Source organism: Xiphias gladius, chromosome 7, assembly GCF_016859285.1.
Source record: "Xiphias gladius isolate SHS-SW01 ecotype Sanya breed wild chromosome 7, ASM1685928v1, whole genome shotgun sequence".
NCBI lineage: Eukaryota > Metazoa > Chordata > Actinopteri > Istiophoriformes > Xiphiidae > Xiphias > Xiphias gladius.
Genome location: NC_053406.1, coordinates 17,562,997 through 17,705,319, shown reverse-complemented (window position 1 = coordinate 17,705,319; position 142,323 = coordinate 17,562,997). Strand labels below are relative to the sequence as shown.

General features: G+C 40.5%; 11 protein-coding genes across 18 annotated transcripts in view; 4 read left to right on the top strand and 7 right to left on the bottom strand.

Moving 5' to 3' along the window:
• The window catches only part of schip1 (schwannomin interacting protein 1), a 198,348-nt gene extending 193,187 nt beyond the window's left edge, over nt 1-5,161 (top strand). For all 6 annotated transcript variants that reach the window (XM_040130291.1, XM_040130290.1, XM_040130293.1 and 3 more), the window contains 3 exons: nt 2,153-2,276; nt 2,999-3,092; nt 4,283-5,161. In XM_040130291.1, the coding sequence (XP_039986225.1) occupies nt 2,153-2,276; nt 2,999-3,092; nt 4,283-4,334 (270 nt within the window). In that variant the 3' untranslated portion in view covers nt 4,335-5,161. The remainder of the gene's footprint in view (nt 1-2,152; nt 2,277-2,998; nt 3,093-4,282) is intronic.
• A 2,829-nt stretch (nt 5,162-7,990) lies between these two features.
• Nucleotides 7,991-9,920, top strand: il12a (interleukin 12a). Its single transcript, XM_040131570.1, has 7 exons — nt 7,991-8,009; nt 8,202-8,350; nt 8,491-8,580; nt 8,944-8,985; nt 9,201-9,341; nt 9,512-9,553; nt 9,780-9,920. Exons 1-7 carry the CDS (start codon nt 7,991-7,993, stop codon nt 9,918-9,920), a joined length of 624 nt encoding a protein of 207 aa, XP_039987504.1.
• A 550-nt stretch (nt 9,921-10,470) lies between these two features.
• On the bottom strand, nt 10,471-20,396 carry si:dkeyp-97b10.3 (NACHT, LRR and PYD domains-containing protein 1b allele 3). The gene is made up of 12 exons (XM_040131040.1): nt 20,273-20,396; nt 19,852-19,893; nt 19,701-19,750; nt 19,398-19,450; nt 19,097-19,323; nt 18,426-18,679; nt 13,909-14,034; nt 13,593-13,728; nt 13,346-13,393; nt 13,176-13,247; nt 12,706-12,996; nt 10,471-11,901 (listed from the first exon to the last, which is right to left on the bottom strand). Exons 1-12 carry the CDS (start codon nt 20,319-20,321, stop codon nt 11,873-11,875), a joined length of 1,377 nt encoding a protein of 458 aa, XP_039986974.1. The 5' UTR covers nt 20,322-20,396; the 3' UTR covers nt 10,471-11,872.
• Nucleotides 20,355-27,287, bottom strand: LOC120792042 (sodium/potassium/calcium exchanger 3-like). Its single transcript, XM_040131041.1, has 5 exons — nt 26,747-27,287; nt 23,428-23,459; nt 21,011-21,043; nt 20,687-20,755; nt 20,355-20,462 (listed from the first exon to the last, which is right to left on the bottom strand). Exons 1-5 carry the CDS (start codon nt 26,794-26,796, stop codon nt 20,410-20,412), a joined length of 237 nt encoding a protein of 78 aa, XP_039986975.1. The 5' UTR covers nt 26,797-27,287; the 3' UTR covers nt 20,355-20,409.
• A 9,376-nt stretch (nt 27,288-36,663) lies between these two features.
• Nucleotides 36,664-39,206, top strand: LOC120791570 (uncharacterized membrane protein C3orf80 homolog). Its single transcript, XM_040130018.1, has one exon. It carries the CDS (start codon nt 36,824-36,826, stop codon nt 37,481-37,483), a length of 660 nt encoding a protein of 219 aa, XP_039985952.1. The 5' UTR covers nt 36,664-36,823; the 3' UTR covers nt 37,484-39,206.
• Nucleotides 39,207-41,062: 1,856 nt separating this feature from the next.
• On the bottom strand, nt 41,063-78,702 carry ift80 (intraflagellar transport 80 homolog (Chlamydomonas)). Its single transcript, XM_040130044.1, has 20 exons — nt 78,320-78,702; nt 78,139-78,199; nt 77,590-77,811; nt 75,163-75,273; nt 74,939-75,007; nt 72,242-72,351; nt 69,739-69,828; nt 69,511-69,648; nt 53,355-53,534; nt 51,466-51,584; nt 50,679-50,753; nt 49,897-50,060; nt 49,748-49,812; nt 47,686-47,821; nt 47,421-47,568; nt 45,928-46,099; nt 43,556-43,645; nt 43,125-43,297; nt 42,801-42,924; nt 41,063-42,287 (listed from the first exon to the last, which is right to left on the bottom strand). The coding sequence occupies exons 2-20, from the start codon at nt 78,173-78,175 to the stop codon at nt 42,177-42,179; spliced, it is 2,334 nt and encodes a 777-aa protein (XP_039985978.1). The 5' UTR covers nt 78,176-78,199; nt 78,320-78,702; the 3' UTR covers nt 41,063-42,176.
• A 314-nt stretch (nt 78,703-79,016) lies between these two features.
• On the top strand, nt 79,017-100,023 carry smc4 (structural maintenance of chromosomes 4). 2 transcript variants are annotated; one of them, XM_040130042.1, is made up of 24 exons: nt 79,017-79,331; nt 80,818-80,975; nt 81,957-82,147; nt 82,720-82,911; nt 83,964-84,140; nt 86,166-86,330; nt 86,921-87,048; nt 87,296-87,436; nt 88,002-88,152; nt 90,355-90,519; nt 90,649-90,882; nt 91,078-91,263; nt 91,479-91,640; nt 91,868-92,093; nt 92,316-92,392; nt 93,455-93,607; nt 93,792-93,918; nt 94,264-94,453; nt 96,665-96,809; nt 97,428-97,601; nt 98,181-98,363; nt 98,635-98,867; nt 99,010-99,193; nt 99,718-100,023. In XM_040130042.1, the coding sequence occupies exons 2-24, from the start codon at nt 80,828-80,830 to the stop codon at nt 99,880-99,882; spliced, it is 3,897 nt and encodes a 1,298-aa protein (XP_039985976.1). In that variant the 5' UTR covers nt 79,017-79,331; nt 80,818-80,827; the 3' UTR covers nt 99,883-100,023. The 2 variants fall into 2 exon arrangements, with proteins under 2 accessions (XP_039985976.1, XP_039985977.1); XM_040130043.1 differs by lacking the exons at nt 79,017-79,331; nt 80,818-80,975 and adding an exon at nt 81,064-81,240.
• Nucleotides 100,024-100,590: 567 nt separating this feature from the next.
• Nucleotides 100,591-109,340, bottom strand: trim59 (tripartite motif containing 59). 2 transcript variants are annotated; one of them, XM_040129998.1, is made up of 5 exons: nt 106,769-109,340; nt 104,332-104,678; nt 103,969-104,190; nt 103,556-103,765; nt 100,591-102,584 (listed from the first exon to the last, which is right to left on the bottom strand). In XM_040129998.1, exons 2-5 carry the CDS (start codon nt 104,584-104,586, stop codon nt 101,946-101,948), a joined length of 1,326 nt encoding a protein of 441 aa, XP_039985932.1. In that variant the 5' UTR covers nt 104,587-104,678; nt 106,769-109,340; the 3' UTR covers nt 100,591-101,945. The 2 variants fall into 2 exon arrangements, with proteins under 2 accessions (XP_039985932.1, XP_039985931.1); XM_040129997.1 differs by having other exon boundaries at nt 104,332-104,637.
• A 103-nt stretch (nt 109,341-109,443) lies between these two features.
• On the bottom strand, nt 109,444-121,988 carry kpna4 (karyopherin alpha 4 (importin alpha 3)). The gene is made up of 17 exons (XM_040129995.1): nt 121,705-121,988; nt 119,768-119,812; nt 119,477-119,566; nt 117,084-117,113; nt 116,756-116,808; nt 115,353-115,448; nt 114,927-115,012; nt 114,059-114,145; nt 113,801-113,970; nt 112,435-112,479; nt 112,163-112,294; nt 111,885-112,013; nt 110,972-111,076; nt 110,784-110,855; nt 110,185-110,347; nt 109,993-110,087; nt 109,444-109,651 (listed from the first exon to the last, which is right to left on the bottom strand). Exons 1-17 carry the CDS (start codon nt 121,771-121,773, stop codon nt 109,556-109,558), a joined length of 1,563 nt encoding a protein of 520 aa, XP_039985929.1. The 5' UTR covers nt 121,774-121,988; the 3' UTR covers nt 109,444-109,555.
• A 2,132-nt stretch (nt 121,989-124,120) lies between these two features.
• Nucleotides 124,121-125,683, bottom strand: LOC120791578 (ADP-ribosylation factor-like protein 14). The gene is made up of 2 exons (XM_040130028.1): nt 125,369-125,683; nt 124,121-124,466 (listed from the first exon to the last, which is right to left on the bottom strand). The coding sequence occupies exons 1-2, from the start codon at nt 125,681-125,683 to the stop codon at nt 124,158-124,160; spliced, it is 624 nt and encodes a 207-aa protein (XP_039985962.1). The 3' UTR covers nt 124,121-124,157.
• A 1,443-nt stretch (nt 125,684-127,126) lies between these two features.
• ppm1lb (protein phosphatase, Mg2+/Mn2+ dependent, 1Lb) overlaps nt 127,127-142,323 on the bottom strand; it is a 49,446-nt gene continuing 34,249 nt past the window's right edge. Inside the window, exons 2-4 of the mRNA XM_040130027.1 lie at nt 140,576-140,792; nt 131,985-132,146; nt 127,127-129,534 (exon numbers count right to left, since the gene is read on the bottom strand). Coding sequence (XP_039985961.1) covers nt 129,194-129,534; nt 131,985-132,146; nt 140,576-140,792 — 720 coding nt within the window. The 3' untranslated portion in view covers nt 127,127-129,193. The remainder of the gene's footprint in view (nt 129,535-131,984; nt 132,147-140,575; nt 140,793-142,323) is intronic.

Here is a 142,323-nt window from a genome sequence, read left to right as displayed (position 1 = left end):
TGGGTTTTCCTAAAGCAGAATCACTGAGAAAAAGCAAGAAAGTCAGAAAGAGAAAAGAAAAGAGGGGGAGGCAATTTAGATTCTGTGGTAATATCTCAATTCTCTCTTAACTTGATTCAGAGAGGAGTTAAGTTCCTCAGTCGGATAGTCATAGCTGGAGGCTGGTTTGCTGGTATTGAACATTTTTAATTAGTAGTATGATCAGTCTACCACAGAAACTCACACCATGGTCAGCAGACTAGCCCGTTGAGTCAGGACTATCTACAGCCTTTCCCATCACTTGCTCACGTTGTCTCTATCATCCCATCTCTCACTGTGTCACACGAATTGTGCCCATTGAGACACGCGAAACTGAAACTGACACATGGTAGCCTTGCATCAGTGCCAATGTGAAAGTGAAAATAAGGGCTGAGAAACTAGCGAGAGGTGTCCAGCCAAATGCCCGCACCCGCAAACACTCAGAGTGCGGTACATGCAGAGAGGGGGCCCGCACATTTTTCTCACCTAATGTTTGTCAAGAATGGAGATGAAAGTACAGAGAAAATGGGTGTTGGATGGAAACAGAAAGAATGTAGACTTGTCGGATGGGAGTTTTGACAGAGGGAGAGTCTTGTAAACGAAAATCAGATTATCTGCCCGTATGTGCCAGAGAAAGCACACGCAATGCTTTGTGATTTTATTGCATGTGGTGGCTACACTCTGACTGAGAACATGGAGCAACTGCTGGTGGGCAATGGGACACATACCCAAGAAGACACACACAAAGCCAAGGGAAGCACTGGAAAACGTATAACTCAGTTTTAAAAGACTTGTATTTTAAATGTAATATTGTAAAATAAAAGGTACTGTTTGGAGCCATATTTGCTCAGGTACTGGTGAATACAACAAGTGGCGCAAATACAACTCCGAGACACTGCATTATATGGAAGATTTTCATTTTCACTCATAGGGAAATAATGTGTAATTTCTCACCCTTCACCTTTGTCTGTGATTACATAACAGATGTTTTCACAACTGTAGATCAGTGGGATTTTGTGCTAGATGGTAAAATACTTGGGAATTCAAAAAGTTTCTGTGAAAAGAGAGATCATATTTTAAACGTGAGATGAGATATGAAGTGAAATCAACTTTGTTGCTGCACTCTATAGTGTACATTGCGGGGTTAAAACACTCGGTGGGCTCTCATTAAAAGCAGTATGACTGCTGGATTCTGCTCACTGACCTCATCTGCTTTTTATTTGCATAAAACACTGTACACCTGTTTGTGACCAAACAGCAGCACGTACTTGAAATCCCCCAACTTTACAGTCTCCCTACGCAGGGTGCTGACCTCTGCAAAGAAAAAGTGATATTCCCTTTTTCTTTTCATCAGGGGCATTATCAGAAGAATCCAAGAGACTGAAAAGAAGTTCTTCTTCACAGAATAAGCAACAAATTAAAATAAAATGTGAATAATCCTAAATTCAGGCATCAGATTGAAGTGGCATTCAGTCAAAATGTCTGACTTTCAGTTTCCATTATGATTCAGTTTGACTGCTCTTATTCTGTTGTTAATTCATGTAATTGTGGCCTTTGACCATATTTATGCAAATTTAGAATTATCCTCATTACCGAATAAAATGCTGATTATTCTTTTTCAGTGAATGGATGAATTTTTAAGTATGAAGTAACAGAAAACAGTGAAAAATGCCAATTGCCGGTTTTTACAGAGAGAAAATCAGAAACACCTGACATTTGAGAATCTGGCACCAGTGAGTGTTTGGTACTTTTGCTCAGTAAATTATTTTAAAACTTAACTGACGAATCGTTTAAGAATTCCATCACGGCTCTTATTTGTACATAATGTAGATGAAGTGAAAGACATTTTTGAATTCATTTTGGTTCTGATTCTAAGACTTTTTTTTTTTTAACAATGTACCCATGGATTTTAGATGATAATCGGTTTACAACTGTACATAGTAGCTCTTTGTTGCAATAATGGTTTTAAATTGTTTGACACAAATGGCTTCAAGTAATATACTTACTGATTTCTTTTTTTGTGGCTGAACTGTGCTTTCATCCATCTTATCAGGTCTTCAACCTTGAGAAAACAGTATGTCGGTTTTGTTTTGTTTTTTTCATATACCTGTGTCTCTGTGTGTTTTTCCGGCAGCTTCCACACATGCCTCACATCAGTGAGTGTCTAATGAAAAGAAGCTTGAAGCCCACCGATTTGAGAGACATGACGCTGGGTCAGCTCCAGGTTATAGTCAATGACCTGCACTCCCAGATTGAGAGTGAGTTGATGACACACACACACACACACACACACACACACACACACACACACACACACACAAACACAGTTACTGACCTCTGCTTTCAATTGCAGAAATGAGCAAGAGAGCAAATGGGGAAAAACATACACATGCATACTGACCCCTACCATTTTTAGTGGATGTGAAAGTACTTTTATATATGTAAGTCAGTTCAAAGAACTGTACCAGTTAACAGCTTCCCCTGAGCGTTTACTGTTACCACACTGTACACATCATTGATCCTGGTACTCTGTGATGAATAATCTCTCATTTTACATAAAACAGCTACAGAAATCCCCCTGAGTCCAAAATGATGAGCTAGATTTAAATTACAAAACAGACTTTCCCCTCAAAATCTCTTTTGTCTGTGATTTATATTTTCTGGCAGAGCTGAAGGAACAATAGCTGAAACATGTGATGTGAAAACAACCACAACCACTGATGTGTGGTCTGACTGTCAATACTCATAATGCTTTCAGTGGCTTTATGAGGTTATTTTATTAACCCACAGCGGGAGATTTTAGTCAGTCCCACACAGTATTTCATGTGGATTTAATGTCCATCTATTGATGCGGCTCACAAAAGAATATGTGTTGTGATTTTGTAAATACGATGTGGACAAATTCCTGCTTTGTCATAGCGATAACGTCTGTAGCCTGACATAATTTTTATATGATTCCCGATATTATCTACCACTCCAGGTCTGAATGAGGAACTTGTACAGTTGCTGCTGATCCGAGATGAACTACACATGGAGCAAGATGCCATGCTCGTTGACATAGAGGACCTCACCAGGTGATGAGGCGCTCACTGAGGAACTAACGCACTGCATTTAACATTAGTATTAGAGAAAAATGGTTAATTGTTATTGTCAAGAAATCGAATGTAAAAGGACCAAAACCAACATTGCGTTAGTTCATCGCTCATTACTTTCTGACCTTCCTGCCCGTTCTGTCCCTCTCAGCCTCAAGCACATTTGTTCCTACTGAAAATGTAAATATTTAATCATAAGTAGCAAATATATAGTTTGAATTTTTTTTTTTTTTTTTTTTTTTTTTAAGGCTAATTGATTTCCTAAAACAGTTGGGGACTATATGGCAGACTCACAATTTACAGTTTAAAAAGAAGCAAGAAAAACTGATGCAACAGATACAGAGATATTTTCTTTTTTTTTTTATTCTACACATTTTTACTCTGTTACCCAGAATGCAACTCGAGCACCAACAGTTCAGTCAGAGATTCAGGTACAATATGCTAATAGTGGCTAATGTAGCCTCAAACCACTAGCCTCAAGCAGAGATGAGGAGTGGGCTACAGGGGTCTGGTAAGCCCACTTCATTCTAACTCCACACAGCAGATATTTTCATTTTCAAACTTGTAGTTTTCGCCCCTAACCGACACTGACACAAAAAAACAGCAACAAGCTTATGTCACATAGTTTTTTCAGATTTCAAGCAGCTTCCTCTGGGGACACAAAACCTAAATAATTTTTTCCGCACAAGCACTAGCATTCCCTAAGAGACACATCAAAGTCTGTTATCCACAAGATAACAGACTTTGATGTTCAAAATCGGTTGTGTTCCCCTTGAACATACAGCACTCAAACAGAAGTAAAGGGTGCATTTTTAGGGCTTTTTTCAGCTGCAGATTTTGTGCACCAGCGAGCACTTAGGCCAGCAGGACAGTGGTTTTGGGACTGACTCAAAATAACAAACAGTTCCCTTGTTCATGCTAATAAAAGAATATATTACCCAATACAACAGTGTGGCTCACTCGTGTCTTGAAAAGTTTCTGTACAACAATGGAGGTCTATGGCAGAAATGAATAATCGACAGTGAGCTTTAGGCACACAGGCAATACTTAGTTAGTTAGTAGGGTGAATTCAGTTGTTGGGTTCAGTCTTTTCTTGCAATGTGCTGACAATAAGAACATCATATAATATCACTAGACTTTAAATGACTTCCTTTTCCCTTTCTCTTCTCCAGGCACGCTGAGAGCCAGCAGAAACATTTGGCTGAGAGGACCCTATCCAAATAAAATGCCCGTCCCTGCTCCACCCTGCTCCCCTCTGCCAAGCTTAGCCCCTGCTCCAAACCAGACTTTTCCCCTCCGGCCATTCCACCTCTGCCCCGTGTCGATCCAAATCCTGCCCGCTTGTCCCAAGTATTTTGCTCCTGCTCCTGCTTCCCCGTTCCCCCCTTGTCTACCTTCCTGTCCAACCCACTGACTCCAGTGGTGGCAGCAGCACAGAAGAAGGCCACTCTCTTTCTTTTGCTTCTGTGGTTTTCTCCCAGTGCTAAGGACAGGGGAGCACTTCCTGCGTCGTGGAAGAAGAGGATTGCGTGTTGTCATGGATTCTGTCTCCAGCTTCCTGTGCAGTGATCGGCCTTGCTTTGCTATTGTTTCTTTTTAACTTTCTACATTCGCCACTAAATTATAACTGTTCAAATGCAAAAATTGTGGGAAAAAAAATAAAATAATAGTGCAAACTTTAGTAGAAAGTCATTCATGAGAAAAAAAGAAACAACATTGTATAAAAAACACGACGGAAAACTAACTTCTTCAGACCATTTTAAGTTGGACAGTAATTTTAAAGTATTTCAAAGTCGACCTGTTTTTATTCTGCACAAATGGTAGTTTTCAACTGAGAAATGTTTATTTGAGGTGCGAAAAGAGTGTAAAGGAAACATGCCTGCCTTGTAGTGGAGTCGTAGCTTTTGGTAATACGTTCACTCTAATTGCTCTTCAACATTTTGTGAATGTTGATTTTCTGACACGAGTCATTTTAAATGAATAAGTGTGTTAATATCGTTTTCATCCTATTGTATTCAGAAACTTTATTTGAGGAAAGAAATGTTTATGTACAGATATGTAAAATAAAGAATAAACTTTGTTTCATATATGTTGGCTTGTCATGCAGTATGTTGAATTTGTACATCCGCCTGTGGCTGCATGTCTGCTGGATGAATTTGCTCATTCAAATGAGCTTCTGCTTTCTAATGAACTTAGGAAGTGTAATCACTGGTCGCAACTGCAGTGAGAAAATAAGATGTCACCACATTACACATAGTATGACTCAACACCCCCTGTTTCGGTCTTGCCTCATCGTGACAATGTTTATCTCTCACTAGTTCATCTGTGGTTGGTTCACTCCTCTTAAAGGGACTCCATATTAATTTGGGCAACCCCTTTAAAGTCACCAGTAGGAAATTTTCTTTCATGTAAAAATGACAGGCTGTCGGACCTGTGATATATATTAAGAATGGTCACTTGTGTTTCAACGTATAAATGTGCAGAAATTATTCTCTACAAATGACTGGTTTAGTAATGAATACGATGTTATTTTTCAGGTAAGATATGATAGATGTCTCTCAGGAAGTCCCCCCCCCCGATGGGTCATCTGTCTGAACATGTACTGTATTTAGAGAGTTGTGGTAAGTTTCAGTAGTTGATGGTCCTGCGGACAAGCCAGAGAAAGGCCTGGAAACTCCTATCAACCACTCACTGACGACTGCAGTTTCAGAGAGTCTGACTGGATCACAGATCCTGAAGACTGGGACTGGAGGATGTAAGGAAAGGATGACATCACGCTTTGTGTATCAATGACAATTCCACATTACTCTCACTTTGAGCCTTGGGAATTTCTTGGATACTGATGAGCAAACTTTTGACATGCTGAAACATCTGAAAGAAACTACTTGAGATTGAAAGTTGATTTTCCACCAGGGAAACAGAATTTGGCCAAATTGTTTCACCAGAAGGTCCACTGGTGCTCTGGAGCCTTCAATCATATCATGATGTTTGCCCAGTTGTCATGGAGGTGTAGATGGTTAAGCTGACATTTTTTCTTATTCGTTTTCATGTTATAGACATTTCATCCATGCTGGTTTATATTCTGGTATTGAAATTAATTAACATTTCACTACTTTCTTTTCATGTATCTAACCCACAATATTTACAGATAGGTTACACAAATTTAACAATTACCTTCGACTTGACACACAAGGAATAACCTACAAATCGATTATTTCCCCCTATATAAGATACCATAACTGCAACGATTTACCTCTCAAAATCAAGCTGAATCAAGCATTTATATAGCATTTAAAGAAGAATGATTTGGATACTTTCATTAAATAATAATACCACAATGTAGAAACGGTCTGTTACGAAGTCCTGCATTCAAAATTTTACTTATCCAAAAGGTCAGAAGTATTGGAAGCAGACATACTGTAACTCTAAAAAGCACTGATTGTGTAGAAGGGTCCAGAATGCTGTATTGTTATATGATTATTTTATTTATTATCAGTGATGTATTAAGCAGCATTTTAATATTGTAGACGGAGCTAGTTTGAACGACTTTATGTACTTTTTGGGTAGCTTATAATATGGCTTCATATTTTATCAGATGGTCATATATTTTGTATGTAAAATCCTAATTTCGAAGGAACTACAACTGTGACTGTCAAACAAATGTAGTGGATTAAAAAGTAGAATATTAGCCTCTGAAATGTGGTGGAGTAGGAGCAGAAAATGGAAACACTCGAGCAAAGAACTCGCGAATTGTGCTCAAGCAGCCTACGGCACCGGAGGACCCAGTTACTTCCCGCGTCTGACTAGTTCTCTGCCCCCCCTGCCAGAACCTGCGCGCGCCAGGCGGGGGCCCGAAAAACACACGAGGCCTCCTCTGCGCCGACGTCACCGTGGCCCGGCCAGGAGCCACGGGACGGGGACAGGCAGGACGGGAACCGATGGCCCCTGAGGCGCGCCGCGTCGAGCAACAATCGTCCCCGTCAACGAAGTGAGCGAGGGGGGCCCCGGCGTGTAGGCTGGTCCCCACGACGCGGAGGAGCCGCGCTCCAGCTCGAGCCATTCGCCACAGGTTATTCCAGGTCGACCGAAGAGGAGTGACCCCCTCAGTCTCATCACGTAGCGATATCAGCACCAAGCACAGGCCGCTGCACATGGCCGAAACGGCAGCGTCTCGTGAATCACCGTGACTCTGATGTAACCTTAGAGTTATTCTACAGTACTACGTCAGAGGCTCTCTCTGGTTGTGCTCCCTCATAGAGTCACATGCGCGATTTGTCTCATTGTAGAAATAATAAGAAATAATTGCACGAGCTGCTGGGGTATCGGAATCGCTTTTTTTTTTTCATCTTTAGGTTTTATGTGTATCGTGACCGAGTGAAGGCGCAGGTTGGAGCAGTTGGCGCTCGTCGCGCTTTCTGCAAGTCTGCACTAATCGCTCGTCTTTTCTGATATGGATGGTTGGTATGCACCCATGTCGCCTTACACTGCGTAGGCTATACGCAAGTGCTTGATCAAAAACTGGTTTTAAGGAACTGCAATACAAATCAGTAGGCGCATGCAAAACCTTGACACTGTCACACCAAACTTTGAGTTTACCTTTTTCCCGTAGTTGCTTTCTCTCAAAATATGAAACAAACATAGTGACTTCCTTTTTTTTCGTGTGTGTGTGTGTGTGTGTGTGTGTGTGTGTGTGTTCTTTTTTCTTTTTTGGTTTTTTCAATCAACGAGGAAATTACGTATGACGTTTTAGTTTTCTTTTTGCTGTTGCTCCTGCAGAGCGAGGGAATCCCCCGGCAATGCATATAAATCCATCGGTTAAGAAGGCAGCAGCAACACAGTCTTTACCAGTCTCGACCAAAGATCTCTATCCGATCAGAAAGATGGCAAACTTTAGCTTCTGTAAGTCAGAGAAGTCGCAGTACCGACTGAGATAGAAGACGTTGCACTGTTTTGTTTTCTTTTCTGTTCTACCTATATACTAATTGGATGCTGCCGGCTCTATTGCGTTTTCTCGTGCAAAATGAACAGCCGAGGGCTCGGCTGGGCCCGCGAGGCGCGTGTGTTGATGGTTGTTCTTCTTTTGCCATGCAGACTTCGCCAGCTGTGCGCTGCTGCTGCTGACCCTGAGCGGGCGCACGTCCACGGGGCTCCCGGTGACCGCGCTGGGCGCAGAGAGGTGTGCGCGCTGCTCACTGCTCTTCAGGAGCCTGCTGCTGAATATCACAGAGCTTCTCAACGGTGTAAGTACAATCCACTGAGACTTGTTTATGTTGTCATACCGTACTGGGGTTTTTTTTTCCTCTCCTTTTACTCTGTCACACACCTCTGTATTTTATCTCCAATGAAACCTTTTTTTTGTTTTTTTGTTTTTGTTTTACAGAATGTTTTGTGCTTCGGCATCATATCCGATGAGGTGGTGGTGAGGAGTAAAGCTGAGACACTACTGGCCTGCGCACCCGTTCTGAATCAGGTGGCATTTGTTGATTCACCAGTCATATCAATTATGAATTATCGAATTAATTTTAAAGTAAATGCCAACTCAACTTTGAATTCTCTACCTTTTGGTTGGGGATATATAAATCGTAAACATACCACAGCTTTTGTGCATATTTTTACATTTACATTTACAAAACATGGGGTTTTTTTGGGACATATTTATGGAAACAGCCTCAAGCCTCATAATTTCAGCTCTGCCTCCACTAAATTTTCTTTGGCAGTTACACTTACAATGAATCAAGTGTATGGTCCAAAGATACCCATGGGCACCTGATTTGACCAGTAAAACTAATCCCTCTACAAACTGCTCATGTTTAAAATGTTTTTCCCCTCACAGAACTCAGGTTGCAGGATGCAAAGAAATTCAACCTTCAGTGAGGTACGCTGGGTTTTTTTTGTTTTGTTTTGTTTTGTTTTTTGCTTTTAAGGATTTTCAAACTGTTTGTAGGCTACACAAATTTATAAATTAGAAATTCAGTATCTATGTTGCTTAAAGGTTTATAGTTGTTGACATTTTACACTATACACCCATTCAAACTCTTTTAATAAAGCAGACAGATGACTGATGGGATTTTGTTTCTTTCTCTTGACTAGAGTGAATGTTTGAGGAACATCATGGAGGACTTGGCTTACTATGACGCTGCTATTAAATCTTACCTTAAGTCCCCACTCAGAAGTCATGAAGAAGAAAGTGCACTTCTGAACCCAACTCTTGAAATAATAAAGAGCCTGAAGGTGCGTTTATTATGCATGTGTGGGAGGGGTAAAAAAAAAAAAAAAAAAAAAAAAATGAAAACACAGGGACAGAGAGAGAAATAGAGACGTGATTTAAAGACAGAAATAGAGAATCTCCTGGGAAATAACATCTGAAAGTTGCCTGATGAAATCTTGCTTGGTTTATACAGAACTGCTCCCTGATGCCAACTGGAGAGAACGACTCTTCAGAGGTATTTTTCTATTCCTTCTTTTTTTTTGTTCCCTATTTACTCCTCCTCTCTCGGTCATTGAGAGGTAAATTTATATATATATATGTAAAAACTTTTCTAATCCTTGTAAAGATTTTCCACGCAGGGAACTTGTGTGTCTTTTTGTGAGTGTGGGTGAAACTGGCAGGTGATTATCGTGCCGTCATGTTGTGCACCCTGTGAGAGAAACCTCTGTGCTGTCTTTTAGGAGGATGCTGCCCAGATTTGGGGAAATGAAACCTACGCTAACAGACAGGAGATGTGTAAGATGATGAGAGGCTTCCACGTCCGAGCCATCACCATCAACCGAGCTATGGGCTACATCTCCTCAGGGGACCACAGGAAGTAAACATCCTGCAACCTCAATCATCATTACCATCAATCCGATAAATACCACCTTAACTCTACTCATTTAAATGATCACAACTGAACAAGCCTTCTTCATCATTCACTATCATCACTTGTATTTACAACTACTGACCAAGTAGTTCTTTACACTGCAAATACTGTACAACTGTCTGCATGATTACGGCTCATGCATAAGCTAGCTGGCTCGATTCCAGCCTCTCTCCACTGAGTGAGAGCTGAATGAAAGTCAAACTATTGCTAAGGTTAGCAGTGGAGGCCATGTTGGCCTATTTACATGTCTGAATGTATTCCAGTATTTTGGGGGAATGTATCTATTTATTTAAAATCTATTTATTACATTTATTTATTTGATGGCCAGTGGTGTTATTTATTGTTATTTATAATAAAGTATTTTTGGTATCAAGTGCTGAAGTGGAAGTGATTTTTGAATGAAACTGGAACAGATTTCTCTTATTATTTCAGATTTCTCTCTATTTCAGATAACACTGTTCAAAAAAATCAAGAAAAACACAATGTCAATTAGACCTTCTCTTGTTTTATTCAGTCAACTGAAATTGAATTAAAGCAATAAAAAATGCAAATAAAAATTAACATTTTTTTTTACCTTTATTCCAAAAAGTATTTGGATGGACTCAGACCTGATACAAACAAGTGCAAAAAGGTCTGGCTGGATTGTTAGTTGTGGATTGTTTAGGGAGGCAACCCTGTTCTCTAGATGTAAACATTACTGCATAGTATTGGCATGAAAGACCCTAAAAGCTTCAACATTACAGATGCCATTTCTGCAGCTTTCCCAAAATAGTGTTGAGATGTTTGAAAGTTGGTAAACAGAAACATATCTGTGACTAATGTTTAAATGGACGGGATGTTGAGGAAATTTAACTGAAATATTTATTACTATTTTTGTTCGTATTACCAAATCTTAGTTGTAGTCTCCACATTAAAATAAGCGTTGTAAAGATGACTCAAACAATAGGAATGTTGTCTGGCTGTGGTTAAACTTACACAGGTAGAATACTTAACATGTGGCCCTGAATCCAAGTGTGTGTTATTTGTGTACATTGTACACTTTTGTACTACACACAAACAAAATGAATACTTAACAACCAAAAGATGTTCATTCAGGTCTCAGGAGGGCAGGAATGGGTTCACAATTCAAGTTAAAAAAAACATAAACATAAAAGCTATTACGTTTTACAGGTTTAGAGTTGTCAAATAAAACAGAAAACAGGCATGTACAAAAAAGACTTAAGAAAATAAATCACAGGTTTGAAAAAGTTGGTAAAAAAAAAGATATGTACAGGACATAGTGTGCACGAATATAAAAATGTATGAGACACAAAATTGTCCAGTAATTCAGTCCGCAATGGTTTGGACAGTCACATGCATGTGCATGTGATGTTCTGCCTAATTTTTTTTATAAAAAGTCCCAGAAATGTCACATTTAAAAGTGAAACAAGATTCACACGTTGGATTTTTCCTAATTTTTGCAGTTTCAACACTGCAGCACCTACATTTACATCTGTTACTGGCTACATAATTAGCTACTAAATATCTCAACGACCTCTACACCCCAGTATCTGCTGGTCATTTTAGAACCTGATAATGCTAAGCATCAAAAACTGGCTACAAAAAGGTACCTCGGGTACAGCTTGTCTATTCTGTGTTCATTACAGAATCAAAGGAACATATGAGAACAAAATGAGGGAAAATGCCTGTCCAAAGACACGACAGCAGCCCTTGCATGCAGAAATACAAAAACTCATCAATTAGTTTCATGTCCAGAATATATTCAAAAGAGAAACACAAACTGAAGGAAGAGCTGAAGGTTTGGTCCAGGGGTCAATTCTGCTTTGCTGTATTCCTGAGATCTTTCTTCTTCCTGATGCTGGAGGAACAGACATCCCAAACTCTATTTGAGTCAAATCCCTTTCACTTAGCTGCAGGACTGTTTATCATATCTGAAAATAGACACATCACAAATAATCACCTGACTGTCCCACTGTGTACGTATGTGATGAAGCTATATCATAGATAGTTTAGATTATGAAAACACAAAAAATATACACCAAGAAAGAAAGCACAAGTCCCAACCACAAGTTACCAGTTGATCCAGCTGACTCTACACCATGTAAACCACGATCCTGCATGGCCATCTCCCAGAATTTGAACATTACAGTCACAGATCTTCTCTCGCTACATAAGTGGTATATTGCCCCCAAACCATTGCTTAAAACAGTAATCTCATTTATGCAGGATATCTTCTGGCCACCAGTGCCTGTGTAATGTCAGCTTGGGCTTGAAACTGACTGAAAGGTGTGGGATTTGAATAAAAGCAGGCATTAAGAAGGCAGCGCGGGTCTAATAAAAGATGCTATTGAGTCGCATTAGAGGAAGAGTAGGATCCAGTGTGTTTCCGGCTTGACCTAATGCGAGGGAGTGAAAGTCCGGATATCTCAGCCTCTGCTGGTTTTACCCATTTTTAAAAAAAAACTGTTCCTCACATGTACTCCAGCTTCATGGAAGTGCAGTACTGAATCTCTGGAGTACCCCTTTAATTAAGGAGACTTTACAGCCGTTTGATGTTGTTTCCCAGTTTATAGGTGATGATTGTGATGAAATAATTTTTTACCATCTGGTAAATTTGACTTTTTTGTCAACATTCTTCCTGTTACAATTTTTATGAGTGAATTTGTGACTGAAATGTCCAGGAGATGGACACGCAGGACCGTGATATGTACTATCAGGTGTCTGCAGTTTATTACCTTGCAGTGTCTGACGGACCTCAACTGGCAGGTCATCCAGCTCCTCCACACTTTCCCACATGTGGTACGCCGTGGCCTCTCCCAGCAGCCTTCCGCTCTTCCACTTCACGAGCATCTTCAGCTTCTGCATGGTCACATCTTTCTCCGATGCCTGGATCTCATCCAGATCCTTGGAGTTCAAGCCTAGATAGATGGCCACCTGCTTCCATTCCTTCCCAAGCCGCTTGGCCACCAGCAGTAGCTGCTTCTCCGACATGTCCTGGCCCTGAGTCGTCCCCGTCTTCACTCCATCTGGAAAAAGACAAACAGCGCACGCACAAGTCCTTCTTTTCAGTATAATGTTACACAGACAGATGCATCTGGACACAGTTCAGGTGTGGATTGGCTTCTGTTCACTTGACTAGGGCAAAAGAGAGTCGTGCCTGAAGTTCTTCTCAAGTCAGTCGTTAATAAATAATGCAGAAAGGTACCTGACTCATCCTGCCATCGAGGTCTTTTACTGGCCGTCTCATCTTCTGAGGGGCTGCTGCTCCTCTGTCTGCCTGTGATAGAGACAGATATGAGTCAACCTGTAGCGGCTGAAAAGCCTGTTGTGATGGACAAATCAAATCTGATTAAAAACCAAAAAAAAAAACCTTACTGTTTGTCCTTTTCTTTGGCTTCTTTTGTGTGTTATCCACACAGTCACCTAAGAGAACAGCAAAAGATAAACATCATCCCCTTTGTAGCGGAAACAAAAAAACAAGCATGAACATATGGGGCCCAGTGTTAGCTGTCACACAGCATAGAAAAAATGAAACGTAGCCAGATGTTCGCCTGAGCACCTACATGTTCTTTCACCTGCCAATCACCACACGTGTTCAGTGTGAGACTAAATGCACTGGTACCTTCTCTGATGGTGGCGGACCATACAGTCTCCTCAGTGTTAATCTCTATAAGAGAAAATTTAAAGGGTGGAGGCTGCTCAAAGAAAGCTTCAAAGTAGCCTTTCATCTTAGTCACTGCAAGGGTGAACTTCAAGTCCTGTATAGAGACACAGAAACATAATTTAACTGTCTAGTCAGGGCATAAAAAATCCACACGTGTGATTACACTGTTGCACCTAACAGTCGCAACATAATGTATATTTTCGTGTTTACGTCGTAAGTTGCGGTATAAATGATTTAATGTGAAAAGACTCAAATGCATATGTAAAAAACAGACCTGAGGTTTGATGTCTCCCTCTGGCTCACTGAGGAGGCGATACGTCCCCTCATCCAGTTTACATGTGGGAGGCTTCTCAATCCGAATGTAACGGTTCTTGTAGCCCCGCACTTGTTGGCATATATCCTAATGTCCATGTGGACAGCAGGAAGAGAAGATGAAACAGGAGATAGGTCAGTTTCTTGCAGCTGATGAGCAGGCTGAATGGTGACTAACGTTCACTAAAACACACTTTGCAGAGCCTGAGTGGAAAAACGGAAGGCGTCTCAGAAGGACAAACCACTCAGAGTCCACTGGTCAGTGATTGCTGGTGACTGCAAATGTATGTAGTGATGGCGAAATCATCAGACGGTAAAACAAGAGTTAGTACATATTTAGGATGTGTCATTTTTCCACGTTATAAGAAATGTAGTATGATTATTCATCAGCTCTGTCCTCCCAAGCACACATGCTCACACAACCACAAAAACACTTCCTGAATGACTTTAAAAATAACTGAGCCTTATTGTCATAGCTCTCACAATCACGTAATGCATTTACAGTAATACACATACTACTGGCATCAATCCTGACATATACCACTGACCTTTTTTTCTTGACCATGAAGGCTATTCTTAAAATAAATTTACCGTCTAACTGCAAAGAATTACTATAACATACATCAACAAAAAATGAAATGAATACATGAAAGTCACCTTTTGTCTCTGATTCTGTTCTAGTTTTTCACAAATCTTTTTTTAGATATGGCATATTGCTGGAGTTTTATCCAGTTATTTTTTTGTGCAGTGCATGCAAGAAAGGTTTTAGTTTTTGTGTTGTTATCTTTTGATTTAGTTTTGGTTTTGTGTTTTTTTTTTTGTGTGTTTTTTTTGTGTTTGGTTTATTTTTAGATTGTTTTCTTTTGGTTTTGTTTGGTTTGTTTTGGGGTTTTTTTGTCGTCTTTTGTTTTGTGTTGTCTTGTCTTGTTTTGTCGTGTCTTGTCATGAGAAGTTTGTCACTTTGACATACAAAACTTGACTCATAAAAGTGGATAATTAATATTTTTGTTTCCATATACATGAGAAATTATGTATTTTACGAAAAGCCAAGTCCCCCCCCCCCAATCATACACTGAAATGTATGATGGGGGGGGGGGTAGAATTGCTACAACATTTATAGATTAAAGTGCCTATTTGAAAGGAGGTTAGAAAATGAAAAAGGATCCTGCAGCTACAGATGCTACTGTTTTGGTCCTGAATGTTTTGAGAAAGTTGACCACATTTCTAAAACAGTTTTTAAGTTTTTAGCTGTTTTAAAAATGCAAGTAAAGACCAATAGCAGTCATCAAGTCAGGTGAAGGAAAGGTTCATGTGAAAAAGATAACTGTCAATCATCCATTGTAAAAAGCCTACTTTAGGCTCAGCCCGCAAGCCAGCACAGGTGCAGCATCAAAACACGTTCGATAGGGTTCACGCGGTACGTATGCTGCTTGACTGGGGCACTGTCACCTACATCAATGTCATGCTGCAATACAGCTGTGCATGTGGACACATCCGAGAACAAATCAGGATGACCACATATCAGCCTGACCTCACTGGAAGGACTATTTCCCCCTGACTGGACCATTTGGTTCAGAAGCCACAGGGTTGTCTGTCACAACAAGTGGAGCAGCAAGGTCATTGCCTAAAATGAGACTGAACCCCTCTGCTGGAATGTTAGGGTGTAATCCCACTGGCACAAGTCCTGTGACAAAACCACACCTCAAATACACAGTATGCAGTGCTGCCCTAAGATAGGACATTTCAAATCCCCGTATCAAGGCATCACCACCAAGAAAAGTCTCATCAGACAAAGGCAAAACTCCTTGCAAGAGTATCAACTTAGATGCACCAGTATCCCGCAAAATGCGAGTGGGTACGGCAGGGTCAGACTCCGTGACAGTTACAAAGTTATTTTTGATAAATGGTTCAAAACCTGTGGATTCAGAAACCTCTGAGCAGCATGGCTCCTGCACAGGGTCAACAGCAGGGAGCTGGCACAGCACAGAACCAATCAGAACCACAGGTTTAGCTTTCCACTTTTTAATTAAAGTAGGGCAGGCAGCTACAATATGACCAGGCTTCTTACGGAAGAAACGACTCCTATCCAAGTTTTCATTATGAGAACTCGAAGCTTTGCTACATGAAGCAGAGGGAAAAGAACTGCCACTAGATGGTTTTGAAAAGTGAGAATGCAGAGGAATGGGATCATTTTTAGCCATAGGATGGAACTTGTCGCTAAAAGTGACTCCAGCCGACGTAGCCAGCACTGCAGCTTCTTCTGCAGTTTTACTCTCTGCTCACTCAAATAGGTGGAAACAACCTCTGGAACACAATTTTTCAACCCTTCTAGAAGAGCCACCTGCCAGAGTGGTCATCAGTTTCTACTGTCTGGGATGTGCGACGACAACCACATGAAACCTTTTTCTCTCCAGCAAATTCCACATAGGTTTGCTTCTCATTCTTAAGGTAGCCATGGAAAAGCTGTCTATCAGCTTCTAGCACTAGCTAATAAGTGTGCAAAATAGCCACTTTAACAATGTCATGGTCAGTGCTCTTCTCCACTGTTAGTAATTAATATGCCTCCTGAGCTTTACCAACTGTAAGGTTCAGTAGTGCTTTGGCCACTGCAAAGTGTTCGCCACACGTTCAAAGTGTGAAAAATACTTTTCAAAATCTTTCTCATTGAAGCAAGGGACCAGATCGATGTATTTACCATCAAGTTTAGCGCTACTTGAATAGATTTATCAGTAGCTGCACTTTGTGCTTGAGCTTTAAACTCTATCTCCTTCAGTTCCCATTCTTAGCTTTTCCCGTTCTAACTCATGCTCTAGTTCTAAAGATGCAGCTTTAATTCTTTAACTACTTTACACTCTCTCAATCTCACCCTGTTCTACTTGCTCTCCTCGCCCAGAGGACGCAACAGTCTGTTCATTCTTTCACACACGAGACCAGACCAAGTCCAGCACTGTGTTGGAGGTGCAAACAAACAGGATATGGCTGTTGAGATTGCAAGATGTATTTATTGTTATTCTTTGGCCTCCTTGCAACAAAATTTAACACAGTAAACCCATTGATTTATTAGCAGTCAAATGAATGATTTTCTCACAAGTAGTCATGTGCTAAATAAGCCCCCTTTAGGACAAAAATTCACAAGTGAAGAAAAATAAGGGTACTTAATCAATAGTTTTCTGGACAGTTTTGCGATAAATGGAATTGAAGTATCTAACATGTGTACTCACACAAACATTATCATTCTCAAATTCCACACAAAGCCATTATAAGTAATCAATATATCAGCCACTTATAGCATAAGAAAATAAAGAAATGTTTAAAGATTTCGATAAGTATATTCAATATGTTCCAACCAGAAGTGTCTATCAAGTAAACAGAAATATTTCCGAAGCCAACTAGTGGCCGTTCTTGATGATCATTTAACCACACATCGACAGTCAGTCTCTAGGGACAATCCTTCAGTCCACAAAGTCTCAACTTTTGTTTGTAGCACACTAGAGCACTTGGCTGGAGCACAGCAATGTAATCAGATGACATGTTGACATACATACCAAAAAAAAAAAAAAAAAAAATGGGGATGATTAGGATTATTACACCTCCAATAAAATGGCGGATAATTCGCAACTCAAGTTTTTCACATAACATACCCTGTTCAACCAAAGCCTTTATGACTTTTGCACACAATTCCTCTTGCCTTAAATCACACTGAACACCAAGTAATCCAAGTACCGCACGATGTGAAGGCTGCAAAAGCAGAGCTACACAATCACAAAGCTCAGACAAAAAGGTGAGCATAGACTCCAATGGCTCCTAATCTACTAGCCTGACTTTAAGTTACAAGGGTTGAACAAGTGAAACACAGCTCTGCACAGTCATCATCTGCTACCAATGCTACTCTTAAGACAGGAGTGTGACGTGTCTAAACTCCTACTCTAGAATTTACCCAGTTCCCTACCTACCTGACAAGGTTTGCTACCTTACTTCAGTGGTATCTGAGGACGCCAGGGGCCACCCCAGGGCTACCCCGCAATAAATAATAAAGTGGTACTTGTCTCTCCAGCACCTGTCAACTTACTCAACTGGGGAAGTTATAAATCTACCTCATATGGCACCACATAAATGACCTCACTAATCTCAAGCTAGAGGGCTAGGTTTAGATCCGGGACGAGCCCCCATTATGGTGTTACGGCTGGCTCCAACACCGAACATAACAATGGATACTACACCAGGGTAGATGTTTACTGCATGTACCAAGCACCCCAAAGGTGCTGCTGCACCATGATGGAGAAAGAGAGCAAGAGCTGAACAAAGGACCTGCCTACATAGGCTCAGCCCACGAGCCAGCACAGGTGCTCGTCCATCAGCTGATCAAGCTGGAGCTGGGAACAGGAAACACCAAAACGAAACAGGGTGTAACACCTTGCCAGGCTACATGTTTTGTAACAATAGTGTTACAAACATCTTATAGTGTTCACAAACACGTACCTTGATGTCAGATGAGCTGTTGGTGGCCAGGTAGATATGGAAGCTGTAGTTGTTGTTGTCACTGCCCAGCTGCTTGTAGACCAGGACCACCCCATGGTGCTCGACAGAATGGCTCGTCTGTATGATGGGACCGACAGGTGACAGGGACGTCACATTCCACTTAACATGGCTACCTGAGTGGTCCACCGTCGGCTCAATGAGTGGACGGTTGTCCTTTATGTGTAGGACGCTGAATGTCATCTCATTTTCTGGATCTGTGCAAAGATAATAGAAGGTTTCATGTTTTTTCCCTCGAAGAGTCTTAAACTATGGATCAATTTTATGATGTGAGGAGTTCATGTTTCAAAAAAGATAATTATACCCACTGAAATTATCAATTTTGTGTAAAAAGGCCCTAAAATGCATCATATCTTAATTAATCCAAAATTCAAGGTTTATTTTCACATTAAAAAAAATCAATTTGTAAAGTAAGTGTGCATGTTATATTTTTATTTTAAATATTGGAAAAAAATATTTTGGAATTAGACTGTTCATTAAAATCACCAAAGAATGTATCTTCCTTACAAGGCATGGAGTCATCACAGGAGGAGAAAGATCTTAATTAACAGTACTATGTTGAACATATGTCTTCTATGTCCAACATGGGCCTGAGAAACCCCTAATCTTCTCACCAGCGAGGCAGATGGAGTGAGGGAACTGGATGGACCTGAGGACAGACGCATCCTTGTCGATCGTGTCCACGTTAAAGATGGGTCCCGCAAACTTCCAAGAGTTCCGGAGGAATGCGCCGAACTTGGACCAGGACAAGACCGAGTACCTTACGAGAACCCGCTCCGATGCTTCAAACACCAGGCCGGTGACCGAACACTCGTATGTTCCCTCTCCTTCCAGCTGCACCCTAGAACCCACAGAGTCAGTGACAGTGTACAGAATCAATATGAATGCGCTACAGACATGTAAAATCTCACTCACTGTAATCTTCCCTTGGAGATCCTCCTGGGAGTAACAAGCTCATTGCCATGGCTCTGTCGAACACACCAACACAGCTTGTTTATTTGCTCGCACAACTGTAACACCATGTTAAAACACCACAGTAAAGCCATAAAAAAATAAATAAAAATATAGATCAATAAATGCAAATTCAGAAGGAAGCCAAGGGGGCTTATCCAAGGTCCTCAAGGTTGTCAAATACAACTTTACAAGTATAATCAAAACCATCAGGCAGACAAGACATTTAGACATTCTGTCAGATAAACATCTGGTTTCTGAGCTCACCTGATGGATGGCTTTGCATTTTTCACAGCATAATCTGAATTGCCTATCATCTGTCAGAAAGTATGACAACACATTTGATGTTATTTACAAGACACGTGCCACTATCTCTAGTACACAGTTTGTGCTGTAACATCAGTTATGATCTACTTACCTTTCCCATTTGAAACCTCTGCTGCAGGTCCAGCGACTGACTCTAAAGGAGAAAATAATTTGAGTCTGATATTATCATATGAAATCATTCAGTATGCCAGAGGCTGAAGTCCTGTGTTAAGCCTCTGTCAGACACACTGGACAAACTTCTTACATCCTGGGCCATTCTTTATTGTTGTGAGTGAGGATGGAGCACGCCCAATTACCTTTTCAAATTGACTTCTGTGTTCCAAAAAAATACAAAAAACAACAGAGTCGGATATTTTTTTGACATAATTATGCAGTAAGGCTGCCATTAAAACGCATTTGTGGTTGTATTCCACTGAGTTACCACTAAAGCCAAGGCCACTACGACAGCAAAAGGCTGACAAGGCAGGTATTGATATTTTGCAGACACAATATTGTCACATGAACTGTCTTACCATTTTTAGACTTCTCTGCGTCGGCTTCTTCAGTGTCTGCACAGAACATGATGGAGACAAACTTCGTAAAACTCTTCTAAAAACATTCATTCTTCATCTTATTAAATCCTTGAATTATGAAGACTTTCTAGGATTGATTATAGGATGTTATTCTTACCCTCATATCCTCTATCCTTCTCAGCACAGCCTTCTGGTGAAAGTCAAAATACGAGGAGATAAGGAGGGTGATGAACAGAGAAATTAAAGGAGTAGTTCAACATTTTGGGAAATATGCTCGTCTGCTTTCTTGCCATGAGTTACAGAATATCGATACCACTAACTCTCGGCAAGGAAAGCGAATAAGCACATTTCCAAAAATTTTAAACTACTCCTTTAATGTACGACATGTAATATTGGTTGACCTATGTCTCTCACCAGAATCCTCCTCCTCCTCCTCATACTCCTCATCGTCCTCTGAGTTCTCAGTGGACGTTCCCGTGTTCTCTGTTCGATAAACCAATAAGCGAGGGACACGTGAGAGAGCTCCTGAAAACTTTGTACCGAATTTTCACTGAATGATGAGTAAACGGGATTCATGCCACAAACGTTAAGTGTTACAAGGGGAAAAAAAACTTGGGATATAAAACAATGGAATTAAATGTCCAAGCAAATGAGCTTTTCAGCAAATCACCAAAATTTCATGAGTTATGTGGAAAGAACAAGTGAGTTAAACTGTTTTGTTGAGATCTTTATTCTTACCTGAACTACTGCTGTCACTTTCTGTCAGATTATCTGTAACAAATTAGCATTTGTTTCGAGGTCAGTGCTGTTTGCTCTGTAAAAGCTGATGTAATAATGTCAAAATGTGAGAAAAAGTCCTTGTACCTTTCCCTCGTATTAGTCACTACTCACTAAATCATTATTAACATTTGTTATCAACAATAGCATTGTAATCATCATCACGGGGACTTCACCACTATTAATGGTTTGATAACATCACTAACCAATTTTTGTGGTTATTACATTGCCAAGCAGCTAAAGCATGACTAGCTATAGGTTTTAGGAAGAGTAAAGCTATTTAGAGTGTCTTAGAGTGTTAATTTAAACTGAAGGAAAACCACAACTCCGCAGTAAAAACAGAAACAAACAGCACGCGATAATATGTAAAGGGGGAAGGTATACATTTTGAAAATATTCAGACTGTGCTTCTTTATTATCTCATGCACCAAAGCCCTTTTAAAGCAGAGAAAACCTCAGCTGTAGCTACATGCCCTCTTGCTAAAACTGTCTCCAGACTTCACACACATTGTTAAAAACTTTCCTTGCATAAGGAAAGAAATAACTTACTTAGGACTTGTAGATTAAAGTGTCTGATAAAGAAGTACAGGGTTCACCTTTTGCCACAGGGGTTCTTCATTAACGGGTCCATGCCCAGTGAGAGACCTTTACTTTTAGTTTATTTCTATGAGGTGTACTGTGTATTTATACATACATATATATGTATGTATAAATACACACACACACACACACACTTATAGTGTATATTTAGTGTACACTGGCTTTAATGTTGTGGCTGATCAGTATATACAGTTGGGTCCAGAGGAGTTTCTACTGCTCTTCTCTTTCCCGCAGCTAATGTCTGTGGACCGGGCCATCTGGCTAAGTGCCTGGCCAGCTAATGGATGGAGCCCATCCTCTCTGGCCCACAGACTTTTATCTTAGACTAACAAGCAGATGCTGCCATCACTACTCCACTCGCAGCACCTCCCTCGTCAATCTCTCTCCTTCACTTGGCTCGATCTGTCTGCCTCACCTCTCCCTGCACTCCCTCTCCCCCATTTCTCTCTCCTCGCCCTCATATGCCTCCTATGGCCAATCTCTTTCTCAGCTACTGTTGCTGCTGCCTCACAGCTGAGCCAGCAGGCATCTCCCTTCACCGTGGCACGGCCGCTTTCCTTCATCAGACTGACAAACAAGGTGAAGACACGCGCACACGCACGCACACACGCACGCACACACACACACACAGGCACACACACACACACGCACACTGACACACACTCTTGTTTATAGCTTCAAAGGTTTGAAAAATTTCATGGGTGTGGCCTGCCATCTGCTGGTCTTAAATTATAGTAAAACCAAGAGCATAAAAAGGATCATGTGTGGTGTACAGCGGTGGTTGTTAACCTTTGTGGCTTGCCACTCCTTAACCTCTTAACATACAGCCCCCCCCCCCCTGTTTCCTCTTAAGTAACTTTAAGGTTGTTAAGTACATGTTATTCCCTGATGTCTGATTGTATTATATCTTTTCTGTATTGGCTTGTTCCAGCTCTTCACTGAACCTACATGTTGTTTACAAATACTCAAGCCCAAGACTTCATGATTTTATGACTGCACCTTTCCATGTAATGGAAAAACGTAAGATGTCTTGTGAATCATTTAACACATATATCCCCCAAATTCAGCCTGAAACATTGGCATGATTGGAAACTTTAGGATCCCCGCTAGAATTCAAAGTAAACATATGCAGGTTTGAACAACGTTTGGTTGCATGAGCACATAAGAATGATCTCAATCAGTTCCACACGGTCTGGTAGACAAGAGCTCTCATATTGGATCTGTAATCCGTATTGGCAATACCTTGAGTTGATGTATTGTAATCAGTATCAGGAGAGAAAAAGTCACATCACCAGTTGCAAATGTATGTGTATTATTACCAGGTCAACAACAAGTGTGGTTTTTTGACACTTTATTTGAATAATTTTCTGAGGCCGGAATGGTCAAATTATCTGGGTACTCACAGGGGGAAAAAAAGTAAATAGTAGATTTAAAAAACAAATAGAATTTTGTGCATGCAAAACTGGGGACGCAGGTAATCGTATGCCTGTGCATAAACCTTGCTGTCCTTTAAGGCAAATGATATGGTAATCAGGGAGGCCAAACAGTGAGAAGAAAGGAAGGTGGGAAGAGATAAGAAAGGAAGGAAGGAAAGCAAAAGTAGTTACAAATAATAGATGGGAATGCACAATTTTTAAATATTAAAAAGGTGACTGTATATTAAAAAAACAACAACAACACAGACATATGTAGCCCCACGTTTTTGGTGAGAAACAGAAAGGAGGAAAAGAAGCCAAAAGTGAGTGGGAGGGAAGAAGGGAAAATGGGTTAATGTTTACCTTTGTTTTCAGGCGCAGGGATATCTCCGTCTCTGTAGGGCAGAAGAGATAACATTCAGACAACTAAAAATCAGGTTACAGAGTCTCATAGGGGGATGTCTGCGATGCGTGATGAAATTCATGGAAGAAATTTAGAGGTTGAAAGTGATGGCTCTTAAAATCGTGCAGCTGCAGTCTCTTAGTAGTACACCACTTCTGCTTTCGGATGTATGAGAAAAACAGGAAACGTGTACAAACAGCCTGCGTCTCACTTTCTCACACTTACGACACCAACCCATCCTGTCGAAGGAGAGATTCGCCTTCCCACCCAAACTCTCGCTCTGACCCGCGTTCTGATCAGCGTTGACGATGCAGGAAACCAGTCGCCGTACGTTTGCCATTTAACAAAAGTGGTCCGATCCGTGCGGACGCTTGTGCCGCTTCCATAATTCAACGTCAGGCACAGCAACAGTGCTGGGCAATTATTCAATATAATCATTTATCTACTTTCAGCGGTATCTTATTGTGATGATATGATTGTATGGTGGTGTCATTTTACAAAATTCAAGTTTCTAAATTATTGATTCCAAGCACACTGTGATAAAAATATAACAAAATTACTAAGTGGAAGTTTTGTTTTACACACGTGAAAAGTGTTGTCAGATGTAAAGCACAGCAAAGGAGCACACCATATGACGTCAATGTCAAAAATTATTATTACATTGTGATACTAGTTTCCACCACATCGCCAGGCCCTGCACAGCAGACATCAGTACCAGTTCTTCCTGACTGTTCGGCCCTTCTGCTCTTCTGATACGTAACTGACTGTCCAGGAGTGGAGTTTTATCAAACAAACAATGAGCCGAGTCCGAGGGCAACGGTTCAGATGCTGCGTCTGAGCAGAGGACTGAAGCGACCTGTTGACGCGGACTGAGCTTCGACAAGAGGCAACACGCCCGAGGTCCATCAGGGAGTGAAAAGTGAGAGAGCCAACCCCACAGGAAGAACAAGTTCACCACCAGCAGGCATGAAAAAGTAGGTCACATATCACGTGGCGCCCTTTTCATGCTTCTCCCCCTCAATTGTTACAATGTAAAACTAAAAATGATGTGTCAGGAAATTAGGATTATTAAGCCTGCCCAAAGAGTGGTCTTTTATTTGGTGTCTGTTAATCACGATAAGGCACTGGGGTTTCCTTTGTTTTCAAACATCTGCCCAGGAAACGGTGTTTTCTTCCCCTCAAGGTCAATTTGTTCACAGCTCTGCCAGATAGTCACACCACAACAATACTCAGGCTCATTAGTTGCCATGCCAGTCATCTCTTCCTTTGAGCAAAGTTTGCTTTTTCATTGCTCAGACGACAAATAAATTCCCTGCACGAGTTCTCACACTTTCTCTGCTCTCACTTGTTTCTTTCTTCCCCCACGATAACAGAATCTTCGGTCAGGGTCTTGGTTTGTCTCTGTTTTAAAGATAACGGCTGCAACATTTACATGCTGTCTACAACTTCCCGTACACACACAATGCAGACAGGGGACATCTGCGTGTAGATAAACAACTGTCAGCTGGTCTGCATCTACTACACAGGCATACAAAATGAAAATGTTGATCTTCGATACATCGCTGCTTTCCAAATGGTGTTCACAGTGGGCCATAACCTGCCTTTATTCAAATCGTGACCTCGCAAGCAAATGATGTCCTGCTAGTGCCACTGTTTCCCAAACAAAGTTGTTCTCGAAGTCAGACTACTTCCGTGTCCCTCCTGGACATCAACTCCTAACCTCCCTCAACACGTTCATAGGTCGTGCTACGACGTTTTTTGTTTTTAAAAAAGCCTGGGTCGTGTTGTACAATCAAAGACTTTGCCAGCCCCGGTTACCGGATGAATGATACCCGGGCGACGAGGCGGAGTTATTCACAGAGGACATTGAGCCCTCGCCGTCACCTCACCCGTCAGTGGTCCCAATACAACTACTGATATTACACACCGTGTGACCATTAAAGAGCTGGGTGGGAAACAGGTGAAGATTACTCCTCGGCTTTTAGAGAAATAACTAGATTAAACGCGACCGCATGTTGGTAAAAACAAAAAACAGACAAAAACAAGAACTAAACGCATGTGTCGCATGGCACGTGTGTTTTCGTAGCATCAACCATAATGAAACAGTGTGAGCAGGGAGCTGTGTTTTGGTGCTCGTTTGCAGTCCAGCGCATGACGAGGTTCCCCTTGACGGCAACGCGTGTTGTTGTTGCTGCTGCTCTCTCCTTCAGGATCTCCGTGAGGGTCGCGCCGTTTGATCGACCTACTGATCGAGTCCGGCTCTAACAAAGCGCTGCTTTACAGCTTTTTGTTTTTTTTTGTTTTTAAAAAAGCCTGGGTCGTGTTGTACAATCAAAGACTTTGCCAGCCCCGGTTACCGGATGAATGATACCCGGGCGACGAGGCGGAGTTATTCACAGAGGACAGTGAGCCCTCGCCGTCACCTCACCCGTCAGTGGTCCCAATACAACAACTGATATTACACACTGTGTGACCATTAAAGAGCTGGGTGGGAAACAGGTGAAGATTACTCCTCGGCTTTTAGAGAAATAACTAGATTAAACGCGACCGCATGTTGGTAAAAACAAAAAACAGACAAAAACAAGAACTAAACGCATGTGTCGCATGGCACGTGTGTTTTCGTAGCATCAACCATAATGAAACAGTGTGAGCAGGGAGCTGTGTTTTGGTGCTCGTTTGCAGTCCAGCGCATGACGAGGTTCCCCTTGACGGCAACGCGTGTTGTTGTTGTTGCTGCTGCTCTCTCCTTCAGGATCTCTCCGTGAGGGTCGCGCCGTTTGATCGACCTACTGATCGAGTCCGGCTCTAACAAAGCGCTGCTTTACAGCTTTTTTTATTTTACTTTCCCGATCGGTCCCCGCTCACAACACGATCTTCCCCTCCGGCGCGACGACACGCTGTCAGGGAGGAATCCCAGTGTTGTAGCAGCATCGCAGCAGCAGCAGCAGCAGCAGCGTGGAGAGGCAACAACAAAGGGATAACGACTCTCCTGCGACTTTGTTTGTATCTACGAGCAGTAGTACGCCTCTGTATCACGTCGAGGCAAGAACAAAAAACAACAAAACTGCAGATTTGTTGATTTTACGTAAAGGGCACCAACAGATGAGCCCTGAAACGACTGCAACAAAAGACGCCACTTCCTGTGTCGACGACTCGAGCGCTGCGTCCGCGGCAGGCAAAGTGCACGCGCAGAAAAAAACAAAAAACAAAGCCCTGAAAACTGAGCCAGAGGTCGGCACTGTCTCTTCTTCTCGGTGCGAGGACAAAAAAAAGTCTTACCCATCCTCAAGGTGACAAGCCGCTCCGCAGCTCGCCATCTCGGCCACCATCCCTCCCTCCTCGATCCAGCCCCGTTTTACTTTCTGTTCTTCTGCAGCGCGCAGCGGCTGCGCGTAGAGGCACCTGAGAGGCAATATGATCCCACCATCGGCCGTCGGTGCCTCGTTAGAGCGCTAAACGGTAATTGGCGCCGCAATGGCCTCGTGGCTGGGCAAGTGCTTCACATCAACCCCCCCCCCCCTACCCCCAGCCTCGGGGCGCAGCATCCCTCCTTCAGGGAAACAAAACACTTGGGTTTTGACGCCAGAGGCCGCTCACAGTTCCCCAAAAAACCGACAAGCAAACGGCCCGCCAGCCAGGATGTGGATGTATCGTTCTCCCCTCACAAGCACCGTGTGTGTGCGCGAACAACGACTCCACCGCAGATCGTAACACCGCGCTGTGCGCTGCTGCGCGGTCCTCATCACGGGGCGCGAGCGTTCAGGATCGGCGGCGCTGCGCAGTTTCGGCGCAGTGCGTGGAGGCACGTCAATGAGCAGCGCGTGTGGGCGGGAGGCAGCATCCCGCCTCAACATGGGCTTTACGAAGTCATGTTGATGGCTTCCACTCGGACTTTTTTTTGTTTGTTTTCCAATATCAGAGATATCAAGAATACAATAGGAAGTCAGTGGCAACGACCCGTTTGCTGATACACAATATACAAGGGAGAATGATGATAATAGAGGATGAAGTTGAATCGATCAACATTTTAGACATCTGTAAAGTCTACACAGGCTACAGGATACAACATGTTCTCCTTTTTGCATTACTAGGCTACATACACTCAAAGGTTTATCCTAACACTAAGTATTTTAGTAAACATGGGAGTTGGCGAATAGCAAGCAAATCAGGTATTATGTTTACTCGGCTTTCAAAATCAGATGTCTGCATTAACCTGAGAGATTTTGGTTGGTTGCACATTTTTTCTCCCACACAGACAAGGAGCTGCCAGCACTCAGCAGTGCAACTAGGCCACTTTGAGCGGGAAAACATGCACATCAGATTACCAGGCTGCACTATAGGCAGGCACCACCAGATGTCACATCAGACAACAAAAACCTGCTCAACTAAACAGCAAAAGCCATACCTCTGTAAAATATCCCCGCACTGGAGCCACATGCAGACTAGATTCATGTATTCGACGTGAGGACTGATCAGAGTGCCGATATACCATATAGAGAAAGTGAAATCTTTAAGAAAAATCAAGGGAGACCAGTATCCATCTATGGCATAAGCTCACTGTCCAGCAGTGAGAAAGGGATATGAGGAAAGGCGGAAGAGCTCTCTGCGAGTGTCTGGGATGTCCAGTGGTAGGAATGAGTGACGGATCAACGGCCTTCCTATTGATCTCTCACTCATTGATCTTTTCCCTTTTCTCCTCTATCCATCCACCTGTCCTACTTTCACGGATGGATATGTAGTTTGCATGCAGCAGTGGGAGAGAGAGAGAGAGAGAGAGAGAGAGAGATATGCCGCAGACAAACAGGGACATTATCCAAGTCTCAGAGTCTAAGGGGAGAGATCGGCTCCTCCGTGCAAGAAGAGACAGCACAAGATCAGACATAGCGGCGAGACGATACCCCCAATACGTCAGGAAATGAGAGGAGAGGAAAAACGAGAGGAGAAGGACAGGAGGAGAGGAGAAGGTAAGTAGAAAAGATTTGAAGACACGTGGAAAAGGAGGAGAAGAGGGGAAAGAGTCATTCATGTCACTTAAAACATGAAATTTTCAGAGCCGGAGACTTTACACTTAAAACTGATTCGATTTGAGCTTGAGTTGCAAAAAGGAGGACTTCAGACTCAACTTAGACTCACCTGCCTTGAGACTTGAATGTAGACTTGACCATAGATCAATAAATATTCACCAAGACTAAGAGACTACAGTGGTGCCAGCAGCTCTGTGAGGCTGGCACAGCGGTACTTTAAACTAAACCCTGACACGTCTTAGTTTGCCATATTTCACAAATTCATATTTTGACCTGATTATGGACCTAGAGGAAAAGACTGGGGATCACCAAAGTCAGCAGGATTCATCCTCTGGGGACCCCAAATGTCTGTACAAAATTTAATCTGAATCCAGCCAAGTTGTTGAGATATTTCAGTCTAGACAAAAGTGTTGAACTGCCCATCCAGCCACCGACTGACAGACCAACACTGTCATGTACAGAGCCCGGTTGATAGCATCACTAAAAATGCCAAGCTGTTGTGCATTTCACTCATGTAGAAAAGCTTTCATTCGCTGTTTGCAACTGGACATTCATTGCACTGTTTCCAATAAAAGAAGAAGAATGATTTTCTGTGATTTTGGCTGTTGTACTGTTGCAATTAGCACGGTAAGCATTAACAGACTGGAATGGCTTGCTTTCTGACTTGCAGGTCAAATATCAACGTCTTCAGTCTTGACTTGGACTTGATCCAAAAGAACCACCCTGGAAATTATATCTCTTTTCCTTGTATTGTAATCATACAAAGATTAATTGAGATTTTTATATATATATAAATATATATATATAAGACAGGTATTAGGAAAGGTCTTCATCAAAAGAAACAACTAACTTTCCCTCTGCTGTGGCTTAGTTAAATGTCTTTAATTTAGTGTGTGTGCGCATGTTTTTGTATGTGCGTGTGCATGTGTGTGCATGTTATGACAGGGCTTTTTTTTTTTTTTTTTTTTTTTTTTTACAGATCAGCAAACCTGTTTGGAGACGATGATGTCACACACCCTAGAGGGTTAATATGAGACCTCATTGTGCAGACTCATTATCCACCACATAGAAACACACTCAAAATAGCGCACGCATACACACCACATATAGAGATACTCAGTCAGGGAGGAAGAAAACCCATACCTCAGTGCTCAAACATTCCCATTATAGCATACATGTATTCACACAATCACACGCGCACACACACACACACACACACACACACACACACAGATGCACAAAAGGTGTCCTCTTACTCTGGAGATGAGGAACGCCTTATCCCTTCGATTTCAATGGGCCATTTTGCCATCCGGGCTGAGTTATCACTGGAAAGATCCATTGTGACAAAAGAGCCGTGCCTGCTGCAGCTCTGCATAAAGAAGCTGGAGAGAGGTGAACGGGGACAAAGAGCAACACCTTTGCACAGAGAAAACGGGAGAGAGGCTCTGGAGATGGTCCAGCCGTGAGAGATTTCAGCGGCGACCTCATCCAATCCTGTACAACAGTATAACGTATGACGCATAGGCCTAAGAGTTCACAGTTCTCAAAATTTCCTTCCTGTGCAATCAATAGGATGAGAGCAGAAAGGCACAACAGCGGAGCAGCGTTGTTGTAACGTTTCGTGAAGTGTGACTCGATTTAATAGCAGACAACTCCGGTGGATTCAGACACTGACGACTTGTAACTGAACTTGTGACTTCACTCATTACCACACACCCCGTTCCCTTTGATTTCATTCTCGTTATCTGAGGCCTGAATTTCTTTGGTGTTTATCTTTATATTTAAACGTTTTGTTTTCAGCATTTACAGCAGGGTTAAGATGAGTCCCTTGGTTGTTGTTGTTTTTTTTATCTCACCCACACTGTTCATTGTTTTCAGTGTGTTGTGATTTAAATGAGAAAATATTAATAGATTTTTTAGTGACCTCAGACTGGACCAAAGTGGTGGATCGATCAACGAACTGACATTGCCATCCCTAGAGCCATGCGGCTAGCATGGCAAAGTTGTACCATTTAAACCTCAGTGTTCCCAATATTCACTTTAAAAAGTATCTTTCAAGTCAGCTAAACTATTTTTTTAAACACAGTTTGACAGGATATACAATTTCTGTCTGTGCATCTGCTCGTTCCAGCAGTTTTTGAGTTATACCACACTTATTGAGTAAAATATTCAAACACAAGTTGCTATTTTCTTGGTGCACTATTATATTGAGTGGGAAAATGTACATTATTCATAAATTTGTCATGCAATATTTGATATTTTTGGCCATCTTGGCATCTTCACAACAATCTAAGGTAAAGGTTTGTGGGTTTGAGCAAATGTCTCTTTGCACAACACAAGTTTGTAATGACAGACCTACCAAAGGGTCCATGGAGTTAAAGAAGTTAAGCCTTACAATATAGCGGTTAAATCACTTACGTTCAGAGATCATGGCACAGGTTCTCTGCGAAAGACGTCAAAGTTTTTCCTACAAACATTTTTAAGCTTGGTTCCGATGTTAGGCACATCTGTCCTTGATGTTGTGAGTGTTTGGATTTGACACCTACACAGCCTTACTAAGGAGGCCTTGGGACTCTTTCATTGTTCCCCTTTTCACCAGAGGGGACTGGCCTTAATTGCTGTGCATTTTTACATGTTAACAGATTTCCTGTCTCTGGACATTCATAAAACTGGATGGTGGGATGTAACAGAGGAATGGAGGCAACAAGGGGTAAAAAGAGAGGTTAGTGTGCACGGTGCCAGAGGAACTTGGATCCAAGTCCTTGTGTTAACTGTCTTCGGCCCTCCCGTCACATTAGAGTACATCCTCCTATCTCTTACACAAACCCTCTAATTATTGCTCTAAGTTATACCAAGCCCATCAGCGTTTCTGTATAATGTGTGTTGTGTCATGGCCTCTTTCTCATTATATCTTTCCCGCTTTGTCTCTGTGTTGCTGATTCCCCAAATCACAGCCCTCAGGAAACTCTGCGGATTCAGGGGCCACAGAAGGACTAGCCCTGGGATGTAATGTGGGCGTTTGGTAGGAGGGACACAACTGAAGGCCATAGTCTAGTCACCTTCTGAGATGCAGGACTCCCCTCCTCCTCATTTTTGAGTGACTCAGCAGAGTAGTGCGGAGGCATGGGGTCAAAATCCCTGCCCTCCGCCTCCACTCAACACATGTGGGAATGGGAAAGCTTTATCCTATATTTAACCCCCAGGTGTCCGTCTGGTGTGAGTGCATATGTGTGTGAGACCCAGGAACTGAGTCATCTGCAGCTGGGTGTTGGTAGACGAGTTATCTTATATCGGAAAAGGAGGTTGCCCTTGTTCTTTGGGTTCGTTGGGTGCTTTTAGCCGTCTAGGAAAAGATGTGTGTCTGCCCTCTAATGCTACACACTCACCTCCCTCTGATGAGAACTCTCCCCGTTAAATCTGTCTGAGGTTAACTGTGTGTCAGTTAGATCTGTGTTAAATGCAGAGAATTAAAAATTGAGAAAAGAGGCAAGACAATGAAAAGTGTCAGTTGACTATAATTGTGTAATTACAGTAAGTCACTGTGAATCTAATGCCTTCGTTCCACTCTCTCACCGAAATAATGACACACAACCTAAATTAATACTTAATTAATACATCATTTCTTAAAGAGAGAGTAGAGTCCTGAGGCGGTTATGTCTCTGGCAGTGTGGAAGGGCAGTATGTCCAAAAGGTTAAGTGACAGTACTTGATATACTGTATAATCTTTCCTGGAAACATGATGTTCCCATTTGAACAGAAAGCAACAATGCTGAGTCAAATCACTTAGTGCTATTACTTATCAAACCTGTCAAAATTATAGTAGTGTCTTATGGCCTATGATCATCATAAGGGCAACCTTATACAGTTATTCATTGTAAAGTCAAAAGGCCCAGCTCAGCACAAACCTCCCAACTCATCAGATTTATTAAGAGCACTGAAAGTGATTCCCCATGAGAGAGAGAAGGGATTTTAACCCACTCTCTACTGTTGAGGATTTTTTGGGCCTCCGAGAGCAGTTTTTAAGTCTTTCTTCTCAAAGGGAGTCTGGATTCCTATTCATCTTCAAGCCAAAAACTACACGACCCGAGGAGAACAAGCCACAGAAAGGTAATAGGCGCACAGTTTCTTTCCTTCAAACATATTTGTTAGAAGTGAACACATCCACATGGTTGTTCAGTAGAGTTCGGAGGAAAAGCACAACCTTTACACTATGCAGTGTTTTAAATGAAGTCAGTCCCATGACCTGTGTCACATGTCGTCCCTTCTCACTTCCATCTGTCAAGTCCCAATCTACCGAATTTTGTCCATGGTATGCATAAATGGGAAAAAAATGCTTGAAACTTTACAAAGACACCCACACAAACAAACTAAAAGATAAATATAGTTGCCCCACACTCTCAACACACACACACAATCCCGTACACTTAAAGACCTCTGAGCCAGCAGAGCGATAAGATTAGAGGAAGTACGTGGGTGTGAAATAGCTGTGGTGTGGGACTTTCTGGATTCACACAATCTACACTGCCTTCAGGCCCTGCTTTTTATTAGAGTTCAAGCTGATGGGAATACACAAGCGCTGATGACACCCACACACATATCCTGCAATTCTGGGTCGAAAACTGCACAGATACAGTATTTACACACAGAATAAACAAGCACTCATCCTAAACAGTCTGCAAATTCAGACATAACTGTCCTTACACATGCTTACACACCAAGAGATTCTCCATGTAAAGTGTGTGTGGACACTAAAGCCTGCTGTCGATCTATACGCTTGATTATATATCACTACAATGTATCACACCATGCAAAGATCAGATTGCTTCCTTAAATACAGCAAACAAAGAAGCTAGAGGGGCTGATGCTGGTCTTGAGGCAGAAACCCCAAGGTTGTGACTTCTACTCTGGTGCAAACAAAGCGGAACCCAGAACCATCAGTGGGTCCATTAACAAAGCCTGTGGCCTGACAAGACTTTCTTTGTTTCATAATTAATGCAAACGTAATAACCGTGACATTGACCGTTGGGCGGTCCGTACATCAGCGTCTCTGACAGATGAAAATGAACGCCGCCATTCATCATAACACAGGGCTAATGGACCCCACAAGACTGAATTATTAAGAACAACACAAGAGACCTTTGTGCCAGAATAATGGAAGCATATAGCACACCACATTTATTACATCCATATTCTATAGCCAGTGTGTTATCACTTTAATTGTCAGCCATACAGGAGGCTACAACTTCAAATTATCGGGTCAAGTGAGCAAAGTTGCCTTTGTGTTGCTGGTGTTAACAGAGTTGCTGTGTATAAACTTCTCACTGTTTTATCTCGATCCTCTCTCTATAATTCTACATCTGTCTACAAGTATCTAGGCTTCTGCCTCCGTGCATCAAAGACTCATAAATGTCATTACATTAGAGCATAGAAACTTCACTTTCTGTAAATATACTATGCATTATAAGAAAAGAAAAACACTTTCCCTGGTTTGTTTCCTTCGGGATGTAGTTGGTCTCCAATTAGTTTGATGTGTTTTCTGAAAGCTGCCCATAGACGGATGAAGAACAAGAGGATTTATCTCTTGTGTTGTGCTTAATAATTCAGGGGGGGGGGTAAAGAGAGAATTTATTAAATCAATCTTACTCACACAAGAACAGCACTTTGTGGTGTATTTCAGGGAAAGAGGGAAAAAGAGGCAGGATGTGGTGGGTTAGAAACAGACTTGAGGAGGGAAAATAGTCCGAGAAAAACGATAAACAAGAAAGGAAAAGGAAGGGATGAATTTTTAATATACTCCCAGCGAATCCTCGCAATCAGTGAAAAAGAAAGACTTTAAAAATGGAAAAATCACTGAATATTATGGACCTTCATTTATACTTCCAATTTTCTTCATAATGGATAAAGTTCTCTATTATATTATTTCTTTGTCATGTTTGTCATAATTGCTTACCCGGGTGTAATTAAAAAGCCAAATGCTGTCAAGTTTTCTTCTATACTGTGGAGAGTGTAGTAATGTAGTAATTTCCTACTTTCCAGGCACTATAGAGAGTGAAAGCTGTGATCACAAATAGCAGTTCTTCGCTATACATGTCAGTAAAAGCCCAGTGGGTAGCAGAATGGCAGAACTGCTGGGAAAGCCCTTGAAACAGTGGACTGAAAAAGGCTTTCTGGACTCAATTCTCAGAGCCAAGGTCCACAGGCTATTGATTGTGTATTTGTTTATGTGGTTAGAAGGGAGCCCTGCGATCACGTTTCCCTAATCGAGGCAGATAACAGAAAGAAATAGGATGCTGCATAAATTAGGTTGCATGATGCTACCCTTCTACTGAATTTCACATCATAATGCCCCAGTAATTAGATTTGTTGTATTGTGCATTAGGCGTTGTGTAGGAAAGAAAGGAATGCAGACTGGCTATTAGTGACAAAAAGTCACATGAAGACATGGGGGGGGGGGGGTGGAATGTTCCTGTAATTCAAAAGGATTCGCCACATGATTTACACCATGAAGACTCGACAAAGACCGTTGAGGCTGTACCTTGTCGCTAAGATCCCCTTTATTTAAAATACTCTAACGGGCTGTCGTCTTTTCTGTTCTGCCTTAACTTCATAAATCCTATTCAGTGAGGAAAATAAGTCATAATCCGTTCAGATCCAATGAGGACATACGGCCTTGAAAAGTGACCTTGGTCAATCTGTACAGCCACTGCAGGAAAAATATTTACACATACACTGATTCAATGCATTATGAAAAATGATGAGGACTGGTTTAATTAATCAGTTAATATTCAGTTCTTGCAGAGCAGCTTACTGAGCTGTCCGTCATTCTTGGATGTTATCCAAAGGGACATCTTCAGTGTAAATTAACACTCGAGTAGACTATCGTTTAGACTGGAGATTTAGTTTTATGGTTATGTTCTTCAGTGCTGCAGACACATGTTTCTCTGGGATGTTGCTGGACCAATGTGAATCCAGAAAAATCTTCTAATGGGCCCATTACAGCCCACACTGCAAGAACTATTCATTTTTTATGAGAGGTGAAGATCTGTTGGCGCCCTATATCAGGGCCATTTACCCTTATTGGTTACATTCGGCATTGTATACATGCAGGTTTAGTGAGTGTGTAAGTTTAAAGCATGGTTTAGCCTTTTTGGGACAATGGATCATGAAGTGGGTTCTGGGGACCTTCAGGGACCCTTTAAAGGGTTCCAGTTCTCAGTGGCAGACTGGCATTTAGAATACTGTACATGAGTAGCTACAAGTTCGAGGTACTTGAACTTTACTTGAGTATTTTCATTTTGTGCTACTTCGTACTTCTGTCAAACTACAGTTCACATGGATATATTATACTTTTTGCTCCACTTCATTTAGTTGCCACTGTACAGATTGTGATTTTACGTACAAAACATACAATCGTCTTAAAAATATGAGGCACTGTTACAGTTATAACCACAAACCAGCACACAAAATAGTTAATTAGCTCCACCTCAACTAACTACAGCAGTAAAATGCTCCTTACACATTAATGCATCAGAAATTGTAACGTTATATTCCAATTTACAATTTTTAACAGTCACAGGGACTATTTTCTTGCAATATGCGTACTTTTACTTTTGATACTTAAAGTGCATTATCGTAATAACACTTGCATACCTTTACTTAAATTCCATTTTCAATGCAGGAGGTTTACTTATAGCAGTATTTCAATATCGTAGTGTTGCTACTTTTACCTAAGTGAAGGATCTCAATACTTTCTTTACCATTGTAGAATGAGGACTAGTTTAGTTAAGTTTTAGTTTAGCACTGTATAATCCATATAGTCTCACTCTCTCATTCGTGGTTGTCACCCCTCCTCCTACCCTGACATGATTCTCTACTGAATCTTACTAAAAAGCATAAATCGAGGGGCTCTGCAGCAAACTTTGCACTTATCTAGGAAGGGATTGTTGATATGAAATATGTGAGGTCATATGTCACTTGGGCAGGATGGAGCAGGTCGAACGGGACAATGTCAACTGATGGTTGCGCTGGTATAAAGACATGCTAGGAAACTGATAAGACTGTCTTCACCTAGTAATGAAGTAAGATTATTCATGATTCTCATCATTGCTTCCCTCCAGACAGTGATGTTGCTCCACTCCTATCGCCCACAGCCTACTACAGCAGACAGGTCGTCGTCGACGGGGGGGCACCTGCTGTCCCGCTCCGCGCTGCAGTGGCCGTGAGAGCACATGGTTTGTGCACAGCTGGAAAGAAAGGCAGACCTGTAACACCTCATCGGACCCTACCACTACAGCATAACACGCACGGGGGACGCAACGCGCTTTATCCCGACATGATGCCCCGTCGGCCGGGCGGCGGCGGGACAACGCGCGGGACCACGGGCACCCTTTTGTCGGCATGTCTGGTCTCCGCGTGTCAAGCCCTCCGGAGCTGCGGGGAGGTCCAGTGCGGCGATGGCCAGCAGTGCTGCCCGCCCATCGTCACCGGGAACGGCAGTGCCAGCTCCACGGTGCGCTGCTGCAAGCTCCCCATCCACATATTCTTCGACAACGTGGGCTGGTTTACGCGGAAGCTGTCTGGCATCCTGATCCTTTTACTGCTCTTTGCGATGGGCTACTTCATCCAGCGGATCATCTGCCCGCGGCCCCGCCGGCACCCGCACCACGACCGCAGCGAGGAGCCCTCCCTCTTTCACGGGCACGCATCAGCGTCCCAGGACTCCCTGCTGGACCGGTACCCCGGGTACAGCCTCGAGGACTTCGCCTCTCCGAACCTGCCAGCCTACGACGAGGTCAAATATTTGCCCACGTATGAGGAAAGCATGCAGGAGATGCGCAGAGACCGATCCGATGATAACTTGCTGGCGGAAAACGAGAGGGGCGGTCAGGGCAGAGCGAGAGCAGCCGGGGCCAGGGCTGGAGACCAGAGACGGGATGTCCTGGAGGTGTCAGGACCGCAGCACAGCTCAAGGGCATCTCGAAACTCGGTCTGACGGAAAACAGAGACTGGGCACAACTACAGAGACACTACAATATTCTTATTTTAATATCGTCAGGGTCATTATCTTGCAGAGATACAAACTCAAGTGCAATTATAATCCTGAATGCTAAGAATAAATGAGGAGGCTGCGAAAATGTACGTGTTGGGTCAGATCATGGAGGATTACTCGCCTTTTGTATGCAAATGACCGCTTGGGTTAAACGAGGGAGATTATGAAGTGCGCGAAGGCGCCTGAAATTGACGCGCTTTGTGTTGGGGACAGCTAATTTGGCTCCGGTACAATCGCATTAAGTTTTACTTCAGCACCTCAATTTTAAGTGGCACCGTGACACAGTTTTTCTTCTGTCAAAATCTCGTCCTTTCTTACTCTCAATGCTAAATATTCTGCTGGACCCGAAAGACCTCGTATTCTTTTATGTATTCTTCATTGAATTTGCATCCTAAAGGAAGAATATTTAGATTTTTTTTTTCCTCAGTAACATGAAATGTGGGCCGAAAGTGGGAGTAAAGAGATGAATATCAATTTTAATACTTTCTGAGGCACACCATTTTATCAGCCAACTTTAAAGCCAGTTAATTTATACCTTATCAGCATGAAAACAACGTACTCTGGAACTGACACACACACACATGCACATACACACGTTTCACTGGGAGCTGACAGATGAGCATTTTATCACTGAGCCATGTCTGATATGTCTACTGCAAAAGCTGAAGCCACAGCAGATAGGTGCAATTAAAAAAAAAAAAAAAAAAAGCTCTGATCCCAGGAGCCTTGTTGCCCAAGGCCACATGTATCAGTGTGTCCCAGGATTCTGAATTCTGGAAAAACAATGGCAGAGATTACAGCTGGCATGCTGATATGGTGTAAGCTGCCAGGGAGCAACGTTGTGTTTTGATGATAGCATGTCAGACGAGATCACAAATGCTGCCCCGAGCAGAGCTAAGGCAGTGCAGCTCAGACCAAGCAAAGGAAAAGACAAAGGGACACCTAACAGGAAAACAAGGGTGAGACAGAGACAGGAGGCAGTCATTTCTTTGTCACGGGAAGAGTGGTTTGAAGATGTGGTCTGGAAATATCTTCAGATCTACTTGTATGTTTACCATAAGTGTGTAACTGTCCCTTGCTAATTTGCATTTTCGGCTAATGAGGCATGAGATGTCTTTCTTGCTGCTATAAACCGTAAACCAAGCTGACACTACGCACACCTCATTGCATAAAGCTTAACGGCCTGCTCACTTGGATTAAAGCTGGAGGTATATTTGCCATTAACTGTCCATTAAAATGTCTCGTTATGTTATAATATTGAAAAGGCTCACTTGTCATTACACATTACTTTCCTTTGACATTAACCGGGTGTGTGGTAAACAGTCTCACTTGCTGTATCCTGCCTCTAGCCCAGACTTGATGAAATGCTGGCATGAGAATCTCCTTTAGTGCTGCCCATACCTGTTACTTTCATTATCGAATAACATGCCAAATATTATCACGATTCACTGACTTATGGTTTGGCCTATAAAAAGCTATAGGATAGTGAAAAATGTCCATCATAGCTTCCCAGAGCCAAAGATGACGTCTTCAAATTGCTTGTTTTGTCTGACCAACAGTCCAAAATACAATGATATTCACTTTACCATGAACGGAGGCTAAGAAAACCTGCAAATATTTACATTTGAGAGGCTGGATCAAGTTAATTTTTGTAGATTTTCCTTAACAAATGACTCAAATGATTAAACGATTATCAAAATAGTTGCCAATTAATTTTCTGTCAATCAACCTAAAAAAAAAAACAGAACATTTTCTTTACCTGCCCTGAATGGGAAATGTTAGTATATAAACTGTTCAAGTGTATTTACCTTTTTAATGGTGCATAAGCAGGTGCATAACACCCATTGACCCTCACCTTATCAAATCCACTAAACTGATTTATCTGAGAAGCTCCAAGGTCGTTATCTGCCATCAGAAAGACCAAAGGATATTTGTTAGGACAATACCATACCAGGCAGTGTATCAAAGTATTCCTATTCATTACAATAAGTAAAACTCTGAATTCTGTCAAATGTGTAGTTCATAAAATATGGAAGAAGTTGTTGCCGAAGCATCTGTATCCACAAACCTAGCATTTACAGTTAGAGAACTCGAGCTCGAACTCCTCTAATGCTCCTGACACTAAAAGTCTTAGTGTGATTGTGGTGGCTTGTGTAATCCAATACTGCCAGATCATGATGGCATAGCCAATAGTCAACACTGATGGCTTTCCCTTCCAGAGGGTAATTTGTGGGTGGGTTTAGTTTGGACTTAAAAGCATTAAATCCACACTTAAAACCCACTGATGGGTCGATGAGGTGGAGTTTGTGATCCTTAGATGCATGAAGCCAGATCATACGAGGTGTGACTGTTGCGTTTCACTCTCTCCTTCATAGTCGTTGCACCTCACTGTGATCCAGATCCCATATCTAAGGTGCAACAGTGATTCTGAGAGAAGAGGGCAAAACCAGTCTTCTACATTTCTAAGCATTAAACCTTTATAAGATAATATAAAGCTGGGACATCCCCTGACAGGGAAAAAGACACTGATACAGTTGGTTTTCTTTTCCTCAAATGCACATAATACAGATTCAAACATATACTATATGTTCAGAAACCTATACAGAGACACAGACAGAAAAAAAATCAGACATGCACAAGGATATCCACAGGGACAAATACACAGTACACAAAATGGATTTGGTGTTAGCACCATTAGAATCTGCCATAATAAACGATCCAGTTATTATAGTGCTCACTGGACCAAAGAACAGATCATCTATAAAGGTCAAATCAATGAGCATTATCCTCCTCATAAATTCTACATTATATCCAGGAATTGTATTTTGGGGGGAGCTGCATTGTTTGGCCATCAATTTAATACATGAGACCTTGCGAGTCACGGAAGATGTGTATACAGCTCTGTGGGTTGAGAAAGAACAGTGTCTATTTGTCTATTTTGTAGTTTCAAAAATATTAAACATTTACATAGCCTGTTTATTGTTCAGGGGTTGCCACTGAGAACCAAGTCTAAAGATGGGCAGTCTAAAAGGGACTTTTCTATTCATAAATTAGAGATGAGGCTCAAAATGTCTGGTGTAAAGTGTAGAATTGGGTAAGAATACACAATGTAGGTTTAATAAACTGTCAAACAAATTCTTTTTTATTACCAATATTCAAAAAATCCTTGTCACATTAATAAGATTGGGTTACTACGCATTGTAAAGTTTAAGAGGGACTGTGATTACAACACATATATTTATTTCAATCCTCATTTTCAATGTGTGTGGCCACTCTCAGCAGTAATGCATGTGAAACCTGACTCGTCCCTGATAAGTCTTTTCATAGATTAATGGTGTTTGGTCTGGATAACTTTGGTTTATCACACAGTGGCTAAGCTTGGAAAGAGAGTGGATGGAGGGAGTAAAATAAGAGAAAGACAGTGAGTCAGAGATAGACTTGGGCTAGAAGTGGCTAAAAGTGCAGAATGTCAGGGGAAAAAAAAAAAAAAGCAACAGCAAGAGGGAAGGAACCCATTGATAGATTTTCCTACATCTACCCTTTTCTCTGATGTTTCAGCATCTGCGCCCACTCACAGTTTCGGGGATTATGCCGATCACTTTCTACCGTATCTGTCCACATCATTGTGATGTGGTCTAGCAGTTGTATTTTGTAGAGCCCTGGGACAGATCTTCTCCCTCGTTCATCCCTCCTGTGCCACTAGAGGAGAGGGATGGACTATGGTTCCGCTGATGTACTGGCCTTCTGCCAACCAGGGGGTGGAGCTGCATGGCAAGCAGTTGGTTTCACACCTCAGCAGAAAAAGGAAATACAAGAATAACTCAAAGACAAGCACATTCTGTAGATATATTGGGCTGTAAAACACACATACATCCAGAAATACCTTCTGGATCTATGTGCAAAGCTGAAAAATCATTTCAAAGATACTTTATGATCCTTGTATAAAACCAGTGAAGCATCAAGATATTAAAGTAATATGAAAAATAAAGAAAGCAATGTTGAGAGAGGATATTTTGGCTGAATACATACAGCATTTCCATTTGTTTTATTAACTGACATTCTTTTTATTGTTTACAGAAGGCAAAGTTTTGAATATATAAACTGTAAAAATATCTATCCATATAAAAACAAAGTCAACAATCCATGACAAAAAATAACAAAGCAATACATTTGTGCGTGACTGAACCTAAAAAAAAAAAAGAAAACACTGAACTCTGAACTTGACAAACTGAAATCACTGATAAAATGATATGACAGAAAGGCCATAATGGTGCTGTTGCTGAGAGATACAGATTCTCTTATCAAAAGCAAAATCATCCACCTACACTAACAGAATGTCATGTACAATGTTGTGCAAATGCTTTATATTACACAGCATATGCCACAAGACTGTAGTGTAGGAGTCAAAGTCAAGTGTCGTATTCTTTGTGGCCTACTAATCTTCACATCTCCAAATGTTCCCTTTTGTTTTTACTTGAAGTTCACTTGTAACTAATGGTGGACATTGAACCTCAAGTACACCATTTTTTTTTTACCCTGAGGCCGAGCCAAACCACCAAATATTCACCAAATGTCAAGAACACATGGGAATACATTTCTGCAGCAGCTGACGTTTTATAGAAAGGTCTCCTAAACATTAATGTCGAGGGGCCACGCTGCTCCTCACAGAGGCATTGGCAGCTTTCTCTCTTTCTTTAGACAACTCCATCTCTATCTTCGCCTGGATTTTCTCCCAGTCCACCTCAACCTGGCAGAGAGACAGAAAGACGAGATGAAATGAGCTTAGATGAGCTACTGTATTTTGTTTTGTTAAGTATGGGACTGATAACGCAAAGCAGCTTAATTAGCGACATTACAGGGATCACGGCTGAAAAGTGTGGTGTGTTTTAATGCGTTTCCCCCCGATCCTGATGACACTGGCATTTTTTGAGTGTCCAACTAATGCTCATCCAAGAAATCTGCAAGACTAAACAGCTCTGGCAGTGGACAGCGACAGCAGCTTTTGGGCTTTCCTCCATTCTTGGTTTAGCTCCACAGGATCTTCCAATTGGACAGCAGAGAAGAAAGTGGAAGTGACATAAAGGATCTATCCCTTGAGATTTAAACTTTTTTCTTCTGGAGGCACTCATAGTCTGTAAGCAGTGTGTGAAAAACTGATGAGCTGAAACCCATTGGAAACAATTAGCAAAAAGACACCCTCGCAGTCCATCGCAGTCCAAATCGTTTAACGCAGAGCGCCAGACAGGCTGCCATTACTTACCCCTTCAGTGTACTGCAGGAATCTCTTATTGGTCTCCTTCCTGCCAAATTTATGTAAGAACTTCTCCCTATAGGCCAGCACGGTGTCCACATGTGTCTTATGTTTGACTGCCAGCTCCAGTGCCCTGGACACAAGATGACAAGATGCAGATACACATCCATTCTGTATGAACAGTCTTCACCTTAACTCTTGCTCAAACCTATGTATAGACCTTCTCCTAAAAATAACCCTGACAAAGCTGAGGAAAAAGCATCCCCCAAAATGACTTAGGCTGTCCCTCTCCCTCCAGCTGTACCCTTGTACACAGACACACTTGAGTTGTACCTCTCCCAGTTGAAAAGGTCAATGTTGACTTGTATGGCCTGGTAGATGAGACCAGCTTGTAACAGAGTGGTCTCAGCCTCCTGGACCTGACCACTGAACATCAGCATGTGGGCCAAAGACGACTCCTTAGATGGCTGCTCCTTTATGAAGTTGATGTACTGAACCCTAGGTAACTAAAAGAGGAGAGGGAGACGGTATGCAGAGAAAAGGGACTGTGAATGAGATACCTTATAATTGGTCTCTATGACTCAGAATCAAAGTGAATTCAGTGAATTCAGTTGTGTGTGTGTGTGTGTGTGTGTGTGTGTGTGTGTGTGTGTGTGTGTGTGTGTGTGTGTGTGTGTGTGTGTGTGTGTGTGTTTGTACTTGTGTTGGAAGACTTGGCTAAAAAACTGTGTACAACTGACTTAGCTATTAACTAATGCTCTTACCTCTCCAATGGCAGCATAGGCCATCTCCGCTGTGGTCAGCTCCCTGTTTGCCATGGCCATACCAGCAAGACATGCCCACAAAGATTGGTCCTATAGAGAAGGGGGGCATAGGCAGTGAGCATCTCTAAATGACCACCGCCATCTGACACAAAAATAATAATAACTTCATTTATATAGCAGTTTTCAAAACAGTTACAAAGTGCTTTACAATAAAACAACAACACATTTAAAAAGCAAAGAGAATAAAACAAACCCAGAGCAATAAAAACTAATCACTTTATAAAACACAAATAAAGTAAAATGAACTAAAATGCCATAAAGTTAATTCACCGAAAACCAATTTTAAACAAGTGGATTTTTAACAGTGATTTAAAAGATGAGACAGAGTTTGCTACTCTGATCTCCTCAGGAAAGTCATTTCAAAGTCTAGGAGCCCTGACTGCAAAGGCTCTATCACCTTTGTTCATCAATCTAGACCTTGGAAGAACCAGAAGTGACGCTTCCGATGATCCACGGGAGCGGGAAGGGACACCGGGCAGTAACAAATCTGATAGATAGCTTGGGCCAATAACATTTTAAAACTGATTTTAAAAGCAACAGGTAGCCGGTTAAGAGAAGCCAGGAGCAGTGTAATGTGGTCGTGTTTGCTAGTCCGAGTTAAAAACAATGACCTGAAGATGGTAAATGGACTGCACTTATATAGCGCTTTTCTAGTGTTATTGACCACTTAAAGCGCTTTACACTACATGCCACATCCACCCATTCACACTCACATTTATACAGCACTTCGACATGTGGACTGGAGGAGCCAGGGATCGACCACTGACCTTCCGGTTAGTGGACAACCCACTCTGCCTCCTGATCCAAAGCTGCTCAGATGACTAGTTTTTTAATGTATTTCCCATTCTCTATGATGTTTTTCTTTTTTCACGTACTTTTACCATATATTAATTTATCTACACTTTACTAAACATTACTCGACCTCATATTCTTTGCATGCTGTGATATCTAAGATGCATTTATTTATTTACCTTTTCGTAAATCTTTTATTTAAAATGCAAAACAGTCCTAGCAAAGCATGATGGGGATGGCAGATTCAAAGTAGTCTGAGATGTGTGTGTCTGAGTGTGCAAAGGGACAGGTTATAATGGTGTCTTTATAGTCCCCATTACATCCTGTTCATATCCTGGCAGGGCTAAGTGTAGTCATGCTCCAAGCCATTAGGAAAAAATGCATGACACACACAAAAACAAACATAAACATGGACATTTGCAGTACACAACATCTATGAATGTAAACAAATGTGTCACCACTTTATTCCATGCAGCTGCAATCATCAAAGTGAAGCCTTAACCACCAATTGGCCAATAGTTGAGCAAACTTCACACTAGAGTCACCGCTCTGTAATTCCCCCTTAATCGATGTCCATCACCAAGACAAACAGCTCTATTCGGAAACCACTCCTGGAAACAACAAATAACACTGACAGCACTGCCTAAGGTCAGAAACTTGATACAAAAACTTGACTACCCAAGTCTTCCTTTTGTGTGCCTGTATCAAAGTTAGATTCATGTCCTCTATTGTGTGTTATACATTCCTGTATGTGTGTATGGTTCTAAGCTATTACATGTATCAACTGCAATCTGCTCAGGGCTTACCGACAAGATCAACTATGATTCTGGGAAAAGCCACAGTGCCACCAAACTTTTACCAGAAGCAGAGGGGGAGGGGTTGAGGAAAAAGCTCTTAAAACCAGTGCCTCTCTCGCCATCCCTTATGTCCCACCCTCCTCTTGCTACTAGCATCCATTTCTCCAGGGCTGTGGTTATTGCATCATCGCCAAAGCAAAGATGCCGTCTCAAACTGCTGCGTTCAGTGTGCGTGGGCATGTGTGTGTGGAGAGTTTACACATGCATATAGTGGAGTGTTTATTTATGAGTGAGGTCTAGGGGGGTTAAATCCGGTAAATGGTGTCACCAGGCTAATTGAAGGCTAATTAAAGCCTGCTGGTCTGGTCCCATAAACTTATCTACTACCTTCTCATTTCAGACTCTGTCTCGCTCTCTTGTGTGTGTACACGTGACACACACGGCAGGATCCTGGACTGTGCCAGAGCCCTACACTGCATGATCTGTCACACTATCTTGAGGTCAATTACAGTATATATATATACAAATGCAAAGTAGAAGAAATTTAGTGATTAATGCTAACAAGTAATGTGGTTTTGTTTGGGAAACTAACATGTAAATAAATACTTCAAATGGGTATACAAACATTAAGACCAGATGTAAGAATGATGTCATAGCAGCTATATTCAAGGTCAAACTGACAGTTTCTTCACTGGCATTAATAGAAACTTCCTGGTAAGTTACCTTGGCGAAGCGGCAGAGGCGCAGTGCATCCTCCCAGCGTGCAGACATGCAGTATTCATGAAGGAGGGCTGGGTAGGGAGGTACACTGCTGTACACCAGTGAACCGTCTCCTTGGCGTAGTGTCACCTTAGTGCCAACATAGCTCAGAATATGGGGTGCATGGCTGAACTCGCTTTGAAGAGGACAAATACACACACGTGCGGGTTAGAACAAATACATGTAACCACATCTTCGCAGTTTTGTTGTCATTGAAAATCCAGCAAGGAACACTCAGTGTTTGCCTGTTTGCAAGTATTGATAGTGGGCGTGAAAAAAAAAAGTATGAATACTCGTTGGAAAAAAGACTGACCATTCAATAGCATATGTATATGTTATAACTTAAAAAAATGATTTAACATGATAACATACAGAGGATGATGGATTGTGCTAATTAAGAATAAAACAATCAACTTATTGACCCTGCAGTTTTTGCCAGTTTTCACATGTCTGCATGTGTGTGTGCCAGAATGTCTAATACAAAGAGTAATTTGTGGGAGCCTACCACATATACAATTTGGCTGAATTGATGAAATAACATACTGACAGTGCTGCTTTTGTAACATGCACTGTACTTGGTCCAACCTGCCTTCCATCACAGATATCCTAAAACCTAGACACATTCGTAAAAGTGGAGCCTTTGTATTCATTTATTTAATAGCTCTTGCCACTTGGTATCTGGTGTTCCCCATTTGCACAATGCATAAAAACAAACTTTTAATGACTCCCATGAAAAAATCTGGCTGCAGGAGCACCAATATATTACAAGCAAAACAATAAGAAAAACTGAAAAACAGTAACTTAAATTGAGGTTGTGTAAACACAAGTAACTTACAATAGCAAAACTTGATCCTATTAAAAGCAAATGTATGATGTCTTAAAAAGTATCATTCAGCATAAGAAGTGTAAAAGTTAACAACAGCGTGCCATAAACCATGGAGAAATTAAAAATATAAAAGAAATATACGTGAAGTACAATATGAGAACAAATTAAAACAAAACCGTGAAACATTTACATTAGTATAGCAGAGATATGCAAAAATAGTCCAGTATTGCCTGTATAGATGTGCAGGCACTCTGCCTTGGAACCTCCCGCGCTGGCTATAGCTGAGAACTTTTGGGCAGGAAGCATTGAAGTCTGACAGCTGCTGGCAAAAACGAGTTCCTAAAGCACTATGTGTTTTACCTCTGGGAATAAACTGGAAGGTGCAAAAAAGCTGTCTTTATCTCTCTTCTTAGTTCTTATTTGACATCTTTTCTTTCTAATTCTCTTCCATGACTGTTTTAAGCTCACATGAAAGCGTTTGCATTCTTCGATACAGGACACTTGTATTTCTGGCCAGCTTCTAATTTAAAATAACCTACTGCTTCTGTGATAGTAACCAACTCTGGCGAACAGTATAAGCCATTTATGCTTAAATGGCAGTATATAAGTGAGTGCAAAGGACTCTGAATACCTGCCATCCTTTATGTACAGTGTTTTTGGCAGCAGTTCCTTGTCAGTGAAGACAGCACTCGGGTAGTACCACACTGTGAACTGGTTGTCTTGGATTCCACACAGGATGTTAGCAGCATCATTCCATGCCATACTGTGAACCATGCTACCTATAGGACAGAACACACGCACAAAAATCTCATTCATCCAATGTTAGCTATAGTAGTGTATAAAAACAAAGAGTCACTACACTTATTGCGAAGTGAGATCCCTCCTCCCTGTCTCACCAATTTTGCAGATTTTGGGTACTCGCCCAAGATGACGCACAGAAGTCAAGTAAAGGTCACGGTTCTTGTCTATAATGGCAATCTTCCTTTCGGTGGATGGGCCACACTGGTCCAGAGCTATCTCAACCACCTCCAGCTACATATAAATACAGAGACACACACACACACACAAGCACAAAGGTAAAAGGGAACAGTGCAGTGAATGATGGAAGGAGGACAAAAGATTAGGAAAATAAAGGAAAAGGGGGCGAGTGGTTTGTACTGTGACCCATAAGCCTTTCTGCCAAGTGTGTGTGTGTATAAGAGAGAGAGATAGAGAGACATTAAGTGGTTATATGTGTGTGTGTGTGTGAACCTGTGTGTGAGTGAACATGTGTATGTTTGTGTGTGTGTGTGTGTGTGTGTGTGTGTGTGTGTGTGTGTGTGTGTGTGTGTGTGTGTGTGTGTGTGTGCGCGCGTGCGTGCGTGGGGGGGTGTGTGTGCTTTTGGCCAGAGCCAGCTGGCTGTGTTGCAGTGTCTTGGAGCGGTGGAGAACTGGCAGACAAAGCCATGCTGACAAACAGTAACTACTGCTACCTCTACTTCTTTTCCTTCTCTTCTAATTCTTTCCTTCTTTTTGTCTCTTTCCCTCTTAGTTTGACCTCAAAGCCCTTCCCCCATTCTATTCCTGTGTCTTTATTGTCTCTCCCCATTCTGGATATGTGTTAGTATATATTTTTAGCACAGACACTCGCTCTGAAAAGTTTCCCTCAACTAGGTCTATTTAGATTAAAGTTGTTGAATCATCAAGGGCAAAGAATTAGCCACTACCTTTAGCTACAACTTGGAGGCAAAAACTCAGAATCCTCACCAGCTAATTCATGTAGAAGACATGGGAAAAAAAGGAGTAGCATAAATCTTACAGTGCAGGCTGGGTCTAGCTAGCTCAAGTATTATAGTACAATATTTTAGGGAAAAATGTTTTTGATGTAGCCCCATTTGCATGCTTACTATGACAAAACGTACATGGACAAGTAAAAAAAAAAGGTGACTTTTTTTTTTAAGGAAAAAAAGCTTTGAGAATGACTTTGCCAAGTCATCTTCCTGTGCCTGTCCTGAACAGAGCTTTTTCTAATTTGAAAAAAAAAACCGATGTCGTCAGTGACAAGTATACTACCTCATAAGAAATCCCCTATAATTGTTGGTACTATGCTAGTTAGCTAGGCATGCTAAAACACTTTTGCTCTGTGTGTTTTGGCACTGGAGAAGCAAAAAAAAATGACAGAACCCTTCAAACGTGCATTGAAAATCTGTTGCAAACTGTATTGACAGTGTTGATCTTTGAGGGAATGGAAAGAACCCTACATTCTTCAATGGAAGAAAATACCATATTAGCTATGTCTCATCACCCACATTATGAGATCACTATGTTACCAAGCTTCCAGCACCACCCATTTTGCAAAGATAGACAAATTCATTTCCCTGTGCAACTTTGTGGTGTAACCAGGCACTTGTCCCATGAACACAGCTTCGGCATGCTAAAAAAGGTTATTGTGGTTACTATGCTATGAGTGGACAATTGGCGTTTGCGGGAACGGTTTAGTTTAAGATCAGCAAATCTCAGGAACCATTAGGAATGATATAAGTGTATGGTGTCCCACCCTAACAGGTCTAGAGACACTGAGGCGACTAAGGGAGATGTCAATTAAGTGCAATCTGTACATACCCACACAGTCCTGAGAAGCAGTCTAATCAGGCAAACGTGTGTGTGACTATGGGTGTGTAAGGCCTTTCAAATCTCGCAAACTCTAATACTTAAGGACAGGAATTTGTCCTTATATTTAACATTTTATATACTAAACAAATATTACCAAAAATAATTGTTAATTGCAGCCCTTGATAACATACCCCAGCCGTTACAATGGTTAGGTATTTCATAAATTGTTGTGTTTCTGTCCTCACTATAATTAATGTTACTGTTAAAATAAGGACAAAAGTAAAATGGAAAATTTAAAGAACAAAAAAACTTCCATAACTAGCAACTAGCAACTTCACTACTCTATAAAGCCAAAGGGTTACCTACCTTATGGGTCAAGGGCTTACCATCGCCAAGGGCTTTCCCAGTTAGGGAATCAAAGATGAGGATGACTAGTGTGGAAAAAGGAAAAGATAATATATTAAAATGTTATAACAATATTTAAAACATTTTAGTAGCAACAGTGGTTCCCTCACCTTTTTCATCACTCTTGTCTCGGATGGCAAGGGTGTCGTTACTAAGCGAGACACCCTGGGCGTTCAGGATGTCAGCTCTCAAACCAGGGAACTTGGGGGAGGATATCAGTCGACCCTCATGGGAGAAGGTATACAACCCTGCTCCATCCACAAGCAGAAAGTGTCTGCATGGGGGAGACATAAAAATACAGTGGATGAGATCAGAGTAAGTGTATTGTATATATATGATTTTATATGTGGGTGAGTGGGATAGCATGAGGAGGGAACAGAGGGAGCAAAGAGGGAAATGAGATAAATGAAATGTTAAAAGGTAAAAGAATGAAGAGATGATAACATTTAATGAACTGGCACAAGAAGGTAATTTAAACATGTATTGAACACTAACACAGCATTAACTCAGTCAACAAGACTCATCGAACTCAACTATGATTACAGAATGGCCAGTAATCTATTTAGCTCTATGCTGAGTGTCAGCAACACTGCACTGGAGTATTGCACAAGAGCTTCTCCATATTAATCTCATTTCCCCCAGTGATTTCACTCTCAGCCTTATTGTATGACAGGGCGGGCTAAGCTAGAGCACAGGGCCTGTGTGTGTGTGTATGTGTGTCTGTGTTTGTGTGTGTGTGTGTGTGTGTGTGTGTGTGTGTCTGTGTCTGTGTGTGCTTGCTCAGCTGCTTGATGAGTGGTCAGTGCGGAGTAATGAAGCATTAGAGAAGCTGATAGATGATCCAACAGCCTGCTCTCTCTCTTGTTGCACTGCTCCTGGAAAAGAGACTCACTTCTCTGCTTGCAGGATGAGGCTGACTGTTCCCTCCTTCAGGTCAAAGATGATGGGAGTGTTCCAGTTTCTTGAGCTGCCACAAATACGCCGCAAAAAAAAACAAAAAACAAAAAAAACAGCAAAATTAGTGAGAAGATGTACACTGAATAACAAAGTGCTACATCTGGCAGGGGAGAAGACCACAGAAACAAGGCCAAGAACAGAAAGAGTTTTCAATGAAGTTAAAAAATATAAATTTAATATCAGTGACAGGAGAGGGGATAAATCTACAGATAGAGCATGAAGACTGTAGTGATAGACAAGGACTGACACAAACAATCATTACATATACAGTAAGAAAAAAAACAAACAAAAAAAAACACCCAGAGAAAGACTTTCCAGACTTTTTTTTACAGTCCTCTTGCCATTTGTAGCAATTGTAGAGGCTGTCTGTGTTCTTGCCATGTCCACAATGTGTAAAAGTAAAAATTACCACTTAAATTACCTAACATATTCCAAAACACACATAGAGGTCATCTGATAACATTAGCCTAGTAGGAATCAGCATCTCAGTGAAATGTGTTTTTTTCACTAGGACTCCTTCGTTTTTCTGTTATTTAAATTCTTTGAAAAAATTTTTGGCCACACATTTTGGAGGCTTATCTAGTTACATGGCATGCAATCTTATTATATCTCAGTTGGATCCAAAGATTATAATCAGAATATGGTCAAGACATTTCAGTCCTGTGTGAATAGGGGATGAGAAGGACCCAAAGTGATAAGGAAAGGAGGAGTGGGCTACTGACTTGTAAACATAGCACTGGAGAGAAGTGGCAACCACCAGGTGACCATATGCCAGCGAGGCTTTGATGACTCGATCTCTAAACTCCAATACGTCCACTGCATCGTTCATCACATTCCTCACCTGAGAAAAAAGAAGGAAAGGAGAGGAGAGGAAAAAATGAGTTAAGTGAAAAAACAAGAGTAGGGATGAATAAAGTTCTCGGAAATTACTGAGCAGGCGTAAATCTTATACTACTGAGCAAACACTTTACATTTAAATATGCAAGCAACAAAGGGAAGATACTGGCTTTACTAACAGAGGCTTGAACATAGTCACGTACACAGTTGAGTTTATTTATTCTTAATATACACAGGAAATAGTCTACAGTATGTCCAAATATACGTAGGGCAACTGTGGTCAGAGAAAGACATTTTTACTGTTTTAAGTGTGTGCGAGCAGTGGTGGGTACTCATTTTTTCACCTGCATAGATAAATACTTCCTTCCAGCTCTCTCTGTAAATGAATGAAAGGGCCTTTTCCAGCACCAGGTGAAAGGTGGGGTTATTTTTACAGCTTTACAGATCTTCCTCCTCTGCTCCCTCCAGAAAGCCAAATTTACATGCAACACAACCAGGAATAAAAAACATTTGACCACAAGGTGGTAAATTTAGCTGGCTGATTCACAAACCACTGGCAGATGTGCACTTTTAAAACGGACTGCAAGGAGGAAGGGGGGAGGAGGGAGACAGAAAAACGCCTGCAAAGCTGAAAATAAATGGATGATGACCCAACTTTGTTTGGTTTACATAAACTGCACTTGGTAAAGATGTCTATGGCAAATGAGTGCACGTGTGTTGGCACACATGTATGTACATGACCTTGTTTCTGTAGGTGTGCGTGTATCCGTCGCTGAAAGTATACAAGTGTGTGTGTGTGTATATGTACATTAGGGTGTGTTAACCGCATTTAAACACTACCTTGTGGTTAGCAAAAGTTTAAACAGTAGAGAATAGTGGAGCAAGAGAGGCAGCTAGACAGGCTGGTCATTGTCATTGCAGGGCTGCACACTGGCACACTGGGAGGGTCCTACTATACAACGAGCCAAGGCTGGGGAAGCATTTGCTTCTCTACATAGCATACTCACTAATTTCTTTACAGTCTGCCTATGGCCTTGCAGTACTTACAGTATCAATGCTCTTGTTATGCTCACTTAACAAAGCTTGGCTCTGTTAATGTTTGTCTGGTGAAAATCTATTATTTTTTTCTTACATACATTCAGTGATCTTTGTTTGAAAATAATTAAAGACACTTTTAACGTGTAAAACTTTGACTCTTATGACAGACCAGGTATTGAGATTGGTTTCCAGCATTATTCTTTTGTACGGGCATATAACTGCCATTTGTTAAGGTGACATTTACTAAAAATTTGTTTTGTTTCTTCCTGTTTCTGTCATTGCTTTGTGTCATATCAGTCTTTTATCTCTTTGTCTTTTGTTTTGTCAAATAAACTAAAACTAAACTAGAATGGCAGTCAATAGAGCGCATACCTCTGCCAAGGCCAAATATTGACGAAAATGTCAAAAAAAATGCCCTATCTGGCAATGTTAAGGAATGTGATAAAAAATTCCTGGATCCACCCCTTTAACTGGATCTGCACAAAAATGTAATGGGTTAGTCCCTGGCCAATGCCCCATCCCTCCACCAAGTTTGGTGTAAATCAGTTCTGTGTTTTTTGGGTAATCCTGCTGACAAATAAACAAACCAATGAAAAGAAACATAACCTCCTTGGGGTATGTAACGATGACATGAGACAACGAGTCCCTAGATAAGATTAAACTGACTTTCATTAAGGTTTAAGATCGAAAAGGAACAGACATTTAAATGTGGATGTGTTTTTGTCTCTCTTTCTACCTGCATGGTTCTCCTCTTGGTAAGGGTGATCACAAAGTTCTTCCACTCCCAGTGCTGCTCCACCACATGGGCAAAGATGACATGCCCATTGCCGCAGGCCCCAGCCAGCTGGGTGCCGTCTGCAGACCAGGCCAGGGTGAACACACTGCCTGTGTTGGGCTTCTCCAACGCATAGGACCACTAGAGGGAGGGGGCAAGGGGAGAGAGAAAGAGAAGAGAGGGAGAGGGAACAATATTGTTAATGGCTAAAGACATTTATCTACAATCTTAAACAATTACCTGAGGGACATCTTAGGAACTAGAAACAATGAGAAGTTTAAAGAAGAGAAGCAGTGAGAGCATATGAGTGAGTGTGTATATGTATGTGTGTGTGTGCGTGCGTGCTCTTATAATGTAAACTCTGCTAGAAAGACAGGGGCCCATACAGTCAGTCATTGAGCTGTGATGACCTGTGAGAACTGTGAGACACTGAAGGAGTGCTCGGCCCTGCCAAGTCCAGCACTTGTGCTCATAAACATACACTCTGCTATCCTCATCTATTACATGCACGGGGGGCAGGGGTACAGGGAGGAAAAGGGAAGGTTTATGCATGAGCCCCAAAACTGAAGCCAAAAGCTGATTAACAAGACCTCTCCCTTCTTTTTATAAAAAAAGGTTTAAAAGAGGTAGAGTCTGAGAAGGAGGGGGAGAAAGATAGAGAGGCAAAGAGACTAACAGACACAAAGTAATAGAAAGAGGATTTTTTTTTCCCCCTTGTCTGCTGTGCTGCACTGACTCATAGTCAGTGATGGTGAAAGAAACAACTGAGAACTATGCAGCCCTTTACAGTATTTAAGACAAGAACACCTCTCCCATCTTTGCCTGTTTCCTTGAGGTATCCCTTTTCTCTATGTAACCCCTCCATTTTTTTGTTTGTTTCCAGTACATTTCCTTCTCCTGCTATGGTCTTTCCACACTCCTGGCCCTGAAGTCTTCTGTGTAGTATTACAACAGAAAAGCAGTTTTGTACTATGATTCAATATGAATCAGTTGAGACAGTCTGGATCAACCAGCAGATAAAAGTTTTCCAATTTTTTGTTTTCCTGGATGATCTTTCATAAGGCCAGGCAGTCGCCAGATTAGCAGAGGAAGGTACACTAAACAAGTTTCTGTCCCATACAAATATCATTTGCTGTTGCCCACAATTGACACTTGGCATCCCTCTGTTATAACTAGAGCTGATTTTCTCAAACAACACCCCCATCCAGTATCACCTTCAACCTTTCTCATCCTCCCCTGGAACGTCCTTGACCTCCCTCTTGCCTTGTGTGCAAGTGGTTGGCTGATCTGAGCTGGGCTAGGGGTTTCTCCGCTGTGATCTTCCACACAAATACATGCATTCACACTGAAAACTGCTAATGAAGGGAGAAAAGTGCTAATGTTAGCCTACTGCTGCCTGTTTGCCTGCGATGGAGAGACAAGTGTGGTGCCATAGGCCAAGTGCTGCGGTGAAGCTTATAGAAAAGGCCTCAGTGTGCGTTGCCTCATACACATGCAGCTGCGGGATGTGAGGTGTGGCGTTATTTCCTCTCCGTTGCCTTTGACAGGGCTAGAGGTAACAGTCAGCAGGCTACAGGTTACAGGCCCGCTGCTTTGATCTCTCTCCCTCTCCTGGTCTGTCTGTTGGCCTCATACACACACCGCTCAGCTGGTTTTGGTCAGCACCCTCCCAGTAGTTAATGTCATATCAGGACCCAAAATAGTTGCAGGAAAAAACAAGACCTGTACAGCCATGTGGACAAGGGATAGTTTGTTAAAGTCAAATTAATTGCTATTTAACTTATTTTCCTTCCTTTTTCCCTTTGATTTCTGCAGCTCCAAGCTTCCTTACTTATAAATCCTGTAAAACGAGTTAGCCTCTCTTCATATATAAATTATTTTTCTTTTTTCCAAACCTGAGTGGTGATGTGCTTGCATGAGCTCCACAGTCAAGCAGCTTGGGCTAACATCCTGATGTGGCCCGCTCCGGGTGGAAAGGAAAGTGGAGGGATGGAAGAGAGAAGGATGGATAGATGGAGGGTCAGAGATGCAGCTGAATGTATATACCAGACTGTAATGAAGCAGGACATGTGATACAGGCCCGAGAAAAGCTGCTGGATCCGTGCTTACCTAATGCTTTTAACACATTGAGCCATTTGAGTCCTTCTAGAGCCAGCCGGCAAGCCAGTAAGTGAGAATATGTGTGTGTGTATGTGTGTGTGTGTGTGTGTGTGTGTGTGTGTGTGTGTGTGTGTGTGTGTGTGTGTGTGTGTGAGAGGAAGGGGGGGGGTCTTTGTGCAGTTTTTGTGTGTATACATGTCTGTATGTATATGTATGTGACAGAAAGCAAAGATAAGATGAGGAAACTGTTAATGTAGTAAGTGTGAGAACGGATGAAAATAAGATGACAACACATCAAGTTAATTAAAGTGTGTGTGTATAAAGAGAGAAATAAATGTGACTTCACATTTCCCCCTTGTGAGTACCCCATGTCTGTTTTGAAGGTGTGTGTATATGTATGTAAAAGAGGTGAAAATCCTCTGGCTGGTCACAGTTGTCAGCCAATGTCTGAGTACGGGACACAGGGGGAACTCCTATTGCTCTCATTGTCAGAGCACATGAAAACCTTTTCCAGTGTAGCATTCAGATACAGGATCTCCGTCTCTCCCTCCTTGAGCTACCTTTCTTTCATTAATTCCCTCTCTCCTTACAGATGAAGAGTTCAGATTTTCTAACAGGTGGCTGCATAACAAGAAACTGTTCAGGAAAAAAAACAGCATCAGGACATTCTTCAATAAAAATGGAGGACAGAGGGAGAATTCAAGAGTAAACTGACTTAGGGCATGTCCACACCGTGGCAGATACGACAAGACAGCAGAAGAATATTGAAATCTCTTCTTCTGCATCCTCTGTTACAGTTGGTTAACAAAATTGTGTATTATGTCCAGATTGGTGTTTTCAGTTCTAAATATAATGTGAAGCTGGTAAGAAAGAGATGGTGGGGGTGAAGATGGACTATTAAGAGGATAGGAGAGATTGAGAAAGGGGAGGGGCAGGAGGGGGAGGTGAATCAGTCTGGGGCAGTAGATTTGGCAACTGGGGTCACTGCAGTCAAAAGCAGTTCTACTGGACAAGGCAGGAAGGAGATGAAATATTTGCACTGAGAGATATAATACAGTGAGAAGAAAGAGTAAGCAGACATTCACAGAGTGTTTAAGAGCCAAAATGAAGATTTAGGAGGGGAAAGTGGGATGTGGAAGGAGTCCACTGAACCCTGTCTGTCCATAATGGGCAGCTCTGTGGCCAGAGAGAAGCTGGAGGACATGACGTGTAGCTCTCAGCTGAGCTCTGGGGGAGAGACGTGGAAACCCCTCAAACCTACAATGATCTTGTAGATAAAGACTACATACATATAGCAGCAATGCATGACACTGTGATGCAGACACAAACAAACACGCCCACACATGTACTTTTGTCAAAGACATGGCAGCAGACCAAGGCAGGTAGTGTAACACTTGTGATGATCATTTTGAGCACAAAGCAAAACACCAACATGTGCATCCTGTGTGTGCCGACATGTGTATGTTAATGTGACACAGATGCACAGACATTAGTTGCATGTAGGTGGCAAACCTTGGAGTGCTGAACTGTTAAAATGACCCTGTGAGATGCTGTGGTACCACACAAAATAATTTGATAATGCTGTTCTACCATCTACCATGCTACACCATAACTGGATGTTATTGTTACTATCTGGATCTCTTTTCGTTTCAGGGGAAGACCTAAATGATGATCCACAGACCCTGGCTTTCTCAGTATGAAACATACTGTAGGCTCACACAGCCATCATGAAAGACATTCTGCAGACAACAGCAAATTTGCACACACACACATATGCATGTACTCACTCAAAAAACACATCCAATCTCTGAATGCACAGCCTCTTTAGAGCCTCTTTAAGGAGTATGCTTGCCCTCTCCCTCCTCCTTTCTTCCTCCTCACTCTCTGCATTTCTTGACATATGTTTACCATTAAGACTGGCAGGTGTTATGGGCCTGCCCCTTCTCTCTGTTGCTGCCCTGCAGCCGTAGCCAATATGGGGAGGCCTGCAAAAAGGTTACGTAAAAAAAAATTAACTCAAAGGCAAATACGTTCTTATTCTGACAACCCCCAAAATTATAACCCAAACTTGTTACTAAAGGCACAATCTGCATCATATTTTCTATGTGTTCCTTTCTACATACGTACAATTAACTCTACCCTCTTCCTTTTTTCATTTGTTCCTTGACTTTTTTAAAAATATCATCCCGCAATAAGAGTGATACTCTACCCATCTATTTAGTATCAAATACTCATTCCCTGTAGGCTTGAATGGTGACTGTTGAAAGTTAAGAGTTTTGTCCTCTCCACAGAACAGTGGCTGTGTTCAGCTTGAGTTATGTTGGTTACCATGCATTCTAACAATGACAACTTTTCATGGCTGAAAGAAAGTATGAAAAAAGTATCAAGTTTGTACCTTGCATGGTGAGCTACTTCCTTTTTGTCATGAGCAACTTATTGCAATAACTAAAAATGAGAGCTGTGCATTTAGACATATTTTGGCCAAAATAGGAGTGTTTGGAACATATTGCACATGCTGCTGGAGTGATTTGAGAAGTTTGACATTTTGATACTTTTCCTACTGTGAAAACAATTAGAATCCATTGTAACTTACATGAAGCGGACCACAGCCAATATACTGTACATCTTCTTATTACAGCCACCTGTAAAATCTACAGGGTGTGAGTATTTATTGCATAAAATATAGATGTTTTGTGGAGCACAACTCAATCTTTATCAAACACTCTTGTTTTAACTTGCTCTAGAGCAGCTTATATGCACGACCTGCCTGGTGAAACAACAACTGACTGAAACAACACACATAAAACAAGTAAAAGTTATCTTGAAAACAAAGCACTAAAAAAAGAGGAGCAAACACTCTGAGAAGGGAGCAGGGCAAATATTAGACACAACGTCAGAGGAGAAAATGAAAGTGTGTGTGTTTGTGCAATAGGTTTACCCCTCCCCCCTCTCTCTATCTGCACTACCTGAAACAGTGCTCTGGTCTTCGTGGCCCGGGCTGAGGGGAGTGGGGGTTAGCAGGGGTGGGGCTTGGGCCAGGGAAAGGGTTAATGACACATGTCTGGACTAATGGCTCCCAGTGGAGCTATCTGCTGATTCAGCCCCATTACTTCACAAGCATTAAATATGTCTGCCCTGACCGCTCTCTGCTCCCCCAGCCCTAATGCAAGTCAACAACATACTAATCAGAAGGGGGGCAAGAGATTTCCAAACTTTCTGTGCTTTTATAGCCCTTCATCTCTGACACTCCTGTCACACTAATGCAAGCATCTAGGAAAAACTTGTAACTGCCATTAGTGTTGATGGGTCAACCTGAGTCTGTGACCCTACTCAAATCCTTCATTTTATTCAGCTACAGCACTGCTGGGCATTAGTATAAAAAGATGAACACAATGTATATGTAGTACATATACAGTATAGTTCCATATGGAGTACATATACAGTAGTGGATATTATACTGCACTAAATATTGACAGCAATCTGTGGCTCTGTCAAATTGCACTCCTCTCAATTGCAGCAGCGTTTGAGCATGGCTGTCAAATATAAGTTGTTTGAAATTACATGTTGTTACATGACATTACAGTATCGATAAATCAACAGTCTACACTATTCGGTATACACCCTATTCTACAATGACATTTGCCATTTTAATCTCCTGTGTAAAAACAACATTGTGTCCTCTACTTTTAATGACATGGAAACATGAGAGTGACTCAGTATTTGCCTGCGACCAACAGTGTGGTATGAATGATCAAAATTGGGTTAAAATTGTTCAAAGTCCCAGATTCCATGAATGCTATGTTTCCTCAAGAAAAAAGAACAAATGAAAACATACAAAGTGTTTTTTTCTTGTAATGCATATAAGAGACAAAGTACTGAAATTAGATTTTTTTCCCTCTAATATCATTCAGCAGTACTTTTGACCACCTATCTGTGACTGTTCTATCTGCCGTTGTTGAGTCACACAGCCATTTTTCAACATGAAATAATTTTGCTCTTAGTGTTAAAAAGTACTGGTTTATCTCATTATTACTTAACAGATATTGCCCATCATTATTCAAACCTACAATTTTGTGTACACTTTGTACACTTTTGAAAGTAGGGCTACTTTCTCTGTTCGTTTGTCACTGTGCTAGTGGGCTAGTGGGAGCTGGTGGGAGCCAACCTAGTCCGGGGTTACATAAATCAGAACAGATGGCAGACTCTCTGCAAAGCCAGCTGGCTTCAGTTTGCCTGTGTGTCTGTGTACAGGACAGGACCTGGCAGTGCAGGTACACAGTGTAACTCCCTGCACATAATAAACACAACACACACGTCTGAGTGTAATGGACACTGGACATATACAGGCAAGTATCAAGCCATAAACAGACATGTACAGGGTGTACATGTATAAAAATGTTGACACAAATCTCTTCAACACAAAACCCTTTCCCAAACTAATTCTGAAAGATGAAAAAGTGTTTTAAAGTCAAAGTAAAAGCAAAGCCATTTGTTTTGAGGGAAGGGGGAGGTTTTTGATGAGGGTTCATCAATCTCTCAGCAGATTAGGAGGCCTTGTAAATGTCAGTTTGCAGTGACCCCTCCATGGGGGATGGGGTTGACTATAAGAATAAGGACAAGCTGAAAGGTCTATGTCCAGGACTGGTCAGACCTATGTGTGGAAACTGCTCTGGCTGAGAATTGGCCTCTAAGATGGACTACGCAATACAAATCACCACGCCTTTTCTAGAGATGATGCTGTTACTATGAGCCAAACTACCTGTAAGTGACTGTTTATGTTTAACTGCGGAGTTATAGTTTTACTCAGCTACCAACCATTTTTGTCTTTATTGCTCTATATTTTCTGTCCTAATCAATATGTTTATGCAACAAGACAGTATTCCCCTTTATGAAATGTGCACACACACAAATAGGTCTACAAGCAGAACCTGAAGATAAATCATTTATAATGGAAGACTGCTAAGGTAAATTATCAAGATGTTCTTTGGGAGGAAAATGAGGAGCATCAAATGCACTATGCTTAATAACACCCTGTATCAAATGACATATTATCAAACCAAAAGAGGACTCAGGCCCATAGAAAAAAAACTTGCTTACAAATGTTCCATGGCACCACATAATCTAAACTTCTGTGAACACACACACACACACACACACACACACACACACACACACACACACACACACACACACACACACACACACACACACACACACACACACACACACACACAGCTACGCAAATACACAGTCAACACTCACAAATCACCTGGGAGGTGGTAGCCACCTAGATACAAGACTCAGGTCTAATTGCAACTACATACAAGAAATGCATTGTGATGTGAGATGTAACTTTAAACTTTGTTGCACTACCTTTGGCAAGTTTATAAAGAAACTAGCAAAAAACAGGGCTTCAAGGAGTTTGTGAGGTTGTGATCGCAAGAATTACAGGCAATTCAGCCAGTACCTGGATTATTTTTAAAGTTCATGTTTTTTTCAGGACCATTGTCAGAGGCACATGTCAAACAAAATCAATCCTATGCTTCAACAATATCATACTTGCAAAATACAGTGCATTTCTTAGTACTATGCTTTATTTCCCCAAAAGTTGTCTTCTCAGACAGTTTTTTTCTCAGTCTCCCTGTTTTGGTTTCCTCTTCAAGCTAGTCTTGCAAAGGAACTGTGTGCATAAGTGTAAGTGTGTGTGTGAAAATAATGTATAATGTACAGTGCAAGATAAGCTAGAAATGGAACCTTCTTTCTTTGTAGTATTTTTTCACTGTAACACAACACAGCACTTACAGTGTTTTCTCTGCCTGCTGCACAATAAACCATTTCCATTCCCTGACTCTGCAATAATACACAATAACTATAGGTATTGTATAAGCCCATTTCTAAATATAGGCCAGTGAGAGGAGTGCTGCAAATCTCTGTATTGAAATACCCACTTGGCTCAGCTAAAGAGATACAGAGGCTGGGCCTGGGACGAGTGTGGAGTGGCACAAGTTAGAGCTTTGGCAGTGTAAGGGGAAACGGAGAGAGAAGGTTGGGTGAGTGAGGGAGAGCAAGACAAACTAGAAGATAGCGAGAGAGAGAGAGAGAGAGAGAGAGAGAGAGAGAGAGAGAGAGAGAGAGAGAGAGAGAGAGAGTAATGATCTGCACATGGTTTCATGCTGGAGCCTCAACATAGTAACCATAGACACATGCTGGGGCCTCCTGGGACTCATCAGCAGGACACAGCTGTGAGCTGGACAGCAGAATTCTATTAGCACCAACTATGCACACATGCACTTGCAAATACATACACACACACACACACACACACAGGTAATTTGGGGTATTTGACTGTGTTTTGGCATGCTACAAACAGCACCACACATAAGACCCTTTACCTTCCAATGGAAGTATTATTAGGGGTACTACAACACTAATGGCAGGTCTAGAATATACTGGATCGCTTAGTTCAACCTCACACAGGTTGAAAGGTCTGAAAAAATAGCCAATGAGATGAAGCAGCTTTCTATGGGTTCCCTACAGACACAAAAAGTTTATTTTGTAAAGCACTGACAAGCACACCTCTAAATTGTTCTTCAGTAGGTTATGTAATGCCTGTTGATAACAATTACTTATCCTTCACCTTGGCTAGTCCTCTATAATGTGAAAATCACATATGCCCATGAATACTGGTTTCATAGAACTTAAATAAACACACATATCCATACAGTAATACAAACACACACATTAAGCTGAGTGCATATGTAATGACAAGTCCATTTGTTCACTGTGGAGGCACACACATAAAAAATTATACTAAATGAAGGAGCCAGTCAATAAATTACTCATTGCAAAGCCTAGCACCTTTCTGATCCATGTGGAACTCAACAGAAGGGGGGAGGGACCCTGGGCTGCAGCCAAAATTAAAGCCCTTTCAAATCATCCTTTTCTGGACCTTGGTTCATTGCTTAAGTCCAGCCCTTGTCCTCAATAACAAATCTTAATGAACTCTGGGTTGACAGAAAAGCTTCAAATGATACCCCTGTTCCACACATGCCCTGCTTTCGCTTATTTGCATGCACGACCAAAGCCCTCTATTTGCTCCTTGCCTTCATCACCCAGTACCACACTCACTATCACTCCTTAGACCATTTTATTCCTCTTTCCTCTCTTTCTCCCTCTTTCTCTCTGTGAGTGTGACATGTTTGTCGAGCTAGCAGACGTAGTGATTTAGTACTGCTAAGAGTGATGACTCTGCCAGAAAGGGCTGGCAGGTCACTGTCTCACTGTCATACGCTTGCTCCTGCTGTGGGAGAAGGAGGGATGGAGGGGTGGCGAGGCAAAGAGAAAAAGGGAGAAGGACGAGAGCAGAGCGAGAGAGAGAGAGAGACCCGAGGGAAAGAGAAACCAGCGTCTTTTATGGAGACCAATACTCCAAGCCTCACTGCCTAGGCCAACTTTACAGGATATATTGGACAGTTCCACACTACCCTGCCCCCCACCCCTTCAACTGCTCTCTTTTCTCAGCTCTTTTTCATGCTCCCCTCCTTTTTGGTTTCCAACAAGGCAAGCCTTTAGCCGAACTCTAGAGAGGTGTAAAAGTAATACCATGTCAACAAGTGCCTTTTACTCTAACCCACTTTACGCACACAGGCTCCGGCTCACACACAAACACACATGCACTTGCACTAAAAAATTGGGGTCAGTCATCTGCAAAAAAGACCTTAGTATACACTGTTCCACAGAGTGTGCCAGAATAAGTTCAGCAACACAGAAAACCAAAGCCTGTTCCGCACAAAGGACCTAGAATACAAAGGAGAAACCATTATCCTCAAATTCTGGTAGGGAAACTAATGATTAAGTCTACATGTAAGTACTGCATCTTACAGTCTTATCCTGTTCACACACTCTAAACTAGGCTTCAACAGGAATGGCACAACCTCATCAAACTGTGTTAAAAGGAATCAATAAAATTATTCTTGTGAAAACAAGAAAGAAAATGGCAGATGAAGAGAGCTCTGAAGGGTGAGACAGACCCCAATTGCCCTTTTCAGAACTTGTGTTCGTTCTACCAGTTCACAGTGTACAGAGGGAGCACCCTTACTACAGCGAGAGAACAGAAAGGAAGAGTGCAGAGAGCAAGAAATAGCACGCAAAAGCACAGATTTGTAAGGAGTGGGAGGGAGGGGTAAAGCAAGTGGGAAAAGAGAGAGAGAGAGAGAGAGAGAGGAGTAGCCCTGCCCAGTTGCCTGGGGAGAAAACTGCTCTGCTGCTGACTCAGGACTCTCTTTGTTTGACAATGCTCCCTCACTCTTGCTCTCTCTCTCTCTGTCTGACACACTCACACTCTCAAACTTACTCGTCTTTTTTCAAACACTCAGTCACCATCTTTTCTGATGTGCACATGCTCTTTCTTTGTCAGACTTATGCCAATAATTTCACTTTGACTTACTTTTCATCCTCTCTCCTGTGTAACTCCCCCTCTTTTTTTTCCACTGCCTATCCTCTATGTATGTGTGTGTGTCTGTCTCTCCTTCTTCTGCTGCCTCTCTCTCCTTTTGCAGTGACATTTTTCTCATCTGAACTACACTGTACTAAATGTCCCTTTCTCATGTGATGAAAACAGATAAAGGCTCGCAGTCTAATAAATCTACAGTGGTTTCTTTTGCCTTTTCATGCTCCACTAACAGTGGTTCACAATCAGGACCAGAACTCTGGGCTGTTTTATTCTTTTCCAGCAGCTGCAATTTCCAGATGTTGGCCGGCCAGTGGTTGGCAGCAACCGCACAGGCTCAGGTATAGGCTCCACAATGATAGAGGGGGAAAACTGTTAGAGGGAATCATTGAGAAGACGGGGAAGCCTGAAGTCTGGCAATTAGAGAGGAGGTGGCATGTCATAGAGGATGAGAGTCCACAGCTGAGAAAAGAATGTAAAAAAGACCACAAGAAGATAGGCAGTCAAAAGCGATAGAATCTGAGAGAAAATAATGGTTGGCTACTATAAGGAAGGCAGACAAAGATCCTATAGAGACTGAGGCTGCACGTTAAAGAGGGAGGGGAGAAGAAAGAAACAGAGAGCAACAGGAGCTGTGGTGATTCCAGCTGGACATGGATACATTCTCAGAGTGGCAATCCTGAGCAAGGCTCACATAGACCCTGTGGGGACCCCCTGGACTGGACCAAAAAAAAAAAATAGGGGGGGGGGTAAAAGAGGGCCTCGGGGAAGGCTGGAGGGAAAGGGAGCCAAGAGGGAGAGCGCTGATAAGCACGAGGTAGTCCAACACACCCTGACACAGGGAGAAGGGAGGTGATAGCAGCAGAAGGAGGAAAGATACACAAGGATTTTCACATATCCTCAAAATGGGAGAATTCCCTCTTTAAAAAAGGAAAACCTGGTTGTATCTCATAAACAAAGTGGTGATTAGGAGGAGATGATTTAGCTCAATCTCCCACTTAAATTCATTCTGAATATACTGGCACAAAGTACTCAGGATGGATGGACAGATAAGGGAGGAAGTAGTTTGTTCCAAAGACAGTGCAGCTGGCAGAAAATCACAGCTACAGATAATAAATCATTGATTGTCAGGATTGAGGGCCATTTGGACACTGTATGAAAAAACAGGCAGTATCCACAAGTAGATACCAGTGGTTTTACACTTTTACAAACCCTGCTCTTGAAAACAATGCTGCCATTGTGAGCGATAAATTTGATACATGATTCATGACTACTCATCTCCAAAAACTTTGTGAGGGTGACAGCTGTTATCATATAGTGGAAGGAAACGTGCAAGGATGTCGGTAAGAAATAGGGCTCAGCCTGGGGCTTCCATTAAAACCATCTGATGATCCTAACTAAATTGCCCGTGGTTAAGTATAACCTACAAATGGGGGAGTAGAAAGAAGAGCGGCAGAGAGAGGAGGGGAATAGAGGAGATGTACACAGACTTATCAGCAGGAGCGTGACAGGAATCTGGAACGTACCAGGGCTAAGCTCAGCCACATCTTCAGTAAGACTTCATTTATAGCAGACCAAGTGAGAGAGGGGAGCAGTAATCACTAAGTTGAATGAGGCCTGGTTCTGAGGCCACTTTTAGATTGACACGAGCCTTGCATGAAAAAATACATGATGCTCAGTCATTTGAATAAGGCCAGGCTGGCAAATTTAGGGTCATCAAGCAAAAAAAGTTGAACCCAGCTCAACTTTTGCCACAATGCAATGTGACGTCTTCTGGCAAGGCTCTCTGTTGGGCTGTGTTGTTTTAATGCAGGGCTGTTTTCAGTGTGAATGCACACTAAGGCCCGAATGAGCATCAAACCAAGCGTGGTGAAAGAGTGGTGAAATAATTATGAAATCTGGCCTTGAAGCCGTGTCCAAGCCCTCGATTACAAGATTTTACTCTACTTATATGAATTTTAGCAAAACATTGAACTTCTACCAGCTCTTGGGACAATGTCCTGCAGTCTGTCTGTCCTGTAAGAAAAGTAGAATTTCCTCTCCATTTATCAGTAAGATTTTTACAACACAAAAAAATCTGCAGACCTTAAGTCACATAAATAGCATGATTTCTCATCCAACCCATCAAAGTTCAAAAAAAGGAAAACAAAATTGAATATCTTACAGGAATTAAAAAAGCAAAACCAAGCTGCTATTACATTCATGTGAGTATGGGTGTACAGTGGAGAGAGGAAAAACAAGTGCAGGGAAGAGAAGGGGGAGGAAGGGGGGGGTGCTTGCCTGGCACAATGAGTCCTACTTGTTAGCCAGTGACAGTGTCAGGGATCGTGACAGGGTCCAGACGCTAGACACCAGCTGCAGCGCCTCGTAAATAGACTGCTGTCTCGCAGGCACATTTGCACGGCAATGGTTGCGCACACACGCGCACCCACACAGACACACACACACAGGCATGTCGGCACATGTATATACTATGGCAGGCACACAGACAGACACTGACTTATTGTCTCTCCTAAATCTTGTAAAAGGGACAGTGAACCTCTTTGTGTCGTGTGTCCTGTTAAAGCTCCTGATAAAATAAAAAGTACTCCATACACAAGAACACCAAATTCAACAAAATCGTGACCAAAATAATTAAATATGTTTTAATAATGCAATAATGTATTCAATAATGACTAAATGTTGATACTTCATGGAAAAACAAAACAGAACAAACTGTGTTCTGTCCATGAGTGACTTGCTGGAACTACAAGACTAATCTTTCCCAGTATTTTTGCTTTGATGTACACTTTGTTTGTCTGTGTCTGTGTGTGAGTGTGCGTTCCCCCTCCCTCCACGGCGATAATGAGGGGGGTAACACAGTACATCTACTACATCCCTGTGGTGCGTGGAGCGAGAAAATGTGGAGGAGAAAAAGGAATAGAGTAGGAGAGAGAGTTGAGAGTTTTGGGCATGCGGGGAGCTGAGCTGGACGGGAAGTGAAGGGGTTAAATGCACGGGACTGATCCTGCTGAGCCAGCAGCAATACGTTAAAGTGCAAGGTTTCATTGTAGCAGATACAGAATGAAACTCCTTCCCATTAGTCACGCTAGTAACTGAAAAGACTCTTCGCACTGCTTAACCCTTACTGTACCGCAAACAAACCACAGCAACAACACAGGTAAAGCCCTTGCAAATGGTTAATGGCTTCTGTAGTTGTGTGTAAACTCACATGCACAATGAGATTACAGTAAGTATAGTACAGTGACCAGTGTGCATATGTATGCAAACTGAACTCTCTCTAACTTGATGCATGAGAGGAGTGTATGTCTGAATTCACACATAGAAAAGGATTCAGATGGAGTGACCTTTGAGGGGGACTTTCTTTTTCTAAACTTTTCTCTGTGCCCCCCCCAACTCCCCGCCCCTCCCCCCCAACCCCCCACCCCTGCCCCCCCTGAGCAAGCCTCCCACGCCATGCTACGGTACACACTGTCTCTGAGGGGCTTAGGGAATAGAAGGCAAGCATACTCTTCCTCCAGTTAGAGCGGGGCAGAAACATAATCATCATAATTATCATCATCATCACACTGCCTTAACCAAGACACACCACAGCAAAGCAAGTGGTGCAGTGACAAAACAATGGAACAAACTAACCACGTAAACAAACCCATAATGGGAGAACGTAAGGTGAATCGGGTCATTACAAAAAATAAAGGAACAAGCTGTATTAAATTCTGTCTGTTATAATTTTAATAGCACAATAATTTTTTTTTTGTTGACACAGAGAAAATGGATACAAGCTGGCTTCATTTGAATGATTTCATCAGCTCACGGCTATATTCTGGCAATTTCCCCAAAAACTACTGAAGTCCCTGGTTTATGAAACCAAAAGTAATGCTAAAGGATGAAGGATTTTCCTAGTGTCCCATTCAATATTCATACACTATACATTACAATAATGTAACCTATCCAAAACATATATGAACACACACCTTACCCCTCTGGAGAAGACATATGTGTTGGCTCAGACCTTTCTCCAGCCCATTTGTTTTAGTGCTCCAGAAAAAAAAGCCATTTGATCCTAATTAAATCAAAATGGAGCTTGAAACGCCTGGTGATCAGCACACAAAAACCCTGCCTTGGCTGTTTTTTTTCATTACAACAGGTCTGATACTGCAATACACTGACATCTCCACGTAAACTCAAAGAAGCCCTTAACGTCCCATGAGGTCAGAACAGGGAACTAGTAATATTGTTCCTGGCCAAACGTTCAGCAATAATAAAACAACAATTACCATTCATCATTCTCTAATTTCCCCTCTCATTACAACTCCAGTTACCATCAGCACCAGGTAATAAGAACTCATGGCATGCAGCCTAATGTGGTTTACAGAGATGAACAATGTATAGAAAGCCTGTACTGAACTACACCATATAAACCATACTGCACTGGAAGAGCTGACAGTGTACCACAGGTATTTTATCTTTCAGGGAAATGGACTTTACAGACCACAAACCATGCATTTTAAATTAATTTTATTTTAAACAAATAAAAATAGAAGCTTACAATGTATGGAAAGTTCATGGACTTCGAGCTTTAGTTTCTGCAAAGGTTGTCAGCAACAGCCGCTTATAACAGGTAAGAGTGCCGAGGTCCAAATTATACTGCGCTGAAATGTTTCACCTTACTAAGTTCTCAAAAACCAATTATGATATTTGTTTAGGTTCAAAGGGCATGTATAATTTTGTTTTGTGTAGGACTTTGTCACCCAATATGCTGAATACAGAATGTTAGTGTATTTGCTTTTTATATAAGGTTACAGCCACTAAGACGTTTTGCGTGAGGTTTTAAGAATTACTTCCAACACTGAGTGAACCTACATCAGCATAATTTTAATCACCCACAACCTGAACTTTAACCAAAGAGGAGACACCAACCACTGAAATTACACATTGCAACCTTGGATAGAATGAAAACATCCATTATCTTGTCACACTATGGCAAACTATAGTGATTTCCATCACTGTTTTAACAGTGCTTGGTCATGTGTGAAAGGGGTATTAGACTGAGGGAGACTAATTGCATTGTTAATGCAAAAGCACTTGAGAGTGTAGTTGTACTGGTAGTGAATGGACCGCCTGGCCAAGCAATACTGGTGTTTGGATTATCTGATTATCAGCTGAGTGGGCACACAACTTGCGTGTCCTGTTTGCACTAAAGCAAAGTTATATTATACACAAATCAACAAAGAGTCAAATTAATTCAGCAAGTCTGAGGGGTGCCAGATATTTAAAAACTTAGCAACTGAACAACATTTCAATTGTTTCATTGCCCAGTTAAGCGGCTGCAACATCTTTCGGTTTCTCCTCCTGCTGCTGCTTGTTCCTTTTTTTCTTTTCACAACACTTGTGTTTAGCAGTAACCTCCACTTCTCCAATATGAAAAGTTTTGAGTTTCACAGCTGCTACTTGCTGACATCCCATCATAGCATTAGAATGTCTTTGCATTCTATTAAGAGAGACACGTTGGGTGTAACAACAACCCTAAAATAAGGTATTGACATAGACTAAAAGGGTTTTTCTTACTCCCGTCTTGTCACAGAGGCGCAGGGTGTTGAAGGAGCCCATGGCAAACACCTCTCCATCTGGAGACCAGGACAAAGAGGTGACTGGGTAGTCATGAAATGACGAGGAGTAAAGCAGACGGCCAAAGCTGTCCCATACCTGTTGAAGGAGGAAATGTTTTGAAAGATAGAAAAACAACAACAACACATCCCAAGATGTCTAAAGGTTTTAAATAAAAACACTGCCCACCTTATATTTACAGTCTTCCCCACCTGACAGTATGAGGTCATTGACTGAATTCCAGTCCACCTTCAGAACAACCCCATCATGAGCCTTCCACTAGAGAGAGACAGAGGGAGACAATTTTATGTCAACACAACTTAATGACGCTATCCATACATAACTTCTCCCTCTCGTTGAAGGGAAGTTGGGGGAGATCTCTAATAAATTCCCCGAGTTTTACTGAGTCCAAAAGAAAGATTACACATAAAAATGAGCAGGATAAGCTCCAGAAGGAGTGGCATCTACTCTTGGTCTTGCACACAGTTGTACGTTTATGAATTGTTTCATTTCGGCCTCTGCATTATGTGTTACAGTGTAACAAAGAGCAGAAAGCCCTTCACCAGCCTTATCTTACTGTGTTCCTATCTTGTTCCTGTTCTCTCTGCATGCCTACACTCTATTTTTTGTTTTATGTATCCTACTTGCTCACTCCATGCGCCCAAGGGAAACATATAAATACAGGCATGTGTTGTATGTATCTGTGTCTGCATAAGGGAATGCAGAGGTCAAAGTGGATCTTTACAGGGCCCTTTACACCTAGTTATTTGTCATACCCGTTTCATATCGGATAGCCAAGCCAGGCAATGTCCAACCCATGTTTAACCCTGGTTCCCTGACGCATGTTGACACATTTAAATTGACCCCCACACAGGTTCAACTCACATTACTGTGTTGTTCTCCAGGCAGTCTCAGGGAGAGCGGATGAAGTTGGATATGTGTGTGTGAGTGTGTGCGTCTGCCTGCACATGCATACATGGTAACAGCTGAGAGAGAGCAAAGGGTTGAGGAGGCGCACATTAAACCCACCACTGTTTATCTAAGGTCCCAGGCGCTATTCAGCTTCCAGCAGAGTAATAAACAAATGTATACGAGAACAAGAAAAATCACTGGTGTGCAAGGTCCTCAGTGCTGCACCCATCCTTAATGCAGAAGCACTCACAGATATAGATCTACTGCACTTTTATTTTGCCTTTATATTGCAGTACAAATAAATAAACTTCAAGTTTCATTTACGAAGACCTGGGTCTGGGCCTGGTGATACCAGGTCACTGGACAGATCAAATAATAAGCAAAATCTAAACGAGATAAAAACTATCACACAAAGATATCAACAACAGAAAAGAAGCTATCCATTAGACACAACATAGGTGGCAAAGCAGATAATGAATGTAGCTACAGAGCTCACAAACTCAGGTAAAAAAAGAGAGGATAAAATACCACTTAAAATATTGAGCCAAACTTTAGGGTTACTATGTTACATTTCTATAAGGACTCGGTGTGTTCAAAGTACTCCAAGTAATGAGCAATATTTAGTCTTGTTATCAGATTTTTCTTTACCTATTACACAGTAATATGTTTATAGTGATTTTTTTGTCATTAATTCACTGATCTATTCGTAAGCTGAAATTCTGCCAAAATTAAAAAAATGTATTTATTTTCTGTCTGTATTTTATTAAGATAAACCTAGAATAAAAAACCAAGAACTTGCAACAATTCCTGTCTAGATCCTGCAAATCCTCCAGTGGAGAAAGGCACTGGATTAAATAGTTGGTTCTGACATGTGGCACACAGCTAAATGATAGCCACCTTCAAAGCAAAAAAGCTAAACTACATCTACTGGATAACAGTATACTGTATAGTGAGGTGAAGTCAGTTTGATTACACATATTTGACCATCTGTACGCGTTAAGGGATAGGATATTTTACATCATTCAATACTGGTCATGTGACCCTGTGACTCAAAATAAATAAATAAAATAAAATTTGAAACAACAATATGAACCACATACAGAACATATATTTATGGTCATATTAAGCTTAATTCTCTAGGACACACATCTTTATTAGTGCCTCTTACTGCTTTAAGTCCCATGTTCTACGAGTCATTGATATTGGTTTTGGCGTCAGAGTCAAATGACCTGGAAACTAGTGAAATAATTCACTTGCATGAAGTGTTTTATTTAAACATTTTTCTGAAATGAGGAATGCTCTCATCGACTTTATAAAGAAGGGTACTCAATTTGCCCGTTTGTCATAATAATTCTAAGTAATTAATTCTCCAAAAAAATTCTCAGTGTTGCTCCTGAGTGATTGGGTCAAAAGTTAAGAGTATTGGGATGACATACAAAGTACAGTCATTGAAGCCAATTTAGTAAAAGTCATTGACATTAATTAGGAGCTAATGGGTCACATCATGGTGACCCAATGATTGGGAAAAAAAATCCCTTTATCCCATCAATTTTTTCCTTTACCTATTTATTCTTTTTCCTTTAGAAAAAAATCAGGCTGTATATGCCATGAAAAAAAAGATGTGCCACATTTTAACTATGTAGTAACATTTTTTCATGGATTTTAAGTCAATTATTGTAACTTTTGTGTCACTAACAGAGTTAGTTAAAAGGCAGTATTTCACAAATTTTGACTTATTTGAATCTTATAGCTCTTACAAGAATACATAAAGTTAGTTTACCTGTATGACTTTTGCACTGGGCTGCAGAGGCTTGATGACAAGCTGTCTTCCTGATGTGTAGAGGATTCTGTCTGATTCTGGACCCCAGGCCACAGAATACACAGGAGACCCTGGAATATATGCAGAAACACAAGAAGACAGAGGATGCCAGTCTTGTACTAATCACAAGTCAAGAGCAATGGATTGGGCTTCAGCACATATGGACTTTGACTCTTACTTGACGTAATATTTACAAGATGTGAATTTCATTTCCATGTGTGAATTTCTCCTTCTCTCTTTGACAAAACTAGGAGTTAGTATACTCAATAGTTCTAAGACACAGCAGTGCTAATTCCTCCTCTCAAAAGGAACCACATTCCCTCAGAGTTCTCACCTCATTTAGCCTATGGAATAGCACTTAGCTTGCTGGCACACCAGCTGAGAAAACCTGCCTAACCTCTACATAATAAGCACAAGTCTGTGTGTGTGTGTGCGTGCGTGCGTTCGTGTGTGTGTGGCTTACATGCACATGTGTTAGGGAAGATGTGTGTGCTCGTATGGGTTGAGTTGTGGCTGTGCGCATGTGGAGGGGAGGGGGGCCTGACATTTAACCCCACTACAGGTGCGTGTGGTTTCTCACAAATACCAAATAGTCACATGATCTAAATCTGACAAAGGCGATGAGAGGGGTTGAGACAAGCTCCTCTCTCCACTCCTCTCAGTCACTCACTTCCAACCTCATCATTGAGCTCTCTCACTCGATTTATGTGGGTCACAGCACCCAATAAGAGCAACCCTCTCCTGTGCTGTGTGTGTTTGTGTGTATGGAGTTGAAGGCTCTGAAGAGAAGCAACACCTGCAGTGATCTGAGTGCCATGTGGAGGATGGTGTGTATCTGAGGCAATGCTACTATATCCAGGTGTTACACAAATCTGGAAGTCTGTTGAGCAGCCCACCGCCCAGCAGCTCGTTCTCAGAACAGCCAACTAAGGAAAAATGTTTGGACATACTGGGGCTGAACTGCTGTTCCCCTGCCAGGTTTTCCACAGCACCCGTCATTCAGCAGGAGTGTGCCATCCATTTCCCCAGAAGCCAACTTTCATCCATCCCCCATCTTTTTTCTGTCCCACAACTAAGAAGAAACATTTAATAAGTCAAACAGCACAATGAATCAATTAATAAGTAAGCCATATGTAATGAGAATGCTGGATAGAGAAATGTATCATTAGAAATCTTTTTTATGGCTTTCAATAAAACTCCACTCCTATAAAGCTTTGAAACTTTATGGCACTTTTAATAAAAAAATAAAAAATAAATAAATAAATAAAAACTGGAAGACTGACTCTGCTTTTGGTTGCACTGAGCACAATTGCATTCTAATAGGCCCAACACATACACACACACCACACTCACATGTTCACACAATCACACAGCCAAGGTGAGAAATAAATATTTCCTTCTCCATTGTCATTTTAAATGATCTGGCTTGAGTAAAAATGCAGCTTCAACATAAAAGCAAATCTTGCAGATCGTTCTGTGAGTGTGCCAGTGCAGAAACACGTACATGTGAGGTACATGCTCAAGAATTAAAAAAAACACTCATACACACAGAATTTTATAATGCAAGCATAATATTTATGCAAAATTTAGACTGAATGTCTAAAGACTAAAATCAACATGTGAGGTGTAATTTATGTTGCAATCTGGGACCATGTGAGTGGACTTGCATGGCCCATCTACAGAGATGGTTATTTTGAGTTCGGTGTCAAATAGGAGCCAGCTGAGGAGGTGAACTTGTGTGTCATAGCACTAGGAGTAAAAGAAGGTTTCCCTGATTCACATGAATGAAACGGAAGTTCTGTGTTTCTTTGTGCCAGGTCTTCTTCATCGCATCTCTGCTTCTTGCTCGTTTTCTCTGTCTTACTTTTTCTCTCCGTCTCAAGAGGTACTCTTTGAGACAGATGGTCCAAAAGAATCAATATTCTGTGTGTGTGTGTGTGTGTGTGTGTGTGTGTGTGTGCGCGTGTGTGTGTATGAGACATGGAGAGAGAGACAGTAAGGGTGTAATTGGTGGAAGAGTGTTTACGAAAAGCCTACAGCTAGACAAAGTCCCACCATTCTGTTTGTCATTTATAACATCCAAAACACTCTCTATCTTAAATATCAAAACGACACAGTGTTGTGTTTCCTTCTTCAAGAAATCATATTTGGCCAAGCGTAACTAGTGAACACAAACTTACAAAAGTTTCATTTTGTAAACTCACAGAATTGTTTCTTAGCTTCAGCTGATTAAATTCACTGGCTACAGCTTTCCATTCATGTGGAAAATGGTCACTGACTAAACTTTCACCTCTATCATCACAGCTGCTGCAGTTCAAAAGCTACACTCTTTCAAATTGCTATTATTTAGTATAATAGTTGTTAATTTTTAGTCCTACTTTTACTATTCAGTCTACCAAATATTGCAAACAAATGTGCATCAGCAGCCATTATTTTCACAATCACATAGTGCAGAGGATGCATTCATCACAAATACATATTGTGATGCATGCATATACATATGCTCTGCTATGTTCTTTTAAGTTTTGGTTCAGTGATCATGTATAAAATTTCTGGTCAAGTGATCATTTAGAATTATTTATAGCAGTTTTCCACAAGCACTAGATATGTATATGTAGCTTAAATCAGTGAAGTAAAGCAAACGGTCTTTAGCCTCACCTTGGCTGGCTAGCGTTGAGCGCAGCATACCACTTTTAGACCAGATCTTAATCTGCCCATCTTCTCCAGCTAAGTAATTAGAGAAACAGATAAAATGGACGTCAAGGATATAAAGACTTAAAAAACTGAATTCACAAAATTCTAATTTTAATTAAAATAGCAGGCTAACTAAATTAGTATTTGTTAAATGGCAATGAAAATGTATATGCCCCTGTCATCTTTACCTGTAATAAGAGCGGTCCCATCATAGTTCCATCTACCAGCCAAAACAGCTCCTTTGTGTGCTTCAACACTCTTCTCAATGCGCCCTATCTTGGAAATAAGGTGGAACTTTCCTGTAAAAAGAAAAACAAGCTTATTGAATGGGAATTCCATACGCCAGGTCTGGGTTTAATGTGGGTGTTTACAGTTTATAATTCAGGATCACTAGTGTCTGCTGTTATTCACATTTCAGGCACTGAATAAGGCGGAGTATTTCAGGTTGCTGCGTGAGGCAAATGGGCTGAACAAGGTTTTATGGCCAATCCAAAAACACCAGTGGAGAGACAATATTTACTGAGCTTGAAAAACTTTCTAATCCAGCACAGAGACTATCAATCCCCTAACACACAATTAACAACAAAAGCCACATTTTCTCCTCCCAGCTAAATTACAAACTTGTAGCATAAAGCGGATGAGTGAAACTAAAGGGTTTCTGTCGGTTGAATTAGGGCAATTTTATATTTGCTAGACATGAAGGGTGATCAGGCATGGAGACAGTTATTGAAGACACTAGCCTAACATATACTTTGTGGCAGTGTGTATTAAAAAATTCTCAATGTTGTATGTAATTTCTGGTGGCCCAAAACTGCAAATCAGCATGCTGCAGCTCTCTCCCATTTCTAAATTTGGACATCCCAACAAAAGTGGATGTTAGTGGCCCAGCAGGTAGTGAGTCTAATACGCATGTACAGCTATACTGAAAAACTTTTTCAAAAAAAAAAAAATAAAAATAAAGAAATAACATTATATTTGATATTTCTTTTACATGTGCACTCACATCAACAGTCCTCATCTGTGTAGCCAGACATTGTGTGTGCAGTGCTTTTGTGTTATGATTTGTCTGCATGCTTGTTATCTGGCAGCTGGTTTTTTATGATCTCTTATCATGATAACATTTTAACTCTTTGTTATTTTACTTCTATTTATATGTTGCTTGTTCAGAAATTCCTAATGACACAGCTGTGTGAAATCTATTATGACACCACATTGTAATTACACAGGGTAAGAGAAAATGAGACTGACAGACTGTTGTTCCAAACAGAAGGCCCAGCGATATCCTTCATGCTTAATTTGGTCCTCTTTGGGTGAAGTCTACTTCCATTGCACACAATATCCTTTTCGGTAGAGTGGCAAATGATGCATCTAAGTTATGCAGCCTCTTAGAGATGGGGAAATATTAGGCATCCCATAATAAAGACCTGCACTTATTAAGGGTTCAATATTTTGTTTTTAAAGCAGAGACAGAAAAAAGCACCGTAAAATATTACACAAAAACCTATTTTCACAGTGTTTATAACTGGAAAGAAGTCAAACTTTAAAAAAAAAAAAACACTACAATTTTAATATGGTGGCAAGCAAAAGGAACGCTGACTAATTAAATAAGGTTAAGAAAAGCCACAATGTTCATATAGATCCTCCCACCCAATAAAACCCCAGCTGTTGGACTGCTTTCTTGTCATGTTTTTTTTCAGTAAAAAACAAAAACTTTTTTCAAGTAATAACTGGAGAAATACTGATATTTTTTTTATCTGTTACAAGGAAAGAAGCAGAAGAAAGCTACAAAAGTGAATTGTAACTAGTTTTCACGACTCTGGTCTGCCAGAGAAAATTGCTGCTTCAGTTTGTGGGTGTGTTTATGCAACCCTACACTGCCATTAGTGTTGTGACCACACATTGCCTACCATAACATTGCATCATTATTCTATGTGTTTATATCTAATATAGGTTGAAGAAGAGACATACGAAGTCATATAAATGCACGTCACACAGACTGTGTTGCTAAGTTTAGTATTACAAAGATGAAACACAAAAATTGAGTTTTAGTGATTTGAACATTGAAGGTCTACTGAGAAGTAGAGCAGAGAAAGAGACTTTACTGTGACACAAAAATCCTTTTCCTAAAGTGAAATTGTGAAAATGAACATGATTCTCTCAAAATAATTAATTCTATTTAGAGCGAGATAGGTTTCACTGCACAAGTGTCAAACTGGTGGAGATTATTTTCCTTAACTATGAAGAATAACTCCTGAGTTGTTGCCTGATTTTTACAATGACTAAACAAGACACTGTAATTCTACTCAGCACAAAAAGCAGACTGAGGAAAAAACAAAGACCAGAGGAAGACCAAAGAGTAGCAAGAATTCTGTTACCAGTTAGTGTGTTTAGTTAGTTCAGTAAGCATAGGACAATTACTATTCTACAACAACATAATGTTGTTTAGCTCATTTTATTTCCCTATATAGGTATGACTGGAAAAAAAAATCACTGATCTTAGTCATGTGGCTGTTCACTGAATTAATAACTTGTAAAATAAAACTGACATGTTGATTGTATTAGTTAACGCCGAAACAAAGCCCTGTAGCCCATTGTGCAGGTATATGGAGACTTGCCATCAGTGCTGGTAAGGACAAAGATCTCAGCCTGGGTCTGTTTCTTGCCACCAACAGTTTTGGGAAACCAATGTAGGTCAATGGGGTAAATATCCTCTGGCAATTTGACAACCAGACTGGTCTCACTGGTCAGCAGGTTCCACTTGAGGATCTGGTGGTCCTCGCTGCATGAGTACAGCTCATCTGCTGTGGTCCAGCCAACACAACTCACAAGTTCCTTATGTGATCTGCTGTTAAGGAAAGTGATCAAGGTGAGTTATTCGGTTATGCACTTTGATTGATTATATGAAATGCATCTGTAATAAATGGAGTCTTCTGAAAAAAAAAGAATGAACAGGTTGTAGATGTGATACAGTTGAGGTGTGAGGTCGAGCCAAGCAATAGGAAATAACCAATTACCACAAGAAACATTTAATAACTTTGGTGCCGACAATAATAATGATAATAATAACACCGTTTCTGAAGTTGTGGTGCATAATGATATGTATTAGAGCTGTACAGAAACACAAATACAGGGCTAAACAGCTAATAACGTCATAGAAAGGATATGTTTTGGTTCCTTTAGCAACGATGTTTTCAGTCTCATGATGGATGTTTGCTCTGTTGATCCCTAAACGAACAAGAAATTATCAGTTAGTGACCGTAAAGCTTCTTATGTCAAACTAATGTCAAACCAACACAGATTAAGAAAAAATGAAGCAGACCAAAACCAAGAAGCTATGAACCGTACCCCTTAGATTAGGCGAGGCTGCTGTTGGCATGCTCCGGTAGCTGTAACGGCTAATGAAACAAGCGTCCGCAGTTGCTACGGTACCTGCCACTGTTGCTAATGCGTATCTTCAGATGTCCCCGAGTATTGCCTGTGACTTGACTGTTAAAGTTAACTAAGTTTTCTGGTTGAAACAGAATTCCTTTTGTCGGTACCGACTTTACTGTGGGGAAGCCAGATATGTGTGCGTACCATTTAATCCAGCAAAAGACGCACGCGTAGTCATAACAGAACTGAGCAAGCCTATCCACCACTAATCAGCAACCGATCGGCATAGTGATCGAGGCTAACGTTGGGTAGCCATTTAATCAGGGACATAAGCAGCTTGAAAACAGTTATCGCGAGAGTTGCAAGCCTCGCTTCATTAACAACCGATATTTCGAGTTATTTACAAGTATAAATGATATATGTTAAATCAATATATTTACAAGGCCTCATTAAACTCAAAATACACTGACATTATTCGTTGATCCATCGAACAATATTTCCTGAAATGTAAACTATTCATCGGGGCGGGACTTCGTTCTACTGTAACCAGGCAACCGTTTGAACACGTAGAAACAACATTAGGCTTTGAATCTGACAATAATCTTACATAATATATAACATAGTAAAGGAAAGGAATTCTACTTTCTGCGTTTTTTCGTTAGGTTATTTTTGTCATGTGGTTGTCGTCTGTTTGGAGCGAGGCGGAGTTGGCTTCGTCCCCTTTTTTGAATTTCGTAGTTTTTTTCCCTTGCCCTTTGAACGTTCCATGGTGCCTTGCGTCAGTTTGTAACGAATTTGGTTCGACAGCACAGTTTAGGCGCCATTTACAAGTTAGAGTTTTCAAGTGGGGGAGCGACTCGGAATGACACGGGGCTAAATTTTGTGGATTATATTTGCCAAACTCTGGATTTACGAACACTTTTTCGAATTCGCGATTTGGCTCAGAAAGGAAGACTACTGATAGACCGTGCGCATATTGTGGAAGGTACATAGATACGTTTTTGCTGAGATTAATGACTGGGCTCGTCTATTTGCTGAAATGCAGGACGTTCGTTCAAAACCAGCCTTAACATTAACAACACGTTAACTTAAGTTTTAACATAAGATACGATGGAAAGGTACTGGCAGACGTTAACAATACTCCAAAATGTAATAAGAATTAACACTTTTTTGGCTTACACTACATTTAACGCAACATTAGCCTTTTCGTAGACAGAGACACTCCAAACAGTAACGTGTAACTTTTTTGATTTTATAAACTAATGTTAATGTTTCTGATGGTTACTAAACTTTGAGCTGCAATACCGTCGTCTGGTTAACGTCAACTACTTCAGCTTTAGCCGGCATTAGATGAGCAAGAACTGAGTTAAGCGCCCCTTTCAATTCAGGCAAGCCTAACTTTGAGTACAGGTAACGTTACAGTGTTGCGTAGACGTTACAGATCCACAACGCAGATAAGTTTCCTAGTCAAAGTTAGCCATTATGTTAGCTTTAGCCTCGCTGCGTTATTTAACATCAGATAGATAGCTAGAGCAGCTAACTTTATGTTAACATTAGCAAAGTGAAAATAGCTCAGTAACGTGGCAAAGTTAACGCTACGTGTTAATTTTTCTTAATCCGGTGGCCAAATAGTGTTACCAATTTACTTATTTGGCGAACATACTGGTAGTTATAACGGCATTATTAGTCCAACGTTAAAGTTAGGTCTTATTCGTTCTTTGAATGTGCTTTCCAATTAGCTAGCGAGTTAGGTTGCCCCGTCTACACCTCCGCCCCCACATAAATTGAGGGGATGTAAGTTAATATTAGTGTCAGTTTGAGACCTCGATCTATTTAGGATGTTGTCTTTACCACCGATCAGAGAGCCTCTTTAGCTGCGTATATTCCATAATGGCCATCTAACATAAGGTTAGGCTAGGCTAAGAGCTGTGGGGAGAGAGTTTAGGTATTTGCATATTGACCGAGTTTGTTTTCCAGTTGATGTTGCGTTAATCTTATTTTCATGATTTCCGAGCATTTCAAGGGTTATTAACCGTCCAACTTTGTGAGGCGCAAATAAAATGCCTGCTTCAGATGCAGTAGGATACTAAACAGACACTGTCACTGGAGGAGGCCATCCATTTCAATGTTTCTTGGGTTTAGTATTAGAATAGCATCTAATTCTCTACAATCACCTCGCAGATTGGCAGCCATCGTTATCAGGCCGAGAGCCTTATTAATAACTCATTTTGTTCAGGTCAAAAACTTAAATCACTGCAATCCATGTTACTACTTTATCTGTTGTAACAACTACGTTACTTTATGAAAAATATACTGACTAACCGGTAGATGGGCGGCAGTGAGATCTGACTGTGGTAATGATTAAAGCCTGACAACAGGGTAGCTGCGTGTGACCGACTAACGTGGAGTTGGGAAATTGACAGGCACAGAAACCACTCATGGATATTCCTTTTTACCAATGACCCCTTCAGATTTCTAATCATGCCATCTAAAACTGCAAAGAGCTCAACTGCCTCCGCCAAGCCAAGAGGGAAAGGGTCGCAGCCTCGGGATGACTCCGAAGACGAGCTGGATGTACCCCCTCAAGAAACCAACTCTAATGGCCAAGAGGAGGCACCGCCGACAACTGGCAAGTAACAAAGGGTGTTTTGGTGTCTGTGAATCTAAATAAGTTGTGTTCACTCAATGGCGTTGCGTGTATTGCAGTATTGGTAGTGGCCAATTGGCACAGCTGTGAGGGTTTTTTTTTTTTCTTTCTTAAATCTCAACACGTAGTTAGAATGGCTGATATATTTTTTTCTAAAGTGCCAGTCATCAATAACTGTCTGGTGATTTTTGAGATGATTTTGATATCGTCGAGTGCACTTCTTCCCCGGATCTTCTCAGCCAACGAGGTAATTTATTTCGGATAATGAAATGGTTTATGTAGTAGATCAAAAGGGTGTTTGACTTAATTCTTATAACGTGATATTAAATAATTTGAATGCGAAGCATAAGATGCAGATTCGCATTAAGTGATGTTTGTATTCTTTAGAATGTGTTGAAATGCTTCACTGGGTGTCTGGCTGCAAGAATTTAATTTACAAACATCGACCCCTTAGCTTGTTTATGCTTATGTGAGCACAATAGATTTTGGACAGGTCGTAGTGGCTTGGTGTGATGGCAACATAATCGGTTTTACGTTATACATTATTATCTCAAAACAAGATTTTCCATGTGTGTGTGTGAAGTACAGTTCAGCATGAGTGAAAATGTGACGTTGATGACCGAAATTCACACTTTAGTTATTTACTATCGACGAAATGAATGTGGCACATCCACTCTCACGTATCAACGCTTCTCGTGGATAGCGTTTGTATAATAATGTGGGTTCCGTCATATGCGGCCATGGTCTCTTTCTGTTTTTGGGTTGCCTCTTGTTTTCAGAACAAAGAAAAAATAACGCCTGTCAACTTTCTCGGGAGTCGTTGTTTGACTGCTCTTTCAACTTGCTGCCTGTGTTTTGTTTGTTTGTTTTTTTTTTGCTCCTCTACCCCTCCCCCATTCACCAATGTCCTCCACCTGAAACGACTCGAGAGAGGAATAAAAGTTGTACTTTTTTATGCCACAGATCCGTCTCACGGGGAAGCTGTCGAGGCGGTTGATAATCGAAGTTTGGAGGAGATTCTCGGTAGCATCCCTCCACCCCCGCCCCCAGCAATGACCAATGAACCGGGCGCTCCTCGGCTGATGATAACCCATTTAGTTAATCGCAACTTTAAATCTTACGCAGGCGAGCAGATTCTGGGGCCTTTTCACAAGGTACGACCAAAATTGGTTATAAATGTAAACCCTGCGTGGGAAATACTTTGTTAATGTGTTGTGGTGGGCTCTCAGATTCACCATCAGTTGTACTGTTTCTCAGTTTTATTTGTCTCTAATTTCATTTGATGCAACTGTAAACACGTTGCCTTGAGTAGTGGTAGACACAAAAAACTCCCAAATAATTAATTATAGTACATTTTATCAATTACTAGGTTAAACAAATTAAAAGTGGAAAAAGTCACACCCCTCCATTTTGATTTAGTGAATGTATCTTACAAGGGGTAGTGATCTAATGGTGTGCTGACATTTCACTTAAATTGTGACTTTCTTCAAAACTTTGTCTTTTCACCCTTTTCTGCTCCCCTCATTGCTCTGCAATTATAGGTATATTAAAATAAATCTTAACTACACCCACTCAGAATACATTCACTATCACAATCTTACTATGCTGAAATGTTAATATATAGCTTCTGATGTTATGGTATATGCAGTAATTGAGTGTGAATGCAGTATATTTTTATATAATTGATTTATATATTTTTTAATCTTCTCTCTTACCCTTTTCTCAGCGCTTTTCCTGCATCATTGGTCCAAATGGGAGTGGGAAGTCCAATGTGATAGATTCAATGCTCTTTGTGTTTGGATACAGAGCTCAAAAGATCAGATCAAAAAAGCTCTCAGTGCTGATCCACAGCTCTGATAAACACAAAGACGTGCAAAGCTGTACTGTGGAGGTGCATTTTCAAAAGATTATTGATAAGGTATATATGTATATCTCTATCTCTATCCCTGTCTCACAGTTACACACAACACTCTCTCTGGGCTATCCTAAATTAATCAATACACAGTCCTAATTGAAAGGGGCGATTTGAAATATTTTCTAGTGGGTATATATTTTTCTTGAATTTAAATTTAAAAAATTTCCTCAATGCTCATGAGATAATAGTGATACTCAGTTATCATATCAGTGACTAAACACATTCAAATCAGTCATGAAAGTTACAACTAACAACCACACATGACATAGTCAATTCATAATGTTGTAGAATTGATTCCTCTATTTTTGAATAATTTTTAAATGTGCCATTTAGTGACGAGGCTCTACCTATTTGATTGTACTGTGAAAAGCCAATAAAATGAGTGTTGGTATAAGAGACAAATTTAGTCTGTTGCTTTAGGTCACAAAATATTTTGAAAACTGACCGGTTTAAAGAATTAGGCTTAAATGTGTTTCTGTATTTGATCTGCCACAGAGGGTGTGAGTAAGTTTTCCCTTGACCACTGTTAAATATATCTAAGCCCTTCTGTTTGGTTCATCAGTTCACAGAAAATCAAAATCAAGTTGTTATACCTTTGGCATAATTCTGTTTACTCTACTGGCTTTACAATCTGCCATTTCTGAAACCTAAAAACATTTATTAAGAAGTGGTGTAGACAACTTGAATTATTAGACTTGTTTCTAAAATCAGTACATTTTTAGGCAAATGACCCTACTTTTTGCATTGTGTTTATAATCCAATCATCTTATCTAACGTGTTGTTTAAATTTTATAAATGTAACGTGATAGAAAGCACTACAATATTGATATGGTTTATTTGCATGTTAGTGTAACTGGTCTAGATCTGTTGTGTGCTTTTTAAATAAGCCTTTTTCTTAACTGTTTTTAATGTGAGGTGTTTTTCTCTAACCACCCACAGTGGATTTGTCAGTTTTATGAGTATTATCATTTGATGTGTAGAGCTATTTGAGTTTCTCCTGAACTATTCTGCTCTAAGCTGCTCTGTGTCTTCCACCCCTCCCCCCTCTGAGCCAGGAAGGAGATGACTGCGAAGTTATCCCCAACAGCAAGTTCTATGTTTCCAGGACTGCCAACAAAGACAATTCCTCAGCCTACCATATAAATGGCAAGAAAGCCACATTCAAAGAAGTGGGGGCTTTACTCCGAAGCCATGGTATTGACCTAGACCACAACAGATTTCTGATCTTACAGGTAATTGTATTTTTTTATGCAATTTCCTTTTCTACTTCTAACTCTGCTTTTTTTATCCCTGCTGTGACCATCCCATTCTGTCAGAGATTTCCTGCTCTTCGCCCTCTGCCCATTTCCCAGTCCCCTTTGAGTCAAATGTTTCATGGCTACCTTAAAGCCATGCCTCTCTATGGGAATAACCTGTTGCACTGGAATTGGAAGGGAGAGGATGCGCCCTCTGCCAGCCCTTAGACTGCTATAGCAGCGCATCATGGTTTGAAACAATGTGGAAAAGGTGCGAACCATAATTTGCTGCTTTAGAATTTTAAGGCAAAAATGCAATTTTTTCCCCTGACATGGACCTGGACATGAGTGGCTATAGTTGGATAACTAATTCAGATTTTGTAGTGGGGCAATCTTTGATGGGGTTCACCCACCAGTGAGGACAGGTTGGAACTCCCTTCCCAACCCTTTCCCATATACCTGCCACGCTTTAGCAGCACGTAAATATTGGCGTGTGAGAATAGACCCCAACCCCAATATTAGCAGTGCTGCTTCAGTGTGGCTGGATCAAACACCCTCCATTACCATGGCTTTAATATTGGTTCATTGGTTCCATATTTTGTTTTGTTTTTTGCTTCCACTGTGAATGTAAATCATTTCTGTATATTTTAAAATTATTTTTCTTGTTAGATTTTTTTTTTTTAGTATATTTTTTTATTCAGCATTGTGTTGCACCGAGTTTGAACCAGTTAACTTGTTACATTCCTACTCTTTCTGACTTTATTACATGTGTGATCTATCCATTATCACTAATTGACTCAAGGCTTATAGGGGGATGAGTTGTGTCAGAGCAGAACAAAATGGCTGATTAAATCTTGTAATTTCTAAATTTTAGTTTAGTATTTTTACAGTTCGTGGTAGTTTCAGGTGAACACTTAGTTCCTACCCTCTGCTGTGGTTTTGTGGTTAGTTGGTTGATTACATGCGTTCTGCTTGACTTTTTTTGTATGCATGTGTGCATGTCATTGCTTATTTTCCTACGATGTTAGATTTTCAGCTCTGTCTATGACATGGCTGCATGACTATGGAAGAGGCTTTAGCTTGTTCTTCAAGGTCACTTTTCCAGGCCTCAAGCTGTCTTGTTTTTTTTTTTTTTTTTTTTTTTCTCCCCCCTTCTCTTTTCTTTTTTTTTTCTGTGCGTGTGTGTGTGTGTGCATGCACTGGTCAGAGCAGTGGATGACGTGGGATTTCACCCCACCCCACCCCCCCACCAGCACCACCACCACCACCACCACTGGCTTCTCCTTTTCTTTCAAACATAAAAGTAATATTTGAGCTGTTTTTTTCCCATACACATAAATGATAAATAGTTTGAGATTTAGTTAGTTTTTAACCATATCTGGATTTAATTTGTTTTTAACTCGAAACTAAATATGTAGAAATATCGTTATTCTAAGCCAGCCTAACTCGAAAAATAAATAAATAAATAAAAATGAACACATGTTTAGACAAATATAATTAAACTTTAGCATATATAATTTTAAAACAAGTTAGGTAATGGGTAGTGATTGTTGGTGGGGCAGGGTGGTGAGGTGATAATGTGTTATTACAGCATTAATATTTCTAAGTGTTCAGCAAGTTTAACATTTGATTACACTGTTTACTCATTCAGTAGTTAAAATATCAATTTTTTGAAAGAGTAATTGTTCAGTATTTTAATTTTAATTAACCTTTCTGTTAATTTTAGTTTCTCTGAGTGGGGAAATTTATTGTGTTCTCTAAGGGAACCTCTACAAATTAATTTTTGGTACACTGTGCATGACTGTATCTGCAAAAGTGTGTGCGTGCGTGCGTGGCAGACCAGAATAATTGCAAGTTTAGAGCTATGACTTCAATTGGCAACATCTTAATAATGAATGTTGTGTACATTTATAATTTATAATAACAAAAGAGAGACATTGTTTTATTATAACTTTTAGCTCTATGTTTTCTGAGAATGATTGCATGCATGTCTGTTCTTGTGGTTTTCTGGACTGTATATAGGGTGAGGTTGAGCAGATTGCCATGATGAAGCCTAAAGGTCAGACAGAGCATGATGAGGGCATGCTGGAGTACCTGGAGGACATTATTGGCTCCTGCCGCCTCAAGGAGCCCATCCAAACCCTGGCCCGCCGTATTGAGCTACTCAATGAGCATAGGGGAGAGAAGGTGACATACACTCATACAGTATCTGCTCACACAGTCATAAGCCAAACAACTTTCTTTCCTGAGTCCTGACTTCAATTGCTGTGCATTATTCAGCAGAGTTTAGAGTTTGTGTGAGCAGGTGTTTGGATATTTTTGATGCACATAATCTGAGATGAAAATAATACATTTTTATAATTGTGTAACGGTGCAGTATGTAAGATAAGTTGGTACCTGGCTGGGACAACTATCTCAGACATGATTCATGGTTCATGGATTTTCATTTTATTCTGAAGATTGTGCTATTTTAGTATGTAGACAATTTTTTTTTTTTTTTTTTTAATGAAATATTTATTTTATTGTACTACTGTTACTGTAAGTAACAGGATACAGGAGTAATTAGAAACAAATGAATGCTATTATAGCTTTTATCAGAATATTTATGTGACATCAGAATGATGGCGATTCTGTAAAAAGAATATACCGTTTTGTTTTTTGTTTTGTTTGTTTTTTGTTTTTTTAACAAAGGCACTAATGCATATAACTTAATGCTAGAAGTTTTATTAAAGTTTTGTCACCTGTTAATAAGTATTGCAATATGTATATTGTTCTAGCTAAACAGAGTAAAGCTAGTGGAAAAGGAAAAGAATGCATTGGAGGGAGAAAGGAACAAAGCTGTGGAGTTCCTCACCCTGGAGAATGACATCTTCAAACACAAGAGTCAGCTTTGCCAATATTATGTGTGAGTGAACCAGCACGATCTCTCTGTTCTGTACATGACAAATTAAACAGTATAATTATAATTAATGCAAAATTTATATTTATATATTATTATTATTATTATTATTATTATTATTATTATTTTATTTTTTTTAACCCTCACAAGGGTAGCATGAACCTTCTCTGGTGTCAGAACCCATAGCCCTTTCTTTTTATCTCTTTTTAGTTTTATCTCTCACTTTTTTTACCTGATACCTTGTTGCCATTAGTCATGATCTGCAGAAGCGTGTGGTGGATAAAGAGCAGGAAAAGCAGAAGATCTTGGAAGACACAAAGGAACTCACTGAGAAAAATGCAAAGTTATCACAGGAGATGGAGAAAATGAACCAAGAGCTCAAAAATGTGGAGAAGTAAGGAATTCTTTGTTCTTCTTTCCTTCTGTTTACCAATATAACATGCTTAGAAGGGAATTAACTTTTCGTCTAATTCAATAATATTGTGGTTATTGTCGGGGCCTCTTTTGTCCTTAACATTTTTGTTCAGAGGGGAACTTCAAGTTCAGGTTGGGAAACGTGTAAAAGTAACAGTAGTCATTTTTTTGTCTTAAATTTTTGATTGTTCCACAAATGTATGTAAATAAACTATAGAATATTGCTGTTCGATTGCAAAAAGAAAAAAAGATGTAAACTTGATGTCTATCTAGACGCTATAATTTCATAGGTTTTTAGCTTCAATGATCATAGATTATTTTTAAAGGTGAAAACACATCTTTGAAATGAAAAATGTGTAGGAACTGAAAACTGGCTGAGCTTTATTATGAAGAGCTTGCTGTGTTATATTACTGGAGCCTATTATTCTTTGATATGTATGTTTTTATTTTGTATTGTTTTCAAATTCTCACAGTTTATCTGATATTTCAGTTGATTTTTCTGACTGACTTGAATGTACTCATAAAGAATGCTGTTCCTTCACCAGGAAACAAAATAAGCTCAACAAGTACATTGAGACCCAGAAGGAGAAGTTCACCCAGCTGGACCTGCAGGACGTTGAAGTGCGTGAGAAGATTAAACACTCCAAGAGCAAGAACAAGAAACTGCAGAAGCAGCTGGAAAAGGACAAAGAAAAGGTGTGTTGGCCTTTAAATTGTGGTCCACTATTACGCACAGTTCAACGATTTAATTTAACTTGGCATTAATGATTGCCACTCTGTTGTAGTTTTTTCAATTATTTCACCTTGACAGTATCATAGTGGGCATTCTCACAGTATTCAGAGGCACACACACACACACACATGTCAGGAGAGCATATCTGAAGCCCTTTTTCATAATTAACAATTCATATCCACTAAAAATACGAGGTTGCACTAAGTGAAGAAATGCTAGCGCCAGTGGGATGACACTCCAGTGTTACTGTGTTTATTTTGTCCCGTGTCCAAGAAAGAAACATGGGCACTAAAAATATAATTTCCATTGCTTATAGAAAACACAAGGGCTGTTGTTTCGAGGCCTGGAGAAAAAGACATTGGTCAAGGCTTTACAGAAACCTGCATAGTGATAATCAACAACAACATTTTAAATTGTATCTGTGCCTTTTGTTTCTGAGGCAATCAAATTTACCAGTCACTTCTTGGTTGTGGGCACCCACCCCCTCCGTTTCACAAGTTCAGTTTTACAGTTGCAAACAGTGTACTGGTTGTGTGTGTGTTTTTTTTTTTTTTTTTTTTTTTTTTGATTGGTTTATTTTATGTGTGTGTGTGTGTGTGTGTGTGTGTGTGTGTGTGTGTGTGTGTGTGTGTGTGTATATATGTGTGTGTGTGTGTGTGTGTGTGTGTGTGTGTATATATATATATATATATATATATGTGTGTGTGTGTGTGTATATGTATATATATATATAATATAATATAATATAATAAAAATACCCCCCCCCCCCCCAGATTTGATGTCGTTTACCTTAAATGTCAGTATTATAAACATGGATTCCAAAGTCAAATATTTTTTAGAGATATAGAACTTAAATATGTTGCGTGTGTGGGGTGGGGGGGTTGGTTGGTTGGTTGGTTGGTTGGTTGTTTGTTTGTTTGTTTTTTAAAAATTGAGCCTTAAGGTTTAAAGATAAAATGAATTTGTTTAAAAAAAAATATTACAGGTAATATAGTCTTTTAAACAAAAGGCCTGGCCTCTGGTAGAGTTATTGTTTCCAAAGAAATGTAACTGACATCGTTCTGTGTGGTAGCTAAGGCTACACAAAGCAAGACTAATTCAGTGAATTTGGCTTTCATACAAAAAACGTGTACATTGCTACCGAGATGAAGGACATGTTTCCCAGTGTGCCTGAAAAACCATGCTGTGTCCTTTTGTAGAAGTGTGAAGGGACTGTGCTTTCTTTTCTTTTTTTCCCTTAACTTTTGCAAAGAGAAAGCCCTGTATTTCCTCCGAATTAATTCACATTATTTGAAGAAATAATAAAACCTGTATAAAACTGTAAATCAAATTTTGTGGCAGGAAGGCCTGTCTGCCCTAAACTAGCCACTAGGGGGCTGTGAAGTAACACTCAAGCTGATTGTTAGTGTGTGCTCTGTTTCGCTATTAATCATGTTCCGGTCTCTTAGACTAATGTTTCTCTAACTTGTGCACTTACTGAAAAGCGTTTTCACACAAACCTAGCGTTAAGAGTTCCCTTATAACTGTAAGTATATCTTCTCATCTCCTTCTCTGCTCTAAAACCTCATCTGCTCCACCTACAATGGCTGTGCTCTGGAAACGTCTTGGTCAGAGGGGGAGCTGGGCAGAGGCAGACAGACCTCTGGGGAGCAGTGTTCTGCTGTGTGGTAGTCAACTATGGCCTGGCTTGTGTAACACTCCCAGCAGCCACATTCACATTTCACCCGCAGTTAACCCTACAAAACATAGACTATATACACACACACCACTCCTTGCCTTGTTTCAGCCCTGCCAAGCGGCAGACTGTTCAGCCAGTCTTAACCAGGGTTTGCTCAGTCCTGAATGTGTGTTTATAGTTGATTACAGTTGTGTGTTTTGGCCTGCTTCTGAATGTGTAGCACAGTTGCTTGTAACTGGCACTGGCAAAAAAACATATTCAGTCCACTTACTTTACACCTCTGGTCTCCACAAGTCTTCACTGATATCTTTCATTTCATCATCTAATTTAAGAGGTAAATTACTATTGGTCTGTGGTAGGTAGGAGTGTGTATTAATGAATTCTGTCCTCAATTTTGATGTAGACAGGTGTAGCCACTGTTGCTTAGTGTCCGGTCGGACACATCTCATCTGTTTTTGTACATTCTCCTGTCTGGCTCATTTTTCAGCTGGAGGAAGTGCGCAGTGTACCAGCCAGCAGTGAAAAGGCCATCTCTGAGGCAACAGCTCGCAAGGAAGAGCTGGAAAAGCAGAAGGTGAAAGAAGAAGTAAAACTTAAGGAGGTGATGGAGAGTCTGAAAGAAGAGACCAGTGGCTTACAACAGGACAAAGAGGTGTGTATGCTCCTTGGTGTTAGTTTGTTGCACACTTTGTTTAACTTTAGATACAAAACTTTTTGCATTGTTTCCATGAAATCTCATCTCTTCATTTTACACCCTTACCTCTCCTCTTATATTCTCCAGACCAAAGAGAAAGAGCTGATGGAGCTCAGTAAGGCTGTAAACGAGACTCGTTCTCGTATGGACCTTTCTCAGTCGGAGCTTGACATCTACCTTAGCCGCCACAACACAGCTTTGACACAGCTCAACACAGCCAAGCAAACACTTCAGACAACCTCTGACACACTGCGAGAGCGCCGCACTGCCATCAAAGATTTGGATGTCAAAATACCCAAGAAGGAACAGGAGCTCAAAAAGGCAAAACCAAACATCAACATTCTTGTTTGATGGCATTTTGTTGGGGAAGCATTTATATAAGACATTTCACATCTTTAAAGATTAGTATCTTGTGTTGAAACCAGAACTCACTTCGTCTGTTCAGTATATCTGCCCAGCGGGGGGCGTTATTTGTGTGAGCCTTTCCCTGAATTTCTCCCACCTTCCTCTCTTCAGGATGAGGGAGAGCTGGAGCAGCTGATGAAGATGGATAATGAGACTAGAGAAGTGGTGAGGGAAATGAGGCAGAAGGTGGATGAAGCCAAGAGCTCTCTGTCTTCCAACCGCAGTCGAGGAAAGGTCCTGGATGCCCTCATGCAGCAAAAGAAGACTGGCAGAATCCCTGGCATCTTTGGAAGATTGGTAAAAAGTCATAGTAATATATACAGGGTTACTCAACAAGGATTTCATTTATTGTCATCTAGGTATGGTGTGCACAACAATTTAAGTCTCGTCACTGCAAGATTAACATCACCTCCACCTTTAGAAATTTATTTTATCTGACTTTTAAGCATGAATTGCCTGGAATAAAAAGCATTTATAGTAGCTGTATGATTCATTTAGTTTTGTGCTTGCAGGGAGACCTTGGAGCCATAGATGAGAAGTATGACGTGGCTATTTCCTCTAGTTGTGGTGCTCTGGACAACATTGTAGTGGATACCATTGACACAGCTCAGAAATGCGTTACATTCCTCAAAGAACAGAACATCGGGGTCGCCACCTTCATTGGCCTTGACAAGGTAAAGGAAATTACACTAAATCAAGAGGGTCTAAACCAATGATTTTGTCTCTTAAAAGCTTGATTCATTTAGCCGTTTAGTCATGTCATGCATGCTACACTTTACTACTTCAGGGTCTTTAACCATTTACAAAAATAGTTTTTAGTCTTTGCTGGGTTCTATATGTTCCTTCCAATAAAACAAATGGTTTCCGTGACGTCCTCTTCCTCCTCCCTTCTTTTTTTCAGATGAAGGTGTGGGAGAAGAACATGGCTCCAATTCGTAGTCCAGAGGACAGCCCTCGTCTCTTTGACATGGTGCGAGTGAAAGATGAGAGTGTGCGACCAGCTTTCTACTTTGCCCTAAGGGACACCCTGGTGGCCCAGGACATGGAGCAGGCAACAAGAATGGCCTTCCAGAAAGACAAGCGCTGGAGAGTGGTCACCCTGAAGGGGCAGATAATTGAGATGGCTGGTGGGTAGTCTACTATTTGTGTCATAACTTTACCCAGCTCATGTTTTTTTTTTTTTTTTTTTTTTTTTTGTACGTGTCTTGTTTTTTGTTTCACCTCCAGCCTGTATATTTAGGGCTGTCTCAGGGAAAATAAAGTTTTACACTGTTCTCATGAGTCAGTTTTGTTTTTTGTTTTTTTTTAATAATAATAAACCTCCCTATGGACTGGTGTGTATTTCACAGGAACCATGACTGGAGGAGGAAGAGTATTGAAGGGCAGAATGGGCTCTTCTATTGGCACTGAGGTCTCCCAGGAGGAGGTGAGTGCAAAACACATAAATAAGGGCTGGTGTTAATCAGATGTCTTAAGGCAGAAAATTGGTCCTAACTGGCCTAATATCCAAAGCAATTCATCTTTGGTGATACTTTTAACATAACCTTTTCCAGATATGAAAAAGTTTTAATAAAATGTTTTGTGCTTTATTTTAAAATATCAAAAAACCTTTTCATAGAAATGTATTAGATTCAAACTTCTTGTTACTTATTTTGTCCATGGTAATGGCTACATTAACACAACTGTGACGCTCTGCAGAAAACATTTTCTTGTAATTTGCTCCTAATTGAAAGCTACTTATGGAGCCACAATGGTGATTATATAGGACAGAAGAGCTGTGATGATATTTATTGCACCTAAAATCCCTAATATACTGTATGTTTAATAATTTCCTCACCATTAAACATAATCTGAAAAAAAAAATTCAAATACATAGCATACATGATCTTTAATATTTTGGATATATGGTGCACTGATGCAGCTGGACCATGAAAACAGATTGACATCAGTGCCGGAGCATTGCCTAAATTCTTATTTCTGCCAAGGCATGCTCACATTCAATTGGAATTCTTATACATTAACAGCAAAACAAATAGGCATACTGTTAAAGATCCACAAGCTGCAACAATGCAATTTCCCTTGGGGATTAATAAAATTGTTTGTTTGTGAACATGAGAACTCGAAAAGTAGATTAAATGTAATATTTTAAACAGATCATGTAAATTATGTTAAGATAGCTGCACATAGGTAAAGTTTATCATATTGTAAACCAGAAATATAGAGATTAACTATAGGACATCATTAAAAGTCTTAGTACCATAAAACTGTGTTGTTATTCACTCTCAAATTAGACCCTTTACTTACTCCAAGTGAGACAAGCAAGCTTCATAAATAATTCCTGCTGTAAGATAGGAGTACTGAGATTTTACTTTGAGCTTTTTTCCTAGAGGTGATCTTGAGATGCCGGATCAATATAGACCCTGCTATCAGATAATCAACACATCGGGCCATTAGTGTACCAAACATGATTTTCATGTGTTTTCTGCAGCTTGACCGTATGGAGAGCAAGCTGAACGAGAAAGTGTCGAAGCTGCAGGGCTGCCAAGAGAGAAAGCTGCAGCTAGAGGAGAGCATCCAGCGCCTGCGGCCACAGCTCCGGGACATGAAGAACACCCTGGAAAAATATGCCAACAGCATGACTGTACATCAAATACGCTTCTTCCTTTTCATGCATTGTTTTTCTGTCTCATTCATTTGGGTTGTACTTGTGATCTAAATAATAACCTCTTCAATTCATAGCCAATATTTAAACGTGTAACTGTATAAAGACTTTGTTCTTAGCACACTTGGGTGACTGAGTGTTTTCCTTTTTTTCCTTCCCTCAGAGTCTAGCTGACCAGGAGGCTCACTTGAAACTTCAAATCAAAGAACTTGAGGCTAACGTGCTGGCAGCTGCCCCAGACAAGTCCAAACAGAAGCAGATGGAAAAGAGCCTGGAGGCCTTCAAGAAAGGTAAGATCCTTCCGTAAACTGTAAAGAGCAATATTGTTGTTAATTGTTAAGTATGTTATTAAGGTAATGTTTTATCTCGTGGTTGACTGAGTTGTAATTTGTGGAAAAAATTATACTTGTGTCAAAATTTTTACATTGAACTATTGTTTCTTGTTTTAATATCTAAATGAGTCTACATGTTTACCTGACCGTTTGATTCATTTAAAAAAAAAAAAAAAAAAAATTCCCAGTTTAATCCCCCTTAATATATAGCATTAGACACTGAGTGTCCAACAGGAATATTGTCATTTTATCTAATTCCTTTCTCCCTGTTCTTTCCCTTCATACACAATCTTGCTCTCTCAGACTATGAGGCAGCATCCAGTAAAGCTGGGAAGGTGGAAAATGAGGTGAAAAGGCTCCACAACCTGATTGTAGACATCAATAGCCACAAGCTAAAGGCACAGCAGGACAAGCTTGACAAGGTCAACAAGGAGCTAGATGACTGTTCCTCCACCATAACCAAGGCCCAAGTGGCCATAAAGACAGCTGACCGGTGAGGAAATAAAGTAAACTCTTTTGTCTGTTAATGATGAAATTTATCATAAAGTCAGAAATGTTAAGCCATACATAGTAACTTCATTTGAGTGCATTTGTTGGTACTTTCTAGGTTAACTAGTGTGACACTGTCCTAAAGTCACCACATTATTTTAAAAACAAGTTAACATATGTTTAAAAGGGAATACTGAACTGTTTTAACCTTTCTCTCCAGAACTTTAGTAATAATTAGGAGTAATTATCAATACCTGGTACTCAGTCCTTCACTGATGTGTCATTGAGGCAGCCAATTCAGAGCATCCCAGATTGTCCATACAATGTTGTAGTTGCAAAGACATCTCTCCTGTCTTTGGTTAGGGGCGACACCCCATACCAAATTTTGGTTTAACTTGAAACACGTTTGTCAGACACAGCAAGGAAGCAACTTTTTTTTTTTTTAATACTTTACTCTCTCTTCTTCCTATTGCTGTCATTGGTTTCTTTGAGTTAATTGATGTTGTGGCAGCTGCAACTAAAATAGGCATCTAGTCATCGGTGTCTGTAGCTGGAACATTAAGATTGAGTATGTGGGCAGGACAGGCTGGAAGTCTGCTGTAGCAAAACGACACTGGTGGCCGCATGTGACGTGGTTTGTTTGCTCGACGAGCAGTCCAGCTGATTAAGAACACAGTGGAGCTTATGACCTGAGACACTGAGGCAGCCTGTGTGAAAGCACTTCTTCCTCTCTTTCTTTCTTATGCCTCTGCGCCAGTGACAGCCATGGCCGGAGACATTACGTTTTTGGGTCATCTGTCCTTCCGTCAGTCCTCCCACTATTGTGAACGTGATATCTCAGGAATGCCTTGAGGGATTTTCTTCAAATTTGGCAAAAACATTCGCTTGGACTCAAGGATGAGCTGATCAAAATTCGGTTGTCAAAGGTCAAGGTGACTGTGACCTCACAAAACACTTTTTTGGCCATAATTCAAGAATTCATTCCCTAATTATGCCAAAATGCACTTAATAACTTTTATTAAAAAGTCTTTCAAAGTCTTCACTACATATTTTATGAGTCTGGACAGACATGGATGTAAATTGCAACTTGGCTGGTTGGCAGAGTCCTATAACCACGAGGCGGTAATTCTCGTTAAAACATTGCAGCTCTATCCACACCTGTCCTGTCTTGTTTGGATAGAGTCAACATGGAACTCTTCCGTAACAGAGAAGCATTTCTGAAAGCCAGAAAGCCATTATTTAAACAGATGAATCTACCACGAGTGTTACAGATTCCATGTGTGAAAGAGGTGTGGCTCAAGTTAAAGAAGAAACTGCATCAATAATGTTGGGGTTCACACTATAAACCACAGTAATATAACCAACTTTCCTCTAATAATCAAGCTAAGTTTCTAACTATCAGGGTATCTGCAGGTATTGAAAAGTTAATAAGCATTGGATTCAGTTTCGTCAAAAAAAGGCCTTAGAAAATATTAAGAAGTCTTAAATTTTATTTACAAAGTTCTTCTGTTTATGTTGGATGACTAAACAGGCATGCCATACTAATGTTACTGAGTGTCTCAGTGCTACAATGCAGGGATTACTGTTAGTGATCTGATGCTGCTCATTCTGCCACTCGTTAAACAAAGCTATTTGTCGTGCAGTCGACAGAAACAGAAACACATCAGAACACCTGGGATGTGCATTTAGCTATATTGAAACATACTGTAAGTGTTAATAAAGAACAGAAGATGAGACGAAGTAGGTTTACCACACTGAGAACACTCGTTCACTGAGAACGAGTGCTGTGTCTAACAATGTCCTATCAACACCATTCCTTACCAGATAATGGCTGTTTTTGTTTTGTTTTTTGTTTTTTTTGTTTTTTTTGCCAGTGGATGGAAGAAAGAAGACATGTTGAACATTTTTCATATAGTTGTGGTGTTTCAGTGTCGATAGCAAACTCTTACAAAATAATTTGAAGGCACTAGTGTGGACAAGACTCTGTTTGAAATGAAAATGACATTTGCCATTTATCCATCCTGCTGAGTCAGCTGTTCTCTTTCTCCAACATAAACTTCAGCAGTCACTCAATAATTTTTTTTTTATTGCAAGACTGAACCTAACATTTTCAGTAATTTTTTATTCATGCACAGACACACACACACACATTAACCACTACAACTCTGACAGAGGCTGATGTCTGTGTCTTTTGCTGTCCGTGTCCCCTCTGCAGCAACCTGAAGAAGTGCGAGGAGAGTGTGAATCGTGTGCAGGATGAGCTTGAAGAGAATGGGAAGTCAATGGCTGAGCTCACAGTACAACTGAAAAAACTGGAAGATGAGGCCGGTGAGATCATGAAAGACTGCCAGGAGGCTGAGGTTGGCATGCTTTATTTGCTTTATGTTAAGGCTCTTTTTTTAGATTTTCACAGAATTATTCCCAAATATTTTATAGCAATATATCCAGAAGTAGTAGTTTCCTGCTCGAAAAAAAATTCTTTCTCGTACATCCGGTTGTCTTGCAGTGTAGGACTATGCATCTTGTAATTTTAGAATTTAAAGAGAACTGTTGCTGATAACAAATCCCACACAGGAATGCAAATTCAATTAACTGTTGAAAGTTTTTTTTTAAATGTTTTTTTTTTTTTTTTTTTTTTTGTTAAACATGTTTAAATCCAAAGAAACACCGATAATTCCACAAATCCTATTCACATTCTACCTAAGTGTTTCAAAGGCGTTGCTGTACTGTTTCACATCTTGTAATAAATATTTATTTATTTATATTAAGTAAATGTTGCAAGTGATTTCTATAAGATTTCTGTGTATGTGGGGATAATTGATCATTCTGCACCTTTTCTGGGTTAAGTAACAGTACTTTTTCAAAGTTAAAGAACGTTTTTTTTCTTTTGCTGTAGCTGTGCAGAGCCATTGCATCTAAATGAATTTTAAGTAAACACTGAAATACGTAAAGTACAACTGTGTTTTCTCATCCTGTAGGCTGCACTTCCTGAGGTGCAGGAGCAGTATCAGGGGGTGTTGAAGGAGATAAAGGTCCTGCAGCAGCAGGAGCACTCGCTCCAGCAGGAGTCCCTCAGCGTCCGGCTCCGCATCGAGCAGATAGAGACCACCATCAGCGAACACAACAACAAGATCAAACACTGGCAGAAAGAGGTGTGTGTGGTTTTATTGTTGTAACTCTGGCCACAGGTTCTGTTGGTAACGATGACAATATAGTCAGCAAAGTAATTGTTGAGATCTGAGGTCCAGTGGGGTAACAAACACGCATCGTGTACTTTCCCTACCCAAAACCACGTGAGGATAATAATTAAATAATTCACAAAGAAATGTTGTTTTAATAAGTCATTTTAGTTTTGGAGCTCTGCTTTTATTTGACAGTTTTATTTGTTTAACTTTTACTAATTCATCCATTTGTTTGAATTGGCTGTTAAGTAGTGTCCTGACCTTTTGCCTGATTGTATTACCTGGGTTTGACTTAATTATCTCTGAATTAATTTTCTTTCTTTATTGTTAAAATGTTCGAGATTTTAGATATATTTTTGTTTTTCTAAAATGATGGCTGGTGTTTAATAAGATTTATTCTTTTTTAAAATGTTTTCTTTTTTTTTTGTGAATTGTTATAAGTTGCACATTTCCGTTCACAATGATGATCTGTAGCAAACCTGTGGGTATATGAATTATATTTTTGACTGTTGTCTTTGACTATTAGTTATTGTTATTTATTTTCTTCAGGCCAGCAAGTTGTCCCTTCATACCATTGAAGACAAGCCAGCAGGGGAACTTCCTGTTCTCACTCCCGCTGAACTTGAAGAAATCTCTGATCCCAACATCCTTATCAACAAGATGATCACGTTAGAAACCCAGTGCGCTCAGATGAAGCCCAACCTTGGGGCCATTGCTGAATACAAGAAGAAGGTATGAACACATAATGGGCATTCCCCAATCTAACCTTGGCGGAGGTTTGCAAATTTTGTCATTTCACTTTGAAGTATTTCTTAATTTTACAGAAAATAAACAGTAAGAGGCAAATGTTTAATTGTGATTGAAAGTAATTCCTTGAATTTAATGTTCTTAACTAAAAACTAAAGACAGGAGTGGTGTGAAAATAATAAAGAACCTTGTTTAGATTTTATCAAAAAGGACACCTGAGCCGCAATTTCAATATGTGTCACTTGTGTGTTTTCAGGAAGAGCTGTACCTGCAGCGTGTTGCTCAGCTGGACGAGATCACTGCAGAGAGGGACAAATTCAAGCGTGGCTACGAGGACCTGCGCAAACAGCGCCTCAACGAGTTCATGACTGGATTCAACATGATCACGAACAAGCTGAAGGAGAACTACCAGATGCTTACATTGGGGGGTGATGCAGAGCTGGAGCTCGTGGACAGTTTAGACCCCTTCTCTGAGGGCATCATGTTCAGGTAACAGACAAGGAAAAATGGACATACACACAGACCAAAGACCTGTGGCACATTTTATTGACTCCTGTTGACTTTTGTTCTTTTCTCAGCAAAAATCCTGTCTTTTTGTTTAAACACTGATACCGTTTCTTACTTTTTCTAGTGTCCGTCCTCCAAAGAAGAGCTGGAAAAAGATCTTCAACCTTTCAGGAGGAGAAAAGACCCTCAGCTCCTTGGCTCTAGTCTTTGCTCTGCACCATTATAAACCCACACCACTCTACTTCATGGACGAGATAGATGCTGCTCTTGATTTCAAGAACGTCTCCATAGTTGCCTGTTACATTTATGTGAGTATGGTCCTGTGCCTTACGTGACAAGACAAGCTGCATGTTGAAGTGTTAGTTATAAGTTCAAGATCTCTCTCAAGTTTAAAGTAGCAAGGTGATGTAATATATAAGTCATCTGCCTGATTCTGCATCCTTGAGTGAGCCACTGAATCCAGGGGGTGCTACAATGATTCAACTAAATTACATTAGCCAGTTAATTTGAAAAAAGTGGAGCTGATCGGTGCACTAATCGCTGACTCATGAGGGCCCAGCGTTTGTGTTGTGTAACACTGAATAATGGAGGAGTTCAGAAAAATCATTTATTTTTGGGAGCGGGATCAAAACACCAGTACTAAGCCTTTATATGCTGGCCACCACTGTGCCCATTATTTTTATAGGTTTCCACTTTATTCTTAAGGTTACAATTTGACAGCACTTCTGCAGCGGCTATTCACAAAATAATGCTCAGCTGTAGCAAAAATCTCGAATCACGGTCTCTCTTCAGAGGAGTAATCTTTTCTGTCTTTCCCCTCCTCTCTGTGCAGGAGCAAACAAAAAACGCTCAGTTCATCATCATCTCTCTGAGGAACAACATGTTTGAGATCGCTGATCGGCTCATCGGCATCTACAAAACTCACAACACCACCAAGAGTGTGGGAATCAACCCTAAAACCATTGTGTTCAAAGAGCACGATGCTATCACTGCTTAAACCTGAAGAATATCTTTGTCTTTGCTGTTTTATTTTTACTTTTCACATCATGTAAATATTTTTTATTTTTTTATCTTTTCCTTTGCAATGAAATGCTGCTATTCCTAATTACTATTTGACCCAATAAATGATTTCTGGTAAGAGCTTTTTCCTTAATGTAGACACTCATTACCACTCACATGTACATAAACATCCAACCTCAACCTCAGTTTGTGAATATAGTTTGGTCTATTTAAGGTGTCTCTGAACACTCCCCAAAAGATTTTTATCTTGTTCACACCAATTATTTTGTGCATAAACAAATTTAAAATATTTTGTCCCCCAGCAAGCTATAGATTCCTAAAATGATATACAACAATTTAAGGATCTCAGTGATAACAAGCCAAAAGGGATTGTAAACAAATTAGAGTAGATGCACAAAAGGTCAATTTACAGCAGGTTATATTTAAAATAACAGTTTTATATTCAACTGGTGCAGGACCAGCTCAACCTGTCATGATCTGCCCGATGATTGCACACAGGTAATGTTCTGTTCTGAGGTCATGTGACTGCTTGGACCCCATATATTTCACACTAAGAAGACAACTGTCGTGAGCATCAGTTGATTGTCTCAATGTGGTGCAGCTCATACTGCAACGCTAATTGACTTGTACCCCCTCTCACACGGGCACACACATGGCTCTCAGACACCGTGAATACAGCAATAACTTGAAACATTTGAACAAATTTATTGAGACTTTTTTTTTTAAATACAGGAAATGAGAAAAAGTTTATAATAAAAACACAATCACTTGTCCACATGGTTAGCAAAATGAAGTAACATTTTTCAGATGCAGAATAGTGCTGGTGAAGCTTTTCCAAAAGCTATAATACATTTCTAAAATAGACTTAATATAAAAAAATTTTTTAAAAAGCTATCCTAACCAGTCCACTACAATAAAGGTATCAAGTGCAAGGTGAAGGCATGATGGTTAAAGGCACAGTAAGGGAGCCAGTCAGAACACCAGTGAGATCCAGCGTGTGTCTGGTTCCACTCAGCAGGCTCTAAATTTCACAAACTGCTCCAGTCACTGTAAACAGCCTCGCGTAAGGAGATACACACGTAGCTGTACTCATCTGCCGAGCCCCCGACGCAACGGGAAAGCTACTGAAATATCCCACTGCATGATGGGAAAGGTAACTTAAGAGTCTCTAGGCACTAATTTAATATTTAAGGTTTCCGTCCTGAGCACTTTTCCACGGTGCTTTATGCAAACCTTAGTCTATGTTGAAATGTTTCAATTAAGTTTTTGTGAAATGATAAATGATCATTAATTAGGCAGTATGACAATCGTCTAGAATAAAACACCCCAAAGAGGAATGTAGCACTTGAGAATAACACAATCCAGTAAATAAAGATTTACGGCAAAACGAACTGTGTCTAAATTTTTTAAAGATTTTTTAAATGTTTTAAAATATTCTGTGCAGCTCTCTTGGACATGGAAATGAGCGGGTCGTATCCCATGCTTTCCCCTGGGAAAATCCATCCTCACCCACATGTGTATCTGATGGTTAATGCATTTATAAAAAGGTATTTCTGTGATTAAGTTATGTCTGCTCAGTCTGGTTTTAGTTTCCAGTTGCATTTTTGCTGAACTCAGTTTTATAGTGATCATTTCTATTGTCACAATTTTTCAAAAACCAACCGTCAGTATCTAGTTATTTGTTTACTCAGTGGCTGAATTTTCCAGGACGACTTTCTACAAGTGCTGAGAAGCATTAACAAAAACAAAGGAAATGCATTGCATTGTGGTCCATTTACTCTACTGTCACCGCGTAAGGTTCAGTGCTGGTCTACATCTGAGAAGAAACCCTTGCTGTTTCATTGTGAAGCTGACGGCAGAATCAGACATCCGCTGTTTTTTGATTGACAGAACCGTATTTAACAAACATCAACATGAAAATAAGTAGCAGCTGTTTAAAAGGGTGGATTTTTTTTTTCTCTTTACTAAAGGAATGGGGAAGTGAGACTTTTTTAGCTTCTAACTAAAAGCTGATGGTTTAAGGTTTCAGTTTGGTCTCTTTCAGTGATATGTCAGAGTTTTAAATAAGTCAGCCAGCTGCTGGACAGCCCTCTCCCCAACCGAGGAGACCTGTGTGCCCAGTCTTTCTACAGCTGCCTCCATTGCTGTGTATGCTGGCCCTGCCGTGTCCCAGACAGACGCCATGAGTTCGCCGCTCAGGCCGTGGACAACCAGACTTAACCGAGACAGCAGAGAGAAGCCGAGCGATGCCCCTCCGGCCGGGTTCACCCATAGCACTGCCAGCAGCAGCATCAGCAGCAGCAGCAGCCCCAACCCCAGCAGCGCCGCAGAGGAAGCAGGCTGCAGCTCGCACCACAGGTCCTGCACCCAGCTGTCAGACTGATCCCTTCCAGCCTCAGCCTCAGCCCCCGCACCAGCCCGCGCACCGCCACATCTGGCACAGCAGCTCACCTTAGGAATAGGTGCTTCCTCCAGGCTCCCGATGGTCACAGCAGACCAGCGCTGCTGAAGGTAGTCTGCTGCCCGCGGGGTGACGGAGAGGTTTATCACCGAGGGCAGAGGGGTTTTAATAAACTCCTCCACCCTCTCTCTGAACAAATGCACCTTCTCCAGGAAGACTAGCGGTGAGTCCTCCTCCTCTACTGATGAACCCAGGGATACCAGGTCCAGCTGTTCCTCCTGGAGGAAACAAGACTGTTATCAGGGCTATGGTACACCAGTGCTGCTGAGACTATTAGTCGACTGATCAATCAGAAAATTAATCATCCGACAATCTTTTAACGATTTATGTAATTAATCAAACAAAAATAATGAAAAAACTGCTTGTTCCTGCTTCTCAGTGTGAACTTTTGCTGTTTCATATCATTTTAAATAGAATATTCTTCAATCAATAATGAAAATATTTCTTAGTTTCAACACTACACATCACAATACTAAATGTACTTTAGTATTTTAACCACCATTCATTATCCTAACCCATTTTTCAAGATCAGAGAAATAAATGTCAATGCAGTGTTCATGTCACATGGGAGTTGCCAAAATTATTTGTGTTCGATTGTGTCAAGTTGTAGTTATGACAGGGAATCGCCGATATATCCGAAGTGGTGCTAAATAATTCAGGGGTGCCTGATAACCAAAAATACACGGACAGCTCGTGTCAGCCAAGGTCCATCACCGAAAGAAGTTAAATCCAAAATCAATGGATATAGCACTAAATTGTCGACACAATATATGGTGCTAGAAATGGGAAAAGTAGCCCATTTCTAGCATCCATCCTTTATGACATAAACGCAGCACCAGTGCTCGCATCAGTCCCTCACTGTTCTTTACTTTTAGACTGTCAAAGACGCTTGCCTTACGCTTGTCTGCTGCTCCTCTAAGGATTTTAGATTGGTTTGATTTTGCCGCTTGTCTTTAGTCTTGGCTCCTGTAGTTTCTGCTACATAACGACTGCTGGTCGCATGGCAGTGGAGCACCGCAAGCATTTGGAGTTCAACAACTGAGATCTGCTAACAAAATGGCCCAAAATTCATCATTTCCTGTGATGACCTGATCATGCTAAAGCGTCCAATTTACGCGCTCCGGGGATGGGAAACAGCCACTAAAATGATGTGTGCTATGATTTGACGTCAATCAGCCCTGAAACACACCTGTAGCTCCTTCACTCTGTGGATGAGTGGGTCGTAGGCCCGGGACACCTCTGCAGCAGCTTTATCCAGGGCCTCCAGGTAGGCTTGTCTCTTCCTGGCCATCACCACCTCCAGCGTCTGAAAAAACTGACTGACTTCCTGCCGGTCCTGCCTCAACAGACCCTCACAGCGGGTCTTCTCCTGCTCCAGCTGCTCCCCTAGCTCACACGCCTAACGGAGGGAGAGAAGGAGAGGTCAGTCAGCACATTTGGAAGGGGTTTTTTTGTTTTTGTTTTTTGGAACATGCTTTTATATTAACATATTCAGTTAAACAGATTCCCATATATCAATTCCAGTGGCAAAAAATTAACTAGTATCTTTCCACATGAATTTTCCCCAACTCAGAGACTGGCCATTTTGAGAGGACTCCTCACCTGTGCCCATCTCTGCTCAGAAAGTCTGGCCAGCAGTAGCGATGGGGTCTGTTTTTCTCTGATGAAAGCCGCCTGCAGGTCGTCTATGGAATGGCCCTGGTGCTGCCCGACAGTCAGACACAACCCACAGATCAGCTGCCGATCCTGGATGCAGTACATGTTCAGAGGCTGCCTGTTGTGCTCCTGACAGGTAGGGGGTCGCGGCTCGCTGTCCCTCTGGTACTAAGATGGCAAACGAGCACACAGACATACGAGACAGGTGAGCGAAAACTGGAGCAGCAAAGCAACGGCCAAGAGGATTTTCAGACTGACGGGTAGTCAGAGGGTAAATGTTTCAGCTGAACACAAGTGATTCTCTCCTACTTTCTCGACGATGGCCCGCAGAGATACGTTGCTGGGCAGAGCCTCTATGCCCGCTGGTGGCAGCTCCATCACGCTGCGACAGTTGGGGCATTTTAGAGGCAGGCGGAGCGGGCGCCAGATGGAATAGTTGGTGGACGCCTGGAGCAGGTTGTCCAGGCAGGTCTTACAGAAGGTGTGTGAGCACGGCAGGACTCGCGGGTCAGAGAACAGAGAGTAGCACACGGAGCACGTCAGGTCTTCCTCTAGGTTGTCCATGGTGGAGACTAGGGGCCAGGCTCAGGACTGGGGGTTTGGGGACAAGAAGATCTGGCAGGACAGCAGGATGGGTGAAAAGCTACGTGTTGCACCTGTCCAGCAAAACATATCAACTTGCTAGAAAATGTACAGTGAATATATCCTAGAGACTACTTTACAAACAATTGGACTGAATGTGATTAAGTTTAGAGAGTCAATCAAGGTGGCAGCTTCTCATGTGAAGATAATACCTTCTTTTCGTCATATATGACAGTAAAGTGAATATCTTTGGAACTATTGGTCGGACAAAAACAAGACCTTTGAAGAGAGAAAAATAGGCATTTCCATGTTTTTGTGACATTTTGTAGGCAAAATGACTAAGAAAATATTCAGCATATTAATCGATAATGAAAATAATCTTAAACTGTAGCCTTTTTTTGGGTTGGGTAAAAAAAAAAAAAAAGGATTCACTACACGTGGGTGTGGCATTTTCATGAATGTAAAACCAATTTTTACATTTCCATTACCGTCTCCAATCCTCCCGGCTGTGACTGTTAAGTGCACTAGTGTTATGCACTCGGTGACCACTTTATTCGGTGCACCTGTTAGATACAGGAGGTGCCGTTTTGTGGCATTCAAACTTAAATAATGTTCATCAATAATCCTCTCTCTTTAATTTTAACAAACATCATAAAGCAAACATTAGTAACTGCCCAATTACACTACTGACTGTTGCACATTTGAAATGAGAAATCATTTTTTAAATCTTTTTTCTTTTTCTTTATTTTCTAGTAGTCTTTCTGTCCTTTATTTTTATTGAATGTAATTCTTTGTATCTTGCCTTTAGGAGTTTTTAGGAGATGTCTTTGTATAAGCTTCTAGCTTCCTACCTCTCCTGCTTTTGATGATTTTGGATTCATGTATATCTGAGCATATACAGATAAAAGTGTGTAGTTATATATTTGAGTGTCATTCTAAACATATATCTTTAAAATGACTATTTTTTTAATGAGCAAACATATGTATATATTTTTTAATCAATTGCAAATCAGCACAACAGCTCTGCCATGAACTCAACCTTTACAAAGTTTATAATGTTCAGTTTTTGTTGACACTGTCATGAGTAAATTTAATTATAGGTTTAATACTGTGTTATAGTTAAAGGTGTTGTTGCACTGGACTACATTATAGTGGGAGGGTTTTTTTAGCATCATATTTATGGCAGAACAGTTGTATTGTATTGTATTAGATAGTAAAGGCTTATTTAATGTAGCGGCCACAAAGTGTACAATGAGTGCTTCCCTAATAGAAGTAGAAGGTTTAATTAGTAGTGATTGTCATCTGTGAAAGAGCAGATGATCTACTGAAAAACAAGTGAACAGGCAAAAAACCCCGACTCAGCTCCTATTACAGGACCAGTTATTTTGTTTGTGTGTGTGTGTGTGCGCTCTCCTCTCTGGTTACAGTCAGCACCACAGCGACAATAGGAGGACTTATGCCAGCACCCACCAAGTCCCAACACCCACAGGCACACACTTTGTTGTCAGGGAAAGGCTGCAACCATGCACAAAAACCTGATGCGTTTATGGAGTCAAACTACAGCCGAGTTGGCGCCCAGACTCAAAAAAGGGTAACATTGTCCTGCTGCGGCCCGATCATTATCATCCATTAAGTTCATTGCAAAGTGAATTTTAGCCATATCCACATGTGGAGTGGGTATAGTTTAAACTGACCGCCCCCCCGCGATATCTCGACAGATAGGTTACCTGCGAACTTAACCCAATTGTTGAGTCAGTTTTGCACCCCATTACTTTTTATCGTTTAACGTTTAAGAAAGAAAGAAAGAAAAAAAAACTGAAGCTAACAGCACCGTTCACCGTTTTCTTTCAAGCAAATAAAATCTCCCGTTAGGTGTTTTCATGTAGCTCGACTGATTGGTTTGTAATGCAACTTCGGCTAGATTTCAACCAGAAAATATAGAGTAATTCAAATAATTAATTGTCTTTCTATGTTTTATTTCAACTTGACACTCCCAGACACTAGAAACGTCACGTTAACATTGCAGTTTTAAAAAATAACTTTCTCAGCAACTTGTCTACGATTTGTCATCGCCTGTTTTATCATCTATCCGTCTCAGTCTTAATGACACAACTATACACATAATAAAAGATGTTTTAAGGGAGAAATCTTTTTAATAACTCACCGTCTGCTCGGAGTAAAGTGCCTCTCCAAAACAGAGCTTTCATTTCCTGTTCCTTCTCGTGTTGCCTTCAAGTGCTCTCAGTAAATTCCTACTTCTTCGAGTAGCAGTGGACAAGCATTTGAAAACATACCAAACTTAAAGAGCACATTCAAACGCACGTGTAGGAAAATACGGAAAAACGTAAACGTGTTTTGAGATTTCTGATGTTTTAACACTGTGGTTGTTTAAATAAATCTACCGTTCTTCCGGAAAAAAACTAAAGTGCGCTAATATATAGTTCATCTTTCCCCCTTTTTCTATTTCGACAGCTGCTTCGAATGCATCACTTTTTTTATTTCACGTACTACGCATGCGGATAAACGGTCTCCCTGGCCAATCAGGCACCGCCTTTTCTCGATTTGAATACAAGTTCAACCGTTAAGAGAAACAAAGGCATTTGGCTGTTTCACACATTTTTTAAGTGGAAAAACAAGCAAACAAACGCTAAAGTATTAATCACATCACTTCATCACAACAGACCACACACACACGCAGTCTCTCGATTTGGGTTTCACTATTTATTTTCTCGAAGACAACCTATTCTGTAGCCTATCTCCCCAAAAGATTTTTGGGCAAACCACATTTTTTTCTTCCATTGAATAATTTTAGATTTGAAACCACATGTTTGCTAACAAGGAATGCTGCAAAAAATACCCCTATGTTCAACAGAAGGTTTATGAGCACAATGTGTAATCATTTACTACAGTGTTTGAAGTTAACACAAAAAAAAAAAAAAAAAAAAAAAAAAGGGGGGGGTAAGCTTGTACACCTAGCTGGTATAAGAGGAAAAAGGAGTATGGGGCTAAGGACTGCAAGGTACTAAAGGTACAGCAAACTTTTTCATGGGTTTATTTATTATTCAGGAGAACCCATTTACGACAACTCCCCAAATCCCCTTCGACCTTGAGAAACAGGAGGTTTAATCCCCTCTTAGTCTATCCGAGATACATTAGCAGATTCATTACTGCTGCTCCTGAAATAAAGTCATTATTTTCTCAAGTATCACTAAAAAGCATCATTGGATTACTCTAGAAATACAATAAAGATTGTGGTTGAGTGATGCATATTGTAGAAGTTGTTGGCAGGTCAAAACCTAAGAAACCAACCAACACACCTTTAGAAAGACTTCAGGCCTCACTTTGCAGTACATGTGCAAACCATACATATTATTTAGCAAATTGGACACTAGTGAGGGTTAAGGGAAGGGGAAACATGTAACATTTAAGCACAGTTTTACTTAAAATGAAAATTACACTGTATCCACAGCCTAAGGAAACTAAAATACCCTAAAAATAACTGTGCTATAGTTTAGTACATGCAAAGGTTATGTTTCACAATTCTACGTGAAATGGCCATTGTTCTCTTCTCCCTTGGTGTTAAGTCAAAGCTATGGCAATAATACTGCAAAGCAGTGATTTTGCTGTAAATTGAAGGACAAATAATGAAGTGTCACAAGGGGAACAGGTCATTTGGTTGATTATAGTGATGGTGTCAGAATTTCACAGCATCAAGCCTATGTCCGGTGTGTAGGTTAGGGATCTGGTGTGAGGGTGGAATACGATCGTCGTCAATCACCTTTACAAAAGCGATGAAACTAAAAGCTGAAAATAAAAAAATATCATAAAAAGGAACACACTGGAGGCAAAAAGAAAAGCCCAAAAGCCACCAAATGCATCATAATACAATGCACTGCTGCTCCACACCTGCCACTAGCATTGTCCAGTGTCAATTAATACTAACTTAACAATAACTCAAAACAAAAAAAAAAATAATCCTTGTGGTGACGATTTTTTTTTTTCATATCCAAAGTTCTTCCTTTTAGGGATTTAGAGGATCAGCCTCTCTTTCAAAGGCAGAATTTCTTTCCTGAAACCTTTGATAACCTCATTGTTGCGTTTCTTAATTTTGTTTCTCTTCAGATGTTGTATTTGTATCTTTTCCCATCTCTGCATGCGTTCTCACCTAGCCTTGCATACTCCCAGTCACGCACGCAGCCAAGCACACACAACTCATCCGTCCATTCTCTCGCACATGCGACACGCGCAGCCGGACTCCTGGCCCCGCCCACCAGGGGGAGAGGATGGTGCCCCATCGGGGCGTCTTTTTGGAGGAGATGAACCTGGCTCCTCAGCACTGAGTCCAGACATTCATACACAATGGGTCCATTCACACACATGTCTGATAGCGTGGCCGATTGGGGGAGGGGCACATCGAGGGTGGCGCCCTCTCTAGTCGGAGGACCGCAGAATTGTGATGGTTTGTGGTTCATCTCAGTTCATAATTAAAGTTATATTCATGTCTGCATTTTGTTGTAATGTAATATTTCAAGATCTCTTGATTTCTTATTTTTGGATGTCCTTGGTTCTCCCCGGGCAGACATCAAGTTTTTTTTGTTGTCGTTTGAAGTAGTTTTCCGAAGACGACAGCTCCAATAACACAGAAGTTATGTCGGCATGTCTCTCAACGCATTCGATGTAGATGTTTTGCTTTTTTGCAACATGTAGCCACTCATTCTCACTCGCACCCACTCGCCATCTCAAACTTCATTTGGGCTGGTTCCCCTGGAATGCCAAATGAAATCCACACATTTTTCTCTCAGATAAGATGCAGCCATGGATCCCACGAGCCAAGCACAATGGATCAAATTTCTCACACTCTCGCTCTCTCTCGCTCTTTCTCTCCTAATTTTTTTAATGTTGAACAGAGTGCTGCATCGTGAACAAAACTCCAGAATACCCCAGATGCCGTCTAGAACTGGAATCCCTCGGCTGGCACGTTGGCTGAGTTAAAGCCGTAAGTTCCACCCTGGATGGCCTCTGGGACCAGGCTGGTGTCTTCATCAATCTGAACCACAGACGATACAACACAGGATTAACAATGAACATAAGAAATGACAGTGGATCAAACACCGTCGATACTGCGTTCAATACATCATGAGCCAACTAGTGAAAAGAAAAACAAGATTGGGCCAGTGACAGTAAACCTGTCCAACAAGGAAATCCAATACCAAAATGCCCATTTATCAGGTCAGAAATGATCAGAAAACAGTTATTTTGTTTTTAAACTGGAATATTAGATACATAACTGAATCTAAATTTGAACTGAAAGGTAATATATCTGTGTGTATGTATCATATATACGTATGTATATACATACGTGCGCACACACGCAAACACACAACTTACATCATCAGATGAGAAGAATTGATCAATAATTTCGTAAGCCAATTTATAGATATCTTCATTTTCATGATTCTGCAGTTGCTCCACCTTTTCCAGACCTGTGGGACAAAAAAAACAACATTTTGTACAGATTAACACTCGATTTTAATGAGAGAGAAAAAAAAAAATCCTTGGTGGTACAAGTAAAGATCTCACCTCCACATTCCTCAATGAGGTTAGCAATAGTTTCAGCCTCATCATCGGCCATCTTGAGAATATTGCTGAGGCCATCGAGGACAACCTGCACAACTTGAGCATCCTTCACAGTCAGCAGGTTGCAGAATGGAGGGATCACCTGCTTCTCAATGAGATGTGCCACCTGTAGACAGCAGAGAGACATTGATGTACAGTGCATCACTAATCTCACATGTTGAAGGGAGGAAGAATGAATCCATTTACAGTTTTTGCTGATTTAATTTTATTGTATGCATTCAAAGAGTTTAGTCACTAATAAATATGATAGTTGCCAATAGTGGCTTATTGTCCACTGAAACCCAACAAAGGAGTTATTCTAGACCACAACAAAAGTGGCTTTACCTACTAATATCTTTGTCTGCTATTCCTTTTTCTTCACAGTTACCATTTTTCACGACTTGGAAATGATTCTTTTTTATTTTCAATTTAATGACTTGTTCTGCATTGCAGTTTACAAAGATTAAATATTGTTTGGTAAGGAATCTGTGTGTGAAAAGGTTAAGGGTTAAAGCACAAGAAAGGCAGGGTAGTTTTGCTACTATAAAGAAAAGGTTCTTTACCTGATCTTTCCTCCCACTTATTGTCAGGTTGCTGATGGCCCAGGCAGCTTCCTTCTGAGTGCCAAAGTCACCCTACAAATATATGCATTCAAAGTAAGCAATGCATGTTTTTTTATTGTTCTCCACAAAGAATGGTATATCAACCATTGGCACTTGACACGGTGCATAAAAAGGGAATGGATACAAACCTTGTCGAGCAGATGAATGATCATGGGGACTAGCTTGGCGTCAATGACGGCCTGCACCTGCTGCTGGTTGCCTGCTGTGATGTTGGACAGGAACCACACTGCCTCCTGCAGGAGAGAAAGCCCAAGTGACATTTTTCCACCAGGAAGACAGGCAGTTTTTGATGATTTGTTAACCTAAACGTAGGCTTACGTGTATTCAGATTTTATTCTAACCAAAGAAGCCAGGTAATTTTATGTCACCCCTTCAACCAGAAAGAAGGAACCAGTCAGGAAAATCACGTTGTTATTAGAAAGTCATGACTGCGCCTGCCTTTCTCTTAATGCAGGGTAAAAACATTTGTCAAAAATGAATTTTTGTCTCTAAACTGGATCAGAATCCAGAGGTCCACTCAGAGAGTTTGACCTCTGGCCGAGACAAAGCGCTGTGGGTGGGGCGAGGGCGACTTTGAGGCTCTAATCATTGTCCAGGTCACAAAGGGGGCCTCCTTTTATAAGTGACCGGTCTCAGATGCACTCCGATATCAGCAGGGACACATGGTCTCAGCACCCTTTGGCCACCAGCCCATGGTATCACACGTTCAATCACATGCACACAGACTAGCACCCTCCTCCCCAACTCCCAATCTGTCTCACTAACTACAACTAGCAAGGCGCTGAAGTCCTCTTCATCGTCTTCACCCTCACGACTCTCCATGTTGTGAAGTCCTGCTATTAGCTATCTGTCCCATCTACTATCTCTCAAACAGCATTCACACTAGCGCCAAGTCTCTGATTTCATCACCTCCAGACACCCGAAATAGCAGTTTGAGATCACCAGTGTGTGTGTGTGTGTGCATCTGTGTGTGTGTGTGTCTGTGTGTGTGTGTGTGTCTGTGTGTGTGTAGGAGGAGGAAGAGGATAGAGAATAAATTACCTTGTTGATTTTCTCCTTTGGGTGAGTGAGCAGGGCAGGGAAATGGCTGAGGGCATCACAGTTGAGCACAACCTGGGTCTGTTCATCTGTGCCAGTCACTATGTTCCCAACAGCCCTCAGGGCTGCAGTCTGGGTGTGGGGAGGAAGTGTGAAACTGTTTTGATAATAATACATTTTTATTTATAGCGGACTTCTATATAACTGAAATATTTTTTAAGACACTCCGCAAATCCGATTTATTTAATTAAAGCTAAATAGCATCATTCTCCTCTCCATACCTGAACTTTGACCTCCTGGTGACTGAGCAGAGGGACCAGCTGAGGGACGATGCGAGAGTCGATTACCATTTGGATCTGCTCATTCCCAGCGTCCGTCAGGTAGGACAGAGCCCACACTGTGTCTACCAAGATCTGCAGGCAGCAAAACACCAAAAGATTGTAATAAATAAATGTCCCTTTCTGCTCAAACTTCATTAGACAGTGGGGACTTTCATCTGGTAATATAGCCTGGGGCCAAGGCACCACAGGCTGCTTAAAATCTCTGTACTCACACTGACATCAGTGTGGTGGATCAGCACGCAGAGAGCTGGCAGGATCTGAGAAAAGAATTCAGAAGTAAAAGTCATTAGGTTGAGAAAATGATAACAAAAACACCAATAACGTTCCAATGTGATCCATAAAGGTTTGGTCATAGCAGCGATGGCTGCAGAGTCACTTATTCTGCAATACCTGCCATACCTTCATGTCTGCACCACAATAAATGTGCCCTCATTTCACCAGCATAGGTAGACCACTGATGGAGCTCTCATCTTCTATGCCTCTCTCCCCGTCAAACACCAATCAATAAACACACATTGCTCTCTCAGATTTCAGTAGAGGCATGAAGGCAGTCGCCCAAAAACAAATTATTTCTTAAGGTGACACTTTACCCTGGAGTCAATTTTGTAGTTTCTGACATACCCTGTAGTCGCCTTATGTTCAAGAACATTTAGCCATCACTTTTGGCTATAATATTATAAAGATCCTTCACACTTTCCAAGCTCACAGCTGGGTTTTATTATGTGACAACATAACAACCAGGCAACCTCCTAATGTCTGACCTGTCATCAGTATTATAAGGAAAATTACTGTCAGACCGAAATTTTGTCTGTTTGGTAATGAAATGGTCAACTAGGGAGAATCAGACAGTTTCCGCCATCCTTCTCAGTGTTTGTCCTGATGGTGGTTTTTGCAAACACACATATCCCTGAAGACATTCACACAAGAATAGACACGGGCTCCTTCACTATTTTACATACACTACTAACGATATCTTACTTCCAAAATGTATGAACTAATGAGTAATACCTGTTTTTACAGGTCTGTAAATTTCAATTTATTTCCAAATAATCACCGCAGAAGTTTCCTGGACTAATTACAGGTAAAACAGAGAGTGATAAGTCAGTAAACTTCAAGTTATTTCTAAACTTACTAAATGTGAAAAGCGCCTATAAACAAAAATACAGTTTGCAAAAATGAAGAAGGAAGTTTCCAATAATAAATGACTGAGAAATAAAATTTCACTAGGGTTTAAACTGAACAATTTCGTTGATGTAAATTCATCTGGAAGTCAATAATAGACTCAACACAACTAACTGAACTAACTAAAATGACTATTTTTCATGTAACTCCTACCAAACTATAGTGTTCTTTCCTGGAAACTTTCAAGAAATTATTAGGAAAAAACAGACCTGTAAAACAAAGCCTTGCCAACTGAAAGCAAAACTGCAAAACACGTAGGAGTTGCAAGTGCAGTGAAAAAGGATGCAACCCATCACGCCTTCCCACCCATAAATACTGACACACTGCCTTTAACACTCCTGTGCTTAATAATCTGGAACGGCTCACTTATTTTCTCTACACACATACTGTACACACCTCCTGGATCGTCTCCATGGGTGGTGGAGGGTCCTTGTGGCGGCACAGATTGACCATGACCCAGGTGACATTGCGGAGGAAGGTGATGGGGATGGAGGGACTGATGAAAGAGAGCAGGGGCTTCACCACACCCAAGCTGATCACATAGTCTCTGCACTGAGGGCCATCACCTGGAGAGTGCACACACACAGAAGAAGGGCGTGTCATTTTGGGACAGACTTTTCTAACACACTCATGTTCACACCAACAGCAACTCACCTATGATGTTTCCCAGGGCCCAGACGGCCTGTTCACACACATTCTGGTGAGGAGAGTGAAGAAGTCTCAGGAACAGTGGCACAGCATCTACACATTAGGAAACAGATAAGTGTTGATCATTTAAAAGGGCATCTGATGATCTGATGTGCTGTTTTAATTATTGTACAACACCATACTCCTCAGAGAAATTAGAAACAGCTCTAGTAAGAGTTATTATAGTTTTTTCTTTCGATCACACACAGTAAATGACCACTTGGACAATCAAAGCTCAGATTTGGATATGGCCAAGTTTGCACTTTGAGTAAAAAGGCAACTAAGCCACGCAATGTTAAGAAGAAAAAAGAAAAAGTCAAGATGGAGAAGGAGGCAGATCTATTAAGAAAGAAAATATCACATAGACCATTTTGACAAGTGGAAAATAATGAATCCTCTCAATGTTACAAAGGAAAATCCATAAAAACTTTTGCTAATTGAAAATGCACTTTTGAATTATATTTGAATCCCTTTTGATTGCATTTGTTAAGCAAAATACAATGTCATGCTAAATATAAGCAGGCTGTATGTGAATAGATTAGTTTGGTTTTTTGGACACAACACTCACAATAACACATACTTATAATAACTCTGCTCGCTGAGTAAAAACAAAGAAAAGTATGAATGACTGTCCAAATAATTTAAGTAAATATTGATAGTGCATGTGATAATGAAATTTTTAATTTGAGAACATAAAATCAGCTAGTGGATTATTCAAAATCTTAACCTAAAACCTTGCAAAGATAAGAAAGTTACATCGAAAAGAAAAGAGACTGAAATAAAATAAAGGAACAGAAAGAGAAGAAAGTGTTGTGTTGCGATACATGGCACTTACTTGACTGGACCACGGCTTGGGTCTGCTCTGAGGTTCCCGACGCTATGTTGGTAAGAGCCCAGGCTGCCTCAAACTGGAGAGACGGGCTATAGAGATGTAAGAATGGACAGTTTGGTGAAGGCAGCAGAGGCAATTGTAAAAAGACAAGGAAGTGTGATTGGGAAGGGGCGTAAAATACTAAGAGCATGATGATGAGTCATTTATGTTCTGCCACTCCTGGAAGGTGAAAACTAGGACACATTTACATAATTTCAACGCTGTTCAAGTGTAGGCTGGGCTAAACCCTGCTGGCTCATTTACATAACTTTGAAGAGTACATAAACTCAACATGAGCGTGGAAAAGGACTACCTTGTACTATAATTATTGCACATGAAACAGGATGATTCACTGCTACATGCGGACAAACAGAATTACAGCCTGCTTACTTGTCATCTCTATCCAGGCAGTGAACCAGTATAGGAAGGATCCCGGACTTAATCAGGTCATCTATGGGAGGGTTGCGGTCACTAGACAACAACTTCCTACAAAGAGGAAACAGAGGACCATTACTCACACACTCATACTCGCATAGCTTTACTGACATAGGCCAACAAGAAGAAGTAATTACACACATAGATCAACAGCTAAAGAATGTACACAATCTTCCTTCATTCATTGTAAGTCAATCACCCGGCTTATGACCCAACAACAAACATAATACATCATCAGGCAGTGTGATGGCATCTTCAATTTGTCAAAATAAAGATGCACGGTTGACTTTGATGAAAAAAAAAAAAAAACGAATAAAAGGCAAATAAATAAAAATTAAAATAATTTCATGAAGTCAGCTACCTTATGCTACACCTGATCAGACTTGTAGAGGGCCGCTCTGCTGAGCTGCAGTGCCCCTTACAATGTCCGTTAATCAGACGGGGCTGACTCATGTAAATCACAGCTGTCTAACCAAGCTGGGAAAACATTCAGCCCCTGAAACTGCATCACTGAAACTGAATTTTGCAAGAGGCCCTCAATTTTATTCAGACAGCCTCTTAAGACAAAGTACTGGTGTTCTGGTGCAGAATCACTGGCTTACAAATAAACTTGGGAACCAGATGTGAATCTTGATTACATTCTAACTGCTACTATTATAAGAGCAAACAAGTACACCAGCACAGTTTATTCATACTGAAAATTAGGTTTGGATGGTATGAACAATAGTATCATGGTGATAGGAATGACAGCATTTTCTTGACATTGATGTGTAACATTTTTTAAACAATTTCACGTGACGCAAAGTAACATTTATATTCACTGATTTCATGAATTGAAAGAATAGGTTATATGGTGTTTTGAAAGTATTTTACAAAAATTTTCTTCTTAAGTATTGTAAATCTCATGCTGTGTCAGATTTGACTAATCCTTCATTTAGATCACTTTAACATCTGTACATTTATTTCGTCGATCATCAGATTGCCGCCTCAACAGTACAAGCTCAGCAGACAGTGATTTTAGTGTGACGTCAAAAGAAAAGCAGCTACCGAATCTATCGTACAATCCTGTGGTTGGTCTGCTTTGCTTTCACACCACTAACAAAACGGCAACAGCGTCTGGTTGCACCCGAGTTTGTTTGGCAGCGTTCACACCAGCCCGGATGAACCGATCTAAATAGGTTAGGTGTGTAAAACCTCTCAGAACATTTAGAAGACTGATCCACAATTTTACAAAATGAAAAATGTCACTAAATGATTATACAGAGACAATAAACAATATTCAGGTTATTGGGCAACTACTGGTGTAAACTGACAGGATAATCAGAAGAGCCCGAGAGTGTCAGGGAGTGTGGTCCTACCTTGCAGCCTGAACAGCGCTCAGCTGGACGCCCTGGTTATCACTGGTGGCATTCTACAATACAACACATACAAGCAAACTGAGTCATACACAACATTTAAAATAATTAATTATGGCCCTAGAATCCGTATGCTGTAAAATGTAAGCAATAATTTGAAAAAAAAAAAAAAAATCAAAGTTAGAGATTAAACAATTTCTTCTTTATATTGCAAATCAATAGTTATAACACATTGAGTTTAGTTTGGAGGACAAGAGTTAAACTGTGATGCATAATACACATACATACACAAAAAGACAAAGAAAAGAAACGAATCAAACATCCTACTTACTTGTACTATTGCTTCAAGAGAGGTGTTTTGCTGAAAAGGAAACAATTTGGAAAGTTATCCTCCTAGATTCACGCGTTTACACACATTTGTAAAACACACAGTATGTAATGTGAAAAGTTACAAGATGATCAGTAGCTGGTCAATTTTAAACTGGTGGTTTCGCAAGGGAAAAAAAGTCAACACTGTTAAACACAGCAATACCCATTAAACAAAAGCCGTGTGGATACCCTGAAGTGTGCGTACCCAGGCAGGACCACACCTGGGCGAACACACATCTGTTAGCTTCTTGTCTTGCATTAAAGACAGTCATTCCTAAAATTTCTTTTGTATGTCAAGCTGACAAAGCAGGAAGGAAAGTCACCAGAGCACCGCTGAGTACAGTGAGGAGAGGCAGGGGATTGAGAAATGCCATCAGGACAAAGTAGTGACCTGCATTCTCATTTGAACCAATGCGATGTTGTGGTGTAACAGTCAGCAGGCTGGACGTGAAGGCCAACATTCAACATGATAATATGCCAACTGGCAACCTCACTTGATGTCTAGTACAGGGAGTTCAGAGAACAGCGTAGACTGCCTTTGGTAGAGACCCTGATTATCACTTTCAATCAACAACTGAGCATGACTGCGGGCCCTATTAAATAAAGTTGGCCAATGTCTCTGATAAGTCAGCACTTGCAGCTAATTGCCGGTGCCCCCTCAAATAAAGGGGGGGGGTGGTGGCCTTACAAAAAATGTCAGGCCTGGGGGAAAAAAAAAAAAAAGAAAAAAAAAAAAGAAAAGCATTCAAACAAAACCCTGCATGCAAATATGCATGTACTTGCAGCAAATTTATATTTGTGTGTTTACATTTCATGTTCATGGATAGAGTTTTAAAAGATATCTGTAACCTTGGGAAAATAAAAATAGTGTTGACAAGAACTCCGACAACAGCGGGAAAAGGACAAATTAAAAATGTGAGCTGAGGGACAGCGAGAATTTAAGAAACCTCTGATATATCAGAGAAGGGCATTTATGGTCTAAGAAGCTCAGATGCCCAAATTATCATTTTGTTAGAGCTAACCACAAAGTGGGCAAAATAATGAAAAAGCAAATGTCCTCTGGGCAACACAATCCACGTGTTATTGTAGGTCGACTGAAAACAGTCCCCGAGTGCCAACTGGTTTGTTAGTATTTAAACTAGATTTGGACAGCATGCTTTTCCACAAAAGCCTCTCTCATGTCTTGGAGTGAGTCAGAGCAGCATGTCATTGTTGATATATTGCTAAGCAGCCCATTTTGAGTTAGCCCTCTCAGTGAGCAGTTACTGTGATTGAATTTCTGATCTGCTGAGTGGCCATTTTAATCCAGCAATGCCAACAAACTCAAATCTTTAGTGATGGCGGCACTGTTGATTGATCGATTTTCTGTGTTGTCGTTACTCTAAAACATGTAGGTTTGATGTGTGCCAACACTGCATGACTACTGAGACATTCACTGTTGGGCTTCAAGCCTCTGGGGTGCCCGGAGCTCAACTGAAAAACGAAGGACGCAAACAACATATTGCATACATATCCACAATAACGCATCACTACTATGAGTACAAGGCCCGATCATTTTAGACTATCACTTACATTAAGATTAGTATTTACCTGAAAATAATGTGTGCCTCAAAAAGGCCAAGTTGAAGGATCATTTTCAGGCCAATATATGCATTACAAATCATTTGCTGTATATATCACAATTACCACCAAATCCAGATACATTACTACCAATAGTTATTATTATAATAATTTTATTCCCTGGTACCCACATCATACCTGATTTCTTTCATCTAAAAATGAAAAATAAAACTCAACACTGGTGTTCACTGTGGAAATTACATAAGCAGGCAGGCAATACTCCAAAAAAGGAAACTCTCTCAAACATTAATGGAAATACTCTGCCCAAAAAGCCCAGAAAACATTCAAAAGGGAACGCAACCCTGAGGGATAGTTACACTAGGTGCATTGTGGCTATATTCTACTAAGGAAGCTGTAAATGAAAAAGGCCTCTCACTTCAGGTAAATGAGACACCGACCAGCACACAGAAAGACAAACTGCATGTTTGTTCACACTCACGCCCCACCCAACTGGCATTGAGCAAGGAGGGCTACAAAGGCAGCATCACATGGACAAAACGTCAGCATGTCCTAAACCTCTGGAGTGTTTAACCAGTGAGACGAACCTAATGTGAAAACCCCTTGGTCAAACAGTCAGAGCGGACTCTACATGCCAAGCTGTCAGTCCTACTGCTTCATTAATACCATAGAGGAGCTGTACACTACTCTGCCCTTAGAACGCAAAACCTAAAAATATGTTGACTTGATTTTCTTTTGGCAGCCGTCACATTTTGAGAGGAAGACACACAACCGTACCGATCTGAAGTCTCCGTCGACATCAGAGTCATCACAGATGTCCTCATGGGGCACATTTCTCCTCTTCAGAAGGTGTTCGTCTCTTTTGTTCTGTGGAGGAGGGAACAGAAATATCACCTTATACATATTCCTGCAGAAATTCAGGATAACATCAGTATCTTTCTGTACATTATTTCAAAGAAAAAACTGCAGATAAAAAGACAGAATTTAATTTGGTTGTAAAATTTCATAATTACTGAAAGTCATTGGGTGTTTGTAGTTGACAGCACAATATAACACAAATGTAATTACCTTTCTGAGTTCCACCACTACCTCAGTCCTCTGTCTTCTCATAGTCTGTGGGAGAGACAGCATTTGAACATTATTCAAACAAAGAACTTTAATCCCAACCTTTGCCCAAGAGAGAACACCAGCTACGACATTAAATTCGGGCACAGTCTGAGATCACGATCCAGTTCGTGTGACCAGACCTGATCAGCAGTCTCAGTCATACCTGGAGCATAGAGTCAACAGGCCACACACTGCATATGACAGCACCCAAACACATTTAACACCAGTCAGACCTAATATGACTCAGCTTAAGTTACTGCAAGACCATTTTATGTGCCTTTTCAAGGCTACTAACATGCCATATTCACTTATAGATACCATTGTATTCATGTTCTTACCAATTGGAGAAAAAAAATAAATACTACAGTGACATTGATGAAATACACTCAATTGCCAATTTATCAAAAACATCTGGCCAAAACTACTGCAGCCCTGCAAGAAATCCTCCCTTCATGAAGATTATAACGTTCAGTTTTTGTTGAAAATGTTTCAGAGAGGTGTTGATTCTGGTCGTTATTAGAGACTGTCATTTGTTTCTGCTGCTCAAATGTATTGGCTTATAGTAGATGTGTTTCTAATATTTAGTCTGCTATGCATAAGCTGTACAAAACATTAGAAACACTTCTCAGTACAACACACAACAAATTCCATCCTCTGAAATGACCATGAATTGAGTCAACACGTCTGGAAAACAAATTCAACATAACTGAAAATTACAACCTTCATGAAGGGCGGATTTATTGCAGGAATGTTGCATTAGACTGCATTAGATTAAGCCAGATTGACCTCATAAACTGGCAACTGAGTATAAGGCCTACTTTACACTTTATGACCAGAAGAGTACTGTTGTAGTTGCAGTTAAAGAATAGATGTCTGTAATGCTTGTGTTCGGTTATTAACAGTTACCGGGCGAGACAACTCATGTCGAATGGCCTACCTAGCTATAGAAACTACTTGTCAAACAGGATGTATGAGCATATCCTGCTCATATGAATCTTGAGGGAGTCCGCCCGAAAAAAAACACCATCACCTGCTGATATAAACGAAGCAGAGCTGTCTCTAAATCAACTGGTAACTTATGGATCCAACGTGTAGCTTTGATCCGTCAGTCATGTGATCGTGTTAACTAGCTGGTCGTTATAACCTCGTTTTCTGAGCATGTGCAACCTTTAGTAAACCACAGGGTAAAAATTTAACATCACGCCACAATTTAATAGACCCAGGTAACTGGCAAGCTAAGAGGCTGAATGGTTTCCGCCATTGTTTTTGGTGATAAAGACGGGGGATGGGTGGAACTGCAGCCACCAGCACCACCAAGCTTAACGTTAGCAAGCTAGCACGCAGGTTAGCTAACTGCAGTATCAAAATAACGTTAATCTTCCGCTTGCCAATCAAGCGAATATCTCCCAAAGACTACATGGACGTCAATTATATGTACTGTTAAATGTACATTAAACCTTTTCACTAGCTAACACACCGAGTTAAAACGATCCGGTGCATGATATGCTTCAGTTAAGCTAGCGTGTCCCCCCCACCCCCCCACCCGTGGGCCTGGCTAGCAGCGGGCTAGCAGAGCACATCCAGCGGAGGCGATGAACTCAGACCAGCTTTTCTGACATGTTTTATAACCAGCGCGGTCTCACGGTGGTAAGAAACCCAGTGAAACCCAAATGGCAAAAAAATAAAAAAAATAATAAAAAAAAAACCCGGCCAAGCCCAGCAATCTAAAACGCCTGATCCGTGAAGGCCCTGGCCGAGGCTCTGGGTACAAAGTTCCCGATGGTGGAAATTAGAAACGACGTCACAGGGAAACCAGGAGGCGAAGCCGGCCGCGAACAGAGAGGCGGCGGCGGCGAGGAAAAGAGGACTTCCTCGCCGCCAATCTGCACAACTTTTACCTCCAAATCACGGCCCTTATTCTTGAAATTCTTCAGCCGCTGGTTGTCCAGTTTCTCGCTGTCGGCCATGGTAGCAGTTCTGGTTGCGGTAAATACAGTTTAAATCGCGGATTTAGCTGGTAAGCTACCCCCTTTTTTCTAGTTCCCTTTTCTCAGCCTTTCGTTAGCTGACTATTTTCTGCTGCTCCGTCCGCGGTGCATACTGGGAATGCCGGTGGTGGAGGGCAGCCTCGCTCTGGCGTGGAGGAAGGGTGGGGAAATCCCCTGTACTCTCATTGGTTTCACTGTTAACATCCATCTGCAGGGCGCGCCACCTAAGAACACACGCATTCACATTTTATCATTACAGTAAACCACGGTTATCATCCATTATATACATTTATTTTTTTGTTTGTTTCAATTCTTTTGCATTGTAATAACAGGTGTTCTTAATATTGATTCTACCCACACTGCCATGCACAAAGTTGTCGGTTTATTAGGTACACCTAGCTAAAACTAATTTAGTCTAATACAACAGTCCTGCAGTAAATCCTACCTCTGCAGATTTGTTCAGTGTGCTGTCATGAATGATAAAAAATGAGTTTCATTTTGTTTTCCTATTGTCCTTTTTACTGGGAACCGCACAATACTTTGTTCAGTAAGATAAAAACATAGAATGCCTTCATAAAGAGTGAGTTTGCTTTTCACATGTGAAACATTTAAATCAACCAGTTACTTGGAGGGAAAAAAAGCCCATTCATCATGATAAACTGTAGATATGTAGCAGATCTTTTCTCTGTACAGTTCGTGTGGATTTCCCCCCCACACATAAATATGTTATTTGATATATTTGATATATAAAATATTGTATTTATTTTATTGCTCCCTTTTCTTATTCCTACTCTGCATGTTTTGGAAAACAGTTGTCTTGTAATCTGTTGTGGGCTGGGTCAGACGCTTGTCATGACACAGAAATAAAAAATAAAATTCGCTTATACACTAGTAGACTCACCTACTTTTATTCAAATGCTGGACTTGCTGTAATTACAATGTTGAAATAGCTTAATTCTTCTGTTTGGGAGCATTTCTATTTTATGCCACTATTTTTATTTTACTCAAATTCATTTATTTTACAGCTATGCTAACTTTTGTAGATTAAGATTTTGCATCTTAGAAAATATCATGTATTGCTTTACTTAAAATCAATTAAAGGCTAGATTACCAGCCGGGCAAAACATGCAATTGCCCCAAATTCACCAAGGATTATTTTATTTTTAGGAATTTGATCAATGTCAGTTTGATTGATAAAGTAGGCTTCATTATTATACAGTTTCCTTGTCACACAAGTAAAACAAAGAAGGAATATTGGGCTGAAAACACAATAATTTTGGAAGATATCCACTTGATTTCCCTAACTCAGACTGCTGAAGACTCACATTAGCTTTAACTGAACTTTGAAAAGCATTGTTGCATGGAATGAAGACCGTAGATACTACACTGTAATCACTTTAAGACCATTATGGACTGGAGGAACAATTTCAGTAACATACACGCACAAATGGGCCTGTGAGTATTGTTATAAGACAGACTTGAAAAAAATGTGAACCTATCCTTTAAGGCACTGTCTGGTACATCAACTCAATTTCAGGATTTTTACATGTAATGTAATTTTTACATTGTTGTATTGCAATCTAATTACAAATTCTACTGTCGATTTTATCCCCCAAACTCGAAAATAACTGCCTCATTCCATAATAGATGTCTTTAACGACTTTATTTCAGTTCAACAAATAGACGAAACAATACTGAAACAGCACACACACACACACACACACACACATATATATATATATACACGTGTGTGCGTGTGTGTGTGTGTGTGTGTGTGTGTGTGTGTACTTTGCTGAATGAAATCCTTGCAATAATTTAAAATATTTAACATACTGTGAGATGACACTGGCAGTTTCCAAATGAAATAATAAAGCTTGTATGAAATAGTAAGCACATAACAAGACATCTTTATATTTAACTACTGTGATGTTAACAATAATACAAATAAAAACATAACAAATAAAGAAAAGCAGTGCACAAATGGAAAAGAGCATCTCTGTTTGTTTATATGAGTTAGTCTTATTTGTACAGTATGTACACTGTCAGACTGAATTGTCTCAAACGTTGTGTGACGTGTCCACTTTTCTCAAACTACCCTGGTAATCCAAGATTGCTAACAGAATTCTTGTGGTTTATCGTCACCGTCCAAAGAAACTTTCCCTTCTGCGTGATCCATTTAAAAGTTTATCTTTCACAGAGATTAACGCTAATCACTGCGTTAATGTCGTCCTTCTTATTACCGCCTCCTCTCATTTGATCTTACAGAGGCCACAGCGAGGCCGCTTGCTGATGACTCACGGGGGCAGGCGAGAAAGGAATCCTACACGTGGCTCGAATGAAACTCCGACAAACATTTTTATCCATTATCTTCGGCAGAGCAAGACTTGTTTCACAGCTGTGATACTGAAACCCTTTGAATTGATCTTAACTTTAATGTCCTGTTGAGTCTGTTTCAGCGGGGTCTTCATCAGATAGACTATCCTCCTGAAACCCTCTTCTAGTCCCATGCCAGTGGTGGCTGAACAGGGCTGGATGAACCAGGCTCTGCCCTCACACATTCCTCTTAAATCCAGTTTCAGGCAAAGTGCCTCTGGGCTCAGAGCTCCTGGGAGGTCCTGTTTGTTGGCGAGGACCACGAGAGGAACTCCTCTGAGACTTTCGTATCTCAGCACCTAGTGCGCGGAGAAAACAAAATAAAGAACACTTTAATTACTACAGTGCAAAACAAACTCTTTAGATGAACTTGATCATTGTATTAAGATGGATGTATTTATATATTATATTTATTCTTTTATTTATTAATCAAGCATTTAGAATTTAGTTACTATAAACATTAAATAATGCTTTATAACATACACAAAATTTGTTTGTGTGTAATAAATTATCATTAAATGTGGTTACAGGTGTAAACACAGTAATGGATGGAGTTATAGTCATTGGTAAATACATTAATAAACACTTAAAAATGCTCTAATATCTGCTTACGACTACACAATAGTGTGTTATAAAACATTTATTAAGGATTCCCTGCAGACATGGTTTTAAGACACACAAAAATACTCTGCTTTGAATAATAATTTGTATCTGATATGGTTTTTCCACAAAAAAATGAATCAAATCAAAATGATTAAAATGACATCTACTCCTTCTCTCACACTGAAATATTCAGAATCTATGAATATGCAAATATTTTTCACGTCAGCGAAGTTTAACTGCTGAACACACTGAAAAAAACGTTTTCAGTGGAATTTTCTACATGGATTTTCTACATAAGGTGCCTATTGAAATATCCAGACTAGTTGCAAAATCCGGCTTATACACGACTTTAATTCAGATTAAAGGTGAGCACAGAGAAACTTCCCTGCTTCAGCAGACACTATTCTAGTGTCAAACACCGCACATACGTCATTTTGTAGTGTGAAGGTCAAATATCCAAGTGAAGTAACGATGAGCAAAACACATTTTTGAGTGGAAGGAGACTTTAAGTGTTTATATACCACTTATAAACGCGAACTAGGGGTGTTAAAGAAAAGTCTACTCCCATAAATAAATAAATATTCTTTGATTTAATTACCCGATGAAGTTCCTTGCGGGCCTCATCCATCCGCTCGTGGTCCCAACTGTCCACGACAAACATCAGTCCGGCTGTATCAGTATAGTGATGCTTCCAGTGGGGTCTCATCTTCTTCTGGCCCCCTACATCCCACACCGTCAGGCTCGGGCTGCTCCTGTCTGTCTCCAGCGTCTCCACGTTGAAGCCGACAGTTGGCACAGTCACCACGCTTTCGTTGTACATCAGTTTGTAGAGGAGGGTGGTCTTTCCCGATCCATCCAGGCCCAGCATCAGGACCTGCGCTTGTTTCCGAAGCTTGGAACCATATATGCCCATGTCATAAAAGTGCAGCTTTTGTCTATATCCAAAAAGGTACGTCTTCCTTTCCTTGTGTATGTCTGTGAACTGTCTGCACCCACTGGCTCACTCTGTACTGTCTGTCTGCAGGCCTAGCGTGTCCGGTCCTTTATGGAGACTACGTACAATCATTATGCTTTATGTACACACAGGCATAGTGATCCATCCCCACCGATGGGACGGGATTCATTCAGTCTCCTGCGTAGCTTTCAGTAACTCTATTTATATCCAAAATGACGGTGCAACTAAGCGGGGAAACATGCACTTCTCTGGTTACAGAGAAGACCCTTAGCGGAGTCACAACCACCTGCCCCAGATAATCATACGCACCAGGAGCCAGGAAGTCCATGTTTGGAGGTTTGTGTTTGTTCCCGGCTGGATGTCCCATAGGAGGGACATTATAGGAAAACTTTGGTGGCCCTGGCTGATCAGTGAATGCGGTTTTAACGTTAGACTCACAATATGTAGGCTGAGGACGCAGCTCTGGGAAAAACTCACTGAGATCACCTAGAAAACACAAAGAGTTTCTGGGAAGTTGTGATTAATCTCAAGTGAATATGCATATACTAAAACATCACATTAGTACAATAACAATAAATATAACTATGGATTTTAGAAAAATCGATCCATGCATCATGTTTAATTTCTTATGCTGGCTGACCTCTGATTTGTTTGCCCACTTAAACAAAAACTGGACTTCTTGACTGGACTGTAGGCTAGTTTATAGGTTACATTTCTGGATATGTCACAGGTTGTTGTAGTTATTCTGTAGTTTTATGTCATGGGATTCAGACAATCCATGTTATTGAGCAGTATGATATGATTACACTTGGACTAATCAGAGATTCGTGTACGTAACAGTAGCAAAATAAATTCATGTTATTGCCCAGCCCTAATGTGGCCACTATAATGAACATCTTCTAACCACCCAGCAGGTGGCGCAGACTGACTAAAGTCAAGCTTTTCAGAAGTTAAGGATCACTGTCCCGTTTCAAGTGAAGATGTTTAATGTCTTTTGCTGAGTTTTCTCAATTTAAACAAGATAAGTAAACCATGGCAGAGAACTTGCTGAAAAGGACGAGCTCTCAGGATATTTGATGTAAATATTTATGTTCATATTTGCCTTTTTTGTGCAATGGATTTAGCCAAAGTGTAAATCTGTATAGCATACAGTTAACAGAAGCCTTTCATCTCAATTATCGTGATTACTATTCCTTTTCTGATAATCAATATTGAGTCGCCAAGATATATACCATGTAAAGTTAAGGCTGTTTTATGTTTTTGGTAAGTATGTGTGTGGCATTTTTCTTCTCTTTTACTTTTTATGTCTGTTGTTGTCTCTATGCTGTATCTGTATAAGTTACTTTTTATGTATATTTCCTTACAAAAAAAAAAAAAAAAACCCACACACACAATACAGAAAACGATACGATCATTTATAATTTTACTGTTACCTTTTTGATTTACATCTTAAAATTTCTGAATTCTTTACAGTTTATTAAAGTCAACAAAAACAAGTACAAATGCCACATAAACATTCTGTAACGTACATCATCAAGGAAGGATGTGAACTGAAAAAGCACAAACAAACCGTTTTATCTAGTATATATATCTCTGAAGTTAATCAATCCAGGAACAGGCGCATTGCTTTCTTCCCTGCTGTATGAACAGTGGAGGGCTGATACTAACATGAGGACAGTATGTACATTCATCTTACAGTTTCATGTCTCTTAGAGACATTCTTGCAACAATGCTATTCTACACGTGAGTTAACAAGGTATGACACTGAGGCCATGCAGTGGGCAAGGTATGATCGACTACGTTACTTTAAGAACCGAGACGGAGGTTTGGCAGCAGACTTCAGAACAGGAAATGAACAGTTACAAAAATAAGGCAACAATAACGCATTTCATTCAAAAGGCTTGTTACATTTTGAGTTACAGTTCAGGGAAACCGAGATCGAACAGTAATGATGAAGGAATGTTCTCCTCACGAATATGACTATAATACAAGACACTTCAACAGTAAGTTGTCAGTTTCAGTATATTTATATCATGTGGACTGTAGTAAATGATAATGTAGGAAAGGTCAGAACAGAATAGCATGTCAAAATGTAATTAAAGCCTGTTTAAAAGGGTTGTAAATCTAATATCCTCAAGTAAATTCCTAGATAATGTAAAATTAATATCACTATTACTTCTTCAATTATTATATATTGCAATAACTGAATTTATTACTTTTTCTTACGTTTATACAATAACAGTCAATGTTATTAGATAATCATATAACTGAATTAATAAATTTAATATTTAGCAGTTTGTGTCATAATGTGATGTTACTACAATAGTACTACATAATCTGGAAATGTATTTCTTTAAAAGATTGTGTTACATTTTGTACCCATTTAGCCTAACACTTCATTACACTTTGACGAGCTACAACATTATCCAACGGTTACTACATTATCAGTAGTTATACGGATCCTGATAAGTGGGGGGTGAACAGAGTAGTCGAAGAGACCAAACTAGTCTCAGTTTTAAGTTCATTAAAGTTATCAACAATCAAAACAGACATGAGTCTTTATCAGCACAGAAACGAACAGCAATCATTTTAAGTGGACTACAACATTCAAAGACTAAACTTTCAAAATTGGGCAACTCAAGAATAAACACCTCATTCATTCTCACGTTCGGGGAGTTTGATATAACAATGTTATCCATTCTATTGCTGTAAAATATGAATGGTGATATGGTGAACAAGCATAGGCATATTATCATTTGTGTTGTTTATGAATAAAGGGAATTAATTCAGATTAATGATTCGCACAAGTGACGAGTTTGACCGAGGGAAAAAAAGTAACCTGCCAACGTGTTAAACGACAGAATTTTCAGTGCAGTCACTTGGTAGACGTCATTACAGTTAGGTGATGGGGAAACACAGAGTTAGGAAACTAAAAATATACAATTAGTGGTCACACGGAGTGAAGGACATCAAGTTTGACATAATATGGAAGTGGAACTCCATGCTATCATGTATACCTTAAATCTCGTTATTGGCTAGACAATGAATTGGTGGTTAATGTGATCAAATGAAGACAGACATCTATCACTGTTTCTCCTCTCAACTGCACGCACGCACGCACACAGTCATACACAGAAATGTGTGCAGACTCATGGGTGTTCCCCTTAGCTGCACAAAGCCAAATCTGTTTATTTGCATAACAGTAACTAAGCTCGCATTACCATGTCTCAAAGATATGGCTAAGCCTAAATGAAAGACATCTTCTTACAAGTGTCACTTTCACAGCAGTAAAAGTAAAGGTTGTGGGGGCGTGGTTGATGCATTGAAGGGCTGACTTCTGTAAATATCTGTGATAGAAATAGTTCTTGCTCAAAAAATTTTGGGCTCGGATTTTAAATCTTTCATCTTCAGCCTATTCTTACTTAAATTCAGATACAATATAGATACTGGATGTGATAGATGGACAGTCTACTGCTCGCTGGCCTTGTCCTTAAACTTGACCACCATGACGGTGATGTTGTCAGGACAACCACGATAGAAGGACTGGAGGACGATGCTCTTGGCACCGAAGTGAGGCTCGTCCAGCCGTTCCCTGATGAAGCGAACCGCCTCCTCGTTGCTGAAGGTGTCCCACAAGCCGTCGGACGCCAAGATCATGAACTCCGGCTGCAGCTTGTTCAGGTCAAAGGACATGATGTCAGGGTCAGGAATGACCACGTTGAGGTTCTTCAGAGGGTAATCGCCCAGAGAACGGGACATGGCCAAGATGCCCTGGACGCGCCAAGAGCCATTGAAACTGATGAAACCACCTGATGAGGAAGGCAGAGGAAAAATGGTTGGAAAAAGGATAAAACAAGCAGCGGGAAGTGAAAAAAAAAAGGTGGAGGACAAGAGAGGAAAAGGGAAGTGTTGGAAAGAATGTGAGAAATAATGAAGATAGGACATTATAACACGTAGATAACAGATTATTTTTGTTCCTCTGAACCAGCTGGCAGCATGTTTCCTCAATCCTCATTCCTCAGTCTGCGGACGCTGTGTTCACATCAAAGTGGAAATAATAATATGATTCAGTGCCACTGACATGTTTTCACCCATCTAGTGCTCACCGTTAATGCTCATGGAACCAATTGTTGATGTTGGAAAGATTTCAATTCATGTCACATCCTGCACGTACAGCTGCGTGTCCTCTATGGCTTCAACAGATTTGCAAGCAGGGAATTGCACTGCCTCTTTAGCTGCTTTGACATAATTATTAGGAAATGTTATGTACAAACTTTAAATAGAAACAAGAGAGACTTCCCACATTCCTAATGCCTCTCTTAAGCAGTATGAGATATTAACCTATGCAGTTAACTACCGAGGGTAGTAGTTAAGCTAATAAATGCATTAATTAGCAAACATTTCTGCCCTCACATTATAATTAGACTTTGTTTGTCTACTCATAACCAATGGCTTGTATTTATTCAAAATCATTTTCTTTCAGTATTCAGTTAGTTTTCATTCCTTTACACCGTCAGCACTAAGTTTATTGAAAATTCCTCCGTCAGTTATCAAACTCACAAGTAGACGGTACACAGCATCTGTGTACTAGATCCACAGGCTGCGACAACCAGTCAAAAGGAGTGGAATCATAAACACCCGAGACAATTACACCATCAACAATAGATTAAAAAAAAAATTCCCTAATATGACACCAACAATGTATCTTAAAGATACAGAATGAAACAGAAAAGGGAAATAGAAAACACTGGTCAGGCAATACAAAATCAGTGATTTATTTAAACAATAAAAATAAAAATTTTAAATCAAATAGGGGATGAGGATAAGTCAACAATGAATCTTAGTCTAAAAAAACTGGAAATAATCTTCATAAGCTTAGAAAAATATCACGGGAAATTCAATTATTAAAAATACCAATCTTAAATAATTAATCATTAACAAACTATTAAGTAAACTGTCTGAAATTACACAACATATTATACATTTCAACCGTTCCTAAAAACGTTTCCACTGTATTCTGTGGATTTTAAGACACACAGTTAGTGTAATTAAAGGGATTTAAAAAAAAAAAAAAAAAATCAATTATTGATGGTAAAATTATCTCAAGTGTCTGTGATTTGACTCCTTTTTAATTGGCTGTTGCTGCCTGCAGTTCTAGTATGATGATGATGTTGTTTCATACTGTGAGTCTGATGCGAGAGGAAGGTCTACGACTGAAACATTTGTTGTTAATCACCTAATAAACTTAGTATAGAGAAATTGAGTGAATTTTAACTTTCTTCTGCACGATTTCGTTTTGTCCTACTCGCCTGTCTATGAGGAGTGTATAGACAACACTTAATTTAGCTTTTAAGATTAACAACAGTTCCAAGAAAATCAGGTTTCCCTTGTTAATGTGAAACTTTATGCAGCAAGTTTCTCCAAAATCTAATCAGTTCATCAGCTCTACCGGGGGAACCTGTGGTGTAGGGGTGATGTTTCTATCATTAACTATTGTTGAGTATAAGTGTTTACATGAATGTGTCAGAGAGAGGAGGGAAAACACAACCGTAACAAGATAATGCTACTGTATGAGAGAAGGCTACTGTACAAGGAGTTTTTATTAGTTTACAAGCCCAAAGTCCACACACACACACACACACACACACACACACACACACACACACACACACACACACACACACACACACACACACACACACACACAGATACTGACGTTTGCTAGAAACAGTAGGTAATCTGAGCTTCTGCAGTTTCACAATTGCAAGCAGTTTACACCAATAAGTAAGAAATAAAATATTGCGAACTAAATCTCTAAGGTCTTTTTTCACTGCCCAGTCAGGCCATTAGATGGAGATGGTGGGCTACCCTAACAGTGACCACACTCACTAATCTGGCAACCTGCCATCACACTCTCCTCAGCACACAGAGTATGCAGATAGGGTAGGAGGGAGAATTATGCCTACAGTTACACCTTAAATACTGTGCACTGTCTGTCTGCATTCGATAACGTGCTGCTCCGGAAACAGATTGTGTTAGCAGTCACTAGGTTTTTATGTCAGCCTGGGCACAGAGACACAAGATGTGCGAAAAAAGGATAATGGTGCTAAGCTTTGATCATAAGAGGACTTATTTTAACGCTTTCATGACAACAATCTGAGTTTTGATGTCCCCTGAAGTTTTAGCTAAAGCCTTGTTCCACTGCTCAGAAAATCAGTTGAGAAAAGTCTATCGGTCTAGACTGCAGCTGTTTTCTCACCGGCCTTCTTGATCCTCTTGCGCTCTTTGAGCTGGTAAGGTTTGTGGTCATGCGACAGAGGAATGGCATTGCCGTCTTTATCACAAAGAACTCCGCGTGAGTCTCCAACATTGGCCACCGTCAACTCCTTATCAGACAGCAGGGCCACCAGACATGTAGTACCTGAAACAGAGGGAGGGGAGAGGAACAGGAGGGAGCAGGAAAAGATGGAGAAAGGGAGATGGAGCAGGAGCAGGGCAGTGGAGAGAGAAGCAGATGAGAATCACAGTTGGTGTGTTACATGGTGTAAATCCTCTGTGTGTAATTTTCTGCCAATGTTTATTGTAATATAGCAAATTCTCTGAAAAAAACAATTGAGAAACCCTTCGTGGATAAAATAACCTGACAGGGATGTCCTTTTTCAGCCAGTCCAGCAAATCAAATGCATGACAAATTGAGGTAACACTGACAGTCTACAGCCGTGCTCATTGATCTGTGAGGCTGTACTATGGTACAGTGGTTCTTTGAGATAAATGCTAACGGCAGCAGGCTATCAGCTCATAATGACAATGTTAATATGATGATAGTTAGGTGTAATGTTTGCCTTATTCACCATTTTAGTTTAGCCTGTTAGCATGCATTTGCTATTTAGCACAAAGTACAGCTGTGGCTGATGGGATTGTCATTACTTTTGCTGTTATTTGGTCATAAACCAGAGAACTGGACAATTAAAAATTTGATCAGATGATGGTGCTAGAGAAAAAAAAAAAAAATTTCAGTGCAATGCATTGAATAGTTGTTAAGGTGTTTCAGTCTGGACCAGAGTGGTGGACCCACCGACACAGAGGTACTGTGTTAAAAGTCAAATCTGCTTAAAATTTCTGTGACAGCTAACAAATTTATATCAACTCACAGTACCTATAGTCATATCAGCCAACCTTAACTCATAGCAGACTTTGTTCAAAACTTAAATAATCTAAGGAAAAAACACTTCTCCTCTAATACACACACTTCCCTCCTGCACTTAAGTGAAACAGATGAAGCCGTTTGCAGACAATGTAAAAACTCTTTGAAGCAACTTCTCTTCCTTGTACCACTCTCCTCAATGCTTTCGTTTCTTCTCCTCCTTCCTGTCTTTGTTTAGCCTCCCAGCCAGGCAGAACAGAGTCTGGACTACAGAATCTGAGGCCTATTGTGTGAGATCCAAAGTCCTGTAGAGAAAGAACAGATCTGCCTGTTTGGCCATCTGCTCACACAGAGCAAAGACAAAGCTGGAGAGAGAGGAGAATAGAGGAGAGGGGGGAAAAAAAGAAGAGAAAATGGGGGGGGGGGTCCTACTGGCCTGGACCCCACAGACGGGCGGGCGTGTGTGTGTGTGTGTGTGTGTGTGTGTGTGTGTGTGTGTGTGTGTGTGTGTGTGGGAGGGGGGGGGCTAGGAGAAGTGAAGAGATATGAAGAAAGAAAAGAGAAAGAGATTACTTCTCAGCAGGACAATGATTTTATTATTCCCCGTTATAGCTCTGGGTGAGAAAAAAGGTGACGAACAGAAAATTGGACAAAAAAAAAAAAGGAGACAGAAAAGGAGTATGACAAAGAGCACCAGCTTGAAGCCCTGCTAAGATGAATGAAGGGAATATTGCTGCCACTTAATTGTAAATGTCTTACTAAATCTTTTAAACAGTTTGTGAAAAATCCATTTCTATTTGTTTCACCATTGTATGCATTCCTAACCCTGCTGTTTGTGCCTATAGCTGCCGCTGCACTCTGCCATGCTGTCCAGCTAATTATCCTTATCCAGTTCCCATGGCGATAGAGATAATGGATTGAGGTGCCTTGCTAGCACACCTTACCCCAATTAGCCCAGTCATGCCAAGTACACGTTCCGCGTTCCCTATTAAAATGGCACCATGGCCCGAATGCACCCCGTGCTCATGCTAATTATTGGCTTAGCTTGGCCAGGCACACCTTCAACTCCCCAATAGGATCTCAGGCCCAGCTAGTCTCCCACTCCAATTTGTATCATTGCACTGATTCACTCTCTCAGAGTTAGCAAAGACACTGTGTTTGTGCTCGCAATAATTCTGGCGAGCATAAGTGTTCATATAACACCAGAATACATGGATTTATGTTATTAACCAAGCTGCTTGGCATTTAGGCGAAAAATGTGAGGGCAGGACTGCCACCACCCTGCTCAACCCAGCTCACTGTCTGCCTTTCTAAAAAGCACTACCTGTCCATTAGTCCACCTAAAGCGTCAAAACCTTTTCCCCCAGGAGCCGTCATCCTGGGGGAATCTTATCTACCCTCCTTGGACTATATTTAGCATGTGCATCACTTTGGACTGCTTTCTAAAGTCTTTGCAACACTCTGAATTAGCATACTATGTCACTATAAAGCTTTAGACAACCGCTGCTTTCTATAATGTACAGTTTTTATTGAATTCATTTCTTTCTGTTCTAAATAATTCGCTGCCTTGAGGCCAGCTTCACCCTTTCTGGAGCCCAGCGTGAGATTTTGCCTTGGGCTGCAGTGTACATTTGAACCACCCATTAATTACTCCAGTGTTCCTTCTTTCTTTTTAGAAATGCTATGATGCACAATAGGAAGGTAGGTAATTGTTTAATAAACTATAGTGACATTCTGGTCAAATCTGGGCAAAGCACATTATTTGAGAGGCCTATGGATCTAACTATCTCTTCTAATTATGAAAGGTGGTTGTGGCAACACTGACAAAGTCAATCTTGAGGGTCAGGAAATGGTTTAAACACTATTCCACCAATTTAACACTGCAGTCCTATAACAATGTATGACTCGAGATGGATCAATAAATGATGCGCCAGAGATATTGTCTGTTTTATTCCATGCATTCTTCTTCTTTGTCAAAATCTGGTGCCTGCATTATCCACACTGCTACTTGACTGCCGACAGTTGTCTGGGTTGTCTTCCCTAACTAACTTCTTTAGAACTCTACATCCGCATATTTCTTTCTTTTTTTTTTTTTATACTTGTAGTCTTCAGCTCCAACCACTGCGATTCATCAGACTTGGATAAACTCCATCTGGAGCCAAAAAAAAGAGTTTTTTTTTTTTATGTGAAAATATGTGGGGGAAAAAAACCCAAACTTTTTTTTCCACACATTCAGTAGTACTCCTCAAGACCAGTAAGTTGGTGGAGCTTCTCTTTATGATAATCAATCTCCCAATCTCCTTCCTCTTCACCCAACCAAGTGAGTGCAGAAAAATAAAAAAGCTTTGTGCCTCACACACTTCAACAACTTTAAACACAAAAATCTTGGAGGAAATCCTTGACTTTTACATACCGAGGAAAGACAGTTAGAGCACTTTTGAATCCAACATCAAACCTGCAAAGACTTAAAACTTGCTTGAGATGATAGAGAATTCATGACAATATAAAACTCACCATCTTTGTGTTTTTCTTTTAGCTATGAATGGTCCTGCAGTCATGCAGTGAACAGGAACTGCTTTTAAAAAAATGTCTCCTTTGTGAGTTCAGGAAGCTCAGGCATTGGTAATTTAAAATTCATTTGCCAAAAACCACCGCAATGATGAGCTGTTATACAACAATAACTGTCGTCTCTCAGATGTCGAACATGCTGGGTCTTTGTCAAATGTTTAATCAACATTGTGTTCATGTCCTTAAGCTACACATTTTCCAGTCCACTTATATCTATACTGCACATTGGTAAACCTTTAAACTGGGTTATTTTAAAAATCTTTTTGCATCTAGTTTAATTAAATTTAATTTAACTGAACTTGATTCTGGGAAGCATTTTGTCTTTTTGTATCCTGCAGATATACACTTTTATGTAGTAATTTAGAACAGGACCAAAAATACACTATGTCCTTATCTGATATGCGAGGATCAGTATCAGATGGAAAAACCGGTAAAGTTTACATAGCTGAAAACAGTCAATGAAAAAGTTTCTTGATCATGGTTTTATTGTGCAGCTAAATACTCAAATGCTTTATTGTGTACACCAGCTTTCTGAAGTGGCTCTTTGGAACCTGTTCTTTAACACACAGTGTTTTGAGTGAGTGAACCAGACAGCGACATGCACAAATAAAGAACAGCCATCGGTTTCAGTTAATGATAATCCTCACTGACAGCAAGTGGATCCAGTTGGGGTTTCAGTATCACAGTACAGAACCAGAGAATTGTTATGTTCCTCTAGCCCGTCTATCAGGGCAAAGTTAAGCTCACTTTTTACATCATGTTGCAGTAGCTTCACGGTGCATTTCCAAAGGTGAATCAAAGGGATCTATTCACTACTGTCAAGTGAATCAGATAATCTGAATTATTTAAGAACTGCTCTGATCTTTCACCATTTAAATAAGAAACCTGGAGTTTGAACCACGTGATGGGAAGGAGTCACTCAGTGTGGAACTAGTTACTATAGTGATTACCCATTAAAGTCAGGAAAAAGAAATAAATTAATACCTTACTATAACTTTCAAAAGTGACAAGTTTGATACCAGTCTGTCTACATAACTGGGGTAGTAAAACCAGTGCTGGCGTCATTATTTGGTGCAACTACAGGTCAAATGGTGTCGTTCCCTGGTCCCCAAACAAAGTGAACTAAAGGAGGAAACACTTCAGAATTTGAACAAACTGTTGCAAACATACTTTGAGTGGACAAACATTTAGTTATAGGGGAATGTAATGTATATTTCTTTTTGAAGTAATCAAACACTTCACAGAGAAAAACAATAGTCTAAACAAAGATTAACATCACTGGAGTCAGAACACGAACCTGAAATGACTCGAAGCAATACAGACACCACTAAAAACGACATCAACTTTCAGCTAAAATCATAACGACGGCAAACAAATGCAAAGTTTCCAAAAGCAACGACAAAATGACTGGTATTTAACAAAATGAAGCTTCACTCTGAAGAGAATTAAATGATGAAAGCTAAAGAAAACAGGTGTGTTTTGAGAACATTCATATTGTCTCCGGCTGTTCAGGAAACAGCCTGATGACCATTTTTTTTTAATACTGATACATTTTCTTGCAAAAAATATCAATAGTTTGGCACCAATACCAGTACTTTCTGTTGTATTACTGAGGCATAAATATTTCTTTCCTTCCAGAAGATATTTGATTTCTAAAATATCCTGATTTCTGGCAGTTCAGCCTTTTGCCAATTTGACATTGAAATGATGCCATGTGTATTCATGTTGCTGTGTTTGTTAAGAGGGCTCAGTCTCTACACTCTCACTGTTTTATGTCTATAAAACAGAAAGCACTTCGTACTGCAGCGAATAAATACACTATACAGTATGTTTAATTCCTGCTTTGTAAAAAAAAATATCCTACATATTTAGAGGTATACTTTTCTCTTCTTGAAGTTTGATGATGGTGCACAAAATATATCAGGGGAACAAAGTGTTTTCCCAGAAATATTTTTGCACAATTTCCATGAACTAATCTCTAAAATCTTCTAAACTCAAACATTCCCATCCTTTATGTCATAAAAAAAATAACCCTTTATGCAAGGTGACATTGCAAACAGTCTGGTCTGTATATTGCTGCTTGCAACAGTAACTACTGAATATTGGACTAAAGTACCACTGGGACCTTTTGTGTGCTTGTGAGGGTGCAAATGTGTGCTGAGAGAGGTTAGTACCAGCAGAATACCACATCGCATTAAGGAGACCGTTTCGTAACAGACTCTAAGCTCCTGGGCATTCCATCAAAGTCCCATCTCCCTTATCTTTCTTTCGAGCTTTTGTTTGCTGATAAACAACAGAGGGATGAACGAACAGGGGGGTAAATCTGATATGCTGTTGTCCTGGGGACTGGGAGCTGAATTGAGAGTGTATCTCTCCATTTTCCCTCTCTCTTCCTTCCCTGCCATCTTAATTTATGCCCCGATTACGACAGAAAGCAGGGAGCTGTGCACCCTAAATGCTGCGATTGTTTAATCAGATACAGGGACAAGAATGCACAACAATTACCTGATCAGCAGACCTCCTCTCCCTGAGATGCTGAAAGAAAGCACATTCAATCTCTGACTGGCTAATGCCAAAACAGGACTAGACAAGACACACGCATTTCTGTTGTAATGGAGCTTGACTGTAGGTTTATCTATAAGCTCAGTGCCAGTTATGCTTGCTGTGCTGTCAAAAAAAAAAAAAAAAAAAAAAAATGGATAATAGATATATAAAGGGATGAGAAGAAGGTATGACACTGGATGAAAACAGGTCAAGTAGCTTAAGAAAAGAAATAGGCAAACGGATCGGGAGGGAAGATTTACTTGGTGGCTGTTTTGAGAGCAACATAGATCAGAGAGCTGATGCTTATCTGCAGCTGGGGAAGCAGCAGAGGAGAGAAGGATAAGGATAAAATGAGACAAAGAGGTCAAGAGCAGGTGAGTGTAACAAGAGGTAATGCAGCTGCAGCATATTACCCTTTTCTGAGAGGTAATAATCAGCTGTTGTCTCCAGACTGGGCGCTCCAGGTCGTGAGATTTTAATTCAATTCAAACAATCAGTGTATCATATGACCCATCATTCTCATGGGGACGAGAAGCCTTCTCAATGGCCCTTTCATACCACTGACCCCCTCAACAACTTACATTTGAGTCACATACAGTATCAGCTGTTTGTGCAGGTTTTCATTTAGGCTACACACTGTTCAGACTCTAAATGTCATCGTGAACTGCTGCTTTCCCTTTCCCCTTGTTTCTTATTTTTACGGAAAATTCCAGTTTATTACATCTTGGGTCTTATTTTTTATAGTTTTGGCCAGAATTTCTATTAGCTGTGATAACAGTGAACTCAAAGTAATGGCAGAGATCTGGGAATACTGTGACGTTGCTGCAACAATTTCAGATGGGGGAAGAAACAGAAGAGGTCAGATGATCTTACAGGTTGCAGACAAGCTAACAGTTTATATCGATTATTGGTCTTGTGGTTAGGTCGTCAATTAATTCAAATCTGGCCTGTGACTTTTGTTGCATCATCAGTGTCATCTTCCCCCCTAATTTCACCTCAGGTTTCTACTGTAATTTATCTGTCTAAAGCCCAAAATGAATGAATGGCCAAAAAAAAAAAAAGTTCATGTTGGTAAAACATGAACTAGGAGGTCGATCTGTAAACTGTGATGGATGTTTAGGTAATAATTTTACCGTTCAGATTAGTTTTATCTTACAAATGAGTTTGGCTTAGCTGGGAGTTTGTTTTGTTGTCGGTTCTGAGATCTCAGCATTTAGCATTTAGCACTATAAATATCTATTGCTATGATAGCAAAAAGTTTGAAACTTTCAACCCAGTTTATATGGAACAAGAATTTCCCTTTAAGGATTGACATTGCTTAATGTCTCCGTCATCATTTACTCCATTAACCAAAAAGATTTCATTGCGTCTCAGTTTCTCCCCTCTTTACTCTGAGTTAGTGTAATCGGGGGCACTGGAAGGAAAACTGACTGTCCACAGGAACACTTCATTCTTGAGGTCGCAGCATGTCAGTACAGTTAGTCCATGTAATCATCTTATAATCTATATTTCAGGTCTTTCTCCCCTGCATGTTCAATAAGCCAATAATGTTCCTGCCATAGAAAAAAATCACTACTGTTAACATTTGGTCTTGGCCTCCTCCAATTTCTTATGCTCCTGCATTTTCTACCTGTAGTATTTGTTAAATGAATAAAGGTGGATGAAAAACCACATGGAGCTCATTACTCTGCTGGACCACTCCATTACTGCTACTAACTTTCTGATGTTTACAAAACCTATTATAAACTTATCTGTCATAATCTTAAAGAACAAAGCTGTGATGGAATCTAGAAGAAGGTCAAAAATGTTTATGAATGTGCTGCATCGTATGATTCTGCTGTGGGACCTTCTGTTCTCTTCCGTCTCTCCCCCAAGATTTCTCTCTTTGCCCTCCCTCGTCTTCCTTTGTTTTGGTTCATGCAGATCGGTCTTTTTCATCAGCCTGTGTATCCACGCTCTCATTCTCCTCACCCTTTGAATGTGGCGCTCTCTGTTTGTCCCTTTCCTTTCTTCCCTTACCCTTTGTCTCAGCCCTTCTACTTTATCACTCTCCCTTCATCACTCTCCCCTGTCGCACAGGGCTCTCGATCCTCTCTACTGTATAGCCCAAACCAGCAAAATGCCCTCCTTCTACACATGCATCCTTCCCTCTGACCCTTCTCCTACCTCTTTAGATCCATCACTCTGTCCCTCTTGCGTCACCCCTCCCTCCCTGCCTCCCTCCAGAGATAATTACTACAAGCCTTGTGAGGATCAGCTTGTATTTAAACAGCTGAATAAGCAAGGCCTGGGGCTGCTGACAGTCACTATTCAACAACAGTCAAGTGAAACAGTGGCGTAGAAAATAATAGTTTGCATGCAGCACTATAGGGTACATTTAAAAACATTACTGCAAACAAATTAGTGCTTTATTAATTAACATTTAGATCCTTACTAATCAATGAACCAGTGTAGCATCTAGTAAGACATAACCAATGCAGGAAATTGCCATACACTTATATATCTAATGTGTATAGTTATGTGTACATGTTTTATACAGTTCAGGGTGATTTTTTCAGGCTGTTGAGGTATGTAACAAACAAATACACACACACCTGCTTCATTGTAAGCGGCAGACAGCTTGTCCAGCATATCTCTGTCCAATGTCAGGATCTGCTGCTTCAGGATGGAAGGATAGGAAAGGTCACTTCTATCCTTTTTGTCGTCTTTCTCCTTGTCTTTTTCTCTGTCTCGCTCTTTGTCCCGTTCATAGGTCAGTAGCTGCTGGCGGAGAGCCTCAGACAGGTGGGCCTTGGCAAAGTCAGCAGCAGCCTGATAATGGAGAGCAGAGGGAGACAGAGGAAGAATTAGATGTGGATAAAAATGTGTTGAGTCAAAAACAACATTAGAGACATAAACCAACATATTCTGACACATTCTCCATGTTGATGAAGTGTTCAAGCGGTTGCCTTGTTCATTTGATACTTATATCACTGTTTCCAAATGGACGGGGCCTGGCTGGTTGGACATCAGAGGTATAATGAAAACCAGTTTTAAAACTCTCTTGATTCCAGCTTCTCAGCAGGATTTTCTGCTTCTCTCTGTTTTGTATGATTGTAAACTGAATGTGTTGAGATTTTGGACTGATGATTATGATAAAACAAGACTCATCTGTATCTGGATACTTTGTCTTGGGCTTTAGGAAATGTCAATAGGCATTAAATATTATTTTTCAACATTTACAAATATTTAGAGAAAAGTTCAAAAACCCTGGTCATTGAGAATGTAGACCTTGCATGCGTATTTGCTTTTATTTTGCGGGGAGTAAGATAAGCAGGCTTTTAGTTTAGCTCAGCATCAACACTGGAAGAAAACAGACAAAGCTAACCTGGCTCTGTCTGAAGGTTAAAAAAAAAAAAATCTGCAAACCAGCACCTTTAAAGCTCATAAATTAACATGTCATCTCCTTTTTGTTTAATCCATACAACACCCAGCAAAGTTAAGTGCTGGAACTATTTCTTGCCGGGGACAGTTAGTTGTCAGGCACTAGCAGCATGAAAGTGAATAAGCAAATTTCCCCAAATGTCTAACTATCTCTATATTTTTGATACAGAATATTTTAATGTAGCAACAATTTATTTAAAATGATCTGATATCTATCTACCTCTCACCAATCTTTGGCAAGTGCTGTACACAGTGGACTACAGTGGTGGCAATAGCCTGCTCGTCCTTTCTGCCTTGCTGAAGCAGACAAATCACAGATAAACAGAGATAATGAAAGAAAAAGTGCACCGCCACAAACACACACAAGCTCACACTCACACCCTGCTATAGGATACAGCTGAGCTGGAGAAAACTGCATCTCACCTCTATCCAGGATAACACCAACATAACCTTTTTTTTTTTTTTTTCCCCCACACATTCCCACTGCTGTTTCAGAGCAAATACTGCCTGCCTACCACTGGCTCAGTGCCAAACTGGCGAGACAAACCAGTCCAAGGTCATGAAGTTCAAAAAAGTTCCAAGTATAAATGTCACATAATGTTCTGCTGACATGCAACTGATTTGCAGTGTCCTAGATTTATCTGGCTCATATTTCCTACATGCTTTCACTTGTACAAAGTCCAACACCTGCAGTAATTAAACAGCCCTGGATTTACAAAACAAAATGAGCCATTCAAGGCTGAAGGAGAGAAAAAGGTAGCAATTTCCAAGCACTGAATATAATGATTTGAAGCCCTATGACAGAGACTCATAGATGAAGCCCATGTCTCAAGTGCTCATACCCTGTTCCCATTTAGCTCTCTCTCCTATCTATACCTCCCTCTCTTTCTCTCGCCATCTCTCTCATTCTGCTCAGGGA

Bases quoted from the DNA above. Each gene is read 5' to 3' on its own strand.
- il12a (XM_040131570.1), top strand. The intron at 8,351-8,490 runs GTAAGTACAATC...TTTGTTTTACAG, and splicing joins TCACAGAGCTTCTCAACGGT to AATGTTTTGTGCTTCGGCAT. The intron at 9,342-9,511 runs GTGCGTTTATTA...TGGTTTATACAG, and splicing joins AAATAATAAAGAGCCTGAAG to AACTGCTCCCTGATGCCAAC.
- si:dkeyp-97b10.3 (XM_040131040.1), bottom strand. From the start codon at position 20,321: ATGTTCTGTGCAGACACTGAAGAAGCCGACGCAGAGAAGTCTAAAAAT. The intron at 13,394-13,592 runs GTACCAGTGCAT...CTGTTCTCTTAG, and splicing joins GTCCGCCACCATCAGAGAAG to GTGACTGTGTGGATAACACA. The intron at 12,997-13,175 runs GTACCTTTCTGC...GTCTTTTTCCAG, and splicing joins TCGATGGCAGGATGAGTCAG to ATGGAGTGAAGACGGGGACG.
- LOC120792042 (XM_040131041.1), bottom strand. From the start codon at position 26,796: ATGGTGGCCGAGATGGCGAGCTGCGGAGCGGCTTGTCACCTTGAGGAT. The intron at 23,460-26,746 runs GTAAGACTTTTT...TCTGCCCTACAG, and splicing joins GCTTGTCACCTTGAGGATGG to AGACGGAGATATCCCTGCGC. The intron at 20,463-20,686 runs GTGAGAGACATA...GACTTTCACCAG, and splicing joins GGAGGAGGAGGAGGATTCTG to AAGGCTGTGCTGAGAAGGAT.
- LOC120791570 (XM_040130018.1), top strand. From the start codon at position 36,824: ATGATGCCCCGTCGGCCGGGCGGCGGCGGGACAACGCGCGGGACCACG.
- ift80 (XM_040130044.1), bottom strand. From the start codon at position 78,175: ATGAGACTGAAAACATCGTTGCTAAAGGAACCAAAAC. The intron at 47,569-47,685 runs GTGAGACAGGGA...TCTGTCCTATAG, and splicing joins ACCCAAAATCTGCAAAATTG to GTAGCATGGTTCACAGTATG. The intron at 42,925-43,124 runs GTACAACTCAAG...TCTTGTGTCCAG, and splicing joins GACCTTTTCAACTGGGAGAG to GGCACTGGAGCTGGCAGTCA.
- smc4 (XM_040130042.1), top strand. From the start codon at position 80,828: ATGCCATCTAAAACTGCAAAGAGCTCAACTGCCTCCGCCAAGCCAAGA. The intron at 92,094-92,315 runs GTGGGTAGTCTA...TGTATTTCACAG, and splicing joins GCAGATAATTGAGATGGCTG to GAACCATGACTGGAGGAGGA. The intron at 93,919-94,263 runs GTAAGATCCTTC...TTGCTCTCTCAG, and splicing joins CCTGGAGGCCTTCAAGAAAG to ACTATGAGGCAGCATCCAGT.
- trim59 (XM_040129998.1), bottom strand. From the start codon at position 104,586: ATGGACAACCTAGAGGAAGACCTGACGTGCTCCGTGTGCTACTCTCTG. The intron at 104,191-104,331 runs GTAGGAGAGAAT...TTGCCATCTTAG, and splicing joins TGCGGGCCATCGTCGAGAAA to TACCAGAGGGACAGCGAGCC. The intron at 103,766-103,968 runs GTGAGGAGTCCT...TCCCTCCGTTAG, and splicing joins CTGAGCAGAGATGGGCACAG to GCGTGTGAGCTAGGGGAGCA.
- kpna4 (XM_040129995.1), bottom strand. From the start codon at position 121,773: ATGGCCGACAGCGAGAAACTGGACAACCAGCGGCTGAAGAATTTCAAG. The intron at 115,013-115,352 runs GTAAGCAGGCTG...ACATCTCTATAG, and splicing joins TGCCTGGATAGAGATGACAA to CCCGTCTCTCCAGTTTGAGG. The intron at 112,014-112,162 runs GTATGGAGAGGA...CCCCACACCCAG, and splicing joins ACCAGGAGGTCAAAGTTCAG to ACTGCAGCCCTGAGGGCTGT.
- LOC120791578 (XM_040130028.1), bottom strand. From the start codon at position 125,683: ATGGGCATATATGGTTCCAAGCTTCGGAAACAAGCGCAGGTCCTGATG. The intron at 124,467-125,368 runs GTAATTAAATCA...TCCGCGCACTAG, and splicing joins CCCGCAAGGAACTTCATCGG to GTGCTGAGATACGAAAGTCT.